Here is a 144,179-nt window from a genome sequence, read left to right as displayed (position 1 = left end):
GGAAATATTTCAACTATATATGGTACTTTTGAAAAATTATATTCACAGTAGTAAAGTGATGCTGAATACTAGAATTGTGTTTTAGACATGAGAGTTTCAGGTTTTTAGAAAATGCTATTGACTTTTTATTTTGAAGAAATTATGTTTCTTAATAAAAGAGAAAAAAAAATGTTGAATCTTAGGAGTTCTTCTTAACTCTGATATGATGAGTTCTGAGGCCTAAAAAACTACTCAATAATACACATTTGCTAAACCCAGTAAATATCTGATTCTTGATCTTTAAAAAGGTTACAATATGACCTTGACAGAAGTTGTACTGAGCTAGTGAAATGGTGCTGATATAGAGGCATTTCAACACAATGCATGATCAAAATGTAATACAGGAAGAGCAGACTACCTTCAAGCTTTAAGAAACAGAAATTGTAGTACTGTAAATTCAAGGTCAGTTGTTCAGGAATTAATAAGAAAACCTGCTGTAACCTGGGCAGAAAAGATGAAAAAGACAGAGGAAGAAAAAAGGTCTAGCATTCTGATTAGTCACAGGACATGAGTTTTTGATTGACGTCAAGCTGAACGTGAGCCAGCAACATGCCTTGGTGGCCAGGAGGGCCAACTGTATCCTGGGGTGCATCAAGTACAGCATTGCCAGCTGACCAAGGGAAGGAATTGTCTCACTCTGCTCTGCAGTGGTGCAGACTCACCTTGAGCACCGTGTGCAGTTTTGTGTGCCACAGTATAAGAAAGATATAAAACTGTTTGAGAGTGTCCAAAGGAGGACAACAAAGATAGTAAAGGGTCTAGTGAGGAAGATGTATGAGGAGCTGCTTAAGTCACTTGGATTGTTCAGCCTGGAGAAGAGCAGGCTGAGGGGAGGGCGGCAGCTCCCTCATAAGGGGAGCAGAGGGGCAGGTGCTGATCTCTGCTCTCTGGGACAGCGACAGGATCTGAGGAAACAACATGGAGCTGGGTCAGGGGAAGGTCAGGCTGATTCTATGATTGTATGATATTCCTGATCTTGAATACGATGCAAACCTAAGTTTATATACGTCTATATCCATGAAGTACAGCTTTATAGAAGATAATGTTTATCACTGAGCACAACACATGAGGTGTTGCTAAAGGATTAAAGAAAAACAACAAGTGTGTGTTGATCATGAATAAATTTATGCTAGAAGTTAGATGCAATTTCCCAGTTATAAAACAATCAGGATCATCCTTCTAAATTACAGTAGTGGTAGAAAATTTAATGTTCTGTATGGAATTGGAAAAGCTAATGATAATGAGAGGAAGCAACAGATGATGATGAAAGAGTATATTTCCAGTCCTATGTTATGTCTTCCAAACAATACATTAATTTGAGATAAAAATAAAAGTATGGTATTCCATACTTTTACATACATTTCCATGTTATTCCATACATAATTCCTCTTATTGTTGTTGTTGTATCACAATTTCATACTTCTGGAAATATCTTGGCAAAAATCATAGATACAACAATTAAGCAAAAACTGGGCTTTATGTTGTCCTTTATAAAGGAAAAATCTGTCTTTTTGCAGGTTGTAAATGTTATAGTATGGAAACAGTATTTTTAGAGTAACCAATAGGTGGTTGGTAGGTTGATAGCAATGATAACACTAGATAGTTTTCTTTTACACCTGGTTGCAATGTCCTCCTTGCCATGTCAAATATCCCACCAGACTATAAACACTGTGTACATTGTAGAATTCAGGGGCATTCAGTTTATTTCTTAGGGATATCCAAGCTGGCTGGATACCTCCATATGGTGCATTCATGCCCAGCATATTTGACTTTGATTCAGTGACATTGTTTGTAGCATATTTAACTTGAATTCCCTCCTTGGGAGGGTCTGAAAAGTTTGAATGGTACAGCATTGTGTTTTGTGAAATTATTGGTCTGGATGTCCTTTATGTTTTTTCCACTGTGTTCTACTGAAAGATACCTCTCAAAACACTGCCATGAATACTCTGAGTCTTTCCCAGGCTATCAATGTTAATTAGAAGTTTCTGTATGAAACCAGGGTATCTGAAACATTATTGAAGACTTATGCTACTTCTGAGTTGAAAGAAAAGTTAAACTACTAGTACTGAAAGTAGGAAAGTGAGAAATTGTAAATGATGATAAAGGTGAATTAATGACATTTGGAAGCTAGCTGCATAATGGCAGAAAAGAAGCAGGATAGGAAGGATGGACTATGAAAGCATAATAAAGACACCCAAAAGGTTTTCCTCTTGTCTTGTGCTTTAATTTGAAATGCTTTGAAATGGGAAAGTCTAATCGGCCTCTGAAAAGGAAATGGAATAAAAGAAAGCAGCTGATTTACTTTTATTTGTCCAGCAGTCTTTGTTATTATGCAACATAATATTGTTATTTTTTGTCTTGACCAGTATCCCAGCTTTTGACTTTAAACCATCAAGAATCTATAGGGACTATTTCAAGCCCTGAAATAAAGTTTTGTTTAGCTTTAAAAAATAAAAATAAAAAAAATAGAAATGTGAATATACAGAGGAGGTCTTCTCAGCATATTCTAGAGACTGGGAAGATGCAAAGTAAAAGGATGTCAAGGGCATTTTCAAATTTCCCTGAATCTATGGGTTATTTCCATTTATGTAAGTGTTTTGTTTTCATAGGGTAATTTATATATACTCTCATTTTACTGTCAAAGCAATAATTGCTGTGGATGTGTATTTAATCCTAAAGAACGACTGTTTCTGGTTTTGCATGCAAAAAGTCATAAATGATGACTGATTGTAATAATTTATTTTTTGGATATTAACATTTATAATTCCATGTGCTTGCTGTTTTTAAGCCTATTTTCAATACACAGAATGTTCGCTGTATTTGTACATTTCATGACCTTGCTTCCTGAAGATTTGAGGAATGTAATTGCATTTCTTACATGCATCTAAGTCCTAAAGAAACATCTTTGGATATTTAAAATGTGAGTAAATAGTAATAAAACTGAAGCAAAGGAAATGTCCTTGCTTTGGAAGTGTTTCACTATGTTATTTTTCTAGTCACTTTGTCAGAGTCATTATGTTAAATCTATTATTGAGAATTAGAAAATTATCCATCATGGATGAGAGTTCAGTACCTGCAGCGAGTCAGTACCTGGCAGTAACAGTAATACATTTCTGTTTCTCCTCATCTGGAATTTGGGGGATATTCTTTTGAGAACAGATTACAGCCTCTATGTCAAGACACCAGCAGGCAGCAGGGATATCAGGGGTGGCTTCTGTAAGGAGAAGCCAGGGCTGCCCCATACCAGACACAGCCAGTTCCAGCTGGCTCCAATGGCCCCAGTGCAGGGCATAGCTGGGCCCAGCAGCCAAGAGGCCTGAGCCTCATGGAAACGGGCTAAAGAAAAGGTAAAACCAACCAACCAACCAACCAACCAACAAACAGACAAACAAACCACCACCACCACCACCACCAACAAAACCTTCTGGCAGTAAGGACTGAAGAAAAAAACTTTGAGGAACAACCTTGCAGACACCAAGGTGAGAAAAGATGAGAAGGTGCTGTATGCACTGGATGAGATTCACCCACAGTCCAATGGACCATGGTGGAGCAGACATCCATGCTGCAGCCCATAGAGGACCTTATGCTGAAGCAGGTGGATAAATCCTGAAGGAAACTGTAGACTGTGGAGTCTACAGTCTTTTCTCTTGCTGGAGCAAGAGAAAAGTGTGAGCAGGAAGAAGTGGCAGAGAGGAGTTGTTAAGGTATCAGATACAAGTATGCAGAAAAAAATGAGGTTTTGCTAATGTTTAATTAAGCTGGTCTATTTAATTAAGCTGGTCTATTTGAGGAACCATTGCAGTCTTTGAGGATGACAAAAGACAAAGTGGATGACATTTATGATTTTGTAATTAGTCATTCAAAAGCACAAGATACATAACTGATAGGTTGAATAACAGACTGAAAATATTTCATATCTCATTAAGTCTTATATGTCTTACTTTATAATGGACTACATACATGTATATATATATACATATTTATATTATTTATGCACAACCTAGAGTTTCATCTAAATATATATATATGTATATGTATACGTTTATATATATGTACATAAGTCTAGGTTATGCACATACTATAGCAACCATATATATATATATATGTATATATATATATAACAAACTAATATAGCAACCTATCTAGATATACAGTGGCTATTTTACAGTTGCAGGGTGTCTTCTAGAATATTTAATTTTGTTACCAGGTTAACACAAAAGCAAAAAAGCCAATTTTGTAACAACACAAAATAGTACAATTAAAGCAGTCTCAACAAAGAAGCCAAAGAGTATGAAAGATCTTATAGAAAATAGTTCCCATATATCTGTCTGTGGTCACTGAGGGGCTGGACCGAAGCCAAAAATGACCATTCATCACTTACATGAAGTTCTACATTCCAGTATAAAGAGTTGTTAATCTTTGACTTCTAGTATTGACTACAATATTTTTGAGAAAACAACAACAAAACTAACCAAAAGACTTTTTACCTATTAGTATTAGACTGCTGTTTACACTATTGACTTACAGTTTTTTATTTCAATAGCTGTTCGTTCATTATAGAGTTTTGTTCTTTGCTGAAAAGTAAATCAGCCATTTAAACCATATTGAAAATATTTGTAATTTCACGGGAGGTACTGCAGATGGTATCAGGGTAACTAATGGTGCAAATATGCTTCTGGACTTCTTTGATGCAGCTGCTAAAATTTTGCACTTGTTATTACGTGTACATGGAAGCTTTCCTCTGAAAACCTACCTTTGGCTGTTTAAAATAAATTGTTTATGCATCCTGGCAATACTCTGCTTTTTGAGGGTCCATCGGTCCATTTAAGCATGCAGTTAAAAAACATTGAATAAATAGTGATTTTCCCAAGTGTTTGGATGTACATAGTATTGCATTTTGGCAATGTATTGCACAGTGATGTGTAATTCATTGCCAAAAATTCAAATCTTTTTTTTTTTTTTTTATTATTTTTTTTTTATTTTTATTTTTTATAATTCAGATCAAATCACCACTATATTGTGAACCAATGTTCTGCGTATACACAGTTACAGACTACTGCAATAGATTCAAGTATGACATTTCACTACTGTATTTGATATACGCAACCTAATTTTTATAGGTCTTTCTTAAGTTAACTCAATTTTATGCCCAGGAAAATTGTTACCTATGTAACATTAACTTTGAAAAATATCTTGCATGAAATATGATCCATATGCATGGTACTTACCATAGTAAATATTAATCTTTTTGTTACAGGTTGTTTGTCACAGTGAAATGGAATTGGGAATTTTATAGGCAAGGATGGTACAAATATTAAGCACAAACAGTTCGTATGTTCTTTTTATTTAGTTAAAAAAAATGAGTTGATGTAGTTTCTGGATAATTGTGAATATTTCTGGCACAGTACCATGTAACATTTAGTAGTTAAGGAAAGATGTTTTTGTTGTTGGTGGTGTTGGTTGTTTGTTTTTACACAGGAAGTTATAAAAAAGTGGTATACAGTGTCATATACAAGGCCCATGTGGTTGAATCAATCTTATACAATTACTAGTACCAGAGCCTTCAAAAGAAGTGCAAGTTCATCAGCATAAGAAAAAATTTGGACCAAATGACATTGGACTAGATGATCTTTGAAAGATCTTTAAAGGTTTCCAAACGTGATGGGCTTCTGTGGATTCCTTCTGTCCCAGTCTGATTGATGTGGCTGCTGATGAGCCCATTTTCAGATCTAACCAGTAACAGGCAGCTCCAAACATGTGGATGCATGCACAACACTAACAGCCACTATACAGATTAAGACAGTCGCAAGAGCAGTGCCTTTACTGGCAGTCACAATAGCACAAGTATCACGTGTAAAGCACAAGTAAAGCACAAGTAAAACACAAGCAATGCAGATGGTCCCAGCTCTGCAGATCAGGGTGTGGCTTTACTAATAACATACACACACACAAACACAGAGAGATTTGCCAGTAGCTGGCTCTGATCATTTAGTTTGTCCCAGGCTGGCCCTCAGACACCAGCAGCTCAAGTTGCTGCCCCCCAGCTGACCTGTGGCCCATTGTCCCTTCTTCAGTTGGTGGCACCATGGCTCTAATTGTGAGGTCTGAAGTTTGCTGTCAACTTTATGCATACACTGCACACTGGAGAACACACTCGCACAGAAAGTTAGAATAAACTTTACTGAGGAGGTAGCACAGCAGTCAGGCACAGGCTATGCTAACAAGTATATTGCCAGTTTGCTTACATGTGGTCAGCTCCTTTATTCCTGCTCCTCTCCTTTTCCCTGTGTTTATTCTTTTCCAAGTCATCTGTATCCTTATCTTTTTATGCCTTTGGTTCTTCTTTTAAGCATCTTATAGTAAGCTTTATAAAATCCAAGGGCTCACCTCAACTATGCCATAATAATTTTGATCTTTCCTTTTGGACTAAGGATAATCTTGTTTCTCTACTTATCAGCTGGAAAGTTCAGGCTGAACTTCCTCTAGGCTTTGGTTGATTCCTTCAACAGTCCATCAATCAGGGACCTAGGAGTCCTGCTCTCTGACATCATCTTTCTTGTGTGTACCTTTCTTTATGTACCTGGGTGTTTAATTTATACTTTCTCCTGCATCTCATCCTAGACTTTTACACTAAATAGCCATTAACTAAATATACTAAGAAATCAGATACATGTATACCACTGAAGTGACCTCTCATGGCAAGTTTCCAGTTCATGTCTTGAGGAATACAGTTTTGCAGTTTTTGTTTCCATGTTAGTATTCTTCAGCTGCTGTAAACTAGTCCCGCAGTCCAATTACATATTATGTGAAGAAGCCTTTTCTCCTGTTGTTTTTTACTCTGTTTTGTTGTTGTTGTTGTTGATCTTTCTTTTTCTTTCTTTCTTTCTTTCTTTCTTTCTTTCTTTCTTTCTTTCTTTCTTTCTTTCTTTCTTTCTTTCTTTCTTTCTTTCTTTCTTTCTTTCTTTCTTTCTTTCTTTCTTTCTTTCTCTCTCTCTTTCCCTTTCTCTCTTTCTCTCTCTCTCTCTCTCTCTTTCTCTCTCTCTCTTTCTTTCTTTCTTTTTCTTTCTTTCTTTCTTTCTTTCTTTCTTTCTTTCTTTCTTTCTTTCTTTCTTTCTTTCTTTCTTTCTTTCTTTCTTTCTTTCTTTCGTTCTTTCTTTCTTTCTTTCTTTCTTCCTTCCTTCCTTCCTTCCTTCCTTCCTTCCTTCCTTCCTTCCTTCCTTCCTTCCTTCCTTCCTTCCTTCCTTTCTTTCTTCCTTTCTTTCTTCCTTTCTTTCTTCCTTTCTTTCTTCCTTTCTTTCTTTGTTTTCTTATTACTGTGCTGTCTTTCTAATTGTGGTGTAAGACCAAAAGAACAGATAAATGGATATTTATCTTCTGTGACCATTTTCATCCTCTTTTTAAATGAGTGTCTTCCTTGACATTGGTCATTCTTCCCATCCTTCTATCAAGCTACTATTTCTGAAGTAAGTAACCAAGAAAACATAGACTTTCTGGGAACAGCAAACAGGAGATGTAGGTAACCTTCACCTTCATTCCCAATTGTCTTATTTTGCTATTGGAAACTCATTCGCTTCAGCTCTGCACAGATTCTTTCTTGATCTTGCAAAACCTGGGAGGAGTTCAAATAATATGTAAAGGCGGGGATCTTGTGTATAATCTATCTCTCAGTGCCATTCAGTACTGCCTACAATGTTCCAGATGATGCCAAAGTATTGATTTATACAAAAGAACTTTGAAACTCTGTGGTATTCATCATCTTACTTCTTATGCAGCCTAATGTTCTGTTTGCCTTCAGAATGCAGTTGTAAATTAAGCAAATATCTCTCAATTACTGCAATGACTAGTGGTTCCTACCTTGAAACAGAGGTAAGCAAGTACCTTAATATTTTCTTCATGTATAAATTGTTTTGGACTTATTCTGAAAGTCATTTCCCCCTTCAATTCATTTGTTTAGTTCTCTCTAACATTTTACTTAATCCTCTGGTTTGGATTAACTCACATAATTTTGTAAACTTCAGATTTTGCAGTTACCTTGCTTGTCACCTACTAAATGTAATAAGCACTGTGGGATTTAAAATGAAAATGAATGACTTAAGGCCAATACATTAATACTCTGTTTATCTGTGCATATCAGATTTTAGGAAGCAAGTTTGCTAATACAAATTTATAAATGAATGAAATATGTGTAAAAGAATTGCAAAGCCTAATTATCATTATTGTAATGTCAGTTGAATTCCAGAGTTGTCCATTGTACAAACTAATCTACATAGTTTTTGTTACTAAACAAAGTTATTATATTTGGATGAACTGCTTTGGCCAAATGCCTCACAGTTTTTCAGCCATCATTCTTGATTTCATTTGAAAGATATCTGGATTTGCACAGTGTCTTAGAATATAATGTATGTTTCTAAATGTCATGCCATGTCAACCAAGTTGAAATGAGTAATCCCTGATCTAGCATAGGTCATCTGTCCTCATCCTCCCAGCTGTCCTTCTACCCTTTTTCTGTAGTAAATTTTTGCATGGTTATAGAACTAACTTTGATAATTTGACTTTGGAAGCTGTTCCTGATGTGAAATGTCCTGACACTTGTAGAGAATTGCAATCAATAATCAGATATACTTGTATATCAAATCCATACCTTCATTAGGGATAGGATCTGACTTCTCTTGGTGGAATGAAACTTTCTAGACTTTGTTTAAATTAAGCATCTAGCCCAGGTGTGCTATCTAATACAGGTCTACAATCAAATTGTATCTTATGGAAGATATTTAATGCAAATTCCTCATGAATTCTCTGAATGTTCTTCTCCTTTAATGAAAGAGAGAGAGAGACTCTGTAACTTTGCTTGGACTAGTTTTGACTGATGGAAGAGGATGTGAATCCTTCTTTTATCACCCATTTGGGAGGAAGCCATAATTATCTAACAGTTAAATATGGTATTGAAATGGCTAACTTTAATTTAGAAAACAGGTCACAATATTTTGCAGCAAAACACAAACAAACATGTTTGTGAAAAAGTATGTGCGTTATTTAAGTTAAAAACAGCTTAGCAATAAGTGACTAACTGCATCTTACTGTTGATACTAAAGAGCAGTGACAGATGCTCTTCCATATATCCAATCTGTTTATCTGTTTCAGTAAACTATCACAGGAAACAACTAAGTTTGTTTGTTTTAAAATAAAAAAAAATAATAATAATAAAAAAAGAAAAATCCCTTTTCCTCACACTTTCAAATCCTTCAAGCCATATCTTAAATTAACAACTGTTTTTTTTTTTTTCTTGTAGTGTCTTCTTTTAATGCTCAGCTTTCTATCATAGTGAGTCTGCAACAGCAGAGGGTATCCATCTGCACAACTTTAGGAAAAGAGCACCTTTTAACCAGCACAAAGAATTTAGGTACCGTTTCTTGAGCAACAGCTTTAAAACAATGTATAAAATAGATAGGTTTTAGTATTTATGTCCTCTACTGGCAGAGATTATAATCACATATCTCAGTGAAAATACAAGGACAGTCCTTCACAAGGCATGCTAACATTCAAAAACTACATAGCAGAGCTGACCAAAAAAGTACAAGCATGGTAATGCACAGCTATTCCTGATGCTGTAATTACAGCCCCTTTCTTTAGTTATAATTACAACAATTGATAAATTTTCCCTGCATATCCCTTCATCCAAGGATCCGAGAATAAAGTAAAGAGTCTTGAAAACCTCTATACCATTTTGGTATGTGTGAAGCTACAATAAAATCAAAACAAACAAAACAAAATGTTGATGATGGTATTTTCTCATTATAAAATACTTCCTCAGTTTCCATCTTTAAGCTGGAGGTTGCAGAGGCTAGAGAACTGCACAGGCATGATGATTATGGCACATGACTTAGGCTGTTAATAGATGTAGTTTTGTTGCAGGACAGCTCTTTTGTTCTCTCTTAACTGCTTAGTAACATAAGAAGCAGGAGTCTGAGTGAGCCCTTTTTTTCTCATCCTGTATCCTGTCTGTTTAACATGGCTGTTGGGTTTTATGTTTGGACTCGGGACTCGATGATCTTGAGGTCTCTTCCAACCTAGAAATTCTGTGATTCTGTGATTCTGTGTGACTCCAGACCTGCCTTTCTCCGAAGCACTAAGCATTTGACAATTCCAGAGACTGGGATTCATGCACAATTTAATGTGATATTATAAACTTCAAAAACTTTATTTGCACGCAGATTTTACAGCAGGACAGTGCTGCACATTTTATTTGGTTCTACCAAATATTAGTGTAAGTCAGCGTCAAACTCTGTGACTGGCCAGACTGAGTAGAGTGTACAGGGAGATCATATGAACAGTTCTTTTTTTTAAGGAACTAAATTAGAAAGTATCATCATTTCAGTGTGAGCGAGATACTTTGTACATCTGACTAATGTATATGGGAATGTAAAAACATTGCTTTTGCTGTATAAAAAACCTTAAATGTGATGGAATCTTACAGTGAGAATCCAATTGGATACTAAATATAAAACTATATTGTCCAGGAAAAGAAATCAACATCTAAATGCATTTAGTTGGACAAGTTGTTATGGAATAAATAATATACAAGCACACACACTTAGATATGCTTATCAAAAGGTATATAATGTACACAGAATAAGATTTTGGCTGCTTTTCACTGTCAAGGCAATAATCCAGGTTTGCAAATTAAGTTAAATTCTATAATGGGAGTAATAAACAATAATGATCTTGCCTAAGTTGCTTTCAGCTCACTAGTGTGATTCAATTTGCCATACAATTACATGGTCTAAAGTGAATATAATGAACGTGTTTAGCGAACGAAGAGTTTCAAAGTTATTCTTTCATATAGATGTACCTTGTGAGATGTTCATTAGTCAATGTATTGCCTTGCCCTGTTTAGATACATCTTCTTTTAAGCATTTTATGTTCTACATTTCTACTGAGGTAAACCAAGGAAAAGAAACCTGAAGGAAGAAATCAATGCAAAAATGGACAAAACAAAACAAACATAAAAACCTAAACCTCATCTTTGCTGAAGCTAATAACTTCAGGTTCCTTTGTAGTCAGAACTTGATATGATTTCTAGTATTTTCATTTCTTAGAAAAGGAGCATATACTTCTATAACTGTTATTCTTTTTACAATTCATGCGTTAAAGAAACAAACACAAAAACTTGCACGAGCACACTTTTTCTTGCTGACACTCTCTTTGTGTAGAGAAGTGGCAACAGAGTAGAGTAGTGAGATTTCAAATTTTACTGACTAGGCAAAGCTGTGTGGCTTATTAGACAAATTAAGAAAATGTGAGCACTGGAAATATCCTTAAAAAATGGTTCAGATTCCATTTGATATAAGTTGACATAGCTTTGTTGAAGAAAGGATGTACATCAGTTTACCTTAGCTGAATATCTTAAATCTCTAAATTTTGAATATCTTGAATATGTTGAATATCTAAAGGTCCACACCTTTAAAAGAAACTAGATCATTAGTCAGTTACAGATTGAGCCTAAAAGCAGTGTTGCATTATTGTCCTTTTCACCGCTGAGAGTAGATTTCACAGAGGAGCCTATGCCATCTTTAATTATGACATTCAATTTTTGAAATAAGCTTAGAGGACTGCAGATTTTTACTTCATGAGACATTTTTTCATTGCTTTAACTTCTTGAGATTTGAAGTCGATCGCACTGTCACATGCCAAAGCACCCTGGCATTTGCATGAACCACTGTTTTTATGAAACATATGTGCCTGTGTTAATGCACGAATACACTGGACTAAGGTGATAGAGTTCACAACAAGCCATTCTAATGTTATTGTTATATGAGCTTAACAAGAGCTTAGACATTTGCTGGAAATTCTATTACAGAAATATGAATTACTGCATGACAGGAAGTAGTCCTAAAAATCTTTTTTTTTTTTTTTTTTTGAGATGCTCTTACTACATAGAGCAAAAGTAATATCAGACCTGATCTGAATGGCACAGACTGGAGTGGGATCAACTTCACCTTACGGGAAGTGTTATGACTTGTATAACTTGAATTTTAAAAGTGACACTTTCAAAATACCGCTTTCATGGGAAGAAAAGAAAGAAAGAAAGAAAGAAAGAAAGAAAGAAAGAAAGAAAGAAAGAAAGAAAGAAAGAAAGAAAGAAAGAAAGAAAGAAAGAAAGAAAGAAAGAAAGAAAGAAAGAAGATACAAGGAAGTCGTGTTATCCTTTTAATAAATATATTTAGTCTGAATGTTTGTTCCTGATATGGATTTTACAGAGCTTGAACAACACGCACAAATCTGGGATTTTGAATTTATATAAATGAGTCAGAATGTTTCCTGGAAACATTTGCACTTTCCTCTCACTAACATGATTATGTTAGATCATATAAATAAAACCTTTCCATCAATCTCTATTGTTCAGCAGTAATAGGATAAGAAGTTTCAATAGTCAGCCTTTCTGACGATCGTCGCTATTTGGTTTCATGCTGTCTTCTTTACTGCAATGTACAGCTTTTAAAAAATCCTTTCACTTTTTCTGAGGGGCAAGGTTTTTAAATGTTTTTGACAAACAGTCTCCTTCCAGTTTCATTGTGGAATAAATCTAAAGTCTTTTGTATGGATTCACAGCATTTGTTTCACTGGAAGTGTTTCAGATATTCAATCAGCTGAATTTTTATTTGTGCACAGATTAAAGCTAGATATTTGAAGAAATTTATTCCTTGCACACGTGTTTTAAGTTTGGTTGGGATTAATCTGCATTATTATTAGCTATTTAAAAAGTAGAAGTGCAGTTTCAAAGGGTTGTCCAGTCTCCTTTCATATGCAGTTGGAAAGATAAAGTTTATCTGGGTAATTCAGTCCATCATAATAAATGCAGGGTGATCCACCTTTGAGTTTTCTATCTTTTCAGTGAACAGTATGAGAAACCCAGATAAATGACCTAGTTGAGAAGCCTAGATTTTAGATTACTATAAGGTAGTTTAGATGAACTCCACCATTAGAATGTCACATTCTCATGCTGTCTTTTTATCTTTTGCTTTTTAAGGTCTGGGAATTACATAGTTCCAATGTTATAATTCTTTACCTCTGTAAAAATTTTCATTCTCTGCTTTACCTGCTGTTTTATATATTAATCCATTATCTGAAAATCTCGATCATCTTCCAGACTCCTATATTAATTTCTAGTTTGTGATTTTAATTATAGTTCAAATCACTCCCTAGATATGACTACGCATTTTGTCTCATTTTCTTCTGTAACTCAATTTCTGCTGATATCTTAGTTAACATTGTACATGTCATTGCTCTAATTCTGTTTATGCTAATAGATGAATTCTACTCTCTTAACCTGCTATTTAGAATAGAATACAGTAGAGTTAATTATATTCTGTGTGTAATGTAATTCTGAACTCCATGGGATGGAAACAGCATTTGAATCTCTACAATATCATCTTTCCTACCTTATTACTTCAGAGGTTTAAACAGATTTAGTTCAGGTGACCTAATGTTCAGAGTTTGTATAAGTGAACTGTAGACATCTTGATATATGCTTAGCTATGGCTTAATTTTCAGCCACATAAATGACAATGACATCTTTTGTCACTGGAGGTGTGAAAAAAAAATACAAAACAATAGCTCCAAAAATCCATAAATATCCGTGACCCAACCTGGCACCATTGCAGTCAGATAGCAGCTTTAAATTTTTCTTTCATGTTTTAATTCCTTTATTATTATTATTATTATTATTATTATTATTATTATTATTATTATTATTATATTTTATTTATTTATTTATTTGCATGAGAAAGCAAACGTTAGCTTAGAGGAAAAATGTGGACTCACTGCACTTTATTTTTTTATTATTTTTTTTTAATCTGCTCTCCCGTAATGCATTTTAGGAATCTAATGGCAGAAAAAAATCTTACTTTTCAAGGATAAACTCTATTGCATTGACTCTGAGTGGTGCATTGTGAACCAGTTAAAATTATTCAATGTCAATTTTTAGATACTGTTCAACATTTTTTTGGAAAATTTTCAAACAATATCTTTGCAACTTTTCAAATCTTAATAAAGATGATTGGGACTATGAAAGAAAGGTATTGGAAGCCATTGGAACCATAATTCATGCTAGATTCAATAGAAAATCTGTTATAAAATCAGAGGCCACAATTTGGCTGTAGGTTTTTAAGAACAGTGTTTAATCTTTTCTCAGAGATGGGTATTCTTTTGTTTTTGTTGTGTTCTAGGCCTATGTCCTCTTCAGCGTAGCTCTGCAATAAAAATGTTGGATCACACTTCCCTTGTTACAATTTTAAATGTTTCTGAAAACAATATTAAACTGTTTGGAAAGAAAAAGAATAAAGGAACAGGGATTCCACTGCAATAACAAAAATAATAACAACAAAACTGAGCATTTCTTTCCTTCCTCATATGGGATGACATAGGTGGAGGTGAGTGAGAATGAATTTCTTTGATTGAAATACATGTGCTGCCTCATATTCACCTGATGGGCTATTAAAAAAACCTTATTTGGGGTTATTGGAAATGTGATTTGCCTTATTGTCACGTGTTTCTTTTTTTCTTGCAATAAAATGAGAACTTTTGATAGATCATATTGTTTTCTTTTCTAAGAAACATGCTACATTATTGTATCTCTGGCTGTCCTACAGAGCTGTAAATTGCTTCCATTAGTTTTCTTGCTTTTTACTTTTGTTGTCTTGGCAACAAAACACAATTTGCTCTTACATGTGTATTATAGTCAAACTCTATAAGTTAAAGTTGCAAAATTTCTTTCAGAAAAAAACAAAACAAAACAAAACAAAACAAAACACTCCTTTTTTCCACCTGGATATAATTTCATGAAATCTGACTTTAAACTGAAGATTTCCTGACTGAATTTTATGAGAAATGCAAGTGCATTTTCTTTAAAAGTTAAAAGAAAATAATTAGCCTCATATGAATGATATACAATGGATATATATATATATATATATATATATTTCTCAAGGAAAAATAAAAGATTGATGAAGACAAGATTCATCTAATCTAATCTGAACATGAAAAAATTAGTCATATAGGTATAAAAACATGAAGGTCCCTCTCAGACAGAGATACCTCCATAGGACTATTCACAGAATCACAGAGTCACAGAATTGTCTAGGTTGGAAGAGACCTGTCGTGGTTCTGCTCGAGTGGGCAGCTGAGCTCCACCACAGCCGCTCTCTCACTCCCCCTCCTCAAAGAGGAATGGGGAGAAAATATGTGAAAAGGGCTCAAGGATTGAGATAAGGACGAGAAAATCACGCAATAACTATTGTAACGGGCAAAACAGACTCGGCATAAGGAGATAGTAAGATTTATTGCCTATTACTAACAAGCGAGAGAAGTGAGAAAACAAAGGAAAAAAAAAACAAACCAAAAGCACCTTCCCCCCAGCCACCCTCTTCCACCTCCTCCCCCCGAGCAGTGCAGGGGAACGGGGCAATGGGGGTTATGGTCAGTCTACAGCACTTCTTCTCTGCCGCTCCTTCTCGGTCACTCTCGTCCCCTGTGCTGTGGGGTCCCACCCATGGGATGCAGTCCTTGATGAACTGATCCGGTGTGAGCTTCCCACAGGCAGCAGCTCTTCCAGAACTGCTCCAGATATGGGTCCGTACCACGGGGTCCATCCCTCAGGAGAAAACTGCTCCAACCTGGCTCCCCTACGGGCAGCAGCTCCTGCCAGATCACCTGCTCCTGCGTGGGCTCCTCTCCACGGGCTACAGGTCCGGCCCGGAATCTGCTCCGGCAGGGGTCTTCCACAGGCGGCAGCCTCCGTCGGTGCAGGACCACCTGCTCCACCGTGGTCTCCTCTACGGGCTGCAGCGTGGAACCCTGCTCCACCGTGGTACTCCATGGGCTGCAGGGGGACATCCTGCTTCACCATGGTCCTCACCACAGGCCGCAGGGGATTTCTGCTCCGGTGCCTGGAGCACCTCTTCCCCCTCCCTCTACACTGACCTTGGCATGTGCAAGGCTGTTCTCTCACTCCCTTGACTCTCCCGGCTGCTGTGTGGCACAGCGTTTTTTCCCTGTCTTAAATATGCTCTCACAGAGGCGCAAAACAACATCGCTTATTGGCTCGGATCTGGAAAACAATGGGGCCCTTCCCAAACATGGGGCAGCTTCTAGATCTTTCTCACTGAAACCACCCCTATGGCTCCCTGCTACCAAAACCTTGCCACGTAAACCCACTACAAGACCTCAAGATCATAGCATTCCAAAATAGAATGTTAAAATGAGGGAAAGTGGTAAGCTGAATTGCCATCTGGAGATCTCTTTCTTTCCTTTAATTATAAAGAGAACCTTGTGAGATTACATGAAAATCAGATGGCTAGCTTTTAAATGACTGAACTGGGGCAGATACATTCTGCTCTTCGTAAGGGTAACATAAATGTAGCTGATCCTAAAAAAACTTCTCCTTTTGCATATATCTAGTCCTAAACAATGCTTTTCTGCTTCATGAATTTGATTTCCAGCAGTTTAGAAACACCTCATTAATGGGCACATTCTATGAAGCAAGAGAAAACAGTTGTTGGCTATATATATACTATAGGATTTAATACAAGTGCTTTACTCACAGAAGATTGAATGTCAACCATTCCATTTTAGTCCTTCTACCAACATCATATAATGACACTTTAGTGCTTGCCAGATACTTTTCACATTTGATAATGACTAATAGAGAAAATGATCCAGTAGGTGGAAAATGCTCCATTGGATTCCAGACAACACAGCATTCATTGAACTTTGAGCAGTCATTGTCTATCCTCTGTCAAATGGGTCATAATACCGAAGACATAGTATTTATTACTTTTCAAAATGTTTGCTCTTCTTTAATTGTTATCTTTTTAGGATATAAATTGTCTTTTCTCTGTTTCTGTACATTTCTGTACTGTCTTCTCCAAGACCTGTAATATGAATTTTATCTTTTTTTAAAAACTTATTTTGAGACATTATCTTCCTAAATTTTTACTTAACAACAGCATAGAAACTGGATTGCATAACATCTAGTTACACAGACATCCTACAGTTCTTACTAGGGGCAAATTATACATTTTCTCTCTAGACATGTTAGATATATTTTATTTTATTTTTTAACTTTGGGCAAATGCCAGCCATGGTCCAGGAGAAAAAGGTTCTGTTTGATTGCTTGGTTTTGTTTCTTTGCAGAAAAATCTGAGATCATGAGCCTGTAAAGGTAGCTTTCTCTCCTTTATATATATTTTTCAGAAGAATGCTACATTTGCTTTTATATATAGTACTCTTTGGACAGTCAAACATAAAACCTACCCTACTCTTGATAATCTTTTCTACCCTTTTCTTTTTAAGTTCACATGGGGACTCCTTTCAAGGACTACCCCTTTCAAGATTTGCATACAGCCTTCACACCTCCATAGGGGTTTACAAACCACAATTCTGTTTCCTATATTGTTCCCTTATCCTTTTCTGGTAATTTCCAAAATGTGGTACATCTTCACGGAATCACAGAATCACAGAATGTTTGAGGTTGGAAGGCACCTCTAGAAGTCATCTGGTCCACCCCTAACCTGCAAAAGCACAGCTGCCCAGAGGCACAGGAATATGTCCACATGGCTTCTGAAGATCTCCAGGGAAGGAGACGCCAAAATTTCTCTGAGTAACCTGCACAGTAAAGAAGAGCTTCCTGGTGTTCAGAGAGAACCTCTTGTTTTCCAGTTTGTAAACATTCTGATTGGCTATTGCAATTGTTCAATGTGCACCCATTGTATTGCGTCCTCAATGCAATTAGTCATTGAGCACTGAGCTGAAACCTTTATAAGGTCATCTACAGTAACTGAGCTCTCCTAGAGATGTAGTTGATGCTCTGTGTCTGTCAGTGTTCAAGAAGCATTTGGATAATGCCCTTACTAATATGATTTACATTTTGGTTAGCCCTGAAGTGGTCAGGCAGTTGGACTTGATGATCTTTGTAGGTCCCTTCCATCTGAATTCCTCTAATTCTAATTCCTTTTGTAGTGGTAATGTCAGCTTACTGAGAATCATAGAATCATAGAATGGTCCCAACACATACTCCTGAGGGACATCACTTGTTACTGGTCTCTGCTTGGACATCGAGCCATTGGCTGCAACTCTTTGAATGTGACCATCCAGCCAATTCCTTAACCACTGAGCATTCTGTCCATCAGATCCATATCTCTCAATTTTATAGACAAAAAAATGTTATGTGGGACAGTATCAAATGGTTTGCACAAGTCCAGATTATATCAGTTGCTCTTCCCTTATCCACCAATGCTGTGACCCCACCAAATTTGTCGGGCATGATTTGCCTTTAGTGAAGTCATATTGGCTATCACTGGTCACTTCTCTGTTTTCTACATACCCTAGCATAATTTCCAGGAGGATCTGTTTCTTGATGTCACCAGGCACAGAGGTGAGACTGACTGACATGTAGTTCCCCAGGTTTATATTTTCCCTTTTCAAGTGACTAGGAACTTCCACTGGGACTGCCACAACTTCTCAAATATGATCAGTAGTAGCTTAGCAACTTCATCTGCCAGTTCCTTTGTGACCTTCAGATGCATCTCATCAGGTCCCATGAACTTGTGCATCTTGAGTTTCCGCAGATGATCTTAAACTTGATCTTTTCACACAGGGGATGGAACTTCATTAGGTAGTGTGGATAGAGTACCTGTTGGTGAAGACTGAGGCAAAAATACTGTAAGCACCTCAGACTTCTCCACAACAGTTGTAGCCATGCCTCCAGTTTTGCTCATCAGGAGAGCTACAGTTTCTTTCATCTTCCTTTGTCATCCTATATACCTGAAGCCCATGTACTTAATACTCATGTACTTGAAGCCTGAGTATTTGAATCTTGAAGCATAACTTCCTTTTGAAAAGATGAAGATCTCCATAGTGGCCTGTTTTCTGCGTGTGTTAATCTGCTGCTTAGATGTGAAAAAAAGTGTATCACAATTAGAAAGGCTTTTTGAGAGAGACATTTTGAAACAAGTCCAATGTACATCTCATAAGAGCTGTTTACTCATGCCTAGGCTTTCTGAATTGCAGTTTCAAGAAGCAGCTGATGTCTGACAAAGCAGTGTGTGCATCTGTGATCTGAAATTTTATCTGATACTATTTTTTTTTAAGATTTTTATCCAAATCTTCTTGGAGAATAACTACAATTATTCATTAATACTGTGTTTATTTCTTTTGCAACCATTTTGGTCTCCATTAGGATGTCACAGCCACAGTTACTGTACAGAAATTGATATGAGAGTCATAGTGTTATCGTCTTTCAATTTATATAAAGCTATTTGAATATTTTTAGTCTTGTGGCTTATTACTTTATTTGCAATAGCCAAAATCTTTGTCTGACATACTTAAATAATTTTTAACCTTGACATCAAGCTGAACATGAGCCAGCAACATGTCTTGGTGGCCAGGAGGGCCAACTGTATCCTGCGGTGCATAAGGCACAGTATTGCTAGCCTGTCAAGAGAAGGGATTGTCCCACTCTGCTCTGCAGTGGTGCAGACTCACCTTGAGCACTGTGTGCAGTTTTGTGTGTCACAGTATAAGAAAGATATAAAACTGAGAGTGTCCAAAGGAGGACAACAAAGATAGTAAAGGGTCTAGAGAGGAAGATGTATGAGGAGCTGCTGAAGTCACTTGGATTGTTCAGCCTGGAGAAGAGCAGACTGAGACTTATTGCAGTCTACAACTTCCTCATGAGGGGGGCAGGGGAACAGACACTGATCTCTGATCTCTGGGAATAGAATCAGGACCCAAGTGAACAGCATGGAGCTGTGACAGGAGAAGTTCAGGCTGGATATCAGGGAAAGGCTTTTCACCAAGATGGTGGTCAGGCACTGGGACAGGCTCCACAGGGAAGTGGTCGTGGCTCCGAGCCTGCCAGAGTTCAAGAAGCATTTGGACAATGCTCTCAGAAAATGATCTGATTTTTTTTTTTTTTTTTTTTGGGGGGGGGGTGGTGGTCCCTTGGATACCCATGAGTTGGACTCAGTGATCCTTGTTGGTTCCTTTCTAACACAAGTATTCTATGATTATATTACTCTTTGTAGTAGGTCACCTACTGTATTTCATTGGATTATAGGAGCTCCATCTTGCTCAGTCTTGCTTTCTGTCAAAATCAGTGAAGCCCAGATGTGAACCCAGCACTCCAGATATGTCTCACCAGTGCTGAATAGAGGGGAAAGATCATCTCAGTCAACCTTCTGGCAATCTGTTTCACCTAATGGAGCCTCAGATGTTTTTGGCTTACTATACTTAAGGATCAGATTGCTGAATCATGTTCAGCTTGTTATCTGACTGGAACCATAGGTCCTTTCCTGAAAAGCAAAACTGCTTTCCAGCTAGTTGACCCCTCAGCACATGCTGTTGCATAGGGATATTCCTCCTCTGGGGGTTATTTTTTGTCTTTTCGCTTTGTTAAACCTGATACCTCCTGCAAAGAAATGTGTTACTTCACCCTCAACATTTGCTACTGGCCTGGAATGGGCCAGCTTGGGATGTCTATGCATTTGTGTATGGTGTCACATTTAATTTATGTCACTTAGAGAGAAAAAAAAAAAAAAAAAGACTACAACATGGTTTTCACCTACCAGTCTGGTGTAGGTACATGTATACTGTCATTGTATCTGTCTCTTTAGTCCTAAGTTTATCTCTGTCTTTCTGTGACTATGTTGCTCAGCTGTGTGCTGCCTTGTCCATGATATTATAGAATGGCTAATTTTAATAATCTGAATGATTGACCTCAGTGCCAGGGAAGCTCATGGAGCAGATTATCTTGAGTGTCATCATGTGGCACTTGCAGGGCAAGCCTGCGATCAGGCCCAGTCAGCATGGGTTTATGAAAGGCAGGTCCTGCTTGACAAACCTGGTCTCCTTCTATGACAAAGTGACGCGCTGGGTGGATGAGGGAAAGGCTGTGGATGTGGTCTACCTTGACTTCAGTAAGGCTTTTGACACCATTCCCCACAACATTCTCCTCAAGAAACTGGCTGCTCCTGGCTTTGACTGGTGCATGCTTCGTTGAGATAGAAACTGGCTGGATAGCCGGGCCCAAAGAGTCGCAGTGAATGGAGTCAAGTCCAGTTGGAGGCCAGTCATTAGTGGCATCCCCCAGGGCTCGGTACTGGAGCCAGTCCTCTTTAATATCTTTATCAGTGATCTGGACGAGGGCATCGAGTGCACCCTGAGTAAGTTTGCAGATGACACCAAGTTAGATGCGTGTGTCGATCTGCTCGAGGGTAGGAAGGCTCTGCAGGAGGATCTGGATAGGCTGCACCGATGGGCTGAGGCCAACTGTATGAAGTTCAACAAGGCCAAGTGCCAGGTCCTGCACCTGGGGCGCAACAACCTCAAGCAGAGCTACAGGCTGGGAGATGAGTGGTTGGAAAGCTGCCTGGCGGAGAAGGACCTGGGAATATTGGTTGATAGTCGGCTGAATATGAGCCAGCAGTGTGCTCAGGTGGCCAAGAAGGCCAACAGCATCTTGGCTTGCATAGGAAGCAGTGTGGCCAACAGAACTAGGGAAGTGATTTTCCCCCTGGGGAAGCCACACCTTCTGTGTTCAGTTTTGGGCCCCTTGCTACAAGAAGGACATCGAGGTGCTTGAGCAGGTCCAGAGAAGGGCAACGAAGCTGGTGAGGGGTCTGGAGAACAAGTCCTACGAGGAGTGGCTGAGGGAGCTGGGCTTGTTCAGCCTGGAGAAAAGGAGGCTCAGGGGCGACCTTATTGCTCTCTACAGGTACCTTAAAGGAGGCTGTAGCGAGGTGGGGGTTGGTCTGTTCTCCCATGTGCCTGGTGACAGGATGAGGGAGAATGAACTAAAGTTGCGTCAGAGGAGGTTTAGGTTGGATATTAGGAAAAACTTCTTTACTGATAGGGTTGTTAGGCATTGGAATGGGCTGCCCAGGGAAGTGGTGGAGTCACCATCCCTGGAGGTCTTTAAAAGACGTTTAGATGTAGAGCTTAGTGATATGGTTTAGTGGAGGACTTGTTAGTGTTAGGTTAGAGGTTGGACTAGGTGGAGGTCTGTTCCAACCTAGACGATTCTGTGATTCTGTGATTCTCATTCAGAACTTAACATTTCTAATCGTCCTAATTGAACCTATACCATGCTTTAACATGTGCTGGCAGCTGATGCATTCCAGTGTCTAAGATTCCTTCTCTGGTCAGTTTTGCTTAAAATACAAAAGTGAGTAATAGTAAACTCTTCCATAAAAACTCCAACATTTTTTTTTTTCTCTGATAAGCAAAACATATAAATCTCCCTACCTTTTTTTCACCCCTGCTGGGACTGTTCCTAAATGCTGAGTGGTAGTCTTGTCACCACAGCACTGATCAACAGAGCTTGAAATTAGCAAGAGGAGCTCAGGCTGTCTGACAGCTAGTCCTACCACGGCCGCCAAGTTTGAACAAACAGCAGCAGCTATTTTGCTCACAGGGGACATAAGGTTAGTGAAAATATTAAAGAAAAGTGAATGCCACTGCTGGCATGGCAACACTTTGCAGTAATTGCCTTCTTGTGATTCATGCTGGCCTGACTGAGACCTACAGATGGAAAGCTTAGAAGCTTTAGTTTGGAAGCTCTAGTTTGGAGCTTAGAAGCTCTTCCTTCTTAAGAAACGGGAAACAGATCAAAAGTTCACTGCAGTAAGTGGGGTTTAGTAGAATTCTTTCTTTATGAATTCTGTATATTCCAGGAACATTTCTTGTTGTTTTGTTTGAGAGAATTCATCTGATAATAACTATTGTAACTACTAAGTTGTAAATGATTTTTTTTTTTTTTTTTCATGAAAAACTGCCTTCTTTGACCTTTTCCAAAGCTAAACACTAATTCATTCATCAGCTGCTACTGTGCTTTCCTTCTTATTGTTGACAGTGGATTTGTGTAAGTACACGATGTGAATAATTTTGAAAGATGTTGCAAATATCTTCCTGTCAATTTTGTATAAATATTATTAAATGGCTAATAAACAAGAAAGATTTTGTTGGTCCAGGATTAAGCACAAAACCAAAATATGATTAACTGACCCAAACGAGTGCTGTATGCAATCTGGGAAAAAAAAAAAAAAAAAAAAAAAAATGTAAAATCAACTCAGATATGTAACTCAGTTCTTGAGTGCAAATATGAACCAAATTTGAGCAGTCCAACAGAAAATCATACTAGAATTCTCAAATGAATTGATTAGACACTCAGTAAAGTCGAGAAGATTGTTTGCTTTCGGTACTTTTTTGTTTGGCTGGCAAGGTGGTGATTGATAGAGTTTACATTTCTGTTCTTCGTTCTACAATACATTGTGAAATGGATGAGAGATTAAAAAAAAAAAAAAAAAAAAAAAAAAAAAAAAAACAAGGCAAGGCAAGGAAAGGAAAGTGAATTTTTGAAACCTTTTCCAAGCTTTAAGTTAAAATGCAGGGATATTGCAGATGTGTAAATTACTTTTGTTATTTACAGAGAATAAATCTTGCTTTCTTGATCTGATCAAACTTCTATTGACTGAAAAGAAAAGAAAAATGATAATACTTGGTAGTGATAATTATCAAGGTTGATAATGATAATTAACAACTTTTCCAGAGAAGCTGTGGAGTGTCCATCCTTGGAGATACTCAAAACCCAATTGGACACAGCCCTGAGTAACCTGCTTCAGTTGACCCTGCTTTGAGCAGAAGAAGTGGAGTAGGCCTAATCCAGAAGTCCCTTCTAACTGCAGCCATTCTATGATAATACTAAGTATAATCCTCCAAAATGACAGTTTGATGAATTTAATAACTGTGATATATTTACCTTTTCCTAATGTGCTTGTTTTCTGTCATGGAATCATGGAATCACAGAACACCCAAGGCTGGAAGGGACCTTCAAGCCAGGCTACATGAAGGCTCTGATCCTGAAAACTTTTGTGAATAGTGTCTTTTGAGTTAGCACGGGATCTTATGAGGCAGGATCTTATGTTGACTATTTTCTTTCTCTCCCAGCTTGTTTACATGCAAAAATATGTTCTTAATCTGAAGTTGAATATAGGAGGAAGAGAACTTTAAATAACCTTACTGTCTTCTCAAAACTTCAACTGGTAATTTAGAAATGTAAACGTACTTTTTCAGTGAAAGAAAAGCAAGAACTGTGAATTATGCAGCTTGAAACAGCTGCCTTATAGCTCTGACTATTCAAAAGAAATAGAGAGGAAGAGCAGAATGAAACAGTGTGGTTCAGTTACTGTATCAGGTAGGTGCAACACCACCCAAGTGGCTAGCGACTAGTGAGCCAGAAAATCAAGCTTTACCAAGAGTGAAACATTAGATCCCACGTGAGTCTATTTTCCAGTCTAAATGGTTAGTATATTTAGGGGCATTTCATTAGGACTACACACATCACTACATCCCAGTGATCCTGTTCCACATCTGTTCTGCCATTGGTTATTTGCAAAATTCTGTTATACTCTGTTTTGATTACCTGCAATATGAAAATGCATTCCAAGACGACCTTTTAGTGAGTTATTTTATACATGCTGAGGGCAGTTCTATTCTGACAGCTGAATTAAACAAAATATAGTGATTATATTTAGTTAATGCTTCAAGCATACTTTTTTATCATAGTAACTACAAAGAAAACTGCTTTAATCCTTTGCAACACATTTAAGCTTAGATTTAAAGATGCATGTAAATGTGATGATCCCACTTCACAGATTTTGTAGACTTGTAACTATCCACTGGATTATTTGTATTTCCAGATGACTTGGAAATTCAGTTTGCCAGATCAATTCCTTAAAGACTTGTCATGCCTATCCAGCAAAGTAGCATTATGGATATTTGATTAATGTCCTGACATTCCACTCAAATTACCAGTGTCATTTCAAAGTATTCCATCTCCTGAAGGGAAATTGTAGTCTGATATTCAGGGGATTAAGCTGCAGATAAAGCAATTATCTTTTAATGACATCTCTCCTCCTTACTTTCATATTTTTTTTAATTATAAGGCAATAATATAATTTCTAAACAGGAAAAGACTATGTAGGCTAACGTACTTAGAGATGTTGCATTTAAAGGACTTAATTGTTTGCCTTTGCAATGAAACAAAAGAAAATGTGACAACTCATTAGATCACTCTACACTTAAGCAAAAACATCTTTTCATTAGGACTGTAGAAATTCAGTGATCTGCATCTTACCAGTGATCCTAAGTCTTATCTTATGACTAATTTTAAATTTTAAAATAAAATCCTGGAACACAAACATATTCATGATATAGTCTGCCTAATAATAAGAAAATATCTTGTCTAAAGTGGACAATCTGGCTGAGCTCTCTTAATAGGGGTAGGACTGTAAATAAAACAGCTTTCATTATGCTCCAAAGGGACGATAACAGACACAAAGATAAATATAATAGGAGGGGAAAAAATGAAACCCCTCTGAAGAGCATACTCAAAGGAAGAATGTTACCAGGTACTCAATAGTGTGTTTTAGTAATTAACCACCATACAAGAAGAGTGTCAAATTTATTCAGGCTGATATTTTTCAGAATAAATAAATAAATTGCATTTTCTTCTCCACTTAATTAATGTGGGACATATGAAATTGCTATCTGTGAAGCTACTGTTCATACTCTTATTTGAACCTGTCTTCCTGTGTATCAGTCCAAAGAAGGGTGGTTGCAGTTTTACTGTGAGTGAGGAAGTTGCCTGGCCATGTGGCAATGATGATACTGCATTTCAGTATCAATGATATATGCATTTCAGATATCATTTTAATTGAAATATGCATATATCAATGATAAATACATTTCAGATCCTGAAGCAAACAGGGACAACAGAGTTACTGAACTATTACAGGGCCCCTGATGCTTTCTATATGGTAACAGTGCTTTGGACATCGATCCACTTCTTGTCCTTTCAGAAGAAAAGCATATAACGCCAGTATTTGCTAGTAACTGTTTCCCTGTCCTTTCCTTAGCCAATATTGAAAAGATTTTCAGTCAGATATCTGTAAATGGAGAAGATGGCTTTATGCTTTCTTCTCTAGTTGCTAATGTGTTCTCAGAATGTTTGAGGAAAAGATGACTGGGACGGCTCCGTCAAAAATAGGCCAGCCTATTTCTAAAGGCATACAAAGCCTTTTCTGAACTGCCCTGTTAATTGATTTCTTCTGCAATGAGTTAACAGAAATCTCTAGAGGGTGTTTCTACCTTTAAATCATTCTTTTGTTCCATTCCTTCTACTTGCTCTAGCTGAAGTCAGTTCAGGACTGATGTTGACTTGACATTGACGTTGACTTGAGCTACAGTTTCTAGCCAAAGAAGAATACAGATACCACATTCAGAGGTGTTCTTAATCTTAAATTTCACAGTTATTTACTATGTAAAAGGTAGGTCTAAATTCCTTTCACAACTCTTCTTTCACAACATGGATTTGAAATGATTTTGCATGCAATATGCTGAGTTTTCTTCTGCAATACTCTTTACACTCTTCAAATAACATTTTTAAGCTCACAAGACAGAATATTAAGTGCTTTAAACAGTGTACCAAAAACATTGGTGAGGCTTTCATTTCCCATTAAAGTGCACAAAGGAAAAACATACTGACATCAATATCTGTAGTACACAGACTTAGGAGTACACTGAGTAAGGAAATTGTGTGTGGTTATTATAATAAAAAATATCAGATAATTTTTGGAAGATACCACTGATCTAAGGTATATTTTAATTTTGCATTAATAACATCTCAAGTGCGTAATTCTGTACAAGCAAAAAAGAAACCTTTATTACTTTCCTAGAGAACTAAATATCAATGTCATTTACATAGCATGCATGTACACTTTTTTTTTTTTGTTTTCCCCTACTGCAGAAAGGACTGCCTATGGAACTTTATGGAACTTTTGGAAGCCTTTTTTTTTTTTTTTTTTTTTTTTCCCCAAACCCACAACATTTTGGCATCATAATGGAGAATGCTCAGCAGCAGTAAAGACACATCCCAGGCACAAAGATCACCTCGATTAAGTCAGCAGTACATGCATTCTCACCCTAAAATAAGAATTGCTAAATGTTCTCAAGACAAGTCTGCCAGAATTTTTTTAATTTAGGCAGAACAAATATTTTTACCTCACTTGTTCTTAGAAATGTCTGAATTGGCTGAATTTTTGTGGTTGTTTCTTCAGGAACAGATGGATTACAGATCTGGTAGATGAGCTAAGCTTTCCACTGCAGAAGAGATATTCTGTTATGAGTACCTTTTGGATATCCAATCTGTCTATGTAAAAAGCTAGAATGCATATTTCCATGTCTTTGTATGTTTATTTCTCAACCAAGCCACCTTTGGATGTGGCTTTTATTTGTTTGATTATACATTTCTTTTTCCCCTCATTTTTGCCCATAAGCCATTAAGTAGTTCACTTTTTCTGGTGCTAGGTCTATTTTTTTCCTTCTCATTTTTAAGAATTGTATCAATTCTATCGTATCAATACATATTCTAACACAGGCAACTACACAAAAACTTTTTATATATACACACATAAACACACCTATATACACATATGTATAATGTATATAATATGTATATTATACATAATATATAAACATATACATATACTGTGGAAAGAAAGAAAAAAGGAATTGAATTTATTTTCTATTTTTTTGGTCTAGTACTTGGAGATGTCAATAGCAGTCAGGACTACTGACTGTATTTTGGTACTGCTCAGGTACAGACTTCACGTATGACCTTGGTTTCTCTACTGCTACTCTTTTGTGTGTCTTCCCTACTACTCTTATGTGTGTAAGTTGAGGACACTGTTTCTGCTGTACAACCAGGCAATTAGATAGGTGACTCTGGGGACCACCTCATCTTATTCTAAAACAGGCATTTAAAAGGAAGAGATAAGTCAGTAGAGGTAAGACTGTAAGAGGTAAGTAAGAGTAGACTGCCTCTCTCCATTGCCTTACAGGGAATTGAGGGAAGTTGCTTAGACAGGATAATAAATTTATGGGTAGCTAAAATTAAGTGAGATATATGAAAACATTGAGGAACAAAAAACATTTTTTTGCCAATTACAGAATCGGTTGAATTTTTATGTAAATAGCTGGAGGAAAAAAAAAAGTTTTTATATTTCCAAGTAATAAAGAAAAAGCAGTTTATTTCTCTCTGTGCTTCCCTTGGACACCGACCATATTACTTCCTTTATCGTTGGTATTTTTTTCCCCTGCTAACAAAGTTTTCCTCTCTACATTTTCATCCTGATTTTTAGCTAGTAGCCTTGAAACTTTCCAGCCCTTTAAGCTAATATTTTCTACTTCTACTGTGCAGAGAAAGTGATTTATACACATACACTGAAGTTAAACATACGTTATTGTCTGTAGTCAAGTCAAAACAGAACTTCTTTTTTGTCCTCCCTCATTTTTGACCATGAGCCAGCAGTGTGCCCTGGTGGCCAAGAGGGCTAATGGCATCCTGGTATGCATTAAAAGAAGTGTGGCCAGCAGGTCAAGGGAGGTGATACTCCCCCTCTACTCTGCCCTGGTCAGGCCTCACCTGGAGTACTGTGTCCAGTTCTGGGCTCCCCAGAACAAAAAAAACAGGGATCTCCTGGAAAGAGTCCAGTGGAGGGCCACAGAGATGATACGGGTCCTGGAGCATCTTCCCTATGAAGAAAGGCTGAGAGACCTGGGTCTATTCAGCCTGGAGAAAAGAAGACTGAGAGGGGATCATATCAATGTTTATAAAAACCTTAAGTGTAGGAGACAGAGGGATTTGGACAACCTCTTTTCAGTGGAATATGGGGACAGGACAAGGAGTAATGGCCACAAGATAGAGCACAAGAAGTTCCACACCAAAATGTGAAAGAACTTCTTTATGGTGAGGATGACAGAGCACTGGAACAGGCTGCCCAGGGAGTCTCCTTCTCTGGAGATATTTAAGGCCCTTCTGGATGCCTAGCTGGGCAGCCTTCTTTAAGGAACCTGCTTTGGCAGGAGGGTTGGACCCAATAATCTCTCGAGGTCCCTTCCAATCTCTACAATTCCATGATTCTGTGATTTCCCAGATTATTATGTTTTGTTTCTCTCTCTCTCTCTCTCTTTTTTTTTTTTTTTTTTTTTTTTTTTTTTTTTTTTTAATAATCTACCTTTTTTCCTAAGCTTTGTAGGCAATATAAGAAATCTCTAAACTTCTGTAACGTATGTAGTAAGTTGTTTGAAAATTTGAATTTTTCATGTACACTATGAAACAAACAAAAAATTCCTAGAAAACCAGCATGTAATAAAAAGTTATCTACTTAGTTATATATTTGCTCTAGAAATCATAAATTAAAACCATATGAAGTCTTCTAAAGTACATTCTTGGTTTTAGAGACTACCAGTCTCACTTGGCTCCCAGAATTATTTTACAATATTAATGGGTTTACAATCCTCCTAGAATAAGGTGAGGTAAGGGAAGAACTGCCTTGCTGAATTCTGTTTGTCAAGAAAGGTATTCTACTCTAACACACTTAGAAATTTCAGAGAAATGTCTGTCAAAACAGCTAGGAAAAACTGACAGCAAGGATTTTATTGTCAGAATGTAAAATTCAAAATATTAATGGAAAACATAAACAAAGCATTCTATAGCATTTAGATAGTTCTCCTTCATAAACCGATGGATTTCTGAAAATATATGTTTTAAACTGAGAGAACTGACAGAGGAGCTGGCCAAGCCGCTTACCATCATTTATCAACCGTCCTGGCTATCGGGGGAGGTCCCAGTTGACTGGCAGCTAGCAAATGTGACGCCCATCTACAAGAAGGGCCAGAGGACTGACCTGGGAAACTACAGGCCTGTCAGTTTGACCTCAGTGTCAGGGAAGCTCATGGAGCAGATTATCTTGAGCGTCATCACGGGGTACTTGCAGGGCAAGCAGGTGATCAGGCCCAGTCAGCATGGGTTTATGAAAGGCAGGTCCTGCTTGATGAACCTGATCTCCTTCTATGACAAAGTGACGCGCTGGGTGGATGAGGGAAAGGCTGTGGATGTGGTCTACCTTGACTTCAGCAAGGCTTTTGACGCCGTTTCCCACAACATTCTCCTCAAGAAACTGGCTGCTCCTGGCTTGGACTGGTGCATACTTCGTTGAGATAGAAACTGGCTGGATAGCTGGGCCCAAAGAGTCGCAGTGAATGGAGTCAAGTCCAGTTGGAGGCCAGTCATTAGTGGCATCCCCCAGGGCTCGGTACTGGGGCCAGTCCTCTTTAACATCTTTATCAGTGATCTGGACGAGGACATTGAGTGCACCCTCAGTAAGTTTGCAGATGACACCAAGTTAGATGCGTGTGTCGATCTGCTCGAGGGTAGGAAGGCTCTGCAGGAGGATCTGGATAGGCTGCACCGATGGGCTGAGGCCAACTGTATGAAGTTCAACAAGGCCAAGTGCTGGGTCCTGCACCTGGGGCGCAATAACCCCAAGCAGAGCTACAGGCTGGGAGATGAGTGGTTGGAAAGCTGCCAGGCAGAGAAGGACCCAGGAGTGATGGTTGATAGTCGGCTGAATATGAGCCAGCAGTGTGCTCAGGTGGCCAAGAAGGCCAACAGCATCCTGGCTTGTATCAGAAGCAGTGTGGCCAGCAGAGCTAGGGAGGTGATCGTCCCCTTGTACTCGGCTCTGGTGAGGCCGCACCTCGAGTCCTGTGTTCAGTTTTGGGCCCCTTGCTACAAGAAGGACATCGAGGTGCTTGAGCGGGTGCAGAGAAGGGCGACGAAGCTGGTGAGGGGCCTGGAGAACAAGTCCTACAAGGAGCAGCTGAGGGAGCTGGGCTTGTTCAACCTGGAGAAAAGGAGGCTCAGGGGCGACCTTATTGCTCTCTACAGGTACCTTAAAGGAGGCTGTAGCGAGGTGGGGGTTGGTCTGTTCCCCCGTGTGCCTAGTAACAGGATGAGGGGGAATGAGCTTAAGTTGTGCCAGGGGAGTTTTAGGTTGGATCGTAGGAAGAACTTCTTTACCGAAAGGGTTGTTAGACATTGGAGCAGGCTGCCCAAGGAAGTGGTGGAGTCACCATCCCCGGAAGTCTTTAAAAGACGTTTAGATGTAGAGCTTAGGGATATGGTTTAGAATGGGGACTGTTAGTGTTAGGTCAGAGGTTGGACTCGATGATCTTGAGGTCTCTTCCAACCTAGAAATTCTGTGATTCTGTGATTCTGTGAAACCAGAATATACTTTAGACTCTGATTCAGGAGTTAGCATATGGCAGACTACAAAATATCACCTGAATTAGGCTGAGTAATTAACAGTTGACTAAAGCAGATATCTTAGACACTTAGTTTATATTTTGAAAACTTCAGGAGATTGGAAGTCTGATGGAAAATAGAACTCTCTGTTTGGTTTCACATTATTCATGGACTGTTTACCAAATGGGAAGCTTTGTAAAGAATAACATAAAATATCTGCTGGTCTTGATCAGAAATTGTGGATCATCCACATTACATCACTGGTCCAGGGTGAAGTGACCGGTGAATTTCTTGATCTACCAATTTTATTTTCCAGTAAAACTTACAGGTTTCCAGAAACACATCTGAACTGTTCCAGAAATAAAGCTCAGGAAATAGCTGAAGGTTTGATCTGCTAACAACAAATCTTAACAAATCTGTTTTCTAGAACCTTCTGCTTAAGATAATTTGGGAAATGCAAGTACATAGTAGTTACTGGAATTATTTTGCTGTCTCCCAGCTGACACATGATCTCAGCGTGACTTCTCTTAGTTTGTTCCTCCAATTAGAAATCTGAAAAGTTAGTTGAAACCACTAGTGAAGTTGGTTTTAGCAATCAAATAACTGCATTGAAGAGGGCAAGTAATGCTCACATAGTCAATTTGGAAACAGATATGTTCTTCTGGATCGCTCTGTGGTAGCTGAAAAGGTTACTTTCTTCAGCTGCTTGTTGCACCTTCCTAAAAAGTTATGGCCTTCATCAATATGTGAGTGGCATGATTTGTATGAATACTCCCTAATTCGATGAAACAATTTAACACTACATAATGGAAATGTTTGTCACAATGCTGCATTGATGGCAGATTTACAAAACACTTATGCTCTATAAAAGTGTTGAGGAGTAATGTCAGGTACTGAGCCAGCTGGATCTAAGGAAGACATCTGGCCTACAGCCTCATTTGCAGTTTGGAGACAGTTTAAGAAGCAGTTGATTATTGTCTCTAAAATGAGATACTAATAGTATCTGCTGGTCACTTACCATGTAAGCATTCCTTGTCCATTTCCCTGCAAAATCAACACAGGTCAATATGAATTGATTCTACATGGAGCACAAGGCAGAATCTCTGTCACTTTTTTTTTTTTTTTTTTTTTTTTATTATTATTATTGTTTGCATAGGGAAATAACCATATATTTCCATCTATTTCTTTTTTATAATAGTCTTTTACGGGAAAAGCTTGCACCTGCTTAAACCTACATGTAGGTGAACTGGATCTTCTGCTAGAGCTCTATAAAGAAGAAAACTTCATTACCAAATATATGTACTAATTGAGGAGTAGTTCAGAGGAATGCAAAACTCAAGACAGGCAGACTGTCATTCTGAGTGCCCTTCTCTGCTGTTTATAACTAAAGCAGTTTGTAGAGTTAGTGTCATACTGATTTCACTATTATTTCTAGCTAGCCAGAAAATATCCTGGCAAAGAAATTCCACTTTTTTTCTGCATCTTACAAGGTGAACTTGCCTTTCCCCCCTCAGGCAAATTCCTACCAACCCTGCTACATATCTGGCTCTTCAAAATTGTTATGCTGCAATTCATACAGGGCTTAGACTAAAAATTAAACAGCAAAATGAATCAAGAAGGTCACAGCCTGTTCCCTGGGTGGGTTACCACACTGAGACCACATTTAGCTGATGGATGATATATATACTATCTACTACTTATTAATGCATATTAAATTTTCTGGGCACGTTGCATTTTAAAATTATAGCTTAAAATACCCTACAAGCACTAAATTTTAAGATGTTAAACTGAGTGATAAGCATGCACAAAAATGAGACAGGAAGAGGACAGTGAAATATATATTTTTTTAAATTCTGACTTTCATATAATCATCATTCTTCCTTATTTATGATCTTAAGGAAAAATATTTTTCATATTAATAGTTAAATACTTTGTTCTGCATTTTTTTTCTATTAAAAGGGTATGTTTGCTTGAATAAATCATGATGCTCCACTCTTCTCATGATATGTTCACCATGATGTAGCATGACTAACTGCAATTGAGTGTGAAGCACATTCTGTTACACATAGGTTTTTCAATAGTGAGTTCAGTTGCAGTTGTTGGATATATTTATTTTTAGCTTTGTGTCCACTGTCTGCTGCTGAGTACTTGTCATATTTTTTTCCTATGGAATGGATTTTATGTACTTAAAAATAATGATGACACATCTGACATATTTAATACACTTGCCAATTCCTATGTTTCACAGCTTCTTGTGTATAAAGGACTGTGATTTTTATATTACAAGAACATGCCCTTACGTAAGCATAAATACTGAGTTTCATCCAGCACTGTATAAGCTGTATATATTTTACATCTTTCAGGGAGTTGCTAAGTGTTATAAATCTTCATTTGGTTGGGCTCCTCTCCTGCTTCAAAGTGAAATAGAGAAATGAACATTAGTTTTAATGCATTTCATTGTTACTCTGATGATGTGTGAAAAGTTTGCTAGGATCTTTATAGCAGAAAACTTCAAAGCGGGATTTGAAAGAATGATATCACCTCCCTTTTCCACCTGAATATCACATGGTATGGGATGAGAAGTTATATGTATCACTTGGTCACATTTGAGTTGATGAGACTGATTATCAGAAGTGTGTAAAAGTTATTGTTTGCTGTTAAGTAGGGATCCTGTACTATAGGATCCCTATGCTATATATACTAATCCTGTATTATATCATACTGCAGTTAAATGGAAAACTGTACATGTAACCAATAAAAAAGTGATCTACCACAGAACAACAAAAAAGATTTATGACCACCTCTAAATATACATTGTCAACTTTTCCCCACAACCTACAATTTCTAGCTTACTTTTCTAATTCTGATTAAACATTGTGATACCTGATTGCTGTTTATTTATTTACATTGGAAATTGAAGAAGAATCAGAATATGTAAAACAAATGAAGATTAGTAAAAGAGCATCTTTTCACTATCATTTCACTAATTTGTGTATACATATGTATGTAATTTGTGTATACATATGTATGTATGTATACACAAATTAGTGTATACATTGGTATGTATGTACAAAATGGGTCTGCAACACATGATTTTGTAAGTCTGAAGAAGAGAGCTAAATAGGGAACCCGGTGTCTATTTTCTAATATCTGATGGCAGAATATAGCAAAAATGGTGTCAGGCTCTTTTTGGGGATGTGCAGCAAAAGAGAGAGAAAAGTGAACTGGAAACAAGAAAAAAGTCTGTTTGGGTATTGGGAAAAAAGAAATTTCACATAGAGTGGCTAACCTATGGGTTGAAGAAACAGAACATCTGTGGAACAGAGTAGCCTGAGCTCAAGAGTTCTCATGCAACCTAAATTATTCTCTGATTCTATACAGGAAGTTTTCAATAGAATGTTAATTTCCCATGCATAATATAATGTTAACTTAATCCTGTGAGCAGTAAAAAACTTTTCCCTATAGCTTTCTGTATTATGTTTGAATTCTTTTAAACATTAAAAGGCTAAACTGATTTACAGTCTTTCCCTGAGTAAGGTCACTAACTTATTAAGCTAGACATCTGTTTTTCTTAAAACTTGAAGGATTTTTATGATTTAAAAATAGTTATCCCTCTTTGAGAACCTGCTGAAGTTAACCAGTGGTTCAAAAGGCAGAGACACACATACACAGTGTGATCTTTAGGGAGGACACTTAAGGAACCAGGCTACAACTGGAGGCAGAGGGGCTGGACAGCTGTGCAGAGAAAAAGGATCTGGGGGTGTTGGTCAATGACAACCTGAACATGAGCTGGAAGTGTGCCCAGGTGGCCAAGAAGGCCAACATCATCCTGGCTTGTATCAGGAATAGTGTAGCCAGCAGGACCAGGGAGATGATGGTTTCTGTACTTTGCTCTGGTGAGGCCACAGCTCAAGTACTGCGTTCAGTTTTGACTCCTCACTACAAGAAAGACATCAAGACCCTGGAACGTGTCCAGAGAAGGGCTAAGAAGCTGGTGAAGGGCCTGGAACGCAAGTCCTGTGAGCAGCAGCTGAGGGAACTGGGGTTGTTTAGTCTGGAGGAGGCTCAGGGAGCATTATTGCTCTTTACAGCTACCTGAAAGGAAGGTGTGGGAAGCTGGGGGTTGGCCTCTTCTTTCAGATAACTAGTGATAAGACTAGAGAGAACAGCCTCAAGTAGCACCAGGTGAGGTTCAGGTTGGAAATTAGGAGACATTTCTTCTCAGAAAGAGTAGTCAGGCATTGGAATGGGTTGCCCAGAGAGGTGGTGAAGTCACTGTCCGTGGGGATGTTTAAGGAAAGGTTGGACGTGGTGCTTAGGGACATGGTTTAATGGGTGACATTGGTAGTTATGATTCTATGATTCTATGTGCTCAGCAGTCAGCTGGGACATCTTGAATTTCATACACTCTGGTGCTTCTTCCTACTCAGCTTACTGGATGTTAGCACTTGTGTGCCTGGACACAGTCAGAATTTCTTGTATGGAATTTGGTGAATCTCTTCTTTCTCAATTACCCTGTTTCCAGCCTCTACAAATGAGAGTATTGGGCATTAATCTTCTGTGTTTGTGTATCTAATTTGTTCCAATGATTTTTCTGACAGAGACAAATGAGATCTGAGAATAACAGTAACTTGTTTGTTACAGCTCTTTCTACACCAAAAAAAAAAAGTAAAAACAGATCTATATCTAGATATAGATATATATAAATATATACATATATATATATATATGTATTCAGAAATAAAGATCAAAATGGGGCAGTCACATCATTCTGTAGGATTTTAGCCAGTGAGATTTGCATGCCATTAGTTAAAGGATTATTATCAGTTTTTGTAATATTTGCTTAATAGTGTTGTGATGTTTAGAAAAAGAGGCATAGCTAATATTTCAACATTTTGATGCTTGGGAATTTTTAAAAAGCAAACTGGTAAATATAATAATGAGAAAGTTCTTGGATAGGCTTGGAGTCCAGTACATTGGGTGGAGTTTAATTCTTTCAGGATGTTAATGTTGGAGAGAATAGGTAACCAAGACACTTGTGTCTGAAGCTTCTGTCTGGTCACATTTGTAATTTATGCTAACCACATCTGTCTATCATAAAGTTCATAAAGTGCAGTAAAGTTATCAAATTTTGTGCACAGTTTACTCTATGGAATGATGGAGTGAATATTAACCTGGGTCCTAACAACTGAGATGAATTCCCAGTGCAAAGACTAGCTTTCAGTAGATTTTCTCTTGGCTTTTTCTTTGCCACAGTATTCATTGTTATTGCTTTTAATCAATTTGCTATGAAAATACTAATAATCATGTCTAAAGTATGATGATGATGATGATGAATCAGTTCAGTCAGATGAGATAAGGTGCAATAGCATTTTAACAATTGTAGGTGTGGACAAACTAACCCAGTAACCTTCTTTAATAAACTAGTTTTCTGAATGAAATAAATGCAGTAGATTCCATATTTCAGAACTACTAATAAGATGCCAGTTCAATAGGAGATGCATTGATAATCATTAATTAAAATAGAGAAAATGTGAAAGAAAGAACGAGCTACATATAAAATTACAATACATAGTGATGAAATGATGTCAGGATCACTATATTACTGGTAGATTTCCCAAAGAATCAAAATTGAATAGATATTAACATCAGAGAAGTGATGTGTTGTTTAAATTTAATGATATCCTGAAGTTCACAGATACCACTAAAACGAAAGCTTACTGGAGTAGCAACAAAAATAGTATGGTCTTGATACAATGAATATGAATTTGTATTATGAATACAAATAAAATTTAATAGTACAGATTTCAGAAAAAGACTCTTAGGAACTAATAACAACTTCATTACTCTGGAAATGTCATAATTTAGAATTAACTGAGGAAGAAAAAGAACTGTTCACATAAATTGATTACAAGTTGACCATAAGAAATATGTATCATATGGCTATGAAAATGGAAATGTGATCCTAGGGAATGTCAACCTAAATATTTTTACTCAGGATTGGAAAACATTGATAAAATGTAGAGTATACAATTTAACAGATACTGCATACAGTTCTGTCATGCTAGTCACCCATGCTGAAGAAGGATAAATTTAACTTAAAACAAATGCTAAAAAAAAACTATTATGATGATCTGGAGTACCTGAAAGTGAAGCACATAAGTATGTTGTACAAGACATAAATCCATTTGGCAAAGGCCTAGCAAAAAGAAAGAAGAGGGACATACTGAGTCAGTGTGTGTGGGCAGGGGGCAGATAACGAAAGGTATTAGGGGAACCAGAAGTATAGCTGTTTTCATTACTGGGTACTGATGGTACAAAATTAATTTAGTTATTCTGTACCACACAGGAGTCCCACAGCTTTCCAGTAGGAATATAGAACACAACAGGTAAATCAGAAATGGTATTTGATTCCTTTACAATAATCTGTGATGTTGTTGCCTTCAAAGGACTGGATTCTATAGTCCAAGTGTCCCTTTATGAGTACTCGTGAAATCAGTTGCTGCTTAGTGATCATCTTTTTGCTCTTAACAAGATTTCCAGAGTAGAGAAGGGGACCTGTGGAGTTGTAGCTTTACTTGCATATGTCGTGGTTTAACCTGGCCGGCAGCTAAACACCACAGAGCCGTTCGCTCACCCTCCCCCCTCCCTCTCTGGGATGTGGGAGAGAAATGGGAAAGTGAAGCCCACAAGTTGAGATAAAGACAGTTTATTAAGACAGGAAAATAACAACAACAACAACAACAACAACAACAATAATAATAATAATAATAATGATGATGATGATGATGATGATGATAATAGTACTACTAATAATAATGTGTACAAACAAGTGATGCACAATGCAATTGCTCACCACCCTCTGACCGATGCCCAGCCTAAGGAAAAAGAGAGAAGGAAAGAAGGAGAGAAGTAGAAAGAGAGAGAGAGAGAAAGAGAAAAAGAAAGAGAAAAAAAAAAAGAGAAAGAGAGAAAGAGAGAAAGAGAGAAAGAGAGAGAGAGAGAGAGAGAGAGAGAAAGAAAGAAAGAAAGAAAGAAAGAAAGAAAGAAAGAAAGAAAGAAAGAAAGAAAGAAAGAAAGAAAGAAAGAAAGAAAGAAAGAGGGAGGAAGGATGGAAGGAAGGAAGGAAACAAGAAACTGCATTTTTAAATTTCCATATCTTCCATTTTGATTTTTGTTTTCCTGTAACACTGGAATAATAAAATTAAGTCAAATTTGAATGGAAAATGTCTTTTCAGAAATATAGACAAAACCAGATTTTTATCAAAGTATACCTTGATGAGAAAATTTCATCTGTCCTAAGTAAAACCCTGTGATACAACTGCAATCATTCATATGATTCAAGTGTTCTTTAAGACTTGATTTTTATTTAATAAATGCATATATTTAATAAACTGATTTTATACTAGTTTTTTGAAAATTGAGAGAAGACATGAAAAATTGCTATAAACTTTTATATTGGGCTTTCATAGAGTTATTTCTTTCATAGAGTCATGTCTTTCATAGAGTCAGTGCTGTATATTTCCAAGTTATGCAAAAAAAAAAAAAAAAAAAAAAGTATGCTCTCCTATGAAAAGCTTAACTTAAACAGTAGTGTTAAAAAAATAAATGGAAAAAAATCTACAAACTTCTCACATTTCTGTAAAATGATCACTTTGTTGCAGAATAGAGGTTTGCCACTAATATATCAAGGTCATTCCACAGTCACTTTGGTATTTTTATTCTTTTTTAATCAATTTTAAATAGACTTGTCATGAATAACTTGTTTTATTACAGACTTTAAAAAAATGGAATAAGAGAGCACTCTCCTTCTTTAATGGTCATTAGTGCTTTTTTTCTTTCTATAATTTTGTCCAACATTAAAAATGGGGCTTATTTTTCACTGTTGAAAATTTCAAAATTCTGAATACCACTTCAAAGGAAATTGCAATGCTCATTCTGTCACAATTCTGATTTATAGGGAATCTGTTAGTTCCCTTGGCATCTGCAATGCAAGAACAATTCCTTGTATTATAAGAATGAAAAGTAATAACCATTATTATGGGTTTAAAAACTAACAAATTTGAATCAAATAGCTCTGTTAATCTGTATATGGCTGAATGTTGTCAGGTCAGAGCAAGAAGTTTAGGATTCAGTATTTCACTCGTTGCACTGAAGTAATTGTTTCCTCAGGGACTAAGGAAGGCAGGAAAGGAGATAGCAATGCATATTGGGAAAAGTGTTGCATCCCTTCTCAAGGAAGTAGAGTACACATAACATACAGATATATCTCTAGCTCTTATATGTGGAAGAAGTGTAAGAAGTGTAATTGTGGTCTCAAATGTGTCATTGCAGGATTTAGCATTTTTTCTTCATCACCTATTTTCCTCGCATCATCTTCCAAGAACAGCTTTGTGCACACAAATAAAGGAACACGTTGGACATATGAATGTCTTACTGAAGTCCTGTTGCTTTACTTTGTAATTTGTGTTTTAGACTTGTGTGCTATTGGAGCTAATGCAATATAGACTCAAACATTTATTTTCACAACTTGCAGATGAACAGATCATTCTATTATTTATAGTGGTTATGTAGCTTTGTGAAATGAGGAAAGCAGCTGCCTCACAGTTGCAGCAGTATAGCACAGACTGTTAATATGTTATCAAATGAGTAATATGATCATTTATTTTCAAATAGTTTTGGTAACAAATTAAATTAATTTACTGATTGATTCAATAATACTTAATTTTATCCCATCTTTAGAGGCTTTCATTTTTTGTATCTTTTACATATTTATTTCTAGCATGCATTTGATCACAATCAATATTCACACTTAGATCAGGTTTGCATTTTTAATGCACTTGAGTGAAGCTTACTTTGTAGGTGTAATGCTTGAGCAGCAGGCTTTGCATCTTTTGGATTTCATAGGAATGAATGAAAACCTCTATGCTTAATGTCACTGCTTTAGGCAATCTGACCTCTCTATCAAAGTGGTTTGTAAAAGTGGCTACAAGTATTATGGGTGCATGATTTTACCCATACAGATAGGTCATCCTCTTTTTTTGGCCTACTGTTATTGTAAGTATGGCTGAATAAAGTAAGATGTGATAAAGGACCAAACTAACTCCTGATTTTGTGAGGAGTTAAAGGTTATTTTTCCTGTTGATTACCTTCTGTTTTATTAACTCCCACCTGAAAAGTGTTTTGTATCCAAAATCCTTGTTGGCCATTAAGACTTATGATTAATGACTTGAATGTAGGCAGCTAGCTACTGTGCTCCTACTGATGGGAGTAGACAATGAGCAGCTGAGATCCAAATTCTGTTTTAATTGATGCCTAACAAGATGTCAGATGGCTCATTTTGGTCATTTCTCCTACTCCATGTCTTCTCCTGTGGTTTTCTACCTGCTATATCTTTTGTGCTTATTGAGACAAGTTAATTCACTGGAGCATGGACAACTTGTAATGTGGTTGGGACACTGGAATGTTGTTTCCTTGAAACCCTTCAGGTACTAGCACATTAACAAGCCCAGAAGAGTAGCAGATGGACAAAAAAGGTCATCCACACAACTGCTAACTGTAGACCCACTAGAAGCGTAGTTTATGGATAAGCTTGCCACTACCTAACCATAGTAGTAGCAGAAGTAAGAAAAGATCAGCTAGTGGAAGGCAAAGACTAAACTCAAGTGCTATCTAAAAGTTGACTGTAAGTGAATACAGTAGCATGTCACCAGAACTATTGCTCATTAGGAAGGTTTGGTTTGTGAATGATGGTTCTTTGAACTAGATGAAGTAAAGAAACACAAAACTGTGTGACAGATTTGTTTGTGTTTTCTTTCCTTTTTAAAGGAATAGAGAAGAGAGCATATTTTGTTTGTTTGTTTGTGGTGTAGTTTTGTTTGTTTGTTTTGTTTGTTTGTTTGTTTTTCCCTAACTTGAATAATAGATATCTACTTGTTTGTGACAATTAAATTGCCATTAAGATATTTAGAATATTGGTGTATATTTTGGATCAGTTTGGTGGAAGGAAATTGCTAGTGCAGAACTATTTAACATCAGAAGGCTAGTTATTTTGAAGGCTATAGTACAATAAGAGGTTTTGAAAATGTATGAAGTCTATTATAGGTTTATTATTGTTCAACAATGTGCACACTAAAAAAAATAATAATAGTCCAGGCTACACAGAGGTTACACAAACTCACTGTATGCTATTTATAAAGGTCCCATCACCTCTCAGTTGTGCTGATTAAAATCACTTGTAGCTCTGAGAATGATCATGTAATCAAAGACATATAAATGTGATTTTTTTAATTATTCACACCTGCACACATTAAAAATAACACACCCTGCTGTATCTTCTAGATGTTGAAAATAGATGTTGAAAAAAACAAACATACTGTTCATACTTAGTGTGCTATTTTTAAACGCCTACAATTTGTTATTTAAAGCTCAGTTTATGCATTTTTTTTTTTGTCTTAAACATAGCAAAAAGCAATGTTTATCACCAGGAGAGATATACAATTTTATTTCATTTGGTATTGAATGTATTGTTCCATCTGAACAGAAAATAAAGTGTTTGGTGTTGTGCTGTTCTAAGAAATGTAAGGGTAAAGAAAATTACTCACTGAATATATGTTTTATCCAGTAGTTTGGGAATTACATTGTACTATAAGATTGTGAGATGTAGATTCATTTCCCTACTTTGTTTGAGGAGATCTGAAGCCATACCAACACCAAGCTATACTACCTGTAATTCTGTGGTAAGGCTGAAGAATGGTGAGGTGTAGGAAGGAAACTCGTTCATGTCATGTAAATAATTGGACAGTAACTGGAAAAAGAGACTAACTCATATCACTGCCCTTTGTAGTGAATTTATCAGCTAAAATGAAGTCATTCTAGTGCACAAGTCTCCGACTCACAGAATGTTTAAACAGTCCAGACGGAGTGAAGCCACTCTAACAGAAGGATAGGCATTGCAGTGCTCAATAAGGAAGTGCTTAGCCTTAATGCTGGTATCTAGACCAACTCTGACGCTACATCAATCTTTGATTCAGAACAGCGATTTAAACTTGGGTATCCCACCCTGCAGCTCAGTATGTTAACTGCACTGGGTTAAAGTCCCACTGCTATCTCAGAAGAGCCATATGTCTAGAGAAAAGACACTGATACTTTGTTTTGACAGTGACTATGATTTTACAAGAGTTGTACACTGCTTCTGTTTTTCCTCTGTCTTATATATTCAAGGAGCCCCTGGGAGTCTACTTGGCCTGTCCAGGCACAACAAGGTTTACTATTTGAACTTACTGAGCCCAAAGGAAACTGCTGGACATACTCCAACAAAGTTGTCATAGCCACAGAATCTTGATTCTCTTTATTTGTATATGTTCTCCTATGACATTTCCCCCATGGTGGTAGTTCACATTAGACCTCCAGGATGTTGCTGTTTCTGTGCCTTGAACTCTGTCTACATCACCTGTCATTATTTTCAGGTCAAACTACAGCCAGAAATTTTTCTTTTATGGTTAGTTGGTGCTGCTGCTTTTTGCATTACCTCATCTGGCTCCCTTTCTGTGAGAAAAAAAAAATGAAGAAACTCATAACCTAATACCTTACTTACTCTTTGCTTTCACTTTTCTGTCTTCCTTCTGGGTGGGCATGTAACGAGTCTCCATTTTTTCTCTCGTTTGTCCTTTTTCATCCCTTTCCAACCAGGAATAAGAAAGAATATAACCTGCCCAACAATAGTGGAACTCTGTTCCTGCATTCTTCCCCCTTCTTTTAACATTTATAATAAAACAATCTAATGTTTGCTCCATACAAGTAAATACATACATTTAGTTTAAAATTCATCTATTTGATAAGCCTTGTGTTGCTGCTGATGCTGATGCAGTCCTGAGCAGACTTAAGCTGCTTGAGGAATTCTAAGAAACTCCAGATTTATGCGTAATTCTACTAATACATGCTAATTGTGATTCTACGAATATAAACCTTCATGAGAACATCATAGGTGACGTAAGGGTGACATCATGGTAAGTGGATATAAATGGATGAAAGTCACCTAAATATAGGACTGCTGCATTAAAATCAGCTGAGAAGTATTGTGTGAGAGAGCAGATTTATCATACTTATTGCAAAACAACAGAAATATATACCAGGATGTTTTTGCTCTACCCCTAAAGTGCAGAACACACAGTATTTAATATACTTTTCCTTCTCAATTAATAAGGAAATAGTTGTACAATAACCTTCCAGATTATGTTGTTATTATTGTTATTATTTATTATTATTATTTTTTAATCTGCTGTGTTGTTTTCTGATGTATGAGTTTCCAAATGTGTGTAGATAAAGGTAATCTATGGTACATAGAGATTCAGTTTTCAACTTCCAATCTTACTTTACTGTAGTTCAAAATTAATGTATCCTGTTCAGATATATTCCATTCCATTCACCACAGTACATATACACTGAAAAAGTTATGCAAAACCTATTTTTTTAAATGTGGCTATGAAGCCTTCTGAAAAGTATCAGAAGCAGCATTCAATTTGGTGAGACAAAAATCAGAGAGCTTTTTTCTTTTTGAAATCAAAACTCCCATTCCTTAAAGACTGCATTTCAAAAGAATTAAATTGCCTGAAATACACACTGTTGTATGACAAAAACCTTGTAATTCATTAGCTTTTGTAGGATCTTCCTTGAATCAATCTAGACAGGAAGACAATCTTTATTGTTACTATAAGTAGATTTCTTTGCTTAGCAAAGATCCCTTTCCCCTTGATAGGAAGGGAGACTCAGATTTTCTTGATGAAATCATCTCATGGTATCTGAACAACAGTCTGCAGTTTGACAAGGGAAGTAACATGAAAAAGCCTCAGTATTGTTAAGCCTGGTGTTCAATGGTTACAGACAGAGTATTTAAAAAGATGTTGATTCCTCACTGTCAGATTACTTTGACAGATTATATGGGTGGTTTTGTTATTTTAAAATAACAATTCTATTTTAAAATAAAATTCTTAAGTATTTTTTGATTTTTTTTAATGATTAACAGTTATAAAGGTCATAGATTGTATTTAGAGCATAATTAGGCATTTGGGACTGGTAGTTCTTTAAACCAAACGTAAGAAAAAATATTTAATGAAAGTTTTACCCAGAGATTTTATGCTGTCCTTCCACTGACAAGTATTTCCTGTTATTTCATGAGAATATATGTTTTATAAGCTGGAGAGATGATGGTGGTGGTGGTGGGGAAATACAGAGTTTTTATAGCTGAAAAATCCTTAGGAACTATACTAATTCTACAGTTCTTATTGTATAGTGACAGAATACCAAAAAAACTATTCACATTAATATCAAAGGTACGCTTCATGTACAAATGTAGCCTAAAATTTTATTTTCAGTTGTAACAGATGGGCAGAATTCCAAAGCAAAATCCTGGCACACTTGGCAAAGAGTAACTTCAAAAAGTCATTAATACATAAATAAAAGCAAGATAAATATACATAAACAATCTGTGTCTTGTCAGATGACTACTGTCAGCTTGTGTCACAAAAGCAAAATCTGTATATATTTTACTCTATGAATCTATTAATCATAAAGGCATTATCAAAAATAAATTAAATATGATTGATATGCACTCTGAGAATAAGATTTGTGCCCCTCCACTTATCTGCATATTCTCTTTAGTTCCTATATTGTTGTTATCAAACTGAACACCCATTATCCCAGATTGCTTATCCCTAATGGGCTAAATGTGTTCTTTCAGTTTTGTAATATGCATTAAATTAACATATGACTGAAAACGATAAATAAAATGAAAATAAAAAAAATAAAAAAGTAAGCCTTAAACACTTTTATGTTCTTTTAAATATATTTTCTGTGTTAGAAATTAAGACTGTCTCTGGGAATCTGTGCTTGTTCTACACTTCGTTAATATTAAAAGTAGGCATTAAATACTTAAGTATTAAAAAATATGACTTTTAAAATCTTTATATTCTCACCATTTAATCTTCAAGATTATATCTTGGCACTATATTTCCAATATCCTAAAAAAAAAAGCTGAAGAGGTAGACTTAAGTCTTGCTACATTTTGAGTTAAAAAATCTGTAATTTAAAGACCTAACTTTGGGACTAAATGTGTGTGTTTATTTATTTATTTATTTATTTATTTATTTATTTATTTATTTTCTCCCTAAGGTGTTAAGGTATCCCTGTATTTTCTCCTGAATGAGATGCAATTAGACTAAGGCTAGTGCAGAGAACACTGACCAGAATGCCGAATTCTGTGATACTTTTTTTCAGCAGATCGAATAAAAAGCATCAAGGACAGAGATGCATGTGAAAGTGCCTTTCTGCAGGGTCTTTCTCAGTGGCTACTGTGCAACTGGGATTTAAAGTTTTCAATTTCCATTTTGGTTTGTATGCACAGGTATTCTTTTCACTTAGAATACAAGCAGGTAAAAACTACCTCTCTGGAAACTGGTTTACTGGAGAAAGCACACTGTAGGCATTACAGTACATGGTTTGGGCCTCCTCAACCTGGAAAGGTCTGAACTGAACTGAAGTTTCCAGTGCCAATGGCTATTCTATACCGGTAAGTAATACGCAGGAGGACCACTAGTGTAAGTGGTGTGGTATAGCTCATATCCTTGTGGTGAAACCCTCTCTGTTGTACCATTCATACAGTTTAACTGGAACAAACCCTGTCCTGTCTATTTCCTGAATTGTGCCTGGGAGGGTTGGTATGTGCCAAAACTATGCTGAAAGCATACTGACGGTTGAACAGTGTGAATGAAAAGGTGCTAGCATCAGACCATATGCCATGGTCCTCCTGAATTTATTAGAATAGACATAGCCAGTAAATACCATGATCATAAAGTTATGGGTTACTCCTCATCTTCCTTATTCATCCTTTTGAAGCTGAGCTACTTTGCAGCCAGGACTAATTGATTCAGAAGCCCAGACACAGAGCAAGTGAAAGACAAGTGACCTCCTCAGCAGTTTAAAACACTCCATAAGCAGAGAGAAAATCAAATCTGGGAGTCTCACTTGCTGCACAAGTGATCTAAATACAACACATAACAAGCAAACACCACCTCCATTTCCTTTCTTCTCAATATTTCAAAGAGAGTAAGAACTGCTTATTTATTTGAAAGCATATTTTTACACTGTGGATTCAAAGTGGATGCAGTCACCTCCAGTTTGATTTCAAAGATGCCCATATATCTAGTTTCCTTATAGCCCTACAGTGTGGGTTGCACCCACTTTAATAGGCTGTTCCTAATCCATAACTCATTTGTACTGCAGTGTTTGGAGCAGAAGTGATGAGAAGTAATCACTGAGATAAGGCACATTCTGATATTCTGATTATAATTTCAGTAGTAGAAAGAAGCAAAGAATACTTGAAAGGCATTATTGATACAACTTTCTTTCCACACTCCTTTAATGAAACAGCTTGAGAAAAACCTTTATAAGTATTTGCTGACTGCAGAGGTGTGATAAGTCTTTGGAGAAAGCCTGCAGTTTTTTTCAGGCAATGAGTTCCACAAAGCTGAAATAACTACAACGTACAATAAAACTAACTAGGACCATTTAAATTCCACCTTAAATCACAGCTATCAAAATAACTCTTGCGACTGACTTAGTTAATCCACGCAGATGATGTAAGTATATACATTATTTAATTATAATAGGAACAATTGCTCTCACACAGTTTTGCGAAGTGTATGCAGTTCTCTTTAAATGCTTCATTAAATATTTTGCCCACTAGGTGGGGGTAGCCAGCCTTATTCAAACAACAGTATTCTGGGTAGAGAACTTCGTTGAAGATGTCGTAAAAAGCACACTAAATTTTGAGCATTTTTTTTTTCTTTACTGTGATAAAATGAGATAAATTACTGTTTATGAACTATTTAATTTTATAGTTGATAATGAACTTAGGTCACTGGCAATTATGTTTAATTTGAGTTGATGGAGAACTGCAGTGTTAACTTACAGTATTACAAGTCAGTCATTCCTGTACTAATTCAAAACAAGTATTTTACTGAAAAATAATGAATGAAGACACAGCATTTACCCCCTGATAGAAGGTCACTAAGTAAATTACTAAAATATAACGCAAGTGTGTAATACATGTGCAGACTAAAGTAGATCAATTATTTATAATACTTATTGACTATTAGACTCAGTTGATTACAATACTTAGTCTACAGTATGTGGATCCAAGGATTTTTGAAATTTTAATATTAGCCATGGAAACACAAGCAAAATGCTCTACCTTGCCAGAACACATTTAGGCACCACAAGTCAATGTAAGTATGATTTAATTAGAAAGCTCACAGGACACAAATATTATGTCTACACTTGATGCATGCCCTGTAAAGCTCTATTTCCAAGTGAAAACTTTAAGGAAAGTCAAAGTGAAGCCAGAGTAACTTCAATTTCTAAGCTGTAACACAACTGAATCACACAAATAAGACTGAATACATATATTGCATTGAATGACTTTTCTGGAGGTCTTTCAATAAAAATATATTAAAATAATACTATTGAAATATTCTGAAAGCCTAGTGAGCAGGAAATGCCAGTTACAAATCCTAAAGAATGCAAATCCCGAAAATCTTTCATAAAGCAGGTTAATGAAGAATAAGAGAATACTATCAGATTAATGTTTATTTGTAGTCTTAGCTATCATCTAAAAAATGCGCTACCTGGAATGAAAGGTTAGTAAACAAGTCTACTGTTCTCTTATTTTTAACATATCATCTTTACTACAGTATGTTTCTCAATTGTTGTAACAAATACCATGATTTGAGACAAGCTACTCACAATTTTATAAGCACACTTAATTTTGCCTAATTAGACAAAGCTAATATATGAAAATAGAGACAATTTAAGTTAAAATTTCAACATTTTCAAGCTATCAGGAATAAAAATAAAAATGATCATATGTTATAAAATTCTAGTAACTCCCTCCATTTTTTTATGTGTTGTAATCAGTCACATTTTTTTGTGTAAACACTATTTTCTAATGAATTTTGCCATTTTCCTTCTATAAAGTAGAAATGTATTCCATCTTTTTTTGTGGTCTGTCACCTTTCCTTTGCTTAAGCTGTTTCTGCGTCCTTCTGGAGAATTTGTTTTCATTTGATCAAATAAAGAACAGATTTCTTTAAATTTCACTGCCACATTTCAGTTGCACAATTTTACTGAACATGGAATAAATGTGCAAGGGGAAAAAATGACCATTGCACAAATGTTAGACAACCTTCTGCATTACACACAGGGGTGTTTTTTTGTTTTGTTTTGTTTTGTTTTGTTTTGTTTTCCTTTGCTTGTTTGGTTGTTGTTTTTTAATTTTTATTTTTATTTTTTTATGTTTGTGAAAAGATAGGTCAAACTCAAATTTGGAACTTGATTTTATGTCGCAGCTGTAGAAAAAACACTTTCAGCAACTCTAAGTGCTACAAAGGGCTGACAAAACCAGCAGATATACTTTGAAGTAATAAGATATCAGAAGAAATACCTGCCTGATTTCTGCAATATTCTGTGTAATAATATTGAACTACAACAGATTACAAGTATTTTTTCAATGAAGAAATTAATATTATAATCTTCAAACATTCTGTAATTAGATATTTTTAGCAATACAAATGATGTATAAGTGTAATGAAATACCTTAGTCTAATAGCCGTATCCTATTAGATAGTACCTCATATTCAAATTGGTTTAACAAAGGTTTAAGGATCTTTTTAAGTGTTCATTAGTAAATAAATAAATAGATAGATAGATAAATAAATTGTTGTGAAAATTAATCTAAACTGCGTGGAAGTATGCAGCTGTAAATATGTTGTAAGTGACCCTGAATATCCTACATTTTTTAAAGAAATATTTGACTGATAATTTACTTAATATAGCATAAGAAAAAAAAAGAAATCATATATTGAGGTAATTCCAAGTGACAAAGTGATATACACTGGTATTGTATGCAAGATGAATATTTACTTAGAGTATCAGTTTGGATTTCTTGTTTTATACTCATGTTCACTGATTCATATGCGTTTTTGAAAATCATTTTCTATTCCCCACTACATTTTATATGATCTATTCTAGAACTCTTTAAGTGCCAATGTCTGTAATTGTTTTTCATCTTCTTTGGGTCAGAATAAGCTACTCTGAAGTGGCTCTGAGTGATGAAACATCTTACCTCTTCATGCATGTATACCTTTTTACACTACATGTGTCTCTCTTATTTATTCAATGGCATAGCCTGAACACCCTTCTTATCTAGTTCCTCTACTTCAATCTCTCTTTTTTTTTTTTTTTTTTTTTTTCTCTCTGTCACCATAATCTAAAACCTACTATATATAGTTTAGCATAATTTTGCTGTAACAATTGCAATAAAAGAAAGAAAGAAATTTTGATCTCATGAGAGTCAATAACAGTTTTTCCATCATGGCTATTTCATTATCAAACTTCTAAATTGTATTCTAAGCATTCAAATCAGGGAACACCAAAACTCTTTCTTCTGCTTTCTCTGTGATCCCAAGCAGAACATGCTGGAAACTGTGCAGTGAGCAGCTGAACCTATCAAATTCTGAACACACCATGTGGACATTGAATATACATGCTGCCAATTCAAAGTATTGTAATCACATCAGGTGTGTTCAGTAAGTTCTACAGTAGTGATACACTCTGCAATCAATCTAATGCATTCCTGATGGCTTAGACTGTGTGCAACTGCAGAGAGTTTTAGTTGCTTTTTGTTTTAACTTGTTTTAATTGCTATTACTCTGATGAAACAGGTGTGCTTTAGGAATCCAATACAAATGGCCAAATTACTCCTTTCCCAACTAAATAAATTTATATTCTCTAAGGCAGAAAAAAGGTATGTTCACAGAAAATGGGACTCATAGCTATATCAGTAAGAATAAATTAAACAATGTTGAGACCTGCTCTCTGACTTTGAGGCCAACTGGCACAAATAAACCTTATCTAATTAGCCATTACTGAAGTTCCATACCCTTCAGAATTTTTCAATCTGCATTCAAACTAGTAACTGTAAATTCTCCTGTCCTCCATACTCATTTCTAGCCATGCCTAGAAAGTGCCTGGGAGTGTGTTGGTTTACTCAGGCCAAAATTATGCTGAGGACTAATCTTAATGGTGTAAGTAAGGATTTGGCAAGGTTTAGAATAGTCTTTCATAATGTCTTTAAGGGTACACAAGAAGATTACTTGAATAGGTTTTTGAAGGATTCAGTCTCTGCATTTGCAAGCCTTTAAGTGATTGAAATAGATTTTCTTTCTGTATTAGGAAATTTTGGTTTCCTCAACTATGCAGTACATTGCAATCAAAACAATATTTTAATTATTTTTTTAAAGGGAATAAAGTAGTCACCAAACTTTTCCCCAGTAGCTGAAACTACTCACAAATTCAGATTGAGTGTAGCAAATATTTATAGTTGAACAAAAATATAAAACATTCAGAAATATCAGAGAAGATAGCTTCAGCAGTTCCCAAATAACATGTTCTGATTTTGGTTTCAAGCCAAGTTACTAAGGACTTAGGGAAATTTACTGAAAGGGACAAGCTACAGTCAAGTTTTGTCTCTGCCTGGTTTACAACAGAAATCTCATCAGAAATTTTTCCTCTCTCAGCAAAATGCCTCAGCTTGCAAGTTATGGAGCATCCCAGGATGCAAAGCTGTTCCAATTTGTATAAATTGAATGCTTATTAATTCAGAACCTGGAAATCACCTTTCCACCCTTAACCACATTTTCCAGTTGAGTGTTTGAATCATAAGGTTTGTTATAGGTGGCATGAAGAAATGAATTCTGAAAGGTATTCTTTTTAGTCCTGCTTGTATTAAAATATACGGAATTGAGGAAATAACCTTATTTTGATTTTATCTTATTTATTTATTTATTTATTTTTATTTTCAAGAAATGCAAAAAGACTAAATCCCTAGCTGAATCAATTACATTGGACTGAATTTCTTTCTTTCAGAACTGTCAGAACACAAACCACACAATTATCCATTGGATTTTAAATAGGAAAGAAAATCCCTCCAAACAGATGTATGCATTTTATTTTTGCTTAAATATTTGAGAAGAAAAAAGTTATTGCTTCATGTTACTGAGTAAACATTTTTCTCCCAGTTCTTAACTGAAGTTGAACAGTTATTTGATTTGATTTTATCTTATCTTATTTACTATGTTTTAGTTGGAAACTAAAGGACAGCAAGGACACTGACATTTTACATACCTTGGTGTGTATGCAAAATAAAAAGCTCAAAGCATACTAATGACTGCCAGTTCATGTTGTCTGTGGAGGATTACTAAGGATTACAAGTAATTATCTGAAATTGCACACATTTATTTATTTTTTTTTGTTGGCGTTTTTTAAAAAAGTGGAATTGTTAGGGTTTCTAATTCCCTCCTAAGATTTTACTTCCATATTTTATAGTTTTGTTTTTTGTTTTTTGTTTTTTTTTAATAAAAAATGAATAATGTAAATGAAAGAGTTCCTGAAACCTGTTCAGTGATTAAACACATATAAACCTCAAAACCAAATACAAAATTTAGGGACAATAGAATTTATTCTACATGGTACAGAATCTTGCTTAAAATATACTTTCCAAATGTAACAGTTGGAACCATGTACCAGATTCAGATTTTGGTTTTAGCGACTGAAATAGAAAAGCAGAAATCAGTGGAATCATTTATAGCTCAACAGAGAGTTGCAGCTTGAGCTTAGGGGAAAAAAGAGGGTTTATAATCTTTGGAAAAAAGGGCGGGCCACTGAGGAGGACTATAGGGATGTTGCAAGGCTGTGCAGGGACAAAATTAGAAAGGCCAAAGCTCATCTGGAGCTCTATCTGGCTACTGCTGTTAAAGACAACAAAAAATCTTTTTACAAATACATCAAAGCAAAACGGAGGAGTAAGGAGAATCTCCATCCTTTACTGGATGTGGGGGGAAACCTAGTTACAAAAGATGAGGAAAAGGCTGAGGTGCTTAATGCCTTCTTTGCCTCAGTCTTTAGTGGCAATACCAGTTATTCTCTGGACACCCAGTACCCTGAGCTGGTGGAAGGGGATGGGGAGCAGGATATGGCCTTCACTATCCATGAGGAAGTGGTTGGCAACCTGCTACAGCACTTGGATGTGCGCAAGTTGATGGGGCCGGATGGGATCCACCTGAGGATACTGAGAGAACTGGCAGAGGAGCTGGCCAAGCCACTTTCCATCATTTATCAGCAGTCCTGGCTATTGGGGGAGGTCCCAGTTGACTGGCGGCTAGCAAATGTGACGCCCATCTACAAGAAGGGCCACAGGGCAGACCCGGGGAACTATAGGCCTGTCAGTTTGACCTCAGTGTCAGGGAAGCTCATGGAGCAGATTATCTTGAGAGTCATCACGTGGCACTTGCAGGGCAAGCAGGCGATCAGGCCCAGTCAGCATGGGTTTATGAAAGGCAGGTCCTGCTTGATGAACCTGATCTCCTTCTATGACAAAGTGACGCTCTGGGTGGATGAGGGAAAAGCTGTGGATGTGGTCTACCTTGACTTCAGCAAGGCTTTTGACACCGTCTCCCACAGTATTCTCCTCAAGAAACTGGCTGCTCCTGGCTTGGACTGGCATACGCTTCGTTGAGTTAGAAACTGGCTGGATAGCCAGGCCCAAAGAGTTGTGATGAATGGAGTCAAATCCAGTTGGAGGCTGGTCAGTAGTGGCGTACCCCCCAGGGCTCGGTACTGGGGCCAGTCCTCTTTAACATCTTTATCAGTGATCTGGACGAGGGCATCGAGTGCACCCTCAGTAAGTTTGCAGATGACACCAAGTTAGATGCGTGTGTCGATCTGCTCGAGGGTAGGAAGGCTCTGCAGGAGGATCTGGATAGGCTGCACCGATGGGCTGAGGCCAACTGTATGAAGTTCAACAAGGCCAAGTGCTGGGTCCTGCACCTGGGGCGCAATAACCCCAAGCAGAGCTACAGGCTGGGAGATGAGTGGTTGGAAAGCTGCCTGACGGAGAAGGACCTGGAAGTGATGGTTGACAATTGGCTGAATATGAGCCAGCAGTGTGCTCAGGTGGCCAAGAAGGCCAACAGCATCCTGGCTTGTATCAGAAGCAGTGTGGCCAGCAGGTCTAGGGAAGTGATCGTCCCCCTGTACTCAACTCTGGTGAGGCCGTACCTCAAGTACTGTGTTCAGTTTTGGGCCCCTTGCTACAAGAAGGACATGGAAGTGCTTGAGCGAGTCCAGAGAAGGGCGACCAAGCTGGTGAGGGGTCTGGAGAACAAGTCTTACAAGGAGCGGCTGAGGGAGCTGGGCTTATTCAGCCTGTAGAAGGGGAGGCTCAGGGGCGACGTTATTGCTCTCTACAGGTACCTCAAAGGAGGCTGTATCAAGGTGGGGGTTGGTCTGTTCTCCCACGTGCCTGGTGAAAGGACGAGGGGGAATGGGCTAAAGTAGCACCAGGGGAGTTTTAGGTTGGATGTTAGGAAGAACTTCTTTACTGAAAGGGTTGTTAGGTATTAGAATGGGCTGCCCAGGGAAGTGGTTGAGTCACCATCCATACAGGTCTTTAAAAGACGTTTAGATGTAGAGCTTAGTGGAGGACTGTTAGTGTTAGGTCAGAGGTTGGACTCGATGATCTTGAGGTCTCTTCCAACCTAGAAATTCTGTGATTCTGTGATTCTGTGATTTCAGATAGACTGTGCAAAAGAGTAAGATGTGTCACTGAAACAAATAATCAGAAAATTAATATCTGGAAAATTTATTGTAAATCTTTTTACATTTTAAACATAATAAGTAAGGTTCTATAAAACAAGTTATACACAATTCCTCAAATCTCAGAATGGAGTGTGAAAATTTTTGTTTGAAGAGAGTTTAGGATCAAAGTTTATGCTGTCAGACAGTCAAATATCTAACTGTCTTATAACTAGCTATTTACTTTAGAAAGCTTGAAGAAATATAATTGCCTTTAAGACAACTTCTTCTTTGCGATCTTTGATGAAATTGGACAAGGGGTTTCAAACATAAGCAAATATTGCCAAAAATATTGAATAAGTGAAGAAATACAAGTTTAGCAAGTAGTTCATATTTTATGGGAAACTGAGACTGGAATTTATGGAAGTTTGTGTGCCTCTTGAGATCCTGAAAAAATGTTGCTTATTTTCTGTCTAACCTTTCATGTATTTAAAATCCTTAGGCACTTAAGTTTTGTTTAGTAGTATTTACACATTTTTCTGGTCTTTGTATTGACATATTATTAAAACAGATATTTACCATACAAGTGGAAAGTATTTGACTACTTTTAAATAGAAGGTCTTCTCTATTCAATATTTTTCCAGCATATTCACTGAAGTTGACCTTGGACAAAAAGCAACTAGACATGACCAACCCTAGGTACAACTGATATCAGTGCTCTGTGCCTGTTACTTATGTGACAAGTCCTATTATGAAACTAAGTAAACAGCCATTTTTGATGCTTTATTCTAGAGGATTAAGGGGTGAGAGACTTGTACAGAGTTGGACACTCTTTTAAGCATGTTGGCAGGAACACACACGCATCTGAGAAGCTCTACGTATCAGTCTGTCTGGCCAGTTTAAACAGTTCCCCTTTCCCTTTCTGGGCATTTGTGATAAAGGAAATTAGTCTAACAAGACTCACTGTAGAGTTTATGAAAGGAGAATGTGATGTTTGTTTTGCAATGTTTCAAAGAGATTTCAAAGAGATATGCTCACACGATCATCACAAGCAACAAGATAGGGCTTCAGATAATCTGGCCTGGACCACTTTTATGCCAGTTTTGCCTCCTCACCACATCTCTTGCAGTAATTTTGATTAGTGATGACAAACTAGTTTGGTCTTATACTACCTTTTATATGCTAACAGTTACTTATATGATATCTTTGGCATCAGAATTTTACTTATCTAAGATAGAGAAATAGATTTTAAAAATATATTAATATCCATAAATATTAGGCAAAGTTGCTACTCATTGCTTGTTTTTCCTTCTTTAGATTATATACACATCTTTATGGTTACAGCTGGTCTTCCATTTGGGCAAACAGAAGAAATAATGGGAACTTTGTTTTTACCCTCCTGTTGTCACAATGTCCTTCTGCCAGCAAGTTGTTTGCGCTGCAGTCTTAACAGAGTGCAGGCCTTCTAGCCTTGCTAAAAAATATTTTTCAATGTTATTGTTGCGAATGGTGTTTTTTGTTCAGTCTCTTAACCCTTGCTGTGATGTTTCTTTTGGAATTTACACATACACATCTCCATTCATACTTCATAAAAATCTCAATATTCTTGTTAAAGGTATGGTGGTTTTACTCAGGTGGGACACTGAGCTCCACCACAATTGCTCTCTCACTCCAGCTCCTCAAAGGGAAAGGGGAAGAAAATATGATGAAAAGGGCTCAAGGGTTGATAAGGGCAGGGAGGTCACTCAACAATTATCATCACAGGCAAAACAGACTCGGTGCAGGGAGATTAGTAAAAATTATTGCCTGTTACTAACAAGCTAGAGGAGTGAGAAACAAAGGAAGGGAACTAAAACCACCTTCCCTCCATCCAACTTCTTCTACCTCCTCCCCCCAAGCAGCACAGGGGAATGGGAGAATGGGGTCAAGGTCAGTCCCTAACACTTCGCCTCCAATGCTCCTTCACAGTCACTCTCTGCCCCTGCTCCATGTGGGGTCCCTCCCATGGGATGCCGTCCTTCCTGAACTGAGCCTGAGGGGGCTGCCCACAGGCAGCAGCTCCTCAAGAATTGCTCTCACACAGCGCCGTACCACGGGGTCCATGTGTCAGGAGCAAACTGCTCCAGCATGGGTCCTCCACAGGTGGGTGGCAGCTCCCCCCAGACCCCCTGCTCCTGAGTGGGCTCTTCTCCACAGGCTGCAGCTCTGGCCGAGGGCCTGCTGCTGCAGGGGCTCTCCATGGGCTGCAGCCTCCTTCAGGCCACATCCCCCTGCTCCACTGGGGCTCCTCTATGGGCTGCAGCATGGAGGTCTGCTTCATGTGGGACCTATGGTCTGCAGGGGTACAGTCTGCTCCACCAGCGGCCTTTCCGCAAACCATAGGTGAACTGCTGCTGCGTGCCTGGAGCACCTCCTTCGTTCCTTCTGCACTGACTTTGGGGTCTGCAAGGCTGTTTCTCACTCCCCTCTCTCTCCCACTGCTATTGGGCAGCAGTTTTTTTTGTTTTGTTTTGTTTTGTTTTTTCCCATTTTCTTAAATTTGCTCTTACAGAGGTGCAAACAACATCTCTTATTGGCCTGGCTCTGGCCTGGCCAGTGGCATGGCCCTTATCTAATGTGGTAGGGCTGCTTCTGGATTCTTCTCACAGAAGCCACCCCTGCAGCTCCCCGCTACCAAAACCTTGCCGTGTAAACCCCCTTCAACAGGTCATATCAGTGTTATTTTAGATTTGCACCTGAAGTGCACTCCTGCCTGTTGGAGCTCAATTTTTAGACTCTCTTTGAGAAAAACTAAGCAGTCTTGAGGATGTGGCTTTTCATGTGTAGAGTTTTAAGTACTTTAAGAAACACTCGATTACATAAAAAAATCATTGGAGCATATTTATTCTTATTGTGATAGGTACTGTGTGGAAGACTACACTCAGCCTTAATGCAGCATGCGATGCATGTGGCTTTGCAAACTACTGTAGGAGTCCAAGTTGTTATGCTTAATTTTCTTAACATTATGAGAGGATTGTCACTTGCACTTTTGAAGTTTCCAAGAGTCCTCTAACAGTTTCCTTTGGACATTTTGGATGATACCTCTATGTTTGATAAAGTCCACTACTTCTGAAATAAAAGGTTTTCATAGTCACTGTGTTCAAATTTTTGTCTTGATTGAAAAGATTTATTTAAAATCCTTTATCAGTCCTAAAATACTTTTTTACTCCTAATGAGCGATGTGAGATGACAACTGGTACATTCTAGTTATATTTTCCAGTCTTGGGAATTACAATAATTAAACCTTCCAACATCATTCATGTTACTTTACCATAAATCCCAGATTTCTGGTAGAACTTTGTTATCAAAGAGTCCAAAACTTCATTAAAATATATATAAAACTGAATATCAACAACCGGATTACAACTTCTTTAGCAAAACTTGCTAGCAGTACCATGAAGGGAAAAGAAGTGGAAAGAAATCTCAGGGTACTAAGTATTTGACAGACTTAAGAAAATCTATATAAGAAAATTCAGAAAGTGATAATGTTGACTGAAATTCTAAACAACATTCAAGAGCATTCAAAATTGTTGAGTATATCAACACAGTTTGAAATTTCCTTATAACATCTAACATATTAAGAAATGTTTTTGACACTATGATTAGAGACTTGATCAGAACTCACCTGATGAAAACAGTTTTTGAAAGTGTCAGAAATAAGTTTAATGAATTCTCGTGTTCTCTACTAGATAAAGTAAAAATAAATAAATAAATAAACCTGTCTTTTTTTCATTAAACTTTCATCTGAAGACTTGGCAGATCTTATTGATTGAGGTGAAATCTTAGCAATATTAATTCTTATTTTCTAAAACATTATTTTAAAAACGGAGTTTCAAAGGCTCAAGGGGAAGTTTTATAGCAAAGTCTTTTAGATTTCCTTTGGGAGCTGAGGATATAAGAGCGCCCTTGAAAATTTTGCATTGAGAGTTAGTCAAAGTTGGAGAATATCCCGGAGTATCATCTCACTTGAAATCCTTTGGCTGCCCTACATCAGATGAGGGAACATGGGGGTGTGGACATGGTATGTGTAAAACAAAGGACAGAATAACTTTCTGAAGTCATTCGAGATTGTAAAATCTGGTGCTGACTGAAGGAGAAAATGTTTCAATTTAATTATTTATTAGAATTGTACTGAAAAGAAACATTGTATATGAGTTTGGTAAGAATGCATAGAATGGGCTTGTCCAAAAACCACCATATGAAGAAGATAAAGTGAAACATCTTAAAATGCATATATAATTCCAGATTTGCAAGCTGGTCTAAATTCATACTGTTCCACGGGAGTCTGAGGGTTCATTCCTGTTCATCTCTGCTGAGAATTTGAGCAATTAAATGTACAAAGTCCTTGCAGTCATGTCAGATGTCAAGGAAGACATCTGTTTAAATGAAATCTTAGAGTTAGTGAAATCTTCCACATGCAGTTAAAGACTGGGCTGCCAAAAGGTTAAGTTAACGCACTTTATAAAAAAATCCACTTCATAGTTCAACACTCAAGGAGTTAAAAATGGATTAAGAGTTCATGACAGGTATAAATGGTACTGAGGGCTGGGGAAATGCCAGAGAGACACTCAGGAATTTGCTCCTGTTGCAGGACTATCAAGGGCCTGATTAAGCTTCCCGAAGTCTCAACTTTCTCAGGTGGTCTGTAACCAGCATTAAATCTAAAGCTTTAAAATGTTGCAAAGGTCAAAACAGTTCAGGATAGATGCCTTCAAGATTTAAGAGCAACAGTTTATAAAGGAAATATAGTGCTAAAGTCAGGTCTGGAAAATAGTATGCCAGGAATATCAGTCTGCTTGAATTACAAGCAAGTTCTTGGATTTAGTTGGATAGAGAATATATACCTATGGGAAGAGATGACTAGCCTGTCAATAGTATGAAGGATGTCCATTATGCTTGTTAGTGAGCAGTATTTTTTTTTTATTTTATTTTTTTTTAGCTTTCATTCTCTTCAGGTCAGGTTAAAAAAAAAGAAGAAAAAAAAACGACACACACACACACAACATTATCAACAATATGCTCCTGTGGGAGGGCTATTTTTTAATGGGGAGCTTAAGAGTGAGAATGATTTAAAATACAGATTAGAGAGGATCAGCAGCTGCCATCAGGATGCCACAGTAGAGTAACACAGACTGGTAAACACGTAGTGAATTGTTAACGTGTCTTAAGAGGAGCAAGTGACAGAAGCTAATTCTGCTCCAATGTATCTGCACTGATTCAGCTAAACCCTGTTGCATTACAGGAGGTGGATGTGTGAGAACCAAAGACTAATTAGGGGAAACAGATTAGCTTTTTAAGTTGGCCACCTGGTATCCTCCCAGTTCCTGCACAGTTATGGACCCATGCTGCTCATTGTAAGATATTTTTTTTCCCCACACTTTTCTGTTCTTTTTTTTTCTTTCCTCAAAAATAAATAAATAAAATAAAATAAAATAAAATCTCTCAAATGCTAAGCTTCACTAGGACTGTTTGATCAAAATCACATCAAAATCAAATTAATCAAGGTAGACTCAATATAGAATTAAAATTTAAGCATCAGATTAATTATAAAAATAATCTATCTTTATAAATTTTAAGAAGATTGCTATCTACTTGGATATAAATTCTAATTAGATAATTTGATCAAGGCAATCAATACAATAATTTGAATGTTTAATGCTGAAGCTAAATTATTATGTAATTTTTAAGTCACAATTTCAAGGATAATGTCAAAGCTTCCTATTTAGAATTCTACTTTTTTTTTTTTTTTTTTTTTTTTTTTTTTTTTTTTATGGTAGTTAACCCTTCCCACCCCAGGAGAATATATTAAACAAAAGTTCATAAATTTTCACATGCAGAAAGTCGTGGAAGAAAGTCCTAATCCTTGTAGGGCTTTAAATACATAAAACGTAACATACTAATAAGGGTAATTCTGAATAAATAAATAAATAAATAAATGAGATTAAATATAAAACTTTTGCTTTTCATGCCTTCACCAATATAAAATTTCAAGAGATCTATGAATGAGTATTCAACAAAAATGCTTGGAAAATTATAGCAAGCTACTTAACATTTATTCATCTGCAAAAGGGAAAATAAGTTCAAATTTATAAATAATATACAAACATCAAACTCCTCTGAAATAACATTTTTCCCTTTGGATATGTCAAATAGCTTATTCTTCTGGAAAAAGAATGTCTGTTTTGCTCAATGTATAATAATGTAATATGATACTGGAAAAATTTGAGCTGGACAGAATAAATTAATTTACTAATAAAAATGCCATTTCAAAAAGACAAATAAAAATATTTTGCTTAATAAAAGCATCTGGTGCTTCAGTATTTATATTTTCATTATTTATATTACATTAGACCTCAGCTTGACCAAAGTTTATGAATATGCTTTTTCTCTACCCCACAAAATATTTTATTTTGTAATTCTGGAGAGTGGTTATAAATTTCCTATGTATCAACAATTCTTGCTCAGCTTTAATTTAAGACCTTTAATGCTTTGAATTAGTTCTTGACTGTAAAAAAAGTAGTAAAACTATTAGATAAATGGAAGAATGCTTGTGAGGCTCCTATTGTCAGTATATTACAGTTTGTACGAATATATATACTATATACAGTATATATAGAATAATGCTAATTGTTTTTACATATATTGAAAGAGAAACATTTACAGTATTTTTTTATTACAAGACAGTATGCTAGTTCTGTTCTAGAGATTGTGTTAAAAAAAAGGGTATACTTTTTTTTCCCCCTTTGAATGTTGTATTTCTTTATTTACTTATTTATTTTAGTGCTACAATTATCAATAGTTACTTTGTATTTTTAAACTAGAAACCAACTTTTTGGGTGCATTGACCTTATCCCAGGACTAAAGTTTTGTAGACCAATATCACAAGAGGCATCTCCAGGAGTTGAAAATATAAGGGTGTTCTATAGTTATTTATATTTTTAAGATTGTGTAGATGTGCACAGGTATGCATATATACATATATTTAACATGACAAATCTTTCAAGGCAGTGGAAATATAAATCCATGTATTCATCCTGCTTAGGAGGTACTTAGAATTCTGTTTGAAAATGTAATTTTATCTTTATCTGTTTACTAATTTGCAAATGGAATAGTTACAAGAAGACTTTTACATTGCTGACATAAACAAACTTTTTTTTTTTCCTTTCTTTTTGGATATGTTGTTTTTATTTTATACAAATTCCTTTAATAGTGCTATTCCACTTGCCTCTCTATTCTATTGAAAGATGCAAGAAGGTAGAATAAAATCCATTCAATACAGATAAATGTAGTATTAGTAATGATAAATAAGAATGACTTGTGTATAGCTAACAGACATTCCTTTGTAACCCTTTCATTGTAAGCCAGAGAAATAAGAGCAGTTCTGTAATAAACTCTAAGAAAGGTTAATGAGTCTGCCTTCAGTGAATCATGAGAGGGAGTAGGGAATGACTTTCTGTGTGAGAGGGATCATTCACAGAAAATGTCTTGCTACTAACTCCTTTTAGAATTAAAATCTCCTTTTTGAATTAGCAGACAGAAGTTGAAACCCTTGCACAGCAGTGCAAGCTGTAAAGCAGTGGTGCTGTCACATGTAGTAAGGGAAAATTGTCAGCCAGCCATAACATTATGTCTAAAATATTCTACCTCTAATATAACTTCAGAATTTAACACCATCACTCAAGAAATAATCACCTACAATTAGTAACTAAATTGAATGGTGTTTTACACAACTTCTGATTCATATTGCAATGTGTAGGTAATTTTATTTGGATCAGTGTCCCTAACTTGATTTAAAACTTTAATTATGGAATTAAATATTATTTGCCCTCCATTTCCCCTTTAAAAATGTACTGAGTCCCCTGAAAGCTTTATTTTCTTGGTAATAGAATTTAATCTGAGGTTAATGACACATAAATTGTACCTGGGTAGTTAATTTAGTATTTAATTCACATTTTTTTCATTTAATTTGGTTATAAAAGACTATGGTAGAACTGAACTAAGCCACTGTGCTTTTTAATGTTATTTTACCTTTGATCTACTTAACATTAAAAAACAAAACAACAACAAAAAAAACCTACCTTTTTCTGAAAGCCTGTGGCTTTAATAATGGCAATTCTAAGTTTATAAGGAAAGTTCCTTGCTTCTTGAATGCAGCTCTATGCATGCTCACAGGATTATGTTTGTCTCTGCTTTGCACCATATACAGGATTTAGTTGAGTGAGAAGCTTAACAGAAAAACAAACAAACAAACAAACAAAACATCGTGGAGGAAACTATATTCTTCAGATTTTTTTTCTTGTAAATTAACAAGTTCTAGCTCATGTTTTGTTGCTATGAAGCTGCTCATATATATATACATACATATATATGAAGGTATGCATATGTACATGTTTTTGTGTACTATGCAGAGTTATAGTGAAGACAAGCTTTGTTTCCCAAGAAAACACTAATTTACAAAATGTTAGAGACAAATGCAGCTTAGGGCTGTTGCAGAGCCCTGTGTAGTGCCACCTTACTGCAGATTGGGAGACCCAGTTTGGATAGAGAGAGTCAAATTGTTTTAAGAAGCCCAACATGTTTGACATATGATCAGCAGGGGAAAAAAAGGAAAGAACAAAACAAAACAAAACAAACAAAAAAAATGTAGCCATGATTAGCTTACTGGCAGGCACCTCTTGACTGGTGGCTGACTACTGTAGCTCTCTATCTTTGCTGTATGTCTATATATACATGTATTCATCACAAACTTCCCATTGGTGTTTTTTTGCAGCTTAATTGTGGTTTGTATGTCACCTGCCAGAAAACAGTTCCTTGATCTCACTGTGCTCTTTGTTGCTAACATAATACAATAAATAAATAAATTACAAATACTAATAAGCATAGACAGTTGTAGCACAGGTGGATGAGCTGTTGATTGACACAGCAGGAGGACTGGAGCAACAAAATCATGGCTTTGAGACAGAAATAGAAAACAAGCTCTCTCAGGAGTGCAAGAGACAGAGCTGCTCCTCCAGAAATCTTTCCTGAGCACTTCTGGGTGCTCCCTCACTCCTGTAGCAGAGTGCATTAGTGAGTCTGCTGTCCCTGATTTAGATCTCCCACATGCTGCTTGATGTGGAGGGAGACACACTGGCTTATTAAAGCAGTAAGGAAGATAACCAGAAGTAAGAAAGTGGCAGCTGGCCATTCTCTACAACAGTTTTTTTTTTTTCACCCACATAGGCTCTAACATTCTCTTTTAAGATGGTTGAGACATATTGAGACTAGAAAGTGGGCACTGCCCCCAGATAAGACCAGACAGATTGGCAGTATGGCTAATTGCTGAGGATAATGCCTGGGATGATCGTGGTCTGACCTACCCTCTGAGAAGCCAGAAACAAGTACTGCATGAACGGCAAAGCCCAGGAATCCCAAAATTCAGTCAAGGTCAATGTCTGACAGGATGAGTCAGAGGAACTGCTGAAACTGCTAAAGAAGTCTGTGAAATGATGTTGAATTCATCAGCTTTACACAACCCTTAAGAAACTCCAGCTTCCTCCACAAAAGAAGAAAAAAATCATAGAAAATCATGCTTTGAGTGGAAAGCTTTGAATGGGGGGTGGGGGGTTGTTAAATCAACCTTAAACTATTTGCAAAGTTGATAAAATCAGAAAAAAGGAGGAAATGTTCAAAATGAATAGGGGATTTAGACAGCAAAACATTAATAGAAGAACTAAAACACTGTATCATTGTCTCAGGAAAAATAAAGGCAGGCTAAAAGAATTAAAATAACACTTTGCAGGGCTAGCCAAAAAGATTATTTCAAGAGATCTCTAGAAGATCAGTCACGGAAAACCCCAGCGCACAGACCCAGAATACATTATCAAGATCTGGAGGAACATGTGGGATAAGTCAGCTGAACCGCACAACTTCAATTGAATTCAATTGGATATTCAATAACAGGAAAATATAAACACAAATAACAAAAATGACTAAGAAAACCTTTAAAAACAAAGAACTGGAAAGCACCCAGACCAGATGTCATCTGTGGCTTTGGTTTAACTGCTTTACTCTGATACAGCCACTATTTCTGTGCATTTCGTAAGAAGAAAAATTGTTGAAAGGATGACATGCAGCTGAAGAGTGGTAGTAACGAAAAACAAAAGCGTGGATCAAGTTAGTGATTTCTAACAACTAATCAGTCACGTTTCCCTTTCCTTTCTTTTCCCTTCCTCAGAAACTGCTAAGGTTGGTTTTATAATGTCAGAATTTGAACTCTGATTGACATTCAACTTAGGATCAAAATGTAAACAAATGAAAAACAAAAGACATCAAAACTCTATTTCTGACTGACTTCTGGTTTCAAACATTATTTAGTCCAAGTCAAGAAATTACAGCTGGGAGAGACTTTTCATAAATTCCAGCAAAAGATCAGATTCAGTGGTCATCAGGACCACTGCAAGTGCTTCAGCCTGCACCTGGCTGTGTTCAATTCACCAGAGAGCAGCAAGAGCTGTGAGACACCTTCCCCCCCAGCAGAAAAGGCAATATCTTTCTGGGGAAATATTGCCTTGTAAACTGTCATTTTGTCCTTAAACACTGCAGCAAAACAGGAAACATACTTAAAAATCTTGATATTCCTAGATTCATCTCAGCTTTCTGAGAGTCTGAATGCATGTACATCTTTTGTTTCTGCAGAAACAATATTTCTTAGTATACACGACTTCACTCTTAAACAATGCAGAAATTTAAAGTTAAAAGCATGCAAGATTAATCTAGGGATGCAAGATTTGGCATCCTTGGTTTCAAAGCCAGAAATAATGTTACTAAATCAGGAAATTAAAACAGTAAAATATGCTCCTTATTACTTTGCTGGCATCAAAGCGAGCTGCCATTTAAGGACCTCAAGATACATAGGGGCCCTAAACAACAATGAAACAATTCAGCTGAGCATTTTTCTCTCTTCTGGATGCCAGCAGTTAGAATAGGACCTAAAATTACTGCAAGAAACAGTGTACCTATGTCCTTTCTCCCCACCACTAATGCTGTTTCTCAGAACTACATTTACTCTCTGTGTTCAGCAAGTTTCTCTCTCGTTTTTATTTTAACATGTATTGTAGCTGTGCTGACCTGCAATTCATTGGTTTCTAGCTTTCACAGACATTCCTATTTTTAAAACAAAACAAACAACAACAACAAAAAAAAACACTGGTATATGTTTTCCAGCTCACATGCCTCAGTAACATTTTCATGATACAATAAGACATATCATAAAGAGTATTTTCTGAATATGTCTATATGTCTCATAAAATGCTAAGCCTCTAAGTTTGTCTATAATTTGTATATTATATTTATATTTATATTATAATTAAATTATAATTTATATAAATACATATATTATATTATATATTATAATATTAATCAAACAACAATCTAATCAGTGAAAATACTTTTTATTCAAACAAGTTTCTTTAAAATGTTAGGAATTCATGGGCATAGTCTAAAAGATGACACAAAATTTTGACTCCAGCTCTATCAGTAACATTAATATGAAAATGGTATCAGAAATCAAGAAGAAGCTGCATCAGCCAGCTCATGAAATCCAAGTGGATACTACATTATCTGGAAGAACATTACCTTTTCAGCTGTCTTCTAAAACCAGGCTCAGGAAAAACTGTCAACACTAAAAAGGATGGCATGCGATCAGTATGTATGAAGTTTACTTTATGAAGTTTTACTTCATAAAGTTTATCCACTGAAAATTAGCTTTAGAGATGATAGTGCCTCTTAGATGCACAGAAGTTTTAGGAAGCTGATGCATATTCTGCTAAATGATCCAGAACATTCTATTTTAAACTGTTATTTTGATATAGATTTGCAAAGCCAGGCTCTTCACACAAATTCACTGGAACACCATGTTTTGAAACAAAACACAAATACAAAAAATGCAATATGTATAGTGAGATTATGTTTCCAATGGGTGCTGGAAATTCAGGATGAAATACTGTGCAAGTAAACATAAGTCTTCACTAGGACCTATACAGCTAATACTACCTCCTGCTGCTGTGTGGTGAGAGCATGGGCATGAAATATTACTTGAAATTTTAACCTTGTGACCACCTAGACTACTAGATTATGTACTCTACTGGCTAAGAAACCAAAAAGTCCATGCCTGAGACACTGTGTGAGAGATTTACCTGCCCTAACACACTTATACTATGATTTTAGAAAACCTAAAGCATTTTCAGTTTATAGCTTAAACTCCAAACCACACTAGATGGCAACTTAATCTCCCCCATACCCTGCCCTACCCACTTGTCCATTGAATGAACACTTGTCAGATGAGAAACAAATAAAAATTAAAAAAAAAGATTCCACTTCCAAATGTTGAACCTTAAGATAGATGAAAAGATTCAACCCTTAAAAATAAAACAAACAAAAAATGAAGAAACAAGCAATAAACATCCAACAAACAAAAACATGGGAAGCAACTGCCTAAATTGGCTTAACAATTGTGCTCAAGAATATTGGCTATTTGGATAACTTGGCTATTTGGTGGCTATTTCCATCAGAAGTCAAGCTTGCCTTCTGATAACAAAGTGGTATTATTTTGAAAAAAAATATTCTATGCTGGAAGAACACGGTGACATGCTGAAGATTACGTCACTTCAACTTCTAGATGAAACACTACTAATTTGTACACAATAACCCTGGTCCATGAAGGTGTGATGTGAAATAATAGTGATCACAGTGTAAGGATACCCCTCTAGTTACATTTGAAACATTTATTTAAAAGCATAGGAAATATGCCTATTTATAAAGCAGTGTAATAAAGTACTGACTACATTTAAATCTCAAACATCTTTTCTTAGCATTACTCATTCAAGCAAAACTGATTGATTTCAAAAAGTATTTTGGCTGAGTACAAAGCTATAGACTCTGTAAATATCTAGCCCTATCAAGGTGAGGAGGCAGATTGCTACAGCAAACATAATTAAAATTTTAAAACAGAGAATAATTTGGCTAGTAAATTTTAACTTATTAGTAGAACTACATCAGGAAAAAATGAAACGAACTCTCTCTCTAGCACCTGAATATACTCCCAAACCAGCTAAATAGAAAAGGTGTTGGGGGTGGGGGTGAGGGAGGGAAAAATATTCTCCAAGGTTAAAGATTTATAATGAAAACAAAAATAAATTGAATTCAACAGTTTGCTAACTGCAACCTGCTAACCTTATACAGATATATAAATTATATTAAAAAATAATAATAATAATAAAAAAATACAGACAAGAAAAACAGACAGATACCTAAGGGAATAGACAGAATTCTCACTGGCAATAGTTAGCCACTCACCTTTCTCATCCAGTTAAGCAATTAAGATGCTATTATGTTAAATCCCAGTGCCAGTGACTCTTCCTTTGTCTCAGCTTAGATGAATAAATGAACATGGACTATTCCTTCAGTTCTCTGCCTTTTTTAATTTACTGCGTATGCACAGCAGGTTGGCAGATCGTGTGCAATAAGTGTTAATTAAAGCTTCTGACATATTTTTACTTTTACTTTCTCCCCCCCTCCCTCCCAGTAGCATTTTAGGATCCTCCACATTATCAGCCAAATGCTACAAAGAAGTTCATGTGCAGTACTGGAATACTGCAGTATTCATACTGGAAAATCAGTCATTGAAGTCTTTGAGTACCAGCATGTTGCTTAAGGGTACTTTCTTAAATAGAACTGATGGAGAGAGGTTGAAAATCTGATAGATAGATAGATAGATAGATAGATAGATAGATAGATAGATAGATATTTTCATAATTGCATCCTGAGATAAAATAGGCCATACATACAGTTTTTAATAACTACAGTCTTGGTACTGACCACAGTCCAACAGCAAAAGCATTAATTTGAATCATAGAAGATACTTTATCCTGTCTCTGTGCTAGTGAATGTTTATTTACACAAAACATATAGGTCCAACATGACAGATATCTGTATCACAATGGTCTGGGGGTTAAAGTCACCTGCCTCTGAAAAGAAAAATTTGAACTTCTTTCACTTACGTTTCAACAGAGCATCATCATCACTCCCTAGTATTTCTTTCTGCTTGCTGCCCATGACTCACACCCACTAACCAGCTGGCTTAGCAAAAACCATTGTCCTGGTTTCAGTTAGAACAGAATTAATTTTCTTCCTAGTAGCTGGTAGAATGCTGTGTTTTGGCTTAGGATGAGAAGAGTGCTGATAACACCCCGATGTTTTAATTGTTGCAGAGCAGTGCTTATACCAAGCCAAGGACACCTCAGACTTTTGCTCTGTCCTGCCAACAGGCAGGCTGGGGGTGCAGTAAGAGCTGGGAGGGGACAGACCCAGGACAGGTGACCCGAACTAGCCAAAGGGGTATTCCATACCATCTGACGTCATGCTAAACAATATATAGGGGTGGCTAGCCGGGGGGAGGGGGCCGGACTGCTCGGGGTTAAGCTGGGCATCGGTCAGCGGGTGGTGAGCAATTGCATTGTGCATCACTTGTTTGTACATATTATTAGTAGTAGTACTATTATCATCATTGTATTATTATTATTATTATTATTATTATTATTATTATTATTATTATTATTATTATTATTATTATTTTCCTGTCTTATTAAACTGTCTTTATCTCAACTCACGGGCTTCACTTTCCATTTCTCTCCCCCATCCCAGAGAGGGAGGGGGGAGGGTGAGCGAACGGCTGCGTGGTGTTTAGCTGCCAGCCGGGTTAAACCACGACAACCATTCTCCACTAAAAATTTCAGCAGAACTGGTATGTTCATGTTAAAAAAAAAAAAAAAAAAAAAAAAAAAGTCTAGCTATCATGAACATGCATCTATAAAGGCAAAAAAAAACACATAGTACTGTTGAGAAAGTGACAACATTTAGATAACATTTCTTAGAGGTTATCATAATCCTAGATTATCTCCTTAAGCACTAAGTACACATACAAAATTCTATATTTTACTGATACTTTGACACTAAAATAATTTCTGCTTTACTAAGACTGCTGTTAGTTTTAAACAGGCTGCAGCTTTTTTGTCATTCATTGAATGTGAAATGATTTGGAACTTCATTTTGTTTCACCAGAGCTGAGAGCCAGATTCACCTAGCCAAGGACAGCATGAGGGTTGTGTCAACACAGAAAGCTCAGAAATTGTCACCACCATAACAAAATAACAAAAGTTTTGACGGTACAGTGTCCAGCTGACAGCAGAGAACAGAATACATTTTCAAGCATCTGTAGTTCTCACTAAAAGAGAAAAGAGGAAAAAAAAAAAAAAAAAAAAAAAAAAAAAGGCTTTGTCAGATTGCAGAGGCAGCTGAAGGGATTATTTTCCTGCAAATCTTTGCCCTGCCCACCTTCTGCTTCACATTCCTATCTAACATATTAGTGCAAGCAGCTGATGAGGGTGGTGGGAGAGTGTCATGTGAGTGGGATGAATGAAAGTCAGGGAGATTTGCCTTTCTTTGCAGTTTATGAAGAGGTTGTTCATGTTGTTTTTCTACTAAGTGCTATAGAGGTATATAGTGGGGAAGGAAAGTCTAAAGCATTCTGGAAAGAAACCAGAATGGTTGAAGTTACAGATCTGTGTATGCTAGTACTTCCTAGTGATGTTATGAATTTGGTTGGGAGAAATTAAGTTTTGTCAGAATTTGGATGATGGAGATGGTACTACTAACTGCAAAGAGATCAGGAGAGTCTGTAAAGTATTTTGTTGATAAACCATGGATGACCATGTGGGTATAATTTCTGTCTGTAAACTTCAGGATGCACTCTCTTCTGTCTCTGTGTTCATGTTCCTGTGTGGTTACCATAATAGTGTTGTTGTTATCTAGTATATGCTTAATAGATTTCTATTAGAGTCAGGGAGGGAAAATACTGTTGACATACCAACTGCAACTAAAATTGACACAAATTGATAATACCAATATAAATTCTTAATGCTGCTTCTGGTTTTAGGGTTAATAAAAATGTAATTGTGACTCTAGTGTCAACATTTTTCTCTTTGGATATTTAGATTACATTCAGTTAAACCTGTTTTTAAGTACTGCAAGTAGAAAAATCTGTTTCAGATTTTCATCAATTTTTTTAGAGAATGGGGTTTCTGTTTACCTGCTGTAGAGAGAAGAAAAAAAAAAAGTGATGGCTGACTTTAGAGTCTCTGTAGAGGCTTAAGCCTTTTCATTTTATTCAGTTTTGCCAGGAAGCAGATACTATATACATACTCCTTGTTTTTCTAAGTGCCAACTTCAATCTCTCTGGAAGTTTGCCTTTTGCCACCATTCCATTTCGGCACAATCCATGCTCCTGGAACTGCAATCAGACTGAATCAGGAAGTGCTAGCAAAGAAGTATTTTTGCAGTATGTATTCATGGTGTGACAGCAGAATAGGAAAGAAAGCTCACAGCTAAGCCTTCCAACAATTCCTACTGAATTGTGCTTCTCTGAATTTAAGCCCACAGGTGCTTACTTAAATGCAGAAATCTAGAACTGCATGAATAATGTTTCTCTCTCTTTTTCTTGGGGGCTGAGAAATTTTAGATAGATGCCTAATAGAACTAGTGGAGACTTATTGAGTTGCTAGACACATTTCTTCCTGGCTTTTGGAGCTGCATTTTTACAATATACTTGAAAATAAGATTGCAATTGCAGGTTAAATCAGTTATTCAAATAATGCATAACATACTAATTCAAAGCTTCTTTCTCAATTTATACCACTGTGTTTGCATATATTCACATGAAATTGACACATTAAACTGCTTGAATATACTGCTTGAATAAATTAGTCCTCTAAAGAGATAGCATAGCATCTGTTCAATATTGAGGTTTTATGCTCTGAACAATGAAAAAAATCAAAACCAAACATATATTTTTAAAAAGACTAAAGAAGACAAAAATATACTTTATAGGTATATTCATAATCAAAAATAAACTTTATAGGTACTTTTATAATAACAAATAAAAACATTCTGAAAAACATAACACACACATTTAAATTGCACTTGTAACACATATTCCACTCAGTGAGATAAGATTCATGACTTTCCACCAGAGAATAATTCCTTTACTTTCTTTATTAATAAGTAATGCAGAACAATGATTTTCATTTGTCAGTTTTGCCTTTAAAAAAAAAAAAAAAAGGACTCTAAAATGATGTTAAATATCTATTTTGATTAATTCAGTGTAAATTCTCACAACTTGTAAAAAATATTTTGAAGACAGCTATATGTAAACTTGTTATTTTTTTTTATGAACATCAGAAAATTAAAGTAAGACTTGTGTCTTTTTTTAATCTATTAATCTTCCCCTCCTTTTTTAATATTATTGAGGCATGTAAATTATAAATGGTCTAAAAATACTTAATTTTGCTACAAACACAGCTACATTTCCTGTGTTCTCTTAAAGCAAGGTATGAAATACTTCAGTAATTTATGTCTCCTGAGTCCTCCAAAGCACAGTTTGGACTGAGTCTATATGACAGCTTTCTTGATTGTGAATGCAGATGTCACTAGCTCTTTAGACTACTTATTTCTTTCACATGACATGTTACAACTTGAAGCCCCTGAACTGCTTATTGTTAATATTATAAGCAGCACAGAATGTGCACTTGACTCATGCACTTGTCATAAAGGAAGCTTGCAGTGCATTTATTCCTCGAGTTACTGCAGGCATTACCAATTGTGTTTCCCTATATATAAATAAATAAATAAATAAATATATATATATATATATATATATATATATAAATCATCTCTATAAATACAAATTATTTAGGTTCCAAAGGCATTTAAATCTATTTGTTGAAGTCAGATGGATTCCAGTCTTGTAACATTAACAGCAATGAAACAAGACATTAATGATTGAAAACATGCATCATGAGTATAATTTGCAAGTTTCCTGTTAATTTCATCCAGTATCTATTCTACAATGTTAATGTGTAAAGCATTTAAATATGAATATATACAGGGAAGAAAAAAGAAAAAAAAGAAAAAAAAAATCAAGAATAATATATCATTCGTTATTTATTTGCATTGAAACATATATAGTTATTTTGTTTTTCAGCTCGTGTTTCCATTGGGCATGCACTCATGCAACATGCCAATTAGAATACTTGTTTTCCAAAATTTGTCACCTTATTTCTTCAAATGTGAACACACTGTCAGGTAGTGCACATCAGCTAGACTGACTACGAAGTGTGTTATCCTGGGCTGTGCTACGAAACATCAGATAGAGCTGGGAGCATCTCTCCCAGCTAAAGTGATTGGAGCTGACTTGCACTGGCTGAGGAGCCAGGCTTTGCATACTCTAACTGTGAAAAATGGACCTTAATGACCATCATTTAGCCTGTTTCAAACTTGGAATATAGAACTCTCTTCAGAGTTAATTACTGTGTGATGTGGTTCACTGTGTTAGGTTTTATTGCTTTATTCATGTAATTGCCATGTGTGCTAGCTTTCTTATCTTTCTTATCAAAAAATGCTTAAAATATTAACACCGACTATTAGTTACCTTATTTTCTTCTGTAGTTTCTGGCTATTAATTGGAGACCATCCTCAAGTTTTCACAATAAAACAGTACTTTATTTTTCACAATGTTTACAGTATTGTGAAAACAGTATTGTTTTCACAATATTCATAGTATTTATTTTTCACTATAAAACATTACTTTAACAGGCCCACCAAAGCAAGCAAAATTAGTAAAGATAATATACTATGTTACAAAAAGTATCTGGTAGCAGAAAAAATCCCAGTTTATTGTTTCCTGGTGAAATTTCTCTCTTCCTAATAAATTGCTGGGTATTGTTATGAAGATGTGAGTTCTCAATGGACAAATTCAGAATTCATTCTTTCCACTACTGTTCCTGCTTCCTTAATTTGTTATAGGTAATATGTAATCTATAATTATAGATTATATAAATTATAATTATGTAATACATAACCTGTGGGATGTTTAGTTTTCAGTCCTTCTAACAGTTTAAGATGTTAGAGGTGCCTGAATCAGAATCAGTTGGCTCACCAGTTTCCAGCATTTGGGTATATTCATAAATAGGACAGACATTATAACATGTTATAATTCTTCTTTGTTTCATGGATCTTACCTTCCTACTGAGCTAGTCTGGAATTGAAGAAAACAACAACAACAACAACAACTTTATTGAGTGTCAGCCATCATTTGTTTCCTGTAGGAAGTTTTTTAAGATTTTTTCCAGTAATGGATTGATAGTTTTGGTTCACAGTCGGAAGACTTGCTTTGGCTCTCTAGTTTTTGATTTAATACTTGGAGAAAGTTGTGATCTGATAAGCATAACTAATTTAGGAATGACAAGGGAGGTCAGAAATGACCTGACTGAACTTTATTAAGGAAATAATGGATGTTGTTAAATAAAGCCAAATTCCCCAGCCTACTATATTGTAAAAATCTAAGATTCTAGCCAGAAACAGCAGTACTTACTGCTTACTATAGCAGTATGAGAACAAGATTAATTCCCTTAAGAATTCACAGAATCAAAGACTGGTTAAGGTTTGAAGGGATCTCTGGAAGATGTCTGGAAGATGGAAGATATTTTCCAGGGAAACCTTCTATTGGCAAAGACAAGCTGCTGATTCCTATTTCTGGATGACAAAAAAAAAAAAAAAAAAAAAAAGTCTGTTTTGTCTTAACCTCAGAGCATTAACTGGAATTTAAGAAGCTCTCGTTCCAACTGACACAGTCAGAGAAGAAAAGCAATGAAGTCAGTGACTGAATGGTATTTCAAGAATAAATAGGATTTTAGAGACCAAATGAATGAGGTAGAATAGTGGCACTGGCTTTGGTCATGTTCTGTCTTTGCTACAGTTTCCTCATCAGTCTCTACTCCTCCTAGCAAACGGCGCAATGCTTTTGTGTTGGTGTTGGATCAGATTTGCAAGGTCCTAGAACAGACATTGGAAAAACACCTACATTATACATATTTTTAAAAAAACTAGGCATTAAAATCATATGATGATTAAATTTCCTCTTTCAATCAAACCTGAATTCATTTTCATGGGACAAGAAGGAGCACTTTTCTAGTTTTACAGAAAAGCTCTTTGAAAAAACAACAACAACAAAAGAAACATGTAAAAGATTTAACAGCTGCTCACAAGTCATTCCCAAACAACTCTTAGAATGAAGAGTACTATATGCTCTACAAGAACCACTGTCCCATAGATTATGTTCTGTTAGATTATGTGTTTATTAGCACATCCTTCTCTCTGATCATTCAAACTGATACTGACAATACATTTTTTTTTGAGTTTTCTGTTAGTGTACTTCCATTCTTTTCTGCTCTGTTCATTATTTTGTAGAGGCTGATCAAGCAGCCTTCTAATCCTTTCAGTTAGATTTCATTCCCCTTCAAATCCTGCATCAAAAAAATAAAAATAAAAAAAAAAAATCAACAAATGTTTCAGAAGATAAGGAAAACAAACAAACAAACAAAAACAACCATAGAGCTTTGGATTTCAATAAGAGAAACTAAATTTCACAAGAATTTAGAGGTTGCATTTTGAAAGTCTTATCTGAATCTGGTTAGTTCTTGCCCTATAGTACACCAAAGTTAGGTGCTTCCCAATCTTCTTGGGGAGGAAAAAAAGAAATGTAGTCATCCAACACTCCTTCACACACAGAAGGAATATGTGGAAGAATACCATATGGTCTGAAAGGATTAATGGAAGTGTTATCATTCAACACAGATATCCTCAAGCAAACTCCATGAATGAATTATTAAATACAAAAAAATATAGCACCTGCTGCAGCAAAGCTAATGGTGCAAATCTTTTAAAAACAAGAACTAGCCTCGGGTATAATCCATTAATGTATTCTGCATCTAGAATTTTTAGTTTAGTTCTTCAGAAGTCACAGATTGGGCAGCAAATGCATTGATTAAAGTGTAAAGTACTTTCACTTGTATAGAGGATAGGTCTGACTGTGCTTCTGTAATGTTGCCAGTCTGTTGTTTATCTTTGTTCTGACTGCGTGGCTCTAAATCAAGAAAAAAAGCAACTCAACATGAAGGAAAATAAAAAGAAGGTCATTTAATCACCCCGTTAGCTTAAAATGATTATTGATTCCTGGAGGTGATGTCTAATTCTGCCAGAAAATCCATTTCAGTAATGATTACTGCCCTATGCTTTATCTATTATCTTGGTGGTTATTATAAGTGGGAGTCTCCAGGGAAGTATATAGGTTTAGACCACTAATATCATATTTAATATGTTTTTAACAGAACTGAGTTTCAGATTCTGGCCTTTAACCTACAAGTGAAGCAAAAGTAGACAGGAAAGTGTATTTCACTGTAGGTCTAATTATTATATATATACTCCACTGGGATGTGGTCAACACTTACATGATAGATAAATATCATCTGGGACAAAGGCATATTGAACTCTTCATCAGTCTGAATTACCAGGTGCAAACAGCTCTCGCAATAACATACTTAGAAAAATTGCAGTACACTTTTGAAATAGTTATTCAACTTCCTGTTGCACTTTCCCAAATACTGTTCTCATCCTATGACATACATATCATGTTTTCCTTCTGGTTGCTCTTTCAAAATCACAATGATGTAAACTAACTGCTGTGGGAATAAAGAACTGCATACATACAGATACATCTGTACTACATTTATGTATATAAAGATGTCTCTAGTGTGGCTCATTCTAACTAGATTATGTAAATAATTAAGCTTACAAGGTGCACAGATAAAATTCAATGAATATTTAGGCAGAAAATCAGACTAAATCCTTTAATCTAGTCATCTTTTTTTGATCTCAATTTCTCTATATACCTGAATTTTCAACTATAAAAAGACATACAAAATGACGCATAAAATGGCTTATTAAAAACAAGCTGTTTTGTTATTCCATGGACCACTTCATATTACTCTGTGTTGAGCAGTTCATATTGACTTCCCCAACTTTGTGTACCAAAGGACCAGTATCAATCCTACAATTTTCCAGATCATAACACACTTTTCTCATCAGTTTTAAAACTAGAAAAATACTATCATTCCATGGATCAGCTGCAGTTTTTTTCCATCAACTTTTGGATTTGGAGACTACAAAAAGACACATTCTTGAAAATAAAATTATTCTGCCTCACTCTCTGTTCTTTTTTTTTTTTTTTTTTTTTTTTTTTTTTCCCAAAAACTTTTTTTTTTAAATGTTCTTTTAAAGAAAAGTGTTTGAAAAAGTAAATCACAAAACTTGAATTCTGAATTTTAATTCCTCTAACAGTATTTAAAATATTTTTTTAAAAGCTTAATAAGAATAATAACTTAAACTATTTATCAAATTCGTGACTGCTTCCTTGTTTACACCATGGTAAGTACCTTTACAATTAAAACAATAAAAATAAATCAAATCATTGCTTGATCTACCACAACTGACAGTTACTGTAGACTTGCACTTCTCAGGAGCAACATTTGACAACTCTTCTCTTTACTCCAAAGAAATCATAAGCCAAGAAAGATTTTTGGTTTGGGAATTGCACAGCATTAGATATGACCAGATGTCCAGCATCAGTGAATGGAACAAAAAGAGTTGCTGACCTGCAAGTTGTAGTCTTGACCTACTACAGATATGTGGGGTTTACAGAGCTTAGGACACAATCATATTTCTTTCTTTGGTATGTGCTCCCTATAGTCTTCTGTGAATTACAATAATAGCTAGCCCTTACATATCTTCCAGCATTTTGTGAAGACAATTTATTACTATTGTTATTTTACCCTGAAAAAATACATGGAAGATTACATGAATCTTTTCTTTTTGTTGTTGTTCTGATTTCTCCCATTTCCCACAGGGAACAGAAATCTGATCTAGTCAATTATCTTGTCAAGGCATTCCAGCAATAATAAGTAAGTGCAACTAATCTGTCCTCCAAGACTTTGTTTGAGATGAGGTGTCATTCACACAAGCAATAAGCCCAAATAGTTATGCAAACACTAATAACTGCACGGATTTTAAGTGGTTTGTATATAGGGTAGTGCAATGCCACTACCTCTAGGAACTCAGCAAATAATAATTTAGTATAATATTTGTCAGAAAAATGCTCTTATTTTTATCCTATTGATTTTTCTGCAAAATCACAGAATCACAGAATGGTTGAGGTTGAAAGGGACCTTCAGAGATCATCTAGTCCAACCCTCCTGCTGAAGCAGGGTTACCTCAAGCATGTTATATGGGATTACATGCAATCGGGTTTTGAGTATCTCCAAAGAAGGAGACTCCAATTTCTCTGGGCAGCTGGTTGCAGTGCTGTCACCTGAACCATAAAGAAGTTCTTCCTCATAAGTTGATGAAACCTCCTTTGATTCCATTTATACTCATTACGCCTTGTTCTATCACTGACCACCACTGAGAAGAGTTTGGCCCCATCCTCTTTACATTGTTCCCTCAGGTATCTGAAATGATTGATAAAATCCCCTCTCAATCCCCTTTTCTCTAGGCTAAACAGGCACAGCTCACCTATCTTTCCTCATAAGACAGATGCTCCAATCATCCTCGTGGCTCTGTTTCATGTGCTCAGAAATCCATTCTGAAACCCACCAGGTAAATCAGGAAAAATTATTCATGTAACACGTCTAATTCAGCACATCTACAGAACTCTAACGCCTAACTCAGAAAGAGTTATTTAAACTAAATCAACAGGGCTTTGGTTGAAACAACATGGGAAACTCTTTCTGCCCTGTCCACCTGCATTGTATTCCCAAGGACATTTATTAACTGTTAGCTGAATGCATATGCACAGCAGACAGTACCCTAACACAGACACATTCTTCTGTGTCACCTTTCAGCCTGACCCTGAACACTGAGTTGATTTATGAATTCCAGGTATGGCATTGCAACTACAAACTCCTGACTTTGCTTGCTGATTCACTCTCTCTAGGTTCAAAAAGTCCATGTTGGATTTCTCCCTTAATTCCCCATTCAGAAAGAATGGGTTAGCCTATTTTTTCAAGACGTTTGTTGGCCAAAGCACTGCAGCCTGAAAGTCAGAAGTCTTCTCCATACTACAGGAAGAGAGAACATCTTCAAGGCTAAATTTCCTGACATTTTGATACTTCTCTGATACCCTCCCAACACTGCCAACAAACTGATGGACTTCCAGGAGAATGTCTGAAAAAATGGCTCTTTATCAGGCTGTGGTTTTGAAGGCAGAAAGCAGCATCTGCTTTGCCAATGTAAGATACCAGTGTCTCATTATCTTCTTAATTCTACATTTGCTCATACCGTGGATCAAAATTTAAACTCAAAATTAGGAAACCTATGTAGAAAACAGTCATCCATCAGTATCTGTCTCTACCAAATGAGATTTTTCATGCTATGTGTCTTTGGACTTTTGGACCATCCCCATTAATTCATGGAAGTACTCTTTCTTTTACTCCACCTTTTCCTAAACTTCACTTATGAAAATCATATTTAGGAGCACAGTGAGTTTAGAGCTCTTGATGCTCAAAGTAAAGAATTTGAAAGTACCACCTTATAAAATAGCTCAGGTATGGGTGCTCAGGTAGCCCAGAAGCCACCTATGGGAAGCAACCACCAGCCACACTTGCCTTCTGAGGCCAGGTGTTTTCAAACCATGTAATTCCTGCCCACTGGCTTATTTATTTCCTATTTGCCCTTGCATATTTGGATCAGATTCCAGAGGTTCTTTGGGCCAAGAAGGTTCTAATTCCCTCCTCCTGACACTGCAAACAATGCTGCAATTAGCTGTCTCTCCCCAAAAGGAAGAACTGTAGGAAGCCTGACCAAACCAAACCATGTTGAGAACCTATGAACTGCTTCATTTATACTCTAGAACACCTTGCCCTTTCTTGTTGAAATGGATGGTATGTTCTTTCTGCAACACCTGACCTTATTTGATCACTCTAGATGTCAGAGGAAATCAAGTCCTGCACTATGCCTGGTGGTCTGGCTGCAGTGAGGAAACAGTTTGAGAATGGGCAGATGATCCCTTCAAGGACCACCCTTGCTCGCTCCAAGCACCAGCACAAATCTGCAAAGGTAACATTTTTAATACTAACAAATAAGGTCCGCCCTGCTAAAGAGCTCAAGGGAAAAATACCGTTATTTGCTTCATTCTGGGATTCACCGTCCTTGGGGGTGTTTAAGGAAAGGTTGGACTTGGTGCTTAGGGACATGGTTTAGTGGATGACGTTGGTGGTAGGGTGACAGTTGGACCAGATGATCTTGGAGGTCTTTTCCAACCTTAGTGATTCTATGATTCTATAATCCACTATTATCTGCCTTAAACAGAGAAGACATGAAAAAAATTGCACCCCATTTTCTTTCCAACTTTCTATGGTGTTAACTCTATACCTCCTCATGTTGTGTGACTCTCTCAGCTATTACACAGACTCAGGCTTGCATGTGTATGTCACGCTCTGACTTGCCCTCCTTGAGCCTCACCTATCTTTGACAGTTCAAACTTCTCAGTATGTGGATTCCTTGTGGTGCTTGTAACCTGATAAATCTTCATGGTACAGTGCCATAAAGGAACTGTTTGGGGTTACACCTCTTAAAATAGAATTGATTGTGACATCCCTTCACAGGCAGAAACAAAAATCCAGATTACTGTTAATTATGTGATTCTTTGTATTTGTCTTCAGGAGACCTCAGGTACCACTCAGCTCTCAGTATCAAACAACACCAGGGAAGCTGAATGCAGTGGAACAACCTCCAAAGAAGGCCCAGGGGAAGCCTTTCAAAGCCAAGAGGTAATTTTATCAATTAATAACTATATCATTCAGCAGGTATACCGAGATGCCAATCTTTATTTGCTTTGCCTCTTACTCCAACACTACTTGGTAAAGTAAGATCATGCTGTTCTGCCAATAGCCACCCTCCTTTGGCAGTGCATAACAATGGTTTTAGAACGATGTCCTACACAGTGTTGTTTGAATGTGGTAATGAATGGGGCTTCCCATTCACAGTTCCCTATGATGTTTAAGACATTGGCAGAAATATGGAAAATTCTTACATGTTGCACTAAATACCTCAGTAAAGCGAAGGTTTTGTGCACAGGTTTCTCTCAGGGAGTAAGTGACTCCAGAGACAAACAGGGCTTCTACATTGACAAAGCATACTGATGAAGCAGGTAAGAAGTAGCATGAGAGTAAAGGCTCACAAAAGAGCATGATGGATCAAGTTTTTGGCAACTGTTTTTACTTCCAGAGATGTGGGACTGCTCTTAGGATACAGATGCAGGACATTGCTCCAAGTTGTTTGGTACCTTCATCCTCAGCTAAGCACATTCATTGATCTTGGTGGGACATGAGAAACAGGTTTACATGCTGGTACACAGAGAGGAGTTTGGCCTAAGGAGGTCGCTTCAAATATGTGCTGAGCTGCTGGAAAGAACTGGAATGTTTGAGTTGTCTGAAGACACATGCGAACACTTGCCCCTGTATAGACAAATTTATGGATGATAAAGGCTCAATTTATAGCCAAGCAGAATAGGCCTGGAGACCATGAGCATGGTGTTGAGGTGCTGCTTCTGCAGTCTAGTCCTGGTATTAGAATTCATGCCTTTGGTTAACACAAAGACCTCAGTCCACTCGGAGCCCTGACATTCAGGCAAATCAGGTATGGCAAAACAGCAGGCGATAACATGTCCCTCAACAATTCTTCTGTCCATTTTCTATGTATTTCCTCTCCTCATATTGTTCATTGTTCATTCACTTTTTTTTTTTTTTTTTTTTTTTTTTATTTATTCTTTCCATTGCAGTAAGCAACGCCTCTAGGAACAAGGAAGTCCCAAAGATTTCCACAGATGTTTGTGATCATGAGTTGGAAAGGACAGCTCAAGAAAAAGCTGTTCCCAAAGACAGAGAGACTGCAACATCTGCACAAGATGGAAAGGTCTGTGCTTTAATTAAAGGCATCTTCTTGTGTAACTTAGAACTGATCATAGAGTTTGAATTTCTATTTTCACTATGTAATTGCAATTAAAATGTAACCTGTGAAAGTGGTGGGAATATACAGAGCTTAGCAAATGAGGAACACACAGTAGTATTTATTACAGTCTATAACTCAGCGAGTACTACTATGTGAAAAACACAACTGAAAGTAGAACTCAGACACTTCCGCTTTTCTTTTCCTTCTCTGCTGAAGGCAGCCTCTTCTTTCTTTGTTTTCAGTCTCTAAAAGTATATGTTTTCTGTCATTAGTTTTTCAGATGCAGAGGAACCATCAGCTTGAGAAGTGAAGGCAAGTATCAAAAAGGTGAGGGCTATCCAGACCAGACAATTCAGCAGGCACAGATGAGGGAAGCACTATGGCAGCGCAAAGGCACAATGACATCTGCTGCTTCCCAAATCAGAGCCATTAATGCAATCATCAAGAACCATGCACATTCTATAAGACGGCCACATCGCCAAGGAGTTGCTGGTCTGCCAGTTCAAAATGTCTTTGAAGGAGAAAATCCAAAGTGTCAAAGAGGTGAAATCTGTACAGAGGAGATGCTCCCTAAGCCTAAGGAGCTGCAGATGAGGGAGCCAATGAGACAGCCAAAAAGCAAAATCACTTCTGCAGCTTCCAGAATTAAGGCTATCAATGAAATCCACAGGAATCAAAAACATTCTCAAAGATGTCCAAACCCGCAAGGAGCTGCTTTTCTGGCAGAGAATGTGCAAGGGTTCAAAACAACAGGATCCAACCTAAAGAACAAAGATGCAAGCATCACAGTCTGTTATGCAGTAATGCATAACAAGTTTACAATAAAAAGAAGAAATGACTTAAAACTAACAGACTTGTCTGAACTTTTGCTGTCTGTCTCTCTTGCTAGGAGTTTCAGCAGTCTTCCACTATCTTTCTTTGACAAAGGCATGTCTGAGAAGAAAAACTAAAAATCACATTTTATAATGTCCATAGCATATCTGGACCATACAAGCGTCCACGTTACCACAGAATTGGAGCTCCCTGATGAGCTTTGCCACAATGAAGCAAAATCTCCTCACTATCCTATCCCAGTTCAAAAGATAGGAGGTGCGTGATTTTTCCACCCTCAAAGCATTACAGTTAATTGAACACAAACAAACCCCTCAGACTGGTACCTATCCATTCATAGATAACAAAATGGACACTGCCACTCTAACAAAAAATTCTTTGCACGGTCCTGGTTCAGTTAAAATATTTCACATGTGGCTTAGAGTAACTTGTAATTTTCTGATATTTGTATCTAGACACTGCACTTTGATGAGAAAATGAGATATATATGCTCTATCAAGACAGATACAGCAGGCTAGGTATGTTTTTGAAAGCATTTTTAGCATTAAAAAAGAAGTTACAAGCCCAACAACTGAGTATTTAGAAGGGCTGCTGCAGTCATGATCACAACCTGTGAAGGTTACCAGACCTGCTGGTGTGCAAAGAAAGCAATTGTGTGGGCTCCTTGGGATTGGGAGGACCCAAGGACATGGAGGCCTGCCTTACAAGAACTCTTCTAATACAAATTACCAAGAGTAAACCAAATGTAACTACATACTACAGATGATTAAACAATTACAACTAGGAATTGTCTCACAAAAGCTGCCTGCTCTATTAGCCTTATCTCCTCAGCCACTGAGGAGCTTCAGGAAGTTGTAGAAAGCTCAGTGGAAGATCACGGTGGCAGAGATGTATGACCAGCTGCAAACACTAATTATGCATAACGTAATTAACCATTATACCAGCCCAAACACTAACATTCTGTCCACTGCCTTCAGAAGGAACAGTATGACCACTACCATAAAGGGTCATAAAGGTTCTGAAAGACACCAAAACTGGCAAGGAACTGTTTTTCCATTTCAACATTTTTCCAAACAACAGAATCACAAGAAACGAAACAACCAGAGGGGTCCAGCTGTGTCCTGTGTTTTTCTCTTGCCACCCCTCTTATTATTATGGCTTTCAGACTTTTGGTAACTAGTGCAAACTCAGAGAAGTTGCTGGAACAACTATCATTGATTTTAATGAGCTTTTGTACTAGCCCAACAATTTACTAGACCTTAACATAGAAAAAAAGCCTAATTATATTTTGAGATGCTGTATTTAAATAATTGGTCAGCCAAGGTACATACTAATAATTATTTAAAATGTCATGGAAATTTACTTTAAAGTTTCCACTTCGTTACAGTTGTTTTCCACATTACATATGGTTGATAGAAGTGATCTATACCTTAGAAGTATAGTGTGTAATATACCAGCACTATTGATGTCAATAAGAGTTCTATCATTAACTTTAATGGGAAAAAAAGTTTCACACTACACTGTAAAATTAAAAAGACATGCATGCTCTTTAACACATTATGACTCACAATTTAACGGTTAAGTATTTCTCTCTTGAATTGCTGTTCACTTTGAAGGATCTGTGGCCCAATAAATTATTTACTTCAACCATGCCTATGGATGCTTCAGTCTTTTTATGAAGTTAATTCAATTCTTTTTATATGGTTTCAGTAATTCATTAATGTACAAAGATATGTCAACTATGCCACTTTTGGGATAGTACTGTATTTCCTTGTTATATTGCATGATAGCTGGTTTATTTATTTTGAACCTTTATAAGTGGAGTCATACATGTATTGCTTACCATTACGACATTTAGCAGAAAACATGTTTTTGCATGACCTCTGTTTTGCACAGAGACCTCTAGATGGAAAAAAAAAAAAAACGTAGATCAATGGCCTTAATATGTCACTGTCATAGAAGCCAGCCAAACCACGGTGCATTCTTTAATGGAAGAAATATCTGTTATTTTCTTTTCAAAATACAGACATAAATATAGTGATAAAAACAAGGAAAACATACAAACAAACAAAAAACCTCCGCAACACAAACAAACAAAAAACCTCCGCAACATCACGGACCAAACCTGAGGTCAGATCCTCAGCAGGAGTGAATTTGCGTGCTTCATTAATGTTGATGGCATTTATGCTACCTGAAGAACCGATGTCCGATGTTTCTCTGTCTATAGTTCTTTCAGAACCATGGTAGGTTTTTGCTCTGGTGTTGATTTTATTTTGCCTTTTTTTTTTTTTTTTTTTTTTTCTTCCCATTTGTTTGTTTGCTTGTTTTTACTGACTGGATATCATAATGTTTGTTCTGTTCAGTCTCTTGGTCACTCTGCTTAAGACTGCTCCTGATCACCACATCTCCCACCAGTCCTTCTCTGTTTGTGAACAGAAGGTCCATCAGGGCACCTCCCCTGGTAGGCTCACTAACCAGCTGCATCAGGGAACTATTTTCCACACTCTCCAGAAACCTTCTAGTCTTCTTCCTCTGAGCTGTATTGTATTTCCAGGATATGTCTGGGAAGTTAAAGTCCCCCACAAGAACAAGTGTTAGTGATTTTAGTTTCTGCCGCTTGCCTGTAGAACTTATCTTTCTCCTCATCCTGGTTTGGCGGTCTGTAACAGACCCCCACCAGGATACCTGATTTGTGGGCCTTCCTGCTGATCCTAACCCACAGGGACTCGATCTTATCATTCCCAGTCTTGAGTTCCACAACATCAAAACACTATATTTAACATAGAGAGCCACATCCCCCCCCTCCCTTCTACACTGCCTGTCCCTTCTGAAGAGCCTATAGTCAGCCATTGCAGCACTCAGTCACAGGAGTAGTCCCACCACGTTTTAGCCCTAGGGGCTGCTTTTGAACGTCGCTGCTGGCTTCACCTACGCCATGTCAGTCTCTCTTACTGCCGGGTCCTGGCGGCTCCCTCAAGTGGCGTCGATCCCTCACTCCGCTGCAGAACGCGTCTGCCCTGCAGCCGATCGCCTTGGCGAGTAGCTGCAAAGTGGCGGTGATGCCCGATTTAAAAGTCCCTCCGCTGACGCCGCTGGCTCCGCCTATGCCTCATCAGCCCCCCTTGCGAGAGCTTCAGGGACCTGGCGGCTCCCTCATCTGTGTCTAGTGGCCAGAAAAGTACCAGAAAGCACTGCCCGCCTCGATCCCCCTGCCTCGATCCCCCTCTCCGCTGCACAACGTGTCTGCCCCGGAGCTGATCGCCTCGGCAAGAGTGACAGTTATCATACAATTATTAGCTTTATTGCGTATAGGCTTATAGTTTCTTGTTTAACAAAAGTGTCACAGTACAGTGCAATGAGCATTGCAGCTTTCTTCTTCATCACCTGTTCCAGCCCAACTTCCTTCTTACCATGGTATCATAGATACAGATAGATGAGGGGAGTTATTCACAGTTCCCTTCTTATATCCAGTTTAGCTCTGCGTCAACACATTATCAGTGGCAAATATAGAAGAAATTTGTTTTTCCATAGCTTCTGACTATAAGTGACCCAACAAAGATTTGTTGACTGGCTTTCAGACGAAAAGATGTGTCAAAACCAGTATTTTGCTCTTGTCACTTCTAAACATCACATTGAAGACTAGAAAAACTTAGAAAAACTCACATGAGATAGGAAACCTGGTGCCCGTTGAGCTGTGAAAAGAACAGCCATTAGGCAGCTTGGACATTTCTGCCGAGCCAGCAAAATATGAGAAAAAAAATCCATTAGGCAGTTTATACCATACACCTCTTTTCTTCCCTGCCCTTTCTCCTCCTCCTTCAAGCTTCTTATAACCAGCAGTTCTGTTCAGTGGAACACACTGTGGCCTCTCTGAGTACAATTCACAATGTTTATAACTGTCATCCTTTCAGCCTCTGTACTTTGTGTTTTTCCATCTCGTAATCTTTCTCTTTTCCAGGTCCTTCTCACTCTGCAAAAGCACTAGTGTTTATAACCTCTCTGGTTACACAGACTGACTTTGTCATCAAAGGTTTTCATAGTATCCTTAATGACTCATTAGGAAGAATCTTGAAAACATTCTGACATAGTAAGTGTTATGCTGAAAATCTACTGTTATTTCAACCTGTATGTGCAGAATATTGGCATATTAAGTGCTTGGTCACTGACTGAAGTGATGGGTTCAATTTAGTAAATTCTTCAAATATATATGTATATATATTTGAGTGATATTACTTTTTACTGGAAAACAGACACATTAATCAAAAAATGTGTGTATTTCTTAAGCTATGAATTGTTGGAAAATGCTGTGCTAAATATTTTAAATTGAAACATTTCTCTAAAATCTGTAGTATTCATCTAAAATAAATAGCAAAATAATTGCAGATGTATATATATATTATATATATGTATAAATATGTAAACTTTTGGGCAATATCTTAAATTGGAGATAGAGAATCAGAATCAAACATAGTTTGAGCTGGAAGGGACCTTAAAGATCATCTAATTTGAACCCCTCTGCCATGGACAGAGACACCTTCCATTAGACCAGATTGTTCAGAGCCCCATCCAACCTGGCCTTAAGCTCTGGACTTAATTTATTATTAATATTATTATTAACTATATTGCCCTTATTTTTGGTGCTGGGGAAGCCCCAAGGCTGCACAATCATTGCAACAATAAGAAGTGTCTGAGGTATACAGAAAGCTTAGCAGAACGTCATATTATCTACTACTAGAGCTTAACTGGAAAGTGCTGTATAATCAGTTTTGCCAGTCTTGCAATATTTAAACCCCTCCAATTCTTTAGAACAGATTTGTGGCAAAACTTATTTTCAGTAGTAACCCTTCAGAGCTAAGAACTAGGTACCCCTGAACTCAAAGAATTAATAAAAAATTCAAACATATTAAAAATTAATAATTTCTGTTTTTCCCAAAACATGTTGTGCAAAAAACATTCAGATTGAGATAGTATGCCAGAAATGCATGGACCTTTAGCTGTAGTGTCTCCAAAATGCTATAATCTGTATATTCATATCTGCATCAGAAAATATCCATATATAGATAAGTTAGATATCCATATATATATATATATATATAAAACACTATAAATATATAGTGAGGTTTCCACATTATGAAATGATGATGACACGAGGGAATGATTTTAATGTAAAAAACATGTGTTTTTGTTTTTTTTTTTTTTTTTTTTTTTTTTTTTTTTCTCATTTAAAAATCCAATGTATCCTATGTATCTGTTTATAAAAATATAGATTTATGTCAAGACAGTAGATTGAATTTAAACTCAGATCCCAAGGAAGCACTAGGTCACCTGTCTCTAATGGTTTAAATAGACATAATTTTTTAGAGAGTAAGAAAAGCTCAGCTAATATTTTTGCAGAAATTGGGAAGCAAACTAAAGAAATTAAATAATACTTTTCACTAACATGGTTTTATATCTCCAATGGATTTGTCATTTATTACTTGAGTATCAGGAAAAGCAGAAAAACATAGTGAATGCTCTAATTCTTTCTGGAGAATGTTAAATAATAGTAGCCAAAAATCCTCAGATTTATCCCAGGAACCACTTCAGGCTTATCAACAAGATTGTAGGAAGCCCATCACAGTGGTCAGATGAATGAACTACTAATGGGGCAAAGGAATCTGGAACAATTAAATTTCTCAGATAATTCACAATGTGTAGCTGAAGTATTGTGATAATATGCCTTCATCTCAGTCAGTTCTACATTGCTGCACATAATAAAACAAAACAAAACAAAACAAAACTAATCTAAACTAAACTAAACTAAACTAAACTAAAATAACTAAACTAAACTAAACTAAACTAAACTAAACTAAACTAAACTAAAATAAAGATGATAAAAATCCAGAGATTTTTCTCAGCCATTTCATTACCAGTTTTTGTTTTCACTGGCACTTATCAAAATTTTCAATTTCTTCATGAAGTTATCCATGAATATATTTTTTTCATAGTTACAATAGCACACTGTAAAATTGCTAAAACCAAATAATTATAAGAACTTCCAATAATGTATTTAAGCTGTGTAAAAAAGCTGCCATAATTTCAAAGTTTCTGTTTACAGAAAAGTATAAATATTTTATATTGGGGAAAAATATGACAAAAGGAGGATAAATTTGAAACTGTTGCTTTGATTTTTAGACATTAGTATTCAGTCATAGCATGAGCAGAAATAAAATCTGGATAGACTGAACAGCTGAGAATTGATCATTTGTATGTGGTTGCTTTTTGGGCTGTCAGTGATATAATCAAACCTCTGGCTGGAAGAGAAGGTCAAATATACCTCATCATGAGTAGGAGGATCAGCTGATAGCAGAACTAGTAATGACATTTCTGAATTCAAGGCGTAAAAAAAGATATATATTTTTAATAAAAAATGGTATAAAGATGAATCAATCAAAAAAGAGTGCTTTTGTGCTGAATCAGTATGGAATAGCCCTGGAATTAAGGCACTGTTAAAAGTAAAAGTTTGGTAATACACCCGAGTTGGTGAAGAAGGAATCATGACAAGATTGTTGTTGGGGTAGTAGGATGCATTTGCTCTCAATTCAGCTGTAAATTAAGTATCTTTCCCAAATTAATTATTTGAACTACTCCATAGTCAGTGGAAGTTGTTGTACTGGTTAGCTGTAGATGAATGGTTTAGATGACTAGTATAAATAAGATTAATAATTTCTTAATAGCTGAAAGTCTAATTATATTATGTTTTATTTTTTAAAATCACAAAATCACTAAATAGCTTAGGTTGGAAGAGTTCTTGGGAGGCCATGTGGTCCAACCTCTTGCTCAAAAGTAGGGACACATTACTTCAGGTTGTTCATGGATGTTCCTGGTTAGGTTCTGAATATCACCAAAGTTGGTGTCTCCATGGTCTCTCTGGTCTGGTCTCTCTGGTCTGGTCTCAACTGCTACAATGCTTGGCTCTCCTTATTGCTTCGTCTTCTGTCCTTTTGTCTTATCTCTGTACACCTTTGAGAGGAGTCTGGCTCTGTCTTTTCTATGCGCACCCCTCTGTCTTTTCTATGCGCACCCATTAGGTAGTTGAAGAAAACAAATAGGTCTCCTTTTAGTATTTATTTTTAATTCTGGCAGAAAAAAATCATCTCTCTTGGTCTCTTAGACTTGTCTTTATTGTGTACCACATGTCACTATCCTTGGCCTTTCACTGGACGTTTTCTAGAACGTTCATCTATACTGTACCAGAGTCTCAGGCATATCATACTACTTCAGAACCTGTCTCACAAGCACTGAATAGGAGAGAATAATTGTTTCCCTCTGCCTTCTGGCTCCAAGCCTTCTGATACAGCTTAGTATGAGTCTGTTCTTTGCTACAAGGGCACAACTGTGACTCATGTTCAGGCGGCTATTCACCACGTCCAACAAGTTATTTTGTACAAAACTGTTTTCTAGACTAATGACAATGATCCAGTACTTTTTCAGGGGGACCTGAAAAGTAGTGTGTAGGCAACCCCTAATATATGGGCCAGTCTTCTGTGTATTATTCACAAACTTGTTGAAGTTGCATTTTATCCTCAAATCAAATCAGTAACGAAGAAGTACAGTAAGAAGAGTATTGGCTCTACTTTCATTCCCCTGAGGAATGCCACTAGTTGCCAGTTTTACTTCACAGTGCTGATCACAACACTTTTATCCCAGTGTCCCAGACAATTTTCCACCCAACTTGTAGTTAATCTGTTGAAATCATATCCCAACTATTTGGCTGTAAGCATATTATGGGACTCCTGTGCTGAATGTGCTGCTTAGGTCAAGATAAACAATATTCACCATTTTTCCCATGTCCAAGGAATAAATTATCTCATCCTACAAAGCAAACAAGTTGATCAGGTATGACTTGTTTTTGGTAAACCCATTGTGGCTGTTCCTAGTTGCCTTATTTTTTTTCTTGTAGCTAGGCATGTCTTCAGCAAAGATTTTCTCCATGACTTTCCTCAGGACTAAGGTTAAGCTGATCAGCCATAGTTCCTTCCCCAGGCCTTTCTTTCTTGCACTTCCTGAAGCTAAGTGTAACAACTGCCCTTTTCTAGTCATCATCAACATTCTCCAATTTCCTTGACCTTTTGAAGATGGTAGATCATGGCCTCATATTGACAGCAGCCAGTCTTCTTTGCACTCTTAAATGTATTTTGTCTGGTTCCTTGGATACTTGTGAATAAAAAATTTTGTGAAATGGTCCCTAATATCTGAAGTGTTTCCTTTAAAATAATTCTTTGTTCCCCCAGACTGCTATTCATTTCAGAGATGCATGTGCCTGAAAAGAGTAAAAGCTAAAAGAGGAAGCATTGATTTAACAACCTTTCCTATGTCCTTTGTTTATTGTCTTGATTGAGCAGAAGGTTAACAGTTTCCTTTAGCCTTTCTTTTGCTGCCAAAGTATCTTCAGGTATCATTCTCGTGGCTTTCCAAATCCCTCACTAGTTTCAGCTCCATCTGAACTTTGGCTTTTCTAATTCTATCCCTGTGTACTCAAGCAATGTCTCTCTGTTCCTAGCAGGTAACCTGCCCTCCTTCAAGCCATGTTCACCTTATTTTTGCTACGCTTAAAATCTTTTAGTGGCAAAAGGATGCACCCATCATTTGTAGAACTAAAATGTAATTGCTTATCTAATTAACATTTTAGCAATCTAACCCAAAAGCAAAATTTATTATTAGTCCAATTACAATTTTAATACTTATAGTCCAAATTAAGAAATTAGTGCAAAAAAAATAATTCACAAAAGTTAGAAGTGTTATATATTAACTATCAATTTTTTTACTCTCTCTCCCCACTGCAGTTGCTATCTCCATGTTTGTTGTACTTACCTTTCATTGTTCCTGGTCAATAGTACAAGACTTTCCCAAGAAGAAATAGGGTGTGTGTGTAAAGGAGGGTAGGAGGGTGCACTAATAGGCCTCACTTTTTTACTAGGAACAGTGTGATTGATTTCTATGGTAGGTAGTTCCTTCTCTGTCTTGGGCTCCAATTGGGGTTATTTTAGTATTTGTTCTCTTATAAGAGTCTACTTCCTTTTCATTTCAATGTTTGGATGTTCCAGTATCCTTCCCCAGCATTATTCAAAAAGGATTGTTTCTAGATATTAAAAGCAGAGCAAACCAAAACAAACAAAGTTTAATAACTCTACCTCCTTAATGGGAGCCTTTGTCATGGGAACTCTCCCTGCTTGTTGTTGAAAGTGTCATTGAGCATGAGAGCTGACATTTCTTTTTCCCTCTGAACTGTGTTTTCAGACTGTCCACCTGACATGAATACTTGATGAATACTTAATGAATACTTGCATACAAAAGATCACAACATGTGCACACATATTCTTAGTGTATTTATTTGAATATAGAAATTTACAGGGTACTGGAAAACCAACAGAATTCCCAAAGACAGAATGAAACAATTGTCTCACTTTTAGGTAAAAGTGTTCTTTCAACATAGAGTATCACTGTCAAGAAAAGCTAAAATGAGAGGAAAGAAAATATATGTCTTGGTGTAGTATGTGATTATGTTTCTCATTTATATGTGTTCTGCATGAGAGCGATAGAGGTATGTGGTGACTGCACAGCAGATATTTTTAACCCATCAGATAACCTAAGTGATTTTGTTGCTCGTGACATTCCTTCAGTTCAGCAGGCAGGAAAGGGGCAGATACATTTTCACTAAAAAATAAAAGTTTTAAAGATGTAGAGATTTCATATCTGTATTTATTTTTAATCAAGAAAGTCTGGTGAAATAAAATTACTGAAAAAATAGAGTTCATTGACATCATCAGTATAAACTTGCTCCATTGACTTCAAATAGCCTTAATAGTTTCTTTTAAATGATTATTTTCCTTTAGTTATTTTCCCTTAGTGATTCAAAAGAAGTAACATCAGAGGACAATGAATCTTGTTTGCATATTTTGTTAAGCTGTTGTTTTACCTCATTAAGAATATTCTACACAGTTCTTTAATGGAATTAAAAGCTGCAGTTATATACACAAAGCTGTAGTCTAGAAATACGTGACGATGTACCACCCAAGAACAACTGAGATACCAGTTTTTATCCCTGGTTGCTCATTAATGCCCACACCTTTAAAATATATCCTGTGAATATGATGAGAAATAATTAAGCTGGATATGTAAGTGAACTTTCCTGAATTCTGCAAGACAATACTTCAGTAAGGAAGACTGACTTTAAAGATCTCATTGAGAAAACCTCACCTTAGGGATGTCACATTGCATTGCACTCATGCATGTCCATTCCAACATCACTCGCCCTGTAAGATAGGCTTTGACTTTCTTCCAATCATCTCCCAGTCATCCTTTCCATTCTTGTTGCATCTTGAAGCCTAACTGCCAGGCTACCTATTTATTTTGTCTTTGGTGAGCTTCTGAATCACACTTCATGACTGATTTCTCTTCTGAACTACTGTTGAATGTTCCACTGCTACCATTTTCATTTTCTAAAATTTTGTGCACCAATATATACCACAAGTTGCACTTCAGTTCTCAATTTCTTTCATGTTCTGTGCCCCTTAACTTTCCTCCATGAATCCGAGTCCTTTACTTCTCTTGCTGAATGTTCTCACAATCCTCTCTTCATGGGGGTGGTGGTCTTCCCCTTCTTGCCTTAGTCTATCCCAGTTAATCTTATTGCAGTTGCTATTGATAAAGATGGAGACATAATTTTATATTTATAAATAAACATAAATTACACACACAGTAGGAAAAAGAATGATTTTCTTGTCTTCATTTTAATTACAGGCTGGATAGTAAACAGAACAAAGGATACTTAGGGCCATTGAATCTGAAATCAAAATGATTAAATTAAGTAACATAAGAAATAGATTGTTTTATTTTTTTTAAAAAACATAAAGGAGTATATGAACTACTATCTAACACAAAATTAGGGATATAACTGCTACTATAACTGCTACCTCTGACTCATAAAACTGGACAGACTTCTTAAGGTCTCATAATCCTCTAGTCTTCATGAAACATTTTTTTCTGGAACAGTTCTAACAAATTACCTCTGAAATGTACTACTCATTAATTATAATAAACATATGACAAGAGGATAAAGGACAGAGGAGAGGGCAGGCAGAATATATGAAGCCAGAGAAATATGAAAAGTTTAACTTGAACTAGAGGTCACTTCAGGTGAAAAGATTAAAATGTGATGTCTTCTGGCTAGAAGAATCTTAAAAAATTAGAGAGGATAGATGTTATAAGGTTATTTAACCTAAACTTCAATTATAAGAACAAGTAGGCACAAGCCAACCTTGAATGTGTGCTTGCTGCTCCACCTGGATCGATACAAGTCTATAGGTCCAGATGCGATTCATCCCAGGGTGCTCAGAGAGCTGGTCGATGATATTGCGGGACCTGTCTCAGTTATTTTTCAGTAGTCTTGGGAATCTGGAGAGGTCCCAGTTGACTGGAAACTGGCAAATGTTGTACCAGTTTTCAAGAAGGGCAAGAAAGAAGACCCCAACAACTACAGGCCTGTCAGTCTTACATCAGTGCTTGGTAAAATTAAGGAGATTATCCTGGGAATTATTGAAACGCACCTGGGGGACAATGCAGTCATTGGTCCCAGCTAATATGGGTTCATGGGTCCTGTTTAACAAATTTGATTTCCTATTATGTTAAGATCACCCATCCAGTCTAGAGGGAAGGCAGTCATCAAGGGAAGCCAGCTGATATGACCTTTTTGGATTTCAGTAAAGTTTTCATTACAGTTTCCCATAGGATCTTACTGGACAAAATGTCCAGCATACAGCCAGAGAAAAACATCGTATGATAGGTATGATAATTTGCTCATAGGTAGGGGGCTCAAAGGGTTATGGTAAATGGGGCTGCATCAGGCTGGTAGCCAGTCACCAGTGGGGTCCCCCAGGGCTCCATTTTAGGGCTAGTTCTTTTTGATGTTTTCATAAACAATTTGGATGTAGGACTAGAAGGTGTTTTGAGTAAATTTGCTGATGATACTAAACTGGGAGAAGTTGACTCTGTTGAGGGTGGCAAAGCCTTGCAGAGAGATCTGGACAGATTGGAGAGCTGGGTGATCACCAACTAGATGAAATTTAACAAGAGCAAGTGCTGGGTCCTGCACCTGGGATGGGGCAACCCTGGCTATACATACAGACTGTGCGATGAGATGCTGGAGAGAAAAATGTTCAGAAAAATGTTTTTCATTTTCTAAAGAAAAACAGTTGCCGCATATGAGTCTATTTCTCCATTTAAATATTGATCTGTATCTTTTCTCTTCCAAATGTGTTCTGTCCTCCCACTTAAAATAAACATATTTAACTTTTTTTTTTTTTTTTTTTTTAAGTGTACCTTATCTAGTGAATAAAAACAATGAAATATAGCCTTGCATGGCTACTAAAGGAATGAAAATGAATTTCTCTCCCTGAACCTTCACCTCTCCCCAAAAATCCCAAAGATTACAGAGAGCAGTCTGTACAATTAATCAAAATACATATATAAATAAAAAACAATTATGAATATATAAGTTTAATCAGAGAATGACTTGTAAGGAGGAAACAGTAACATTTATAAGATGAATTGTTCATGACAAATTCTTTAATTGTTAGGGGTACCTGAATATGTTCAAGCTATTGGGTGATTTAGTCAGGAATACAAGGTAATTCTTTCTTCTCCTTAAGCCTTTTTTAAGAAAGTATGGATGAGTACAGACCAGATTAAACAACAAACAAAATAGGTAGACTTCTTAGTGAGAGATGTGGAGCTTGTAGTTGAAAGAACACGATACCAGGCAGGTATATAGTGACTTTCTGTGAAAAGAAAGAAATTTTTGCTGATGATCTGTGTATCTAGAAGTAGAAAATGAAGTGCTTGTTTACTTTTATATGCACTGACTTTGAAAATGTCATGTTCATGTAAAAATAGATTTCTGGCTAACAGTGCAGCAGTACCACTCTCTTTCATTGCTTCTTGAAAGCATTGTTCTGATTTCAGTGGCCACACACTGCTAAATGACTGACTTCACCAGCAATGGAAGGCACTCTTAATTCAGTCCGTATACTAAGGTAAGAACAAATTACCTTTGGTATTTCTACTTAGAAAAATACATGCTTTGTGGTTGTGTTTTGTATACAGAAAAATAAAAACCCTTCTATTTTTCTATTCCTTCATATAAAATGTTATTTTTATAGGTACAGTAAAATAATTCATTTTGAGTGTATTTTTATGACTAGTCTGTTATCATATTTTTAGCACATGTAAGCAACTACATTCATTTATTTTTTATCTTCTTACAGTAAGAATTAAATAAGAAATCAGATTTTCAGAATTCTTACTTTCATTCATATAAATATTCTTAGCTTTATAAATTATTTTCCATGACCAACATTATCAGCTGACAACCAAAAAGCAGGCTGAGCATAGACAGTGACTTAACACTGCAGAACACAAGTGTCCATCACATCACCATTAGGACTAATTTTCTCCACTTCATCTTGTCTAGCCTCTGGATTGCTCATGTTGCAAGGCCTTTAGAGCTACTTAGATTCTTCCAGAATGTTCCTTTGGGCAGTTTTGTAATCTATACCCAAGAGTAACTTACTTGTAAGAGCCCCAGATTGTCAATACATATTTCACAGGGCTGCATAGCATGGTCTCTGCTGCCATACTCATACTGTACCTTCGTGGAAACTTCATTTTAAAAACTCTGTGATGAAAAGTGGAAGAACATTAATCTTAAGGCTGCCGTTTCCTTCTTTCATGGAATTAAATTATCTGTTTATGTAACTATTTGAGCATGCAAAATATTTAGATTGTTGTGAAGCATTTCAGTCACTAAAATACAAAAATCAGATTTAAAAAAGGTGCCAGACTATCCAAAATATTTATTAATTGGATTAGAACTACAGCCTGAGCTTTGCTGCCAAAAGTAGTGACAATAGGAAATCACAATAAAACTACTGGAGTACTCAGACACTGGTGTACCTGTTTAGAAACATAAAATACTTGAAGTTTAATAATCATCAATATGGAAAACAATGAAGTCTAGGCAATCATAGAAAACAAAACGACCTACATTCAAAATACTTCCATGTAGCTAAATGTAAAATCACAATAACAGCATACCTGACTACAGAAGCCAACCTTTGGACAATCAAATCGACATGAGCTGATGTTCAAATACAATAATAGAAACGGTTTGTATGGTATGCTCAGAGGCATAAATCATAGACTAAGACTGAGAAATTGAGTTCACCTCTACATAGAACTGATGATACTGATATTGAAGTGTTAAATGTGGTTCTGTTGTCTAAGCTTGAAAAGAGGAGCAAAGAAAGCAAAGAAAGAATGAATTGCAGAAATAGCACAAGTGCTAGAGAAAAAAAGAAACAAACAAAATTTTATACTGATGTACTCTAGAGCTCAATATATTTAGCTTTTCTGAAGAGAGTGTAAGTGTCTTCATCATGAGTGTGGATACTGGATGCAGAAGGACTCCTTAAATTAATGCAGAAAGGCATGTCAAGAACCAGCTGCTAGGAAGATGAGGAAAGAGAGAAATAGTAGAAATGAGACATAGGGTTTTGTTTTTGAATTTTGAAGTGATTATTTATTATCTGTATTTCAGTAGTTCCAGTTATGGAAGAAGAAAAACAGAAATATTTTGACTTTGGTTTAGGTTTTTGCCTTTAAGAACTTTCAGTGTTTTACTAATGATAGCTGTTTAATTAAGGTAACTTCATAAAGTAAATTGGCTGGCAACATATGAAGGGCCATCTTATGGCCTCATATGGTTATATGAGATAGAAATCTCATAGATGTCTGGTTTAAAATCATATGATCATAACTTTGTGATTGAACAGTGCACAGACAGTCACTGGCATACTTCAAAAAGGAATTGTGAATCATAGCATGTGAGAAAAGGGAGTCAGTATTCTTGGGGATTTCCTCAAAAGAATCAATTAAACTCAATGAATAGCTCTCATCATGTGATTTGCAGACTGGAAGTTACTTTTACTTTTGCTATGCAGGGATTATTTAAAAAAGCAACCAAAATAGTGATCAATAGGCCATCTATCTTCTTCCATTACTCTCTTGCTCTTCTCTCAAAACATAAAGTTACATCTCTCCTTGATTGGCAGAGGCAGGCACAGCACTTGTGAAGGTCTAAATTCAGTTATCTCCCTATCTGACCTCTTAATATTAGTGTATGTTAAAAATACAAAAGAGCAGGGAAACAAGAATTCTATTCTTGTATGCTCTTTCTGTCTTTACAAGCCAGCATTGCTCAGATGGTTTTAATAAGTGATATTTTTACTGAAGAAAATTGCAAATTCTGCAGAGTTCAAAATAAGAATGATTTTTGCAAACTTGCACACAAGCACATATATATTTATAAATGTGTATTTTTAAAACATGGGGAACAATTTAGTCATAGAAGATGAGAAGAAAATTCTGAGCATTCAAAAATACGACATTATCAGGAAATTTTATGAGAACATTTTAGAGAACTGTAGCCAGCATTGGGTCAGGAACTAAACTATGAAAATACGTGCTCTAAAAGGTGAGGGGATCACACCACTGTAATAACAGATTAAATAGCTGCAAAAATGAAGTAGATTAAAACTGACTGCTATATAAAATGATCTCCATAACTATCATAACCAACCTGTAAACCCCAAATAGAGATGAAAATTTAATTTCAGTATTTTATAAGTACTGTATGAAAGTATGATGAGTCTATCTTTTCTTCAGAAAATTTAAAATCTAAGGTCTCAGCAACATCTATAAAGTAAAAATGAATGTGTGATGTGATAGTATAAGAGCAGAAATACTGAGTAAGAATCGGGTTTGGTTGTCATATTGGTTGTCATATTAACGATTTGAATGGCCTTTGTGGTCACACCTGGTTGCTGGACTGAGGATAATGGTGACAAATGAATTTACCTTTGTTTTTTATACTATGTTTTGTGTTCATCACTGTTTGAGGTAACTCTACAACACTATTTTTACAGTAACAATTGTGCTCATAACTCAGACTTTCTGTTTGAGGTATTACTGATATAACTTAATTAAGTGCCTTTTTATGTATATGGTTGAGATGGATCCAAGTTGAAAGAAATATTATAACAATTTTCAATTCAATCATGCCATAATAGGAGTTTCTGTTTTCAAATATTTCATCAAATGTTATCCACTTGTATAATAGTATCTTATTCAGTATCTTATTGTAAGATTTGGTCATTCTGAACTAGAGATATAATAGCTCCAAATTTTTCTCTTTGTTATGCTTTAATACAGATATTCTTATATTTCTGAACCCCATCACTGGAGGTCTTTTTAAAATCAAACAGTTTAACATTATATGACAGAAATTAAGAACACTTCTCAAATCAACTATAATTAAACATCATATCTGATATGAAACATGATCTCAGCTAAGGGCTCAGTCTGATGGGTATTATAAAATATCTGACTGACATTTTTAGAGGTATTAGACTCTTATGCCTCTGTATTTCCATAAGAGAAAGTACCATTTTAATTATCATACTCTCTACACTTAACATAATCATAGATGTTTGGATTACAGAAACACCTCTGCAGAGTAAATCAGAACACAGCTTGAACCTAGGCCAGTGAGAGATTGACAGCAAATGCAAATTAAATGGTTATTACTGTATCTGTTTGATTCCCTCTCTTTTTATTTTTTCCACTGATGCATAAAACAAAGGAAAATTTTAAAATGAAATGAAATGAAATGAAATGAAATGAAATGAAATGAAATAAAATAAAATAAAATAAAATAAAATAAAATAAAATAAAATAAAATAAAATAAAATAAAATAAAATAATAAAATCAATCAACTGATAAGAGATACTATTCTGTTTCAGGTTTTACTAGGGCAGAAATGGGAGTCTAAAATAATGTTCAGTATTATAAAATTTCAACTTAGTGAAAGGTATAGATATTGGTACATTTTTCTTATACCAGAATTATACCTTATAATGATTAAGTAGCATCATCAGACTAAACAATATGCTTACCAGTGATTTGTGTAAAATTAAAATCACATCCTTACACCTTTTCTTCAGTTTACTTTCAAAGAAAGTTGTAGACCTCCTTGGGGCTGCAAAGGGAACTCAGTTTGGATTACTTCTCCATTTCAGAGCATTTCATCTCTCAAACAAACTGAAGGTATCCCAGGGTTCAGCACAGGGACATGAAAAGGGAATGTATTTGAATAGAATGATCTGTTAACTTTTTGCTGATGCCAATGCCTGGTAGTTTTACAGCAGTGACATAGGTCAAGTATACTGGAAGAAATGCAGTTCTTTCCAAAAGCCAGCTGAGAATTAATTGTTTCTCAGAGTCCCAAAGAGAGCCTGTTTCCCACCCAGGATTATGTTTCTAACAGTCTTAATGGCACTCATGTAATCTGTATGTGATGACATCTGTCTATGGCAGATGTCCTCTTTCTGCTTGTGAACACTATGGTATGCCAACATGGAGTGAAGAAAATGCATTATTTCCACCTTTCAAGTGTTAGTCAGCCAGATGCAAAATAAATGAATAAATAAATAAATAGATCGTGTTACATAGAAATGATGTCAGGGAGCACAATATTGACACTAAAAACTGTTATCTGGGAGATCTTAAATCATCATAAGTGGATAACCATGAAAGACACATGGAAATAACATCAATATCAGAAGTTAGAAAGAAAAATGGAAAGTAAATTCACTGGCTGAAATGCAACCAAAAATAAATAAATGAATAAATAAATAAATTCATTAATATAGAAGTGGTGCCATCATCCCATTTATATTTCAGAGATGGCTCCTGAAATCAGCATACCTTCACACTTGGACAACTCAGTTTAGGAGGTCTTATTCAGTGAAGATGGCTGAGTCCCTCAAATATTGTCTTGTTACTAAGTATTTTTTATTTTTTTTTCTCCCCTTAGGTAACAATATGTTAATGTGGACATAAAATTTCCATTTTTGAAAGTGTGTGAACATCAACAGATTTGAAGGTTCCTTTGAGTAATTTGGAATATTCCTGATGCAACCCAGTACAAGGACAGGTAGGAATTTAGACAGTTAGATAGATATCATCTATACCATACCAAAAGCCACATTCCTTTAAAAGTAGTCATATTTAAAAATAAATCTCTGGGTAAATTTAATTCTCAGCTAACCAGTGTAGAAAGAGAGATGAATGAAAGGGAAATTTGAATTAAAATCATAAGGTATAAAGGCTACTAGAGAGCGTGAGAAGTTCAGAGGCAAGAAATACAATAGAGAGGAAAAGGTCTGGGAAAGCTCAGATGCATGGGGAAACAGAGGAAGAAGGGACTCCAGAAAAAAAAAAAAAAAAAAAAAAAAAGAGAGAAAAATAATTCTTGCTTTGTTTTAACACGTGATACATGAGTTACAAACATTAAAAATCATTATTAATCTACTGAAAATGTCCTGTGATATGATACTGTGTGTATGTGTATTGTCAGAGGCAACTCAGCTCCGATATGAGTGAACTCTATGCACATCTGAGACGTGTTGGGAGTGCAGGTAGTGCCAATGGAGAGTCACAGCACACATACAAATCTCTCCTGCACCCAGTAACTCCATACCTAGTGGCCTGTAGAACTTGGAGCAATGGAAATTTTTGGATGTCTTTGCAGTACAAAACGGTATGAAAAAAAGAGTGATTTTTTTTTTTTTAAACTCAAATGAAACAGTTCGAAGTTTATTTCTTTTTAAATGAATTTATATATTCAATACTAAAATTCATGTGGACTAACCAATGCATTGTTTCAAACAAATAAATTTTCTTTAAAATACGTTATAAAATTTTCATTTAATATTTTCATAATCAAAATAATTGGGAGAAATTAGCAAAAACTTTTGAATCAATACAAATCATGTCTTGTCCAAATCCAGTTATTTGTATTTTCTCAATATCATATATATTTCAAATACATATTTAAGTCAACTGTGGTTTTGTTTTTGTTTTCTCTAGAAGGTGTAGTCATTCATTGGCTTGTCAGGTTTTGAACTTTCTCTCATTATTTTTGGAGGAAAAATGTGAATTATCTTTTTCCAAAAGAGAAGTAATCTGCAAATAGTGTTTTCATTGTTGCTTACTCTGTGGATATGTAACAGTGACTATCAGGCACTGCAAAATACTTATATTTAATGAAATGTAGGGTGAAAAAAAAAAAAGCATTTCTAAGGCAGAACGGGCACTCACTGATAACATTAAATAATTACACATACAATTAAACAATACACTGTAAAATAAAATTCTTGAACCTGCAGGCCAGAAAAAAATAAGATTTGAAGATGGCAATTTAGCTAATAATTCAAATAGCAGGGTTGAATAAGAGAGGAATTAGTAATGGTTGCCCACCCCCTATTCATATGCTATTATCACAGCTGGGTATTCCCAGCTGTGATAATGTGACATCTACATAAAGGCAGCCTTGTAGTCTTTTACCACTGGGTACTACAGGAAAGAGCACAGTTAAGGTACATCTCATCTGGCCCTGGCTCCCTGCAGGTAATTTGCTTTTGCCCCCTGATGGAGTTCAATATTTTAATAATACAGGCAACCATTGGGTGAACACCTCAAGTAGTGCAAAGACAGGAAGAATTACTCTAAATTTAAAAGCCACTCTGATGCTAATGGCCAACTCAACAGTGCAGAAGGAGACATCCTTCCTCCCAGTCATGCCTGAGCCACTTGGTTTCGTTTTTTTATTCATGTACTTACCTAGAGCTCTCCATCCTCTGTTATTTAATTGTGTTTGTGTGCAGTGACTCACAGAAAGCTGACTCCACAATATCTGATAACTGGATTGATATCTGGAAAAATAGTTAACAATATATTCAGCCTTCGAAGAGCAAGAAGATCATTTCAGGAGCTCCTGGGGAGGGATCTTTTCTCTGCTGAAATCAATAACAAAATCCTGTTAACTGTGGGGTAGTCAGGAGTCTTCCTTCATGTTGTATGTGTACATATATTTGTATGTATTCAAATCAGAGAGATAAAATAATTATTATTCTATTTATTTAATTATTTATTTACTTATTTATTGTCAAAGAATTGAAGGATTTTCCGTGGAAACAAATATTTTGGAATTCAGACAGATTTGTGATTGGAGTATAACTCAAAGTTTTTAAGAAGGAAGTTTGCTACAAGCTGACACCTATTAAAGCATCATTTCTGACACACAATTGTTTATAATTCATTTTTTCCTTTTTATGATGTATACTCTGCAGTACAAAACTCCAATATTTCAGTTTCTAAGTGTAATCTCCTACTTCTCGTGCCACAACGTAGTCTTTTTCAGCAATGACTCTTCAGCTGTTTAGTTCCTAACATGGCTGTTCAGGAGGGCATGGTATAATCTTCAGCCTGTTTCCGGAGGATGTGTTTATAACTATATGTATATCTATATGGTTACAGTGACAGTATCTGTCCTTCTACAATTCAAACAGCGTTAGAGACGAGATTTTTTTATTTTTATTTTTATTTTTATTTTGTGCTGGTGGATTAAAGCTGAGACCTGTAAGGTTGAATCTGACCCTTGGAGATGAAGAAAACATTACTGACCAGATATGTAGATTATATATGTATAAACACACATATATGTTTATATATATATTTATATATATAAAGCACCTCTCACCGTAGTGATAAACACTCTTTGAAACCACTCGGATGGCAGGGATAAGAACAGGAGTTGGCCTGTTAGTACCTCAGCACTTCTGTTTCCAACCAATTAAAAAAAAAAAAATAGGCCACAAGACTGCTGCCAGCCTGTCTGGCTGACTGTTGTTTAATGCTGCTACTTCATCAGGGTTGGAGGGAGACCTATTGTGAATAGCAACATGAGAAAGGGATAAAACAGGAAAAAAGGGATAAAAACAAGCAAACAAAAAAATAACAACAGCAACAAAACTGAATCTAGAAATAATAGTGCGTATGCTACTTATTTTCAAAATTAGTGCAACCTTGTCTGTTTCCTTTATAAAACACAGGGCTTAATTTTTCTTCTCTCTGAAAATATATGAAAAAATGGGAAAAAACCTATATTTAAGAATTATAATTGTTTCCTGGTAATGTTTCAAAATCTTTCTATAATTTTGCAACTTATTGCTTGTCAGTTTGTCCTGAATTTACACTTCTCAGTCTTGTGAAATGTGAAAAATCTCTGTTGTAATTTTGAGATCATAAAAGAGTCATGGAAAATAATTTCAACTCTTTCAAAGCACAGTGTTCAGATTCCAGGTGGAGTGTCTCAGGCTGGAAGTTTTTCACTCTCTACAGTAGCTGGTAGTTCTCTGGAGAAATGTAATAACAGGCACCTTGGGCACTCAAAACCACCTTTTAAAACTTCTATCCAGGGTATAAGCAAAACCCTGACCTACGGTTATTGTTAGGTGAAGGTACTGTCTCCTTTTTTCAGGGATGCTGGGGCAAGCAGGCAGGTGAGGAGTCTTTCCACTAGGTGGCACTACTGAAATGTGTGAAGATTTGGGTTTCAGTATTCAGTTTTTCTTAAAGAATCTTTGCAAAAAGAACATTCCCGGCCCCACTCACCATACCCCACCCCAAAGTTATGTTTATTTCAGCTGTCACAGGTGAAAAGATCTGCACATCTATGCAGAGATTACCTTGAAATTTGCATCTATGTAAAGGGAACATATTTTAGAAGTGAATCAGAATAATGGGACCTCTATAGAACTCTAAATTTGAAATTTATTTAGAACTTTTGTTTACACAGATATATGTATTTTAAAAATAATTATTTATTTAAGGCTTGTAGTCTTTCACTAGAAATTACAAATCAGTCTTCTGAGTTACTGGCATTGTAACTCACTTATATTTAAATAATGCTGTATTTAAAGATTATATAACCACAGAATTGTCTAGGTTGGAAGAGACCTCCAAGATCACCTAGTCCAACCTCTGACCTAACACTAACCAGTCCTCCACTAAACCATATCTCTAAGCTCTACAGTGCTTACCTTCAGTGCTTAGCTTCAGTGAATTATAACCTCAGTGGACAGAAGAGAGCAGAACAAAGGACTGAAATCCCCTATGTTACAGATGAAAAATTAAAGTAAAGTGTGTATTTGCCTGTGTTTCCACAAGTGCATCCAGATCTTCTGAGACCTGTTTCATTTATAAATCGCACTCCTGTATTTCCAATGTGTCACTGAGGACTATCATTCACCGTGAATCAATGAATGAAACATTTGTGATCAGCTTTGCCCTGTGTATGAATGAATACATGGTGAGTACTGAAAATCTTACTGCATCTTTTGTTTAGAGATGTTTTACTTCATTTAATTAAAATAGGAATGAGATATAATTTGTCATAGCATTAGGCTTCAGCAATGTTATAAAGTATTAGGTGTCAGTACTCTGTAGTATGCAAAGCACATCAAGCTCAGAAAAACTTGACTTCTGGATGTAACTGATTCATCTTTCAGCATTGAAAGAAGTTATGATAACCATAATTGAACATTCAGAATAACACAGAGTGAGAAATACATTTTCACATTTCCCTTTCAGTGAAAAGAAATATTGTGTTTGTGAATACTGTTTACCTGCTAGACCTGTGCAGATACTTATTGGTGTATCCAAGCAGTACTTAATCACCTTTTTAAAAGTTCAGAGAAGTTTTTGTGGTTTATTTGGAGATATCTCACACTTTGCTGAAATCTCCAGGGCTTGCTGACATCACTGACTCTTTGTGAACGAGGTTTTTTTTTTTTTCTTTTTTTTTTCTTTTTTTTTTTTTTTTTTTTTTTTTATTCCTCCCTTCATTTGTTTAGTTCTTTACCTAATTGATTTTCTGTGCTAATACACTAAAGGTCTGAAGAAGGCAGAGCCTCAGGTGTGACAGATGAAATAAGGTGCTTTTAGTCATTGCTTTTATCTTCCGTGTCTAATGTGTTGGTTACAGCTGTGCAGTTTAACAGTAAAATCAATACATCATTTGCTGCAGGCACCTGAAAGAATTTGGGAGCCTGTTGGTATTTTAACTATTAGGTTTCTCCTGAAAGGCCTTCCCCCGCACCTGACCACCATCTTGTTCTACTTCAAATCAAACATTGCAGGTCCCTTCCTATCTCCTGATGTTTGTGTATGCATGTAAATTTATTAACCGTTTTCCTTACTGCTGGTTACTTAAACTACTTTCCTGGAAATTATGTCTTCAAATTGAATTATTGAGTTTGCATTTACTTCTAATATAAATGAAGTTTCTTATATTGAGCATATTTAATACTAGCATTTTGAGAATACAGTTTATGATCATGAGAAATAGGAATGGCAAATAGAGAACTTATCTGTACAACAATGAGAGAACAAAACTTGTGGCCTTGCATGCAGTCCTGGGGTGCTGATGCAGCCACAAAACTTGCACTATGTAATTATATTGTCCCCATTTTACTTTTTCCCCATTTTTAAATAAGCACCTTTTGACCTAAAAATAGCAGAAAATGACAAGAGAAAAAAAAAAGAAAAAAAAAGTTTTGGATTTTAAATGATCTGTTGAATCACAAGGCAGTATAATTCCTTCATATATGGTGTTTGTTGTATTCTCCTTGTCTCCTGATTGTTCTTTAATTTAGGTAATCTTATCCCTTGCTTCATTCATGCAATATTATTTACTTCTTGTTTTTCTCTGACTCACGTTTTGTTTCTGTAATCCTTCATACTACTGCGAACATACTATTGCCATTTGCTAAGGAAACAGACACAAAAATTGCCCTCCAGATAACATAATTACCTTATTATTGACTTATTTCATATTTTGCAGTATGTATTCTCAATGCTACGCAATGAAAAATCTCTGCCTAACAATAACAGGTTCCTGCCCAGAAAGGATGAGTGGAGTAACACAGTCCTGCAAAGAGCTCATTCATTCCTGTGAAATGCTGTGAACCTTTCCCTAATATGAATTCTGACCCCGTCTGCTTTGATCACATTCTGTACCCTGATGGATCTGGCACAATGCTGATTACAATAACACTAAGATGCATTTTCTGACTGAATTTTGAGATTTGTTTTAATGACTCATCTGAATGAAATAATCTAGGACTAAGCAACTCAATATTATTAAAAAAACAAACAAACAAACAAAAAAAAACTTCTGTTAACTAGGACAGACCAAATTATTATGGATAACAAAAGCACCATCCAGAATATTAATCCTCGTGTTGAAACACCTGAAAAAAAATGGTTCAGGATATCTTTTTTTTTTCCTGTACACATAGACATGATCTGAACTGGCACAATGAATTATTAAAAATAACGGGTTTAATGGTACTTCCAACACAGCTGAATCCAACAAAATTAATGTTACCGTTGTTCAGATATCAATATCCTCAGCAACATTCAACTGCCCATGAAGATAGCACACTTGTAGTAAAGAGACCTTTTCAGACATAACAAAAATATATTGCGACTTTCATTACTGGCATATTTTCAATTTAGGACACAAGTTTCATGGTAAATCATGTTATTAGGACTTTATTAGTGGTAAGCCATTACTTGAATAGCTCCCCGCACCGTGTTTCTGACTGTTACTAATTGTTTCTGACTGTTACTAATTGAAAATGACACTTACATCAATATTTACCAAAGCAGATCTTCATCTTTAGTGTAGCTAAGAAATTTTCTGATAGATTTATAAGGCCAAAAGGATTGTCATGATCAGGTTGACTGTCTATACAACACAATTCACATAATTTTAGCAACTGGCTCCTGAACCAAATTCCTGACTTCTTGCTGTCTTAGGACATAATTTAGAGACACTCAGAAAGGCACTCTCTCTTAATACAGTGATTAGCACACTGGACAGTCAGAACCTTCAGAAATTTTGCCAACCCTTTATTGTTGTCAGAGATTAAAATGTGAATGGGGATGGTATTGGCTTCCAGTCAGTAGAGTTTATTATGCCTTTGTTTGCTACTTTAAATAGCACTCATCTAATTTCTATGCCTTCTGGAAGTACTCATGGACAGTGATGAATCCATCTCCTTCTTTGCATGTGAAATAGACTCAAGCCTCAGAATATTTTTATAAACATTCTGAATGCTTTTCAAAATGTTAACATACTGTGACCCGTAAGCCATAGATATGGGTGTGGTGTTCAATTAAAAGTTTCATCAGTTAATAATCTTGTTAACACCAACAATACTATGTTTCATTTACCTCCTTACCCCTCCAGGGATTTGATTTACTCTCTTGCTTTCCACACCAACATGGAAAATCACTTGTGTTTTGATATTCAATGTGATACTCAAGCTATCTCAACATCTCTGTTTTCTGAAATTACACATAAAAAATATCTATGTAAGTCTAAAGGTATGGAACACATTTTGGCTTTTTTGTTGCTGTTCTGTGGGCTTGGATTTACTGTGCTAAGCTCAGCATTGAGAAGTTTGGTGCTAAACCAATCCTTTATAAATTTATTTTTCAAATGTAATACCTTTGTGAAATTTGAATACTTTTTTGTTTGTTTGCTTATATATTTTAAACTTTTATAGAAATTTCTGAACCTAAAATGCCCCTAGGAAGGTCCATCACATCCTTTTCAATTGGTGTGGTGAAAACTGGAGAGATTAGAGTCCACTACAGCCCATCAGAAAGTCAGGGCATTTTATAATACCTTAATGGTGCTCTTCAGTAGCAGCCATTTTGTCCTATTTTCAAGTTTTGCTGTCCACCTAAAGACCCCTGCCATGTGGATAGTTTAGATACTTCGGCAGCCTTTCCTTCTCAGAGTATGTTATTTCACTATTAGTGAACCTTTACCGTCTTAGAAGAGGAGAGTTGCTGACAATGACAGTGTATAGTGCAGTTTTGGCACCTTGAAGCTACACATAAAAGAAAAAAACAGTCTCTCACTTCAAAGACTAGCTTTATATTACACAAGAAATAATCTTGTCCATAGTGGGGTACACAGTAAATAAAATGCACCACTTGAGATTCCAATACTATGAAGTATTACATTCATAAATAATCTTCAAAAAATGTGATCTTGTTATTCCTAGATACAGAAGGCTCTAGTACAAAGTCAAGCCTCAGGTACTTGCATTGCAATTCTCAGTTCATCTGATGCATTTCAAAATAATAGTTTCTAATTGTTGGTGTGAAGAACTCTGTGACATATATAAATGTGCATAACATTCCTATTTTGCTGGCTACTGTCAGGATGCAGCATGGGTGGGGCTCCCCATTGCATCCACCAGAGCAGCACCACGAGCTGGGAGGCATCCAACTGCCTCAGCCAGGAGCAGGGCAGGTGGGAGCTCCAAGGCAACCCCAGCCCCAGGCATCAGACACCTCATGGGAAGAGGGACAGACCGAAGCTCCATACAAACTCCATTGTTATTTGACTCCTTTTTGTAAATACACAATGAATGACAATGTGGTTTGCTACGTTGAAACTCAGATGTCTGGTGTCTTTGCTAGTTTACAGTGGGTATTGAGAAGGAAGGACTAAGTCAGATATTTTTGACTATAGCTGCTTAGCAAAAAATATATATTTTGAAAAAATAGCTATTAAAACAAGGGCCTATGTGTGAAAGTGAACTGTGTGAAATTTTTCACCAGTTCTGGTGAAAATTCTGCTAATATAAAAGAAAAGAAAGTTTTAAGTGATTATCTCAATCAGCAACAATGAAAAGAAATGAAGAAGGGCCTTAAACTGTATCAACACATCCATCAGTGAAATGGAAGGTACCATTTTTAGAGTCCAATTCAGAGAAAGCATTAATTCTTATTTATTTATTTAGTATATTAAGCATCTTAGTGAAGTATACCAAGGATACTAGCCTGTATCTTTCCTGGGTTCAAGCCAGGCTAGAGGTAACGTGTTGCTGGTCTTCTCTTGAGATTTGTTTTAAAAAAAAGGAAAAAATAGAGAAACATACTTATCTACATATCAATGCACAACTCTCCCCACATACTTCACCCCAGAATTCCACAGTTAATTAGGTGCAGAGATTAAAAACATATTTCCCCCTAAACTGTTGAGAATATCTTCTGGGATGAAGAAATTTTATGTTCTTAGAAGTTTGTGATAACATGCCTCATAAAGAAGGCTTCTAAATAATCAACTTATTTTTTTTCTTTCCTTCACCCCCACCCTTTTTTTTTTTTTTATTATCATTATTATTAAATGCAGATGAAAAACAGAAATACTTTGCTGAAATCTTCTTTCATGGCCATACATTTCATTGCTGTTATTTAAGTTTATTTAGGGTTGGTAATCAGACCTTTTATTTTTGTCTGATAAATATCTCTTGGACAAGGGAAGCCATTGCAACCAGCTGGAGCTATGTGACTCCTTCTGCCAAGGCTGGCAGAACTCCCTGACATACCATATGATTTAGCTGCTCAGGGCCAGATGATTCTTTTTGCTGCAAAATATGGAGGCGGTGTGAAGGAGAATAAAAAAAAAAAAAAGAAATACAGAGCTCAGTATCCTAAATGGGAAACAAGGATGGATCTTCTGTAAAACTCTTCTCCTTGAGCCAGAAAACTCCATCAGATACACACACATGCATACAAACACAGAAAAAGAAGTGATTCATTCTTAAAGCTGAGTTGGAAGAGGTTGGTAGATGCGGAATTCTTTCAGGCAATAGTTCCTCTATAAAACTTTTTTGTTTTCCCATTCATTACAGCTCACTGGAACAGTACTTATGCTCTTCTCAAGTGCAATTCTTCTCTTTTTTTGCAAGATTATTCCTGTTTTTTATTCAACATTTTTTATTCAAGATATTGTGAAATATGTTCATCTGATTTGTGTCAATATGGAACAATGCTAGGGCTGCATGATGAAATGTGACCTTCTGTCTTACATACCCTTGTATAAGCACATGTCTAAGAGAAACAGAGTGGTTAATGTGTATAGTTCTTGTATCTTGCAAAAGAATGGTCTAGCAGTTCATGTCAATAGAGGGTTTGAAGGGTAGACCTTGAGAATCGGGTTTAGGGGATAAGAGAACAAAGGAGTTTCCAAAATCTGCTGACTTTTGCATGGGACAAGAGAATAAAGGGGTTTCAAAATAACTGCTAACTATTGCATGGGGCGCTGCACGGGTCTCTGATATCTGGCTAAGAGATGACCAAATAAGGAGAGGGGGGGAAACTGAAGAACAACCGAAGGACAAAGCCTTCAGTACTATGAGCCTTCAGTACGAGCAACCCCCCAGAGGGACCACCAGAGACTGATATGCATGTGCCCATGGGATGGTTGGGATCCCAGAAAACTAATTATAATAACCCTGTCTTTTCCAAAAGTGGTGTTGAGTATGTATTAGCCTAGGAGCATAAAAAACAGCCGCCTGATGTAATAGGTGTGCGTTTTGGTGGAGCGGAGACTCCCGGCGCACCCAGCACTGTTTGCTTGCCTCTATTCATTTAATAAATTGTAAACTTTAATTGCAATCCTATTTGGGATTCAGTCATTTATTACAATATTTTAATAGTTATGAAAGCCAAGACACCTTCACTTTTTTTTCTGAGCAAGTTCAGCAGTACACAGTGAGTGTACTTTAACTTAAATTAAATTAAGCTTGCTTTCCTTCTGAGGCATAAGTATTGTATTCTTGTTTTGCTTTGGCCCTACCACAGAAGAAAATGTGAAGAGAGACAGATACAAATAGCTTAACTTATACTGTACTTTTTAGGTTGTTATTTGGGTGTTGGAAATCTAAAAGCTTGTCTTTAGTTGTCAGTGGAGAGAAAAGTGATAACGAGAACAGATAAGGCACTGTTCAGTGTAATATTTATATATTGTAATAAGTAGCTCTTACTTACATGTATGTATAATTTTTCATCACACCTGGTCCTTACTGACAGCAAGACAAACAGGGAATTAAGCCTTTTTTTTTTTTTTTTCCTTTGAATATAATGACGTTACAAGGCTCAGGGGTGAACAGAAAACAAACAACAAAACAAACCAAAACAAACAAGCAAACAAACCAAAAACAGAAAAAGAAAAGCCATATAGAATTCCAACAAGAAATCAATGTAGAATATTCTGCTTATCCACTTAAACTCCATATCCAAAATCTCCACAAAAAATCTAGGCATATCTTCTTTCCTTGTTCCTGACTAATAGTTATGACAGATGTTCTGTAAATAACTTTCCTCCAATTTTCCTACTAAAATAAAAGAAGCTGATTTAAGCTGGTATGTCAAAAATGTGAGTATGCCTTACTGCAGGAATATCCCTTTATTATTTTTTTTTAATAATTTAAAAACAATTTAATCTACCAATACCTTCCTAAAGCACAGGCGTTTTTTTCTTTATTCACCTTGAGAATTTTCAATTCTCAATAAAATAAATAAATAAGAGCTTTTGGACAAAATACTTTTAAAACTTCTTCCAGTGATCTAAATAGTCTTCATTTGAAAACACACGCTCCATTCCAGACCCCATGGAGATAATTGTTTCCATGCCCTCCTCCACAGCTCACAGGAGTCATGGGGGACAGAAAGGAAAAATAAACAAGAAGGGAAGCATGCACTTTTTCTTTTTTTTTTTTTTTTTTTTTGACAAGAATGTGTCCAAAACTTAATAACATTTTTAAAAACTGATTACTTTTCAACAGTAAATTCATTTCAAAAATCTTTTTAACATGAATTTTTGAAATCTTATTTCAAAATGTGATTTCTACTACTATTTCTTTTATTTCATTAAAAAAAATAAAATCCATGGGTTCTTTTATTTATTTATATAAACTTAGCAAGGAGAATTCACATGCTTGTACTTCAGTTTCAATGATAATCTCAAACAGAGTCAAACAGACCAACACAGGTTGAAGCTAAGATTTGCTGTACATCCTTAAGCATGTGCAAACTTTATGCATTTATTTTGTTTCTACAGTTGAGCAAATGACAGAATTGTCTTTTTACATTCTCTCCTCATCTTGTCCTCCAGACTGAGATTTCATAATATTTTGTTCACTCATATCCCTGGTATCTGTGTGCCTTGCTTATTTTAATTATGTGTGAACATTCAGGTACTCAATCTTTATTAAAGCAAATAAACAAAAAAAAGGACATTTTAATCTCCAGTTTTTCAAAAGCAATTTTAAATTTGTTTAATTGTAATACTCAATACACACTGCATTGGTTAATTAGATGTGTTAACAGAGACAAGAAAAAATATAGCAGTAGCCTAGTAATGTAACTGTGCAAAATGAGGAATATGAACATTCATTAAGCATGTTTTTTACACATTAATATATTTCAAAAAATATATATATTTTTAATAAAAATCTTATATCACTTCTTTAATGTTGAGATATTATTTTCTATATAAAGAAATATTACATGAGCAGAGCTGTCCTCAAAAAGATATTTTTTAAATTTAAATTGTTTTCCTTTTCAGATAAGAAAACTCTCTTTTTCCCAATCTTATGCTATGTGTGTATGCACTGAATATTAAAAACACTGGGGTTCAGAACTTTAGTTGTTTTTTTGTTGTTGTTGTTTTTGTTTGTTTGTTTGTTTGTTTTAAGTTAACTTTTCATTAGTTTAACAATGTTTCAGTAAAGCTGCATTTAAAAATTTGAACAACAAGTGTGTTATTTCAGCTTGTGGCAAGTTCCTTTGCAGTATAAAGCTACACACGTCCTCCTACACCCAGAAAATCAACCAAACAAACAAAGAGGTGGGGGGAAGAAGTGAACTAACATTCCTCAACAAAAAGAAACCCTGTAGGGTTTCCTCCTCTTCACACAGCCTTCATTACACCTGTAAACAAAATTCAGTTTCTGACATCCAAGTCTCTCCTAGTTAATTGATGGATCTGCATCTGTGTCTTAGTAACAGAAGCCAAAAGCTGCTTAACCGGGTCTTTTCAAAGACTGCTAACCTGCAGCATGTCAGCAACTTAAAGGTGGCTCCCCTTCTTGAGGAGAAATGGTAATCATTGTTTTCAGTGAGGCTAAGATCTCACCCTTATTCTTAATAGCATTTCATGCTTATTTATGTGAAAATTTCCTTTAACAGAAAACTGAATTTCTGTTCTGCATTTCCTATTAGGGTTAAAACAAGCAATGGAATACCATTTGTCTTAATATATTAGGAGTTCTTTGACTTTTACAATATTAAAATATAAATTAAATACTACTGGTAGGTATGAGAACAAAGATCTGCTGTGTTTGTACAGCAATATTTTATAGTGTTTTTTTTGTTTGTTTGTTTGTTTGTTTTTACATTGATTAATTTAATTGGCTGCATAAATCAATATTAAGTTTATAAGACAAAACAAAATACAAGGAAATATAATAACATTTACAGGTATGAAATTAAAGTGAAGTTCAAAGTTTATGAAGAAGTGAAAATACTGAAAACTGAAAATAGAATATATATCAAAGGCATATACAATATAATATGTCTTTGATATATATAATAATCAAATTATAATATATAATATATAATACTATTATAAAAATATAATAGTATATTTTACAGTTCATATTTTGCGATTATTAATTCCTTTGTATAGTTTAGAACGTGTTCTAAAGTAAGAAATCAATTAGTATGATGAAAAGATAAGAAGAGAATACTCACATCAAAAAAGAAGCTGTACTTTGATTCATAGAGCATAACTGATATCATTTTAGATAATTGTTGTGATACTTTAGGAACAATATAAAAGTTTTGCCTATCAGTGATAAGCAAGTATGATTCAACTAATTCAGAGTCATTGAGGACATTCCCATAAAGAATATGATATTTTGTATTCTTGTTCAAAAGGACACATAACTAATGTACAAGACCATGATGTCATTGAGATTAATTAACAAGACTACTGACATTACTGAACTTTAACTTTACTTTTGCCTTCATTTCACTTTATTTCAACTCATAATTCTATTCTATTCTATTCTAGTCTAGTCTAGTCTATTAATTCTAAGTTCTATAATTATACAATTAGCTATGTATTATATTATGTAATTATATTATTACATTATGTATATATTATATATATGTAATATATAATATATATAATAATTAGCTATATATAATATATATATAGTCAATATTTTAATTATATTTTTATTATTTGACTTATCTTTCTGAAACATTACTAAGTGCAACATATTTAGCAGCAATAGTGGAAAAAATCCACTTTGAACTATTTTTAAATTTAAAAAGACTTAAGATTTTTGTTTTTATTTTGTTTGTTTTACAATTTGTCTTCACATACGATGACTTTGATCATCTTCCTTTTTCTTTATTTTTCCCTAAAAACTATAAATTTTTTACTGTTAAACCTAGGAACATAGGGTCAAAATCTGTTTGTATCTGAGCATTTTTGCTTTCTTGTTAACCTATATAGTTTACCTGCTTTTACTGATTCTTTTTTATTCTCTCCCATGACAGTTTTTCTTGGTACAATCACTTCCTTTCCTCACACACCCTTCTTTTCACCCTTTTTCTGTTGTGTCTTCTTTCCTCAAATCTCAGTGTCTGTCTGTATCTCTCTCTCTCTTTGATCTTTTTTTTTCTTCCTTTCTATCTGACTGCTTTCCTCTCCTCCTCTATTCACTCAAACATTATTTTTTTTTTCCCATATATTATTGTCCTCTGAATGTTTTGTTCTCATCCATTGTAACCAAAGAGGGAACTCTCACAGCCAAAATCATCCCTACCCCTTACCAGTCTGAGAGATTAAGGCTTTTTTTCTTTCTTACTTTGGTTATCCCAAATAATAGATGGTAGATTAGATAAAGGGGACTCGGGAAGAAAACTTTTGGCTAATGTCTGTTGCAAAACAAAGAACTGCTAGGAAATGCTTTATCAAGAGATCTGTTTTTCACTTTTAGAGAAAAATTTATATGCAAATTTGGGACATAACAATATTTTTCTGAGGATTTTATTCTAGGGTAGCTCAAGGCAGGAACAAAGGGATGATCAAATCTAATGCAGATTTCAGACCAAGAATGTTGTGGATATTACAGAATTATGAATCACAGAATAATTGCAATGGGAAAGAAAGTCTGCAGACCACCCAGTCCAACCCACCTGGTCAAAGTAGGATCTATAGCTACAGCAGGCTGTTCAGGATTTTGTCCAGTAAGATTTTAAGTGTCTCCAGGAGACTCCACAGCATCTTTTGGAAAGCTGTTCCAGAGTCTGACCACCCTCATAAATAAATAAATAAATAGAATATATATATATATATATATATATATATATATTTTTTTTTTTTTTTCTTATGCTTGAATGGAAATTTAAATTTCAGCTTGTCCCCTTTGCCTCTTACCATTTCCAAAGGGCTTATTGATCTTCTTTACTCTTCCCATGCTGTATATTTATATCAATTGATCAGATCTCCCTGTGCCTTCTCCAGGATGAACAGACTTAATTCTCTCAGCCTCTCTATGTATAACAGGTGCAGTAGTCCCTTATTCATCTTCATGGATCTTCCCTGGACTTGCTCTAGTTTGTCCATGTCTATCTGGTATTCTGAGGCTCAGACCTTCACCTAGTCCTTCAGGTTTGTCTCTGGGGCAGGGAGGAAATTTCACCACCCTTAACCTGTTGACACTGTCTTCCTAGTCATGGTCAGCTTGTATGAGAACCCTCAGGGCTTTCTTTGCAAGCTGATTTCCAGATAGTTGGCTCTCATCTTGTACTGGTAGATATGGTTGTTCTTTCCCAGGTACAGAACTTTACATTTCCCCATGCTGAAGACCATGAGATTCCTCTCTGCTTAGTTCCTAGTTTGCTGGGGTCTCTGAGCATGACCATCTGACTTATCAACCATTCCTGACAGTTTTATGTGAGATGCAAACTTAATTGAGAGTGTGCTCTGTCCAAGATCATGGCCATTAAAGAATATGTTAAATTAACTTGCCCCAGGCAAAACCCCTGTACCAACTACTGTGTGTATTCCTGACTGGACTTCATCCCACTGATTATAACATCTGAGCCCAGAAGTACAGACAGTTTTCAATTCACCTCATTATTCTTTAATTTATGCTCATTAGCCTCCATCTAAGATGTTATGGGAGAAAGCATCTAAAGTCAAGATCAACCATATTCACTGCTCTCCCCTCATTTATAAAAACTGTAATTTCATTGGAGGAGACTATCAGGTTGGTTAAGTATGGTTCTGCCTTTTATAAATCCACAATGACTACTCCCAACGACCTTCCTATCCTTTACATGCTTGGAAATTATTTCCAGGACTATTATTATGTCCTTTCTACGGATCAAGATGAAGCTGATTGGCCTGTAGTTTTCTGAATTTTCCTTTTTGTCCTTCTTGAAGATAGGAATGTCCTTCCAGAGTTCTTCCTTTCCAGAGTTCTGAATCTCTCTTGATCACCATGACCATTTAAGAATGATTGAGAATGCCCTCAAAATAACATTGTCCAACTACCTCAGCACTCACAGGTGCATCCCCAAAAGTCCCAAAGGCTTCAGTATGTTCACTTTGTTTACATATGCCCTAACATGAAACTTTTACATCAAGAATAAACCTTCCTTGCTCAAAACATTTCCACTAGTCTCAGTGGCCTGAGGTTCCTGAATGTGAAACCTACCAGTAAAAACTGAGGTGAAGAGAACATTGACTACATCAGGCTTTTCCAAGTCTGTTTTTCTCCAGTTCCCCTGTTCCATTCAGCAGAAAGCCAGTATTTTCCCTAGTCTTTCTTTAGCTGTTAATCTAGTTGTAGCAGCCCATCTTGTTGCCCTTTTCATCCTCTGTCAGATTCATCTCCAGGCTGGGTTGTCTTTTCTGACCCTATCTGTCCATTACTGACCAGTATCTCTTCATTCTTTCTGGGTCACATATCCCTCCCTCCACCTCTCGTAAGCTTCTATTTTATGATTGAATTTAGTCATGAGCTCGTTGTTCATCCATGTAGGCTTCCTTCCATCCTTAATTGACTTCCTGTATATTGGGATAAATTGTTCTTAAGGTTGGGGAAGGTGATTCAGCTCTTATGGGATTCTTCCAAGCAGATCCCCCAAGTGACCAAAGACTACTTTCCTGAAATCCAGTGTTAGCATTCTTCCTCTCATGATCCTGAACTCCACCATCTCATGGTCACAGGAGGAGAGGCTACCTCTGACTTCCACCGCTTTGACCAGTCCTACCCTTATTGTAAGTATTGAGTTACAGCTGTGCATCTCCCCTCATTGGACGCTCAATCACTCGTGTTATCAATGCACTCCAAAAACCTTTTGGATTGTTTAAATTGTTTAAATTGCTACTCTGTTCCTCTGTCAGCAGACACTCCCCATTAGGACATAGGCCTACAATCATGCAGACACGTCGGAAAACCTATAGTAAAATTCTTTTGTCAGAAATTGAAAATCAAACAAGAAAAAACAAACAAACAAACAAAACTACTTCCAACATCTTCAAAATGTACCTCTCTCATCTTAATCTTTTTTAGTAGTAATAAAAATATCTTTTTTTTTTTTTAGTTTACTTATTTTTTATTTATTTTTTTAATGTGAATCTCCTGAGGGTTTCTTTTTTTGGGGTGCTCCTGAAGGTTTCTTTTCCTTTGGGGTTTGTTGGAGAAACTGACCCATTTTTTGGTGCCTACTTTCAACAATTTCTACAATTGATCTGTAACTTTTTTTCAAAATGTAATCTGGAAATTAATTGTAGAGAGATGTTCCTGTGCTTTCAGAAAGTGTTAGTAAATATGTAGGTGGTGTAATGTGGGAGATACATTAGTTTCTATACATAGGAATGATGTATGCACAACAAGAATAAAAGGAAGGAATGCAATCAATGCTGCTACCTACATTGTTCTGGATTTTGGATGGATTGTAATTAGTTTGACCTCTACTTTAAATGGTCATGTCTGAAGAATTCTGTAAGGTGTAACTTGCTATTATTAGAATAATTAACTGAATGTTAGAAAAACAATATTACCATTCAGAGTAACAGATCTTATTCTCCTAGCTATACCTAGATCCTCTCTTCTCCCCTGTCAAAAAAATGATGTTATACATCATGATATTTTGATGATGTAGACATATCCCCACACTTAAAAATCCTAGGAGAGAGCATATATTTTGATGCTTTGATATAATGTCTGGGTTTTATTATTCTGAAGTCTGGCAAAAATAAGTACAAAATATGCGTTAAATAGAGATTATACTTTCAACAATAACAACAACAAAAAAAAAATCAATAAAAAAGCAACAAAAAGTCCTACCTAAATAGGCAGCACCTAGTGAGTAATAACTTCATTTCTGTATAGCTCAGGGGGGTTGCAAGGGGAGTGTGAAAAGTTCATTATTATCAACCAGAAAAAAAAAAAGCGAGTGCTAAGAAGAAAGAATCGTATTTCCTATTGGGATTTCTCTCAGAGTACATGATTTGCATGAAGGGCACCACATCAAACACATTGGGTGCCCTTTTTCAAATATTAATGTGAAGCTTGTTTCAAGTTCTCTCTTGACTTTGTGCCACCTTGTATCAAAGGAAGTTAAAAGTAGGACTTGGAAGGAAAAAATACTTTTCCAACTATTTCAGCACTTAGCAAAAATCTTTCTGTATTTGATCAGTTCTGTTTCAAACTTTTATTATTTTGACAGAGGGACATTTTTTTTTTTTCCACTGTGCATTTTATGACAATCTGATTTAGCATTTTATCTCCCATTTTTAGAGATTTTCCCTTTTGCTGCAATGGGTACTGTGACTAACCTACTCTGAGCATGTATTCTAAACATAACTAAATTATCTGCCTTATTTTTTTGTCCCACATTTCATAATTTCTATTAAATATTTATATATCTGAACAAGATTACATCAAAGTATTCTAAAAAAAATAGCTTTTAAGATTAAGTATGTGTAGTCTGAGTTGTCTCAATCTCACCTAATTGAACTTCTAAATATCCAAGTCTAAGCTAATAAAACTGTTTCTAGTTAATGGAGGAAAACAGGCACATCCCTATGACAAGTCAGATGAATTAATTATCTGATAGAGAGGAGATTAATTCTGCTCTGGAATTAGCAATTTCTTTCAGCTGACTATCAAACAAGGCTAAAATGCTTAGCTCATATTTAAATGGATAACATTTAGACATAAATAGTTAGGTAATTCACACTCTAACTTACTCAGTGTCCTGGTTTCAGTTAGAACAGAATTAATTTTCTTCCTAGTAGCTGGTGGAATGCTGTGTTTTGGCTTAGGATGAGAAGAGTGCTGATAACACCCCGATGTTTTAATTGTTGCAGAGCAGTGCTTATACCAAGCCAAGGACACCTCAGACTTTTGCTCTGTCCTGCCAACAGGCAGGCTGGGGGTGCAGTAAGAGCTGGGAGGGGACAGACCCAGGACAGGTGACCCGAACTAGCCAAAGGGGTATTCCATACCATCTGACGTCATGCTAAACAATATATAGGGGTGGCTAGCCGGGGGGAGGGGGCCGGACTGCTCGGGGTTAAGCTGGGCATCGGTCAGCGGGTGGTGAGCAATTGCATTGTGCATCACTTGTTTGTACATATTATTAGTAGTAGTACTATTATCATCATTGTATTATTATTATTATTATTATTATTATTATTATTATTATTATTATTATTATTATTATTTTCCTGTCTTATTAAACTGTCTTTATCTCAACTCACGGGCTTCACTTTCCATTTCTCTCCCCCATCCCAGAGAGGGAGGGGGGAGGGTGAGCGAACGGCTGCGTGGTGTTTAGCTGCCAGCCGGGTTAAACCACGACACTCAGTAACACCACCAACAAGAAAAAACAAAGTGGACATGATTTCTGTCTGCCTGTCCCTCTCCTCAGAAACATAAGTGAAAGTGGAAGGATTTCCTGTTGAGTAATTCAAACATAAATAAATGTCTCATAAAAATACAAGAGATAAGGCACATTATATAGCATGAAAGACATTTTTAGAGAGAAAATATGAAATTGTGGAAATACGGAGAATAGCTGTCCTAGGAGAAATTGGCCTTTTCCAAATGTATAATCCACATTCTGAAGGACAAAAATATTATACTACAATAAAAAGGCAACAAAATGTAATTAGTAAGTGGTAATTGAGGAAGTTTTTTTTTTTGTTTGTTTGTTTTTTTGTTTGTTTGTTTGTTTTTTTTTGTTTATCTTAGCCTGAGAATTAAATATTCTCTATATAAACTCTGAGAAGAAATCTTCACTGAACTTTCATGGGCTATGGTGGAAAACTTTTACATTGAAAATCATCAGACACGTTTGTAGCTGAAATCATCACGAAGAGAAAATAGATCTCTCTCCATCCATTAACATCACAGAAAAGCATTCACTTTTTAGAAAAAAAAAAAAAAAAAAAGTAAAAACGTACATAATGCTCTGGAGAATAAAAGTATAAAAGTGAACAGGTCGTTTGGTTTGTAAGACAATTCTAAGCTCGTTTCCTTGTTATTTTTCATAAAGAAGAAATTAGAGAAAGATTAAAGTAAACTAGTGTCAAACAAATATATGAACAGCCTAGCAGTGCTACTGAAAAATAGAATAAAATTTACAACTAATGGATTCTTTATGTGCTTCTTCTTACAAAGAAATGTCCTCACAGTGAAGTCAATGAGACAGTATTTCTGTTAATTTACAGAAGAAACAAAGTTTTTTTAAGAATTACCAGTTGGTATTTATATAAAACATTGCACTGACTATGCTAACTAGTCCTATCTATGGACTATGGACATAGGCAAAATAATATATAATTGACTCAGACTCTAAAAGCATTTCCTAGTTCATACATCAGTGAAAACAGTCTCATCATTCACAATGGATGTTGTGAATAATATTCTTCGCTGTTGTACAGCATGTAACATGTACATGTAACTTCCTGATACTCATTCCATAAGGATGATTTTTTTTTTCTTATTTGTAGGCAGAATTTCTTTTAATTGAATCTTTTTCTCTGCCCATTGTCAAGGGGTACACATCAACGTCTTTCCTTAACTGCAAAGCTATATTTCTATTCAGGAACTCTTTTTATTTTTTTATTTTATATTTTTTCCTTTCTTGTGCCTTGAGAATATTCTATTTCAAGTAATTCCATTTCCAGAACTCTAAAGCAGCTTTTAGTTCTCTTCTTGAGAGCAAAACCAAAATCTTTTCATTTTGTACAACTAATAAAAATTCTTTCTGGTTTTTCAACACTATGTTTTTTGCTTTTGATTTTTTCCTCAGTGGAACTTTCTGTCATTTCAGCTGTTATGAAAACAGGAAAAGGAAAGAACAGCAAATAATTTTCTCCCTGCAGTCAGAGCACAACAATTTATAAAGACTTAGATGACAGTTTACTAACTATTAAAAAACAACAACAACCACAACCACAACCACAACCACAACAAACTGTTTTCCAATTAATGCATCACAGAGATGACCAAAACTCAAATTGTCCTTAAAAAATAATGAACTTGAAGATCTCTAAAACTACATAATACAATACATTAAATACCAAACTATGAATTGCCAATTTAAAATTGCCAATTTAAGAAATGGAAGTACCACTAAAGATTGTCAAATACCACTTCTGTCTTTCCAACTCCACCCTCATTTAAAATCAGATCATTTCCTTTCCTGAATTAGAGATATTCAGGTATCTATATTAGATATCTATAGATCAAATATCTATTAGGTATCTATATTTATACCTATCCGATATTAGAGATATTCAGGTATCTAAGAGAAAGCAGTTCTGGGTAGCATGAGAAATTCCCAATTTTGTATTGCTGGGGAGGGTGTCCACATGCTTGAGTAGCTTTATGGTTCTGACTGGATGCATAGCCATGGCATACATATTAAATACTGATTTCACAGTGGGGTATTTGTATTTTGCTAAAGCTTGTAACAGGACAAAGTTGTACTCATAAAACAATGCAATTCACTTTCAGGACTTTTATCAAAAAATTATGTGAAATAATCTTCTGTCTTGACTACTCTAGTGAATCAGGCCATTCATGTATTTGAGACTAGTACTTTCCAACCTTTTTGTCTCAAATCACTCTTTAAGACTGTTTCTAGTCTGGGAATAAATATGTTTGCCTAGGGGAAAGCAATAGAACAGATATCTCAGTGCATATATCCAAGTCTCTAGATACTGTTTTCTAGTAATTTAAGTTGGAGTTTATCTCTGGGTATATGGAGTTATGATTTCTTCACACTGAAGGCTAATACAAAATGCATTAACTGAAAGCAGGGAGCTATAAAAAACGAAGCCAACGATTTCATACATGAATTTCCAACTCATTTATACTGTATAAAGCGTTAGCAGTAAACATTGGGCCACAACGGGATTACCAGGTCATATTGTACACACAGTATAAAATCTTGATCACATGACTTCTTGATGCTTTCAATGTTACAGCTTGTCTCCCTACCCAGGAAGTGAGTAGCACACTCAGTTATTTATTTTACTGCTGTGTCTTTCTTGACCAGTACTGTATAACAGCGGGATGCTTGTGGGAAAAATAAATAAATAAAAAGAACAAATTATAAAGATTTCTTAAGAAAAGCAATCAAGGAATAGTCCTCAAGATGTGTTTCCCACTTGTTTGGTAGTATTGGTGTAATCCATATATTAAACTAAAAGAAGTACTAGCGTATCTATTCTGTGAACAGATACAATTTCATAGAATCATAGAATCATAGAATATCCTGAGTTGGAAGGGACCCTTAAGGATCATCAAGTCCAACTCTTGACACCGCACAGGTCTACCCAGAAGTTCAGACCATGTGACTAAGTGCACAGTCCAATCTCTTCTTAAATTCAGACAGGCTCGGTGCAGTGACCACTTCCCTGGGGAGCCTGTTCCAGTGTGCAACCACCCTCTCTGTGAAGAACCCCCTCCTGATGTCAAGCCTAAATTTCCCCTGCCTCAGCTTAACCCCGTTCCCGCGGGTCCTGTCACTGGTGTTAATGGAGAAAAGGTCTCCTGCCTCTCGACACCCCCTTACGAGGAAGTTGTAGACTGTGATGAGGCCTCAGCCTCCTCTTTTCAAATAGTAGAATATTATTTCAAATAGTAGAATATACTATGTAAAGGCAAGGTATCCTAGAAGTATATTAGTTTTACAGAAAGCGTGATAAAAGAGATACAATTACAGAAAGTTAAATTATAACTTATTTATTAACACCTTAGGAGGATTGTCAGTCTAGGATGTAATGACAAGATACTTTGATTGCATGTTGTTTATTCAAAACTTATAAACAGATACTTTATTTATGCAAGTGTATGTTTTATAGATATATTATTAAGTTGAGATTTTATTTTCCTGAGGTAGGATTTCATAAAGTAAATACTATTGGATCATAAACTTTTTTCTTTTATCTTTTTTTTTTTTTTTTTTTTTTCCTAGAATGGCAAGAAGTAATAAGTCTGTAATTGCATTAACTGTAGAAAAGTTAAGAGACATTTTAATTTATGAACCACTCTAACAGGATTAGAATTCACCATTCTATAAAGGCTGAATCATGAAAGGTTTCATTATGATTCCCAAGAATGTACAGGTGTTAAATTAACTACAGGGGAACTTGTCTTTTTTTCCTTGCATAAACTAAAAGCATATTGTAAATTAAAATGAAAAATTAATTTACAAGGTTATCATTATAAATTTCAAACAAAGCCTTTTGCTTAGTAAAGATGGTGAGGAATTTGCTGAAGTGTGTTTTTATTTGAGAACATTGAAAGAAAAAAAAGTATTGGAAATGGATCTATTTCGTTAATTAGAAAAAGTATTGCAGGACTTGTCAGGTTTTCTATTCATTACTAAAATACAAAAGACTTGAACATCTCAGTGGTCAGATATCTTACCTTGTAACACGGGTTGCTTTGTATAGGGCTAAGTACAGAAGAAACACAGAATTTCCTACATCTACAGAGCATGTCAGTGATAAGTAAGGTGCACACAACACACAACATAAGGTGCCTGAAGGATTGCCAGCAGCATTTCCCAAGTAGTAGCAGAAAAAATGCAGAGATGTGTGCCAGCTAGAAAGACCTGTATTAACAGCAGTGCTCAACTTTACACACCCTCAGGAGCCAAGGCAGTATCTGATTCATGCAGGACCACATGGATACAATATTTCAGTTTACGGTAACTAGCAAGTTTCTATACGGTACCTTCCCTGAACTGCAGGGGAAGAATAGGGAACACATTTTTAATTTCTACCTTTCTATTTTTTTTGTAATTTATACTGAGTTAAAGTCCCATGACTTCTCTGTAAGTGATCCATGTAAAATGGGATTTAAAATAAAATACATAAAAAAAAATCCATTAAAGGAAAGAAAAAAAAAAAAAAAAAAAAAAGCTTATGTTCAGTAAACTTTCTAATTTGTACTATGTATGCATGCACATATCATGAAAATAATAGAATCATAGAATCATAGAATATCCTGAGTTGGAAGGGACCCTTAAGGATCATCAAGTCCAACTCTTGACACCGCACAGGTCTACCCAAAAGTTCAGACCATGTGACTAAGTGCACAGTCCAATCTCTTCTTAAATTCAGACAGGCTCGGTGCAGTGACCACTTCCCTGGGGAGCCTGTTCCAGTGTGCAACCACCCTCTCTGTGAAGAACCCCCTCCTGATGTCAAGCCTAAATTTCCCCTGCCTCAGCTTAACCCCGTTCCCGCGGGTCCTGTCACTGGTGTTAATGGAGAAAAGGTCTCCTGCCTCTCGACACCCCCTTACGAGGAAGTTGTAGACTGTGATGAGGTCTCCCCTCAGCCTCCTCTTCTCCAGGCTGAACAGGCCCAGTGACCTCAGCCGTTCTTCGTACGTCTTCCCCTCCAGGCCTTTCACCATCTTCGTAGCCCTCCTCTGGACACTCTCCAACAGTTTCATGTCCTTTTTATACTGTGGTGCCCAGAACTGCACACAGTACTCGAGGTGAGGCCGCACCAGCGCAGAGTAGAGCGGGACAATCACCTCCCTTGACCTACTAGCGATGCTGTGCTTGATGCACCCCAGGACACGGTTGGCCCTCTATTTTGATAGATGACCACAAGTTTTATATATATATATATATATATATGTATGTATGTATATATATATATATATATGTATGTATACATACATATATATATATATATGTATGTATACATAAATTCAGTGTAGCATATTGTTCATGCTTGTCATGGTTTTGGTAGGGACAGAGTTAATTTTCTTCATAGAGGCTTGTGTAGTGATGTGTTATGAAATCTTGATTAAAATAGTGGTGATCACACACTAATATTTTTAGTTGTTGCAGAGCAGTACTTACACAGAGTCAAGGACTGTACTGCTTCTCATGATGTCCTGCCTGCGAGGAGGCTGGGAGTGTGCAAGTAGCCAGCAGGAGACACAGCCAGGACAGCTCACCCAAACTGTTCAAAGCAATATTCCATGTTGTATGACATCATGTTCAGCAATAAAAGCTAGGGGGGGAAAGAGAGAAAGGGGAGAATGTTTGGAGTGATGTCATTTTTTTTCCCGATAAACTGTTATGCATGAAGTGCCCTGGACATGGCTGAACACCCTTCCTGCCAATGGGAATTAACGAATTAATTCCTTGTTGTGCTTTGCTTGTGTGCATGGCTTTTTCTTTACCTAGTAAGCTGTCTTTGCTTCAGCCCATGAGTTCTTGCACTTTTACCATTCCAATTCTATCCCCCATTCCACCTGTGAAGAGTAAGCAAATGTGCTGAGCTGCCTGCCAGGCTAAATGACAACAGTACTAAAGATTCCTCAAAGCTATTGCTGGACACTGAAGAATGGATTCTGTTGGATGGATAACTTGTCAGGAGCAATCAGTTGATGGAATATTAATTGTAGATGATTATTTCCAGTGATTAGAAGAATGTAAGTGTGATATTCACCTTTAACTTCCAAACAGTGTTTTTAATTCAGTCTCTTGTATAAAAAAGAAATATTAATAATAATAAAAAAGATACTGTTTCTCAGTTTAGCAGTGTGATATCAAAAGCTATTCGATCCATTTTTATGATAAACGCACCATTCCTTGTATAAATTTCCACTTCTGAATACCCAAGCTTTATAGATGTTTCCATGGTTAGGAAGTGTTTTACATGAAAATGAAAGGTCTGTCTTGTTCAGAAAAGACTGGCCACTTTAACAAAGGCTCACATAATTGTCCATTTACTTGTCATGAACTTTAAATAAAGACATAGAAGTTCAGATTTATCTGATCTAACACAGACATCTGTCTTCTAAATATTTGTATTTGAGACTCCCTTTCACAGTCAATGGACTAAAGTAGTTGCACTATGGATGCAACCTACGTTGTCTTAATGTTTACACATATAAATCAGGTAAAGGGATGAATCTGAATATGCATATGCCTATTTCTTTCCATTGACTACAAAAAGTATGGTAACAAGTTCTGAGCTGCAGACAATGAGAAGTAAATATTTTTAAAAAGATGAGGTGAAAGAACTGTTAATAAATACATTTATATGATTTTTATTCCAAAAGATAAGCTAATATAAGCTAGAGACAATATAATACTCATGCATGGTTACAGTGTGATGGGAACAAGATTAAAGGCATATAGTGTTAATGATCACATTGATAATGAAACATTTCACTGGCAATTGGAAACTGCTCTGGTTTCTGTCTTTGAAAATCCTATACACACAACTTCCTTTTTCATGTTCTTTTGACTTTTTTTTATTATTTTTTTTTTTTTCTTAAGGCAGCAGCTATAAGGTTGCAACGTCAAATAATACTACATATGAATTATTTCTTTATTGTCATTGTTACACAATCATTACATTAATATTGTATCAGATGCATTACTATAAAAATAGTGTAGAGTTATCATTTATAATTTCCCAGAGACACATTTGGATATGAATTTTAAAGAGTGTATTTTGATTGCAATACATTTTGAGAATTGATCTTTCCATCTGTTCCTTCCCACTCTTACCTTATGGTTGATATTTAGTTTAAAAACAGCAAAGTCAATGCAGCCCATTATAAAAGACAGTTTAGTAGGCAAACATTTCTATATTATATTAAATATGCTCTCTATAATAAAAGTGATTTGAACAACCTGTGTTTTACTTCAAGGTTATTAGTTTGTATAAAATATGGGCTTATATCAGAAAAGAGGTACAATGCAGTTGCTGCTGTACTACAGGAATGTGAACAAAGAGAATAATTATCAAAATAAGACATCCTGAATAATCTCCAAATTTTATACTTTAAGTACAGGAAAAGATAATTTGAAAATAAAGCCTTAATTTTACACACATTGAAATCTTTTATAGCACCCTCCCCCTCACATACTGATTTGAATAGAGAAGGCCTACAGCCAAGAACATTTTATTTATGCCTCTCATCATTTTGTAGAAAATAATTTCAATACAGAGAATGGGAGGTGGGAAAAAAAATAAAAAAATTTGCCATATGTTATGCTATATAAAGAATAAGCTGACACATCATGCAACCAGCTCTTCATTTCCCAGGCTGTTCCCTGTACCCTATTTTATGCACAAACACAATCCGTGCCCTTGAGCTGATGTAGAATTCAGGCAGGCTTCAAGTCTCCCTTCCCTTCCCTTCCCTTCCCTTCCCTTCCCTTCCCTTCCCTTCCCTTCCCTTCCCTTCCCTTCCCTTCCCTTCCCTTCCCTTCCCTTCCCTTCCCTTCCCTTCCCTTCCCTTCCCTTCCCTTCCCTTCCCTTCCCTTCCCTTCCCTTCCCTTCCCTTCCCTTCCCTTCCCTTCCCTTCCCTTCCCTTCCCTTCCCTTCCCTTCCCTTCCCTTCCCTTCCCTTCCCTTCCCTCACAGCTAAAGTAGCTAGAGTTGTGTGCACTACAGCATAGGATAGAGGAATACAAAATTAATGTCCTATGTGAGATCCCTGATTTCACTGTCCTTCTTCCTGTTTTCATTCCAAGGAGAAACAAGAGCTGGATTCCTCTGCATCCTACACAAACTCTACCCTGGTTCCTCTGTCTTCTTGCAGACCATTCCTTGGTGCAGCAACTGTGTCCACCTGTTTTACCAAGGGAATCATGGGAAAAAATCCTTTATGCCACACACATAACAATGTGTGCCTCATTGAGGGTATACCCTACTTCTGTTCAATTCTATCAGAAGACTACCTGCTCACTGAAAAAAAGAAAACAGTTTCTACTAACTTAGGTTGAGATGCATTTTGGGGATTCAAATAGGCATTTTCAGGATGCTATTATTACTCTTCTCTCTGTATTGTAACAGACAAGATACACATTATTCTATGGCAATACATTTAGCGTGATTTAAAGGTACAAATTTATAGAAATTTACTTTTAATTACACTCAAAATATTTAGGCAAGCTATTTTTGGAAAAAGTACTTATTACAGGTTTTTCACTTATGTGTGTATGTGCGTGTGTGTTTCATCTTGCCCATCCGTTCAAATCAAAACCAGAAAAACTTGTTAGAAAGAAAAAAATTCTTCAGAAAATATTTCTACAAATTTATTCTTTGACATAAGTTATTAACTGATGTTAATCCATTTCGTCAACTGTATGTGTTTTTTTTTTCTTTCCTCTATATTAAGATCTCACACAAGATGACTTTAGTTCTTTCAGTTGTTCTCTCAAGATTACATAAAAATCACAAAAATAAAATTTAAATTATAAGTACTCTGAAAATGCCAGCAAAATTAGATAAATAAAAATCAGCAGAACAAATTTTGCCATGCCTATCTTTTTTAGATTATATTTAATTTATTTATATTTAATTTATAAATTTATATTTATAAATTTATATTTAATTTATATTTAATTTATATTTAATTTATATAAATTAATTATATTTAATTTATTTATATTTAATTTAATTTAGGTTATTATATTTAGATATATTTCTCTAAAATAGGTCAGGACATATAAAAACTCTCATTTTATTTTTCTAACATTTATTCCTTGGACTAAGTGTAAATTGAAGCTAACAAAGACATTACAGTTTGGTTTTCTAGTGTTTTTTTTTTTTTTTTCAGTGTTTTATAATACACTGGGAGTCCTCTGGTAGACCTACCACAAATACTGATGTAATTTTACCTTAAAAAGTGATAGGCTACCTGCTATCCTTGATGACCTTAAAGATTGACTGATCCAGTCTTCTGTCAATTAACACTTTCCAAGGGCAGTCTGACTCAGCGCTGATATGTCTAATGTACTGGAGAAGAGCTGAGTGGAGTGTTATTAAATATCTGTTGTGCAGCAGCTCTATATGTGCAAGACTGAGATGAATAAATCCATTTGTTTTGATTACCTCTGGTTTAAGCAACTTGACTGCCTGTCTATCTAAGCTGATCAAGCAAGTTTAACAGTTTTATCTCCCACCTCAGAGTGAGGTTTATTCAAAATCTTCCTCAAGTTGCTGCACAACATGAAGTTATTAGAAGTAACTAAATTGAACATTCTATCTGATGTGAATAAAGACAGCATGGCCATATGATGCTGTCCTGATTTTGTCTGGGAAAGAGTTAATATGTTTTTTTCTAGTTGCTGGTATGGTGCTATGTTTTGGAATTAGGATGAGAGTAATGCTGATAACACAATGATATTTTAGTTGTTGCAAAGCAGTGCTTACACAAAGCCAAGGACTTTTCAGCTTCTTGTGCTGGCCTGCTCGCAAAGAGGCTGGGAATGCACAAGAAGAAAACAGGGCACAGAACCAGGGCAGAAGACACAAACTGGCCAAAGGGATATTACATACCATATGGTAACACCATGAACAATAAAAATGAAGGAGTTGGCTGGGGGAGGGGCTGCTGCTGCTTGGGGTCAGGCTGGCCATATGTCACCTGGTCAGCAGGTGGTGAGCAACTGCATTGTGCATCCATCCTTCCTTCCTTCCTTCCTTCCTTCCTTCCTTCCTTCCTTCCTTCCTTCCTTCCTTCCTTCCTTCCTTCCTTCCTTCCTTCCTTCCTTCCTCCCTCCCTCCCTCCCTCCCTCCCTCCCTCCCTCCCTTTTTCTCCCTTTCTCCTATTTTTTCCCCTTATTTTTTTCAAGTTAAATTAGAACTGAGGCTTTTTTTTTTTTTTTTTTTTTTTTTTCTTCTCAAAATCTGGTTTACATTCCCATGTAGGTCATCTCTCTTTGCCATAAAATACAGTCTTTGGTTAAAATAGTAAAAGGGCTAAAAGAGTGTACTGTTTTTATTGACAATACATCTAAGAGGACTACTTTTCTGTGCTTATTCTAGTGAATCAAGCTTAAATTCTTATCTAACACTTTCAGTAACCTGAAAAAGTTCACTCAGAGTTAAAGAGAGCAAGGAAAAGATGAGACAAAATGCTTTGCAAAAAGTCTTGTGGGTAGTACATACGTATTCTAATTTCTATTGTACCATTCCCGATCCTCAGAGGCAGATCTAACTTGAAAGAAGAGTGAATTCAAGTATTATTTTTGCTACTTGAACTGAGCACATTGCATACGTCTTATCATCTTCAAAGGTTGCCTCCTACTTTATGAATAATGAGTCCTTAAAGCAATGTTGTCAAAATAAAGAAGCGGAACGAGTAAGTCACTACTGTGCACAATTATAATTGTTGAAAGAAGGCACTGATAGTAAAGGGCAGGCAGTTTTTGTCTTTTTCTTTTAAGAAATTTCCAGGCTTAATAGTTAAGCCTTAGTCTCAGAAACAATTAGAAACAGAAATTTTAGTCTAATTATTTCAATCAAACCTTTCTAACTAGAATTATACATAACTTGGAATTTTGAATTCAAATATTCTGAAACATCAAAGTGTTCAAAGGTTACTTGAATGTCAATTCAGATTTAGATTTCTAAGGACTTTCTCAGACAATATTATGAACATTTGAAACCCTATAGGTAAACAAGCTTTGTTATCTTTCTTTTCTCTCTCTCTCTCTCTCTTTTTCTCTCTCCCTTTCTCCTTTTCTCTCTCTTTCTCTCTTTCTCTTTCTTTCTTTTCTTTCTTTCTTTCTTTCTTTCTTTCTTTCTTTCTTTCTTTCTTTCTTTCTTTCTTTCTTTCTTTCTTTCTTTCTTTTTCTTTCTCTCTCTCTCTCTCTCTCTTTCCTTCCTTCCTTCCTTCCTTCCTTCCTTCCTTCCTTCCTTCCTTCCTTCCTTCCTTCCTTCCTTCCTTCCTTCCTTCCTTCTTTCTTTCTTTCCTTCCTTCTTTCCTTCTTTCCTTCTTTCCTTATTTCTTTCTTCATTTTAACATGCCAGTACTTATTGATATGTGAAATATTTGCATTAGTTCTTAACGCACAGTTTGGAGAAACAATAGACAAATATATTTTTCTGGACTTTGTTTCTAATCATTTTCTTTTTCATTTGAAAAAGAAAAAAAAAAAAAAAGTACTAAAGTAATTTATGGGTTGATTGAAATCAGTGAGTCTGCCACTCTGTGAAGCAGTTAAAAAGACAAAAAGACTAGGTACTAGAGTTAAAGGTATATCGAGCAAACTTATTTTCTATTTGGGAAACTCCATCAGGAGTTAGGAACCTAAATCACCTGATAAAACTTAGCCAGAAACCTTATTCATATTAAAAAATTTAGGATGTAGAATCAAACATTCTAAATTTCCTTTTCCATGTTTTTTTTTTTGTTCTGTGTCCAGAAATGCAGTGCTTCTGAAATAAAATAGCTATAAAGTATTTTAATCTTCTGTGTGAAATGAGAATATTTAAACTCTCCTTCACTAAGCATTTACTTTCAATTAACTTGAGAACTTTATTTTCTATGACTCTAGAAAACCATTAATTCTAAACATTAATATTGCCTTAAGCAATATTTTTCTGCTCTAAATTTACCCAAGATTTCATATACATTAAATCTAAAACTAACAGCCCAATCTTAGGAAAGGCTGATTATTTATTCTGCTCAATAATTTGGAATAAACATGTCTTAAAGAATTAGGAAAAAAAAAAAAAAGGATAAATAAATGGCATGTGAAAACAAAAATAAATATATATTATATAACGTTGTTAATCTTATTAAATTAAAAATAAATTAACATTTACAAAATTATAATAGAGCTGTATAAAAGCTGTTAAAATTCAAAAGAGAAGTCCTCATCCACAACATAAGAAGAGTAAATGATACTAGATGAATCCCTTTGATATTTATCCTTGATCTGTTCGCATGTTTGTCAATACCTGTAGTGACTTTCAAGATATTGGGTCTAATATGATATTTTGAGTAGTCCCATGGGACATCCTGTTGTCTTGCCTGCCGTTGTGACTTATAAAGAGGTGACATGGCTTATACACATAAGATTCCTGTTTTAGGTGTTCTGTCAGACTGTAGATCACTTTGTAAAGGTTACTCCAAATTATATTGAAAAGAGAGAAGAGAGACAAGAGAAATAGGAGAGGAGAGGAGAGGAGAGGAGAGGAGAGGAGAGGAGAGGAGAGGAGAGGAGAGGAGAGGAGAGGAGAGGAGAGGAGAGGAGAGGAGAGGAGAGGAGAGGAGAGGAGAGGAGAGGAGAGGAGAGGAGAGGAGAGGAGAGGAGAGGAGAGGAGAGGAGAAGAGAAAGGAAAGGAAGGGAAGGGAAGGGAAGGGAAGGGAAGGGAAGGGAAGGGAAGGGAAGGGAAGGGAAGGGAAGGGAAGGGAAGGGAAGGGAAGGGAAGGGAAGGGAAGGGAAGGGAAGGGAAGGGAAGGGAAGGGAAGGGAAGGGAAGGGAAGGGAAGGGAAGGGAAGGGAAGGGAAGGGAAGGGAAGGGAAGGGAAGGGAAGGGGGAAGGGAAAAGGGAAGGGAAAAGGGAAAAGGGAAGGGAAAAGGGAAAAGGGAAAAAAAGAAGAACAGGAAGGAAGGAAGGAAGGAAGGAAGGAAGGAAGGAAGGAAGGAAGGAAGGAAGGAAGGAAGGAAGGAAGGAAGGAAGGAAGGAAGGAAGGAAGGAAGGAAGGAAAAGAAAGAGGGAGAAAAAGAAGAGAGAGGAGACAGAGAGGAAGAGAAAGAAAGAAAGAAAGAAAGAGAGGAAGAGAAAAAAATGAAAGAAAGGGAGGAAGAGAAAGAAAGAAAAAAGACAAAGAAGAAAAGAAAAAGAAAGAAAGAAAGAAGGAAAAAGAAAGATAGAAAGAAAGAAAAAAGAAATGAAGAAAAAGAAAGAAAGAAAGAGAAAGAAAGACTGAGATAGGTATGTAGATAAGTTGATTAATATAACCCCATGAAAGTGTAAACAGCGTAGAGTGACTTATGTATCTGCTTGATTTAATGAGGCAATAGCCTTGTAGTTTGCTTATTTTTTATTTCTTCCATTCTCTGTTTTGTGTTTATTTTACATTACAGGACATTTATTTTGCAGGAGGAACTTTTTCTCTTATACCATTTCTCTCCTGTAGTATCATACTGAGCATGTAATGTTTATTCATGAGCACTGAAAAATATTTCATGGGCACTAAATGTATAATTTTAGATCCAGTCTCAAGCTATGCTTAAGTCCATTCTTGTTCACAATAATTTACTTAAAAAGACTAAAGCATTCATATAAGTTAGTCATATGCTTAAGTATTTTATTTTACGGATGTGGGAATTCTAATAATTATTTTCTTCAGTTATTACAATGGTATTGTTTTATAAACTATGCATGAAGATACTGAGGCTAGTATACTAGTCTTAACTTCTTATGAGGTATTAATTACATGATTATAACTGCAGCAGAGATACACATACTTCTGTGTGTAAGAGTATGCTTCTTTGTTACTAAGGCAAGAAAGGACCAAAAGTTAAGTCTTCCATACTGTTTTTATGATGCTCACTGTTCAGATAAGCGAAACCAGCACCAAATCTCATGGAGATAGTCATACCAAATTATGTTTTTTTATGGCCTATTCTGTTTAGGTTTTATGATATGGAAGTATTCTTATTTCAAGCATGAAGAGGGAAATTGGTGCTTCAGATCGCTGATGAAAATTTTATTTTCGTGTGTGCCAGAGAATGGCAGAAGACTATTCAAGAACTTTTCGGGGGGAAGGAGAGGGGGGAGAAGAAAGGGATTGGATGGGGTGGAGGGGTGTCAGGGGTGTCTCCTACAAAATCAGTTCATTTGTAGATTTTTGATTGTCTTGCTTTGGCAAACTGAAAACAGTATCAAATGTTACTGAGTACACAATCAACCAGGAAACCCTAAAACTGCCCAAGAGAGTCATCATGAAAGATGGCAATTGAGAAGTAGCTAACAGTCACTGCATTCACATACTTCCTTCATATAGTCATATATTCCAGCATCCTGTTGTGGTTGATTAGGGTTATAGAACAGTTATAATTTCAAAACTACAGACAGATCAATGGTGAACAGAACAGTAGGTTTAGATCCCGGGCTTTTATCTCTGGATTTGCCTAAACAAAAGCAGGACAAATTTGCATCATCTTCAGTGTAATTGGCTTTTAATCAAAAGTGATTTTTACATAAATATTGAAGATTTTGTTCCTGAAACAGCATGATTGTTTGCATTTCCCCTTGAAGCAGGATGTAAGTGCAGATGCTATTCAGCTGGAACACTGACAGCCAGCTGAACTGTAAGGGCCATGACCCCACTGAAACAATTATTTATGCTGAGGCAAAATATGCAAGTAACTTCCAATGAAGAAAGTAGAAGGGAAAAAAAAATGCTTTGTAGCAAATATATAATCTCTTAGTTACAGGCCAGGATAAAAATAATAATAATAATAAAAAAGATCGAATCAAAACAAAACAAAAACAGAAAAACAAACTAATTTTTCATTCGAATGGTCAGCCAAAAGTTTCCATCAGCAGTTAGAACAAACACAGCTTTACTAATATACATAATACAACTAATATGAAATATTAAAGTGAGCATGAAGCCTTATAATGAATAGGATTTTTTCACCAGATTAGATATTTGCGGGAAATTCAAAAGCTATATTGTCACATGGACTATATAACCACCAGCATAACCAAGATAGGATGAGGCTACACTTTTCACCCTTTTCTGTGTTAGTAATGCAAGCACAAGCAAGGTTATATTCCTGTTATATTCCTGTTATAGTCCTCTACAGAACTGATGGCTGGATAAAGAGGACAGATAAGAAAACAGTGAATTGAGCAAAAGCTATTTACCATTGCTTAAATATGGCAACATAGGCAGTGTTATTTAAACATTGAAGTCACACCGTATTTTGGCAACAGGTGTGACTTCATTTAACATCTGAAGTGATGATAAAAAAGGTATTTGAAGAATAGAAATGTATTTTAAAAAATCATAAACTCAGTATAAGACTGTTGAGAAGTAGGCAGTGCTAGCACAGTTCGAGCACCAACCCAGCTCAGTATATGACAGAAATGAATAAGACATAAAGTAATCATATTCTGAGTGAAAATGACTTTAAGGGTTTTCTTTGGAAAAAGGAAATTTACCTCAAAATTGTGTCAGAAGAGTAAGACTCAAAGTGATCTTTTAAAAAATATTAAATATAGCCAAATGCAAAATTATAAGTATGAAGAAAATATAGAGAAGCTACACATATATGATAAAGACCCTCATATCAATTATTACTTAGGGACAGATATTTGTGGCCTCATTGTGAACACAAACATTATGATCATTAGCTCAAAGCCTGGGGACAAATGCAATGTACGGAAGTAGTAGGAAAAGAGCTGAAAACAACTGAAATGTCATGGAAAAATAAAACAAACAAACAAACAAAAACAAACATTCTGAAATTTTATTAATCATGCTGCACTCAAAATGTGAAAAACACACAAACTCAGGTTACACAACTACAAAAATAAGAGACGAACTTAAGAAAGATAGAAAGACACAAAATATACAAGTTGCAGAACAGATTCATAACAAGGAGATATTCATTAGTACAATACTCCCAAGTTTGAAAGGAAGACGATTGAGAAAGGAGGGAGGAATATACAAAGGAAGGAATGGGTAATGATGATGAATTACAACTATTATCTAAAATTTTTAGTAGCAAAAAAAACAAAGGACACCAAATAGAAATTATCAAATGTAAGCTTTAAAACAAACAAAAAGAAGCTCATTTCACACAGGTCATAATTAAAATGTGGCACACATTGCCAAAAGATGTTTAGATACCAAACTATAAATGTGTTTGAAAACTGAGAAGGCAAATTCCCAGATGAAAAGTCAATTATAGTCTACGAATCAGAATACTGAGGATAAATAATCCAGCTCAGGAAGTCCATAAACTGGTGATTTGTCACAAAATAGAAGGAAAATAGTGGGGTCATAAGGAGAATATAATAGTGTAAGTATCATTGTACTCAGTGAAGTATCAACTTCAGTGAAGAATCAACTATTTCTCTTAGTGTAAAACATTGCATGTCTAAAACAACATGGAACAAAGAGTTTACTTAGCAGTCATTGAACATAACTGAAACCGTGTTACCATGCATTATTTAGGAATCACAAGAGAAGTGCAAGCTTAAACAAAATCGTTAGTACAAAATTTGAGGTATCTTGGTTATAAAAGAATTATATCAAATAACATTCCAACTGAAAACAAGCATGCACATTCTATCACCTTCAGGATAAAAACAGTACAAAACCCTCCTGAATAAGAAAGAGATTACTATATATGCATTTTAGGAGACTGCTAAGATTCACACAAATGTTTATACATTTATATAAAGTTACTTTAAAATAATAGGGCCTTCTTTAAGATTAAGAATTTTCTCATAAAACAGCGGTGATATTCATAATAAAAGGTATCAGTTGATTCAGTGATTTCATTAGGTGCTGTAATAGAATCATAGAATGTCTTAGAATGGAAAGGACCTTAAAGATCATCTAGTTTCAACCCCCCTCCCATGTGCAGAGTTGCCACCCACTAGATCAGGTTGGCCAAGGCCTCATCCAGCCTGGCCTTGAACACCTCCAGGGATGGGGCATCCACAGCTTCTCTGGCAAACCTGTTCCAGTGCCACCCCACTGAGTTGTATTCTGAGTAAAGAATTTCATCCTAACATCTAATCTAAAACTCCTTTCTTTTAGCTTAAAACCATTCCCCCTTTTCCTATCACTGTTTGCCCATGTAAAAAGTCACTCTCCAGCTTTTTATAAGCCCCCTTTAAATCCTCAGTGAGGTCTCCCCAGAGCCTTTTCTTCTTCAGACTGAACAACCCCATCTCTCTCAGCCTTTCTTCACAGAAGAAGTGCTCCAAACTTCTGACCATCACTGTGACCCTTCTCTGGATCCTCTCTAACAGGTCTATGTTTTTCTTGTGCTGGGGGCTCCAGACCTGGATGCAGTTCCCCAAGTAATGCCTCACAAGGGCAGAGTAGAGGGGGACAATCAACTCCCTTGACTTGCTGGCCGCTCCTCTGTTGATGCAGCCCAGGACCCTTCTGGGCTGCAAGTGCATACTGCTGGATCATGTCTAGCTTTTTGCCCACCAGAACCACCCAAGTCCTTCTCCACAAGGCTGCTCACAATGTGTTCTCCCAGTCTGTACTCATGTCTGGGTTTGCCCAGAACCATATGCAGCATTTTGCTTGACCAATAGTTTTGTTTAGAAAAATACTTAGCTCCAAAATCAAGATTTGTTAAAATATTTAGAGAGAAAGGATTTCAATTTGATGGTTGTTAACCAACCATTGCTTCAACTTGGATGAGGGTAATATTTTTGTTTATTATGTGGGCTCTATGAGACGTATGATGCCTTTAATATTTGCTTTCTTTCAAAATGGTTGAGTATGTAACTTATTATACAGACCCAGACAGAACAAAGACCTTAAACTTTATGTGTGTATATATATGTGCATGCAGATGTGTGCAGGCATATATACGTGAAAATAGTAAGTAAAATGAAAGGCTAAAATTAGATACCATTTTTTTGGTTCTATGCTCCCAACATTAAACATGGTCTTAAGTGCTTTGCTAAAATAGACCATCAGTGCATATGGTTATTAATCAAAATTCTTTCAAAAATATTTGGAATTTTGTCTCACTAATGATTGTATGAATAAAGGAAGCTTTTATTTATTTATTTTTGACTTTAAAATATCCCAAAGAACAAAAACTCAACTATTGAGTTTAATTTTTTTAAATATTATAGGTATAGGAATATTATTTGAAGTGTGTATGAAAGTCATACTATCATAGTATCATAGAATCATTAGGGTTGGAAAAGACCTCCAAGATCATCTGGTCCAACTTTCACACTACTACCAATGTCATCCACTAAACCATGTCCCTAAGCACCAAATCATAATATTTATGACTGATTGGAGTTGTAATTTCCTCTATGTGGGCTTGTGTACAATTTATATGTACTTCCACTACTTCTCCAATGAATCTTGGTTGTTTGGCAACTAAGGGCAACTCAGCTTGCAAAAATCAATCTAAATGTCCTGTCTTGCTAAATCTTCCTAATGAATACTGTAAACTGAAACAGAGCTGCAATAAGAGACAAACCCTGAAGTTAACTAGTATTTAAGTGCAGTTGTTTATCATCTGGACATAACATCTAAAGAGTTGTGATGCTAAATTTCTTCCCACCTGTAGGTATGGTATGCAGTTTGAAGTTGACTTTATAATTAAAATTCCATTACTACTTATTTTTTTACCTCTCTCATGAAAGGGAAACATGGTATATTTGGGAAGATTCCATAACAGAAATCCATGAACAGACTTGTTATTACAAGAAGGGGCAAAGAATAGACTCCAACAAACTAAAAGTCACACTTCATTGGTTAGGTAGATTCTGCTTTATGGGATCTGTATGGTTTGCTTCCTTGGTGGGCAATGCCGCTGTCTCCCAGTCTAGCATTACCTTGGTAATACTAGAGACTGTGAATCTTACTCAGTTCCATCACTCTTCTACTGAATACATTAGTTTCAAAATCAGCTTTTCTTACTTTGTCTTTTAGAAGAGATGTTTTGAGCATGTGGCTGAATTTATGTATTTATTTATTTTTATGTGAGATCCTGTCTATATGAAGCATTTACAGTTAGTAATGGCAGACATTTCTGCCTCAATTTAAAAAAACATAGGTAAAAATTTTCCTTTTTATGCCTTGAAGACATGCAGCTTTCACAGAAGACAGGCTTATGGGCTGGCATCCATAATATTCTGTCCTCTCTTCTGAGAACTAGAACCACGGAAGCAGATATATGGTGTTTTTAAGATAGGAATACTAAAGACGTAATTTTTTTTTTTTCTTATATATGTGATTTCAATGCCCTACTTTAACCAAAAATAAAATAAATAAATAAAATAAAATAAAGGTTACTCACTGTGCACACATTTTCCTTTAATGCATGAACATTAGTACAAAGTAGAAAAGAATCAGTAACTTATGATGCTTTAACCACTATAATAGCTAACAGATTTTGAAGGGAGCATAGTGGGATTAATACAGCCCTGCTAACCTGCTTCCTATCCCCAGTGCCCTTGACAATTGCAGAGGTCTGCACGAATGCTGGATGGTTGCGTTGTGACTGAGCAATGTACTGTTGCTTCCCTTGCCTTCTGTTTGGCTCTTTGGCTCTCCCCTGTGGGATTTGCATACCGCCCTTTGTGAATTCTTCTGACATGCATTTTAAGTACAGTAGAATTCTTTACAGCTTGTCAGGAATACACAACAAAGATGCATCAATACCTAAAAGCTTTGACAGAATACAAAGGACTTGCCGTTGGGATGCCTGATTTACTTTCTTTTTTAAAGAAAGTGTATCATTCTGGCTGGCATCACACTGGATGTCTGTCAGAAGCTACCTTTTTTAACTGTCAACCCATCAAGTTAATTGCTTTCTTCTGAATATGTTGTTAGGTGGTGACATGCTTTCTTTATTATTTATTTTTTATTTATTTTTTTTTATGTTATGTTTTTATTTTGTTTTGTTTTATATTGTATGTTATTTTTTATTTTAATTTACTTTAAATGCTGATAAAGTAGATAGATGTTTGAAAGACAAAATATAGACATTTTTTAGAAGGACAAAATGGACATTACAAGAACTGAAAAAGTAATCATGCTTATAATATTATGAGGTAAGTAAACTATATAAAAATTGTAAAACAAGAGCAGGCATCTTGCCAGCACACCACTCAGACTGCAGTATAGGTCTTTTAAAATTTTGAAATTTTGTCCACTATTTTGGCACTGAGAAACTGCTGACAAATTAATATGTTTATGTCCTGAATACAACATTTATTTTGCACTGTAATGCAGCACTAAACATATTTTCCCAAAGACACTCACTTTATCAGATTTTTATTTTTTTTTCCTCTCAGAGGTTTCCTTAAACTATGAAGGAAAGTTTTGTTTGTTTGTTTTTGTGGTTTTTTTTTTTTTTTTTTTTTTTTTTTTTAGAAACATCTCAAATTAACAATTCATTACTCGGTCTTGCAGGGGCCTTTAGAGGACACAGCAATAATTGAATGCAATTTTCCTATATTACATATAATTATATTAAAAAAATCAGAACTCTTTAGGCAACTGGAAACTTCAGGACTGTGCTCATTATAGTTACACAATAGTTCTCTATAAATGAAAATTTGTGTTATTTAATAATTTTAAAAGTAAAACAAACAAACATCAATGTTTTGTTACTACTGGACCAATAAAATTATATATACACACATAAATAAAACATTTTTCATGCATTAGATTTGAAGTGAATGTGCTTCCAAATAAAACGTCTTATTTATATGCTGCTAAAAGGCAGGTCTAATAAAATAAAGTAAGTGAAATGAAAGGTTAAAATTAGATACCAGAAATGCAGTGAGAACAATACCTATCTTTTTTATTGTACACTCAGCCCATATCCAGTCTGCAGGAAACTGGTTTCAATTCATTCTCTGAAGAAATTTGAATCTAATTCACCCAAGTCAAAAACAGCTCTGAATGTCCTGCAAAAGAGTACAAATAAGGAAAGACAAACTGATTCATTCAGTGTCCTCTCTTAATAGTCTTGCAGTCTGTGTATAATCTTTACACTGTGTGATGTGTATTCTGAATGCACAAGATGTGGAGTCTTGGTACATTTGCTCAACACCTTGAACATCTCCTGAAATTAGAATAAGTCTCCCTCACCATCCCTCTCCCAGACTCCACCTAATATGTGACAGCATATATGGATTCAAATCCTTTGGGCCCAGGAGAGAGTTATAATGTATCACAGCTGAGTACTGTTTTGAGCTGACATCTGATAAATGATATCAATCTTGTGAACTTTCATGTCTTCCCCAAAAATTGAGATGTAATTGGTGAAACTAACAAAAAAAAATAATATTTTTATTAATTAAAAACTTCATTTTTAATACACAAATTTCTCAAAACCAAAATAATTTAATTCAAGACTGAAGACTGTTGTTCTTCAACAGCATAGGCTCTTTTTCTCATGTCTGACATGACAAATCACAATATATCCTGAGTTGGAAGGGATCCCCAAGGATCATCAAGTCCAACTCCCGGCACCACACAGGTCTACCCCTAAATTCAGACCATATTGACTAAGACCATAGTTCAAAAGCATCTTGAACTCTGACAGGCTTGGTGCCATGACTGTGTCCCTGTGCCTGTGTCAGTGCACAGCAACCCTGTCAGTGAAGAACCTCTTCCTGATATCCAGCCTGAACCTCCCCTGTCACAGCTTGGCTCCATTCCCTTAGCAAAAATGAAAAAAAAATTACTTAAATGCTGGAGATGAGGCTGACTTACATTAACATTTCTAAATTATAAAATTCAGAGACTGCTTTGGATAATCTAGTTACATTGATCAGTACATTGATCAGTACATACGATCAGTACATTGTAGATGCTCTCATACCAAAATTGTCTGTGATTCAGTGCTGTAACTGACACTCTGTATAAACCCTTATAATGTGAAAATGTCAGTTATTTTTTCAGTGCTAATCTTCTTTCAGATTCTTCCAACACCAGCAGATGAGCATGTCAGTAGAAAGGGGCAATGGATACTTTGTCCTCTAACCATTCTATTTAGAAAGAGCAAGGTATGCTGCTAGTAAGTGGCTGCACTCAAATTCTGAGTGCTCCTTGAAGTGCCTATAAGTTATCCAAAACCTGTAACTTTTATCTTTTTACCCATAGATCTCTAAAGGTTGGTAAGATAATTCTCTTTACTTTCGTTGAAATATTTTAGTGAGTAGGCAATTCCTGTGTTTGGAAATGTTTAATTGGAAAAGAAGATCGGTCTTTCTTCACCTTTTCCTCCTAGTCCTTTAAATTTTCCTAGGTCAGAAAATAGTTACCAATTCAATTTTTCTGATTAGTATCTCCAAATCTGTTGAATTATACATAGCCACAATGTAAATTTTTATCTCATCAATACAGTTCTTGTCAAACATTTTGGTGTCATTAAATTGTGCTTAGAGAAATGATTATATAAAGTAAACACAGTTAACAGGGCAATGAGGAAAGCAATTAATGATATTTAGCTGTCTTTTAAATGCCTATTTACTTCCAAGAGCAACTTGTGTTAATATTGGACTGTGAAGCTGAAGTTGTCATCCATTCATGTAATGGAAAAAGAACATTATGTTATCAGATAATTGATAGGTACAGAAGCCCAAACAAACATACCAGGAAACATTTAAAGTGTGTCTTATTACACTAGACAGGAAAGAAACAAACAAAGCAAACAAACAAACAAAACAACCAAACAAAAGCAAATTGCTGGTAAACCTTGCAGTAAGAAATGCAACCTAAAAAGAAACAGAAAAACAATAAGAAAATAGAACTATCTTGATTAGATCGATTCTATTAAAAGCTTTTAAAGACAGTAAATGTTCCAATAGAGGTAATCTGTAGTTCATATTTATTCAGTAATCCACTGGAGGTCTTTGTCAAAATCTTCTGACAAGATAATTAAAAAGAGACAGTTATGCAGCACTGGGTATTTACCTCTGTGAAATGAATCAACTCATCTTCAAGCTTCTATACCCATATTTTCTTCTTAGCAGCGTCACAGTGACCTTTCTGGATGCCATTAATAAACTATTCCATCACCTAAATAGCTTAAGAGTACCATGCTGTTTGACTGTACTGTTTTGGGAGAGGTTTTTTTCAAGTTTAAGTACAAACATGGAGAAACTATATAACAAAATCCTAAATCCTAATTACTGATAACCTCAACAAATGGTACCGTGCTGCCTGGCACGGTAAAACCACCACAGGTATAGCTTGCACATGTCTTGCTATCTTACAAATGAGGAAAATGCCCCAAAAACAAATATAGTAAAATCCTATATAGAACTTCCAATAGTCAGAAACTATGATGACAATACATGTCTTAAGATGCTATGGGGACAATATATTTTACTTAAGATGCATTTGTATTAGCTTTTCAAATTTTCTTAATTTTATTGGAATAATATTAAGTCTTTATGTGTTTAAAACAGTTGCTTGGAAAAACAAACAAACAAACAAACAAACAAACATTAAAAACCTCAACTCAGAACTTAGCCCTGTGTCCCACATGTTTGTTTTAGGGTTATAAAGATCTTAGGCATCTTCATTCTCACATTCTCATCCTCCAAAACTTCATGATTTTTCTGAAATCCATCTCAAAATGAATTTATGAAATCCTTACCTGTTTTATTCTGTTTATAACAATACTGGGTATATTTCTGATTTTTATTTTTTTCCTGTGTCACATAAAACACACACACACACAAAAGTTGTTTAGCTTGTATGACTTTCCCCAAGTTTTCAGACATTTTCTGTATGTATTGTATTCTTTACCAGATAATTATGGATTTTTTTCATCCATCATTGACCAATGGCATATCTACAATGGAAATAAGTTTATAACCAAGGTTCTAATCACTGCTCTGTGGTTGATTATCTATACAACTGTCCTTTTTTGCACCTCACTTTCTATAAAAAAAAGCTATGTTTACACTAGAAATTCTCCTTTAATTACAAGAATATTAAGATATTTTGATAATTTTTAAAGTTTGTTTTTCAAAGCTGAGATGGATTTCTAAAATCTATACTGTTCCAAGGATATATGAAGGTTCTGTAAAACTGTCTGGATGCTGGAACAGTGAAGTTAGGGTCACCAAAATCTACAAAGGAAAGCCTGTTCCTAAAAATGAAAAGATGAAGGAATAATCTCCTGAGGGCACCACATGTAACAGATGTCAGTTTTTACAAAAGAGGCCTCATGAGCACACCTACAACGTATGCAGTCCTTCAATAGGATGGAGTTTATGTGACATAGTCACAGTAAGATTTTGAAAGGAATAGATCAGAGACAGTCTAGTTTCTTTTAGTTGTCTGTTAGCTAGTGTTAATAGGCAGCTAAATGGCAATTTGCGGGGAATATTGGTTTACATCTCCTCAGAAAGAGACCACTCAGTCCCATTTTCTTTGAATCAATACAGGACTCTGAAAAGGGTAATAGAGATAGTGCTTTTACTGTAACTGACTCTTTCCTTATAGTCTATGGCTGTTCCTACACTAGCACTTTACTTTGGCCCAGTATTG

Source organism: Aythya fuligula, chromosome 3 (genome assembly GCF_009819795.1).
Source record: "Aythya fuligula isolate bAytFul2 chromosome 3, bAytFul2.pri, whole genome shotgun sequence".
Taxonomy (NCBI): Eukaryota; Metazoa; Chordata; class Aves; order Anseriformes; family Anatidae; genus Aythya; species Aythya fuligula.
This window is presented reverse-complemented; position numbering follows the sequence as displayed.